Source organism: Oncorhynchus masou, chromosome 13 (genome assembly GCF_036934945.1).
Source record: "Oncorhynchus masou masou isolate Uvic2021 chromosome 13, UVic_Omas_1.1, whole genome shotgun sequence".
Lineage (NCBI taxonomy): Eukaryota > Metazoa > Chordata > Actinopteri > Salmoniformes > Salmonidae > Oncorhynchus > Oncorhynchus masou.
In genome coordinates this window covers 41611667-41755845 of record NC_088224.1, presented here as the reverse complement: position 1 = coordinate 41755845, position 144179 = coordinate 41611667, and the positions used below count along the sequence as shown (strand labels likewise).

Genomic DNA, 144179 nt, shown 5'->3' with positions numbered 1-144179 from the left:
CCAAAATCCTACTGGGAGAATGTTCTGTAGAAAGATGAGACCAAATTAGAGGTTTTTGGTAAAGCACACCATCTCTATGTTTACAGAAAACAAAATGAACCTTTCAAAGAAAAGAACACCTTCCCTACAGTCAAACATGGAAGTTGAGTGATGTTAGGGGTTGCTTTGCTGCCACCGTCACTGGGTGCCTTGAACGTGTGCATGGCATCATGAAGTCAGGTGAATACCAAGGTATTTTGGAGCGCAATATCGGACCCAGTGTCAGAAAGCTGGGTCTCCGTCGAAGGTGATGGGTCTTCCAGCAGGACATTGACCCCAAACACACTTCAGCAAGCACACAGGAATGATTCAAGACAAAACGCTGGACTGTTCTGAAGTGGCCAGCAATGAGTCCAGATCTAAATCCCATTGAAAACTTGTGGCACCAGTGGCCAGCACAGGGCACCAGTGGCGAATTTGCCAATCTTGGTGTTCTCTGGCAAATGCCAAACTTCCTGCACGGTATTGGGCTGTAAGCACAACCCCCACCTGTGGATATCGGGCCCTCATACCACCCTCATGGAGTCTGTTTCTGACCGTTTGAGCAGACACATGCACATTTGTGGTCTGCTGGAGGTAATTTTGCAGGGCTCTGACAGTGCTCCTCCTGCTCCTCCTTGCACAAAGGTGTAGGTAGCGGTCCTGCTGCTGGGTTGTTGCCCTCCTACGGCCTCCTCCACGTCTCCTGATGTACTGGCCTGTCACTAGAATGAAAGCACCGCCAGCATTCAAAATTGACCAAAACATCAGCCAGGAAGCATAGGAACTGAGAAGTGGTCTGTGGTCACCTCCTGCAGAACCACTCCTTTATTGGGGGTGTCTTGCTAATTGCCTATAATTTCCACCTGTTGTCTATTCCATTTGCACAACAGCATGTGAAATGTATTGTCAATCAGTGTTGCTTCCTAAGTGGACAGTTTGATTTCACAGAAGTGTGATTGACTTGGAGTTACATTATGTTGTTTAAGTGTTCCCTTTAATTTTTTGAGTAGTGCATATACACTTTACATAGGTTGGGGTCAACCACTCCACACATTTCTTGTTAACAAACTATAGTTTTGGCAAGTCGGTTAGGACATCTACTTTGTGCATGACACAAGTCATTTTAAAAAACAATTGTTTACAGACAGATTATTTCACTAATAATTCACTGTATCACAATTCCAGTGGGTCAGATGTTTACATACACTAGGTTGACTGTGCCTTTAAACAGCTTGGCTTTAGAAGCTTCTGATAGGCTAACTGACATAATTTGAGTCAGTTGGAGGTGTACCTGTGGATGTATTTCAAGGCCTACCTTCAAACTCAGTGACTCTTTACTTGACATCATGGGTAAATCAAATAGAAATAAGCCAAGACCTCCACAAGTCTGGGTCATACTTGGGAGCAATTTCCAAACTCCTGAAGGTACCATGTTCATCTGTACAAACAATAGTACGCAAGTATAAACACCATGGGACCACGCAGCCGTCATATCGCTCAGGAAGGAGACGCATTCTCTCTCCTCGAGATGAACGTACTTTGGTGCGAAAAGTGCAAATCAATCCCAGAACAACAGCAAAGGACCTTGTGAAGATGCTGGAGGAAACAGGTACAAAAGTATCTATATCCACAGTAGAACGAGTCCTATATCGACATAACCTGAAAGTCCGCTCAGCAAGGAAGAAGCCACTGCTCCAAAACTGCCATAAAAAAAAGACAGACTACGGTTTGCAACTGCACATGGGGACAAAGATCGTACTTTTTGGAGAAATGTCCTCTGGTCTGATGAAACAAAAATAGAACTGTTTGGCCGTAATGACGATTGTTATGTTTGGAGGAAAAAGGGGGAGGCTTGCAAGCAGAAGAACACCATCCCAACCGTGAAGCACGGGGGTGGCATCATCGTGTTGTGGGGGTGCTTTGCTGCAGGCGGGACTAGTGCATTTCACAAAATAGATGGAATCATGAAGCAGGAAAATTATGTGGATATATTGAAGCAACATCTCAAGACATCAGTCAGGAAGTTAAAGCTTGGTCGCAAATGGGTCTTCCAAATGGACAATGACCCCAAGCATACTTCCAAAGTTGTGGAAAAATGGCTTAAGGACAACAAAGTCAAGGCATTGGAGTGGCAATCACAAAGCCCTGACCTCAATCCTATAGAACATCTGTGGGCAGAACTGAAAAGCGTGTACGAGCAAGGAGGCCTACAAACCTGACTCAGTTACACCAGCTCTGTCAGGAGGAATGGGCCAAAATTCACCCAATTTATTGTGGGAAGCTTGTGGAAGGCTACGTGAAACATTTGACCCAAGTTAAACAATTTAAAGGCAATGCTACCAAATACCCACTGAGAATGTGACGAAAGAAATAAAAGGTGAAATAAATCACTGCTATTATTTCACATTTTTAAAATAAAGTGGGGATCCTAACTGACCTAAAACAGGGAATTTTTACTGGGATCAAATGTCAGGAATTGTGAAAAACTGAGTTTAAATGTATTTGGCTAAGGTGTATGTAAACTTCTGACTTCAACTGTATATATCAGTTCTCAGAACATCGTAATCACATTCTGTGTTGTATTTGTTGTATTTGACATTAAGAGAAGGTTCTCTTGGAAAAAACTTTAGTTAATGGCCTAATGAGACTCTTAAGGGAATGTTCTCTAAAGTTGTGGGAATATTTGTTGTTAACTGGGTTGCCTGTTTGAGAACGCTTGTGTCTTGTCCTTGTATCTGGTAGTACTGTGTACGGTGCCTTCAGAAAGTATTCTGAAAAATTTGCTTCATAAGTTGCATGGACTCATTCTCAAATTTGGACTCGTCAGAACAATGGAGAGATTTACACCGGTTGTGTTTCTTGGTATTTTCTTATTATTGGTGTCCCTAGTAATGGTTTCTTTGCAACAATTCGACTATAAAGGCCTGATTCACACAGTCTCTTCTGAACAGTTGATGTTGAGATGTGTCAAACTCTGTGAAGCCTTTATTTGAGCTGCAATTTCTGAGGCTGGTAACTCTAATGAACTTATCCTCTGGTAACTCTAATGAACTTATCCTCTGGCTGGTAACTCTAATGAACTTATCCTCTGCAGTAGAGGTAACTCTGGGTCTTCCTTTTCTGTGGCGGTCCTCATGAGAATCAGTTTCACTTGATGGTTTTTGTGACTGGACTTTAAGAAACTTTCAAAGTTATTGAAATGTTTCATATTGACTGACCTTCATTTTTTTTAACCTTTATTTAACTAGGCAAGTCAGTTAAGAACAAATTTTTATTTTCAATGACGGCCTAGGAACAGTGGGTTAACTGCCTGTTCAGGGGCAGAACGACAGATTTGTACCTTGTCAGCTCGGGGATTTGAACTTGCAACCTTCCGGTTACTAGCCCAACGCTCTAACCACAAGGCTACCCTGCCGCCCCATGTCATGTCTTAAAGTAATGATGGACTGTTCTTTATCTTTGCTTATTTGAGCTGTTCTTGTTATAATATGGACTTGGTCTTTTACCAAATAGAGCTATTTTCTGTATACCAGCCCTACCTTGTCACAACACAACTGATTGGCTCAAATGCATTAAGAAGGAAAGAAATTCCACACATTAACTTTTAACAAGGCACACCTGTTAATTGAAATGCATTTTAGGTGACTACCTCATGAAGCTGGTTGAGATTATGCCAAGGGTGACTACTTTGAAGAATCTCAAATATAAAATATATTTTGAGTTATTTAACACTTTTTTAGTTACTACATGATCCCATATGTGTTATTTCATAGTTTTGTAGAAAATAGTAAAAAATAAAGAAAAGCCCTTGAATGAGTAGGAATGTCCAAACCTTTGACTGGTACTGTATACAGTTAAATTTAATTTAATCAGAAGCCACTGCCAGATTTCTGGATTGGGCTGCGCTCAGAGTTTCTTGCCTTGGCAAATCGCACTGTTGAGACACTGATGCCCTTTGTAACCATGTACCTATGTGAGAGTGGATTCTTGGCCCTCACTAGCATGAAAACTAAATACAGGCACAGACTGTGTGTGGAAAATGATTTAAGACAGACTCTCTCCAATACAACCCAACAATGCAGAGTTATGTGCATCCTTTCAAGCACACCCTTCTCATTAACCTGTGGTGAGTTATTCACAATTTTCAATGAACAATGTTAGAATTGCGTAAATTCGAATCTGGTATCAGGACAAATATAACAATGAGTCACCGATTGTACACTATGTATTTTTTATTAGCTAAGTAATAAATGGCAAATGCAACTTTCGTATATACGGGCTCACTGTAATACCACGCAGGGCAGAACAGGGAACTGACAAGATGTATGTAAACAGTGTTCTTATACTGTGATAGACATTGTTCCAACCCGTCTGTTGGCCTATCACAGTAGAGGCTGGGCGTGGTTTAAACTTACTCAGCTTATTGCAGGCGCTCAGGCGGGTCCCCGCCTCTTGGCGCTTCTTGGAGTCCTCCCTCCGTCGATATATAGATTCTTACTGTTCTGGTATCACCCCCTAGTTATAACAATTGCACAGTTCCTGCTATTGTGTTCAGTATTTTTCCATCTCAGTTAAACCTCGTGATGACCACCCCTCCCTATCACAACTTTGTAAGATACAGCAAGTCACAGCATGTGCTCAATATTGTTACATACAAACACAAGGACAAAGCATCTGCTGGGCTGTTATCTACAGTTTTGCAACATGTAGGTCACACCAGTTCTTGTCACACACAAACAGGCAAGTAAGCAAGCACTTGTTTAATCTCATAATGATGCTCCAGTGCACAAATGCAGACACCTCACACAAACCAACATCAGATAATATTTAATCATATATATATATGGTAAGGACTATAATGTAAAACACAGGATCCCACAACAAATAATGTTGTATATGTAAGATGGCTAAATAAAGAGCAAAATTATTGATTATTATTATATTATTATTTGTGCCCTGGTCCAATAAGAGCTCTCTGTCACTTCCCACGAGCCGGGTTGTGACAAAAACTCACACTCATTCTTATGTTTAATAAATGTATTGTATAGTGTGTGCTGCAGGCTTACAATGATGGCAAAAAAACAACATTTGAGTGCGCTGACCCTGGTGCTAGAGGGGGTAGCAGCTGGAGGTTGAATGTTTGAAGGGGTACAGGACTATAAAAGTTTGGGAACCAATGGTCTAGGAGAACGAGGAGAGGGGCATAGCCTTGGTCGGATGACATTAAAAGGTAAATTACCACCTTCACGAGTGCAGTCTTAGTGTTATGATGGGGTCTAATACCAGACTGAAGCATTTTGTATACATTATTTGGCTTCAGGAAGGCAGTGAGTTTCTGCGTCACAGCTTTTTCTAACAGTTTTGAGAGGAATGGGAGATTCCATCAATGCCACGCCCCTTCTGAATCCCTCGATGTTCTTGGAGTTTGTGCTATTAGTACAAATAAACATAGCTAGCTATTTTACAGTGAAAGCGAGGTAAAGTTATTGGATAAGAAATGACCAATCTAATGTTTTCTGTATTTCAGCCCGCATAATTCTAGACTTTTATTTGATTCAGTTATGTGTATTGCGTTATCATCTTGTATAATGGAAGTGATCTTTATTCGCCCTGGCCAACATTGTTGGTGGTTCCCGGAAGCATGTTTTAGCTAGCTGTTTAAAAAAATCTACTCGCTGTTGTTACATTTATGTAAAAAGATAATCAAAAATATCAAACGTGTAAGCACATGGACATACTTTTTCGCTAATTGTTTATTTATTTAATTATTTAAGTGGTGGGCTATGAGTGACAGACTGTAACTCAAATCGGCCATGATTCCGTTGTACCGGAACTGACCGTGTTGTCATTTGTAATATAATGAATCAACTTAATTATGTTGAATTCTGCAACAAACTTAAGAAAAAACAATTTACAGTGAACTATTGTTCTGCATATAATGTATAATAATAGAAAAAAACAATTGTATTTAGCATTTTAATTAGACCTGTGATAGTGTAGTTAGTTAATTTATTGGCATGTCCAACAGAAAAATGACTGGTCTGCACAACCATTCGAATGATCAGAGAGAAAAATGTGAAAATATTTTGAGCCTTAGTAGTTGCCAGTGAAACATTGTCAACAGTATGTTGAGATGCTATACACACTGCTTTGGGGCACCATATGTGCTTCTAGGGGAACCCTCTAAAAAAAGTTCCAGATTGAACCATTTAAGACCTGATACAACGCTCTCTTTCTGAGAGTGGCTATATTCAACATAGTTCACTATCTTAATTGACGATCAGGTAAAACACAGAATGACTGTTGTAGCCTAAGTTTGTGCACTGGGACAGCATCAGTGGCCTAGACTGGGAAGCCTTACTGTCCAAGTCTACAGGGGCAATAGGGATGTGACCCGGCAATAGCGCAACCAATAACACTCTGACTTTGGCAAGAATGCCTTACAAAGGCAAAACGCAGTAACTACGAATTTTGTAAAACATCTTTGATCTGCTGTAATGGTTTCCTGACACAAGAACAAGCCAGTTGATTAGAATATATAATGGTTTATCAGAAATTGCTCTCTGCTAGACCAAAAAAATTATTTGATGTTTGATGATTTTGAACACACAAAAAATTGCGCAGTTCCTGTGTTTTGCCTTTGTAGGGCAGAAGTGGGAGCTTAATAATAATATATTACTATCAATATATCGAAACTATATAATAAAACATAGGCCTACAACCCCTCAAGTACGCGCATAAAAAAACTAATGCATTAGGTATGCCTTAGGAACTAATGCATTAGGTCCTGACCCCTCCTGTCGAAGCCTCCAGTAGTTTATGTGTCGGGGGGCTAGGGTTAGTCTGTTATATCTTGAGTATTTCTCCTGTCTTATCCTGTGTCCTGTGTGAATTTAAGTATGCCCTCTCTAATTCTTTCTTTCTCTCTCTCGGAGGACCTGAGCCCTAGGACCATGTCTCAGGACTACCTGGCATGATGACTCCTTGCTGTCTCCAGTCCACCTGTCCGTGCTGCTGCTCCAGTTTCAACTGTTCTGCCTGCGGCTATGGAACCCTGACCTGTTCACCTGATGTGCTACCAGTCCCAGACCTGCTGTTTTAAACTCTCTAGAGACAGCAGGAGCGGTAGAGATCCTCTCAATGATCGGCTATGAAAAGCCAACTGACATTTACTCCTGAGGTGCTGACCTGTTGCACCCTTGACAACCACTGTGATTATTATTATTTGACCATGCTGGTCATTTATGAACATTTGAACATCTTGGCCATGTTCTGTTATAATCTCCACCCGGCCACCCCTCATAGCCTGGTTCCTCTCTAGGTTTCCTCCTAGGTTTTGGCCTTTCTCTGGAGTTTTTCCTAGCCATCATTCTACACCTGCATTGTTTGGGGTTTTAGGCTGGGTTTCTGTACTGCACTGAGATATCAGCTGATGTAAGAAGGGCTATATACATTTGATTTGAGGTAAAACGAACATCCTAAATCTTTCTGTTGAGCACTTTGGCATTCCAAGACAGTTGCTAAAAGTACTTCTACAGTCATTAGATGTACTGTACAGATTTCCAGTTTCTGTCTGTTTCTCTGCTCTGTCATGACCTCCAGAGTCAGGCCAATAACTAACTCCAATAACTGAATCAGCATTCTTTATCAGTTTATTGATCTTGTTCCTGGGGTAGACAATTTAATATCCAAAATAACCCTCTGCTTCCTAACCTCATTCTGGAAGGATGATTCACATAATATGACATGATGGTATGTGTATGATATTAAACAATTAGCCTTTTGTGTTCATATTGGCGGATTATGAAGATGTACATTGTCCTCATTTCAGAAATGCTGGAATCAACAAAACAAACATGTCCAAGCTGCTACCCAAACCCTTGAGGTGAGGTCTAAAAAAATGAGACTTCTTTGGGGTCCCACAGCCCTACAAAGAAAGAAAATAATGAAGGCTTAGAAAAATAGGTGAAAAAAATCTAACAAGGGGTTCCAGGACTGACGCTGAATTCGTCCGACTGTGGATATTTGCATACCTCCATGTGAGTGAAAATATTGTCATCACAAGCATATCTGTTAATATTTTGTTTAAGGCAGAATGTAGAAACTTTTTACATTCATGAGCAAGGAGACTTTCCTTTGAAATTGTACATAAATAATGACTATTAATGACTTGTGGTTTCAGCTTCTTAGTCTAGTTTCTGGGGAAAAGCCCAGGTCCTCACCACCTCTAGGGGACGGAGACAGTGGCTCACACTGCCCTTAGATCTGCCTCCTGGGGGAACTCAGGCATGAAGGCTATCTGTGTCCTGCATACTTGATTGATATAAACTGAGTGTACAAATCATTATAAACACCTGCTTTTTCCAAGACATAGTTCTAGGTAGCAGCTTCCTGGGGTCCATAAAAAATGTAAACATTAAAATACATTTTACAATACATTAAGTGTGTGCCCTCAGGTAACTACTCTACTAGAACACAATCCAGGTGTACGTGTGTATAGCGTGCAGTGGCGATTTTAGCATGTAAATCTTGGTGGGGCAAAAAAAAGTGGGATACATGCCAGAAAAGCCACTACACAACACTAAACATTAAATTAATTGCACTATAACGGTGACAAACGGTGCCCACAAACTGTTAGGGCCTACATAAAGCTGTCCCCACAGCAGAATCCCAACAGCAGCCCCAACACCTTACCACTGCTACACCTGCCTATCAGCGGAGCCTTGTCTGGTAGAGAAATAGTTCATTCAGCCTCATTTACTGCCTTTAAAAAAAACAGCTGATATGGATGACTTGCTAAAACAAATGTGGTTTCTAATGACAATTGAGATGTACAAACTATTGCATAAGGGAACGGATAAGAGACAATCCGTCATTTTGATTTAGACATTAATGAGCGAGCTAGGATGGACGTAGTCAATATAACTTTTTGTTCAGCACTTTTGAAATGTGCAGCGACAGAATTCAGAACATTCTTATAGTGTTCTCCCTATACACCAAGTCAGAACCGTAGGTTAAATAAAGTGGGCGTATAAGCAGACAATAGAAGCTCTTACAATTTCAAAGATTACATTTCTCAAAAACAGGTTATAGGCTAATAATATGCATGTCAATCTCTCTTGGCTGAAAGTGGAAGAGAGATTGACTTCATCACTACTTTTATTAATGAGAGGTATTGACATGTTGAATGCACCGAGCTGTCTGTCTAAACTACTGGCACACAGCTCGGACACCCATGCATACCCCACAAGAGGTCTCTTCACAGTCCCCAAGTCCAGAACAGTCTATGGGAGGCACACAGTACTACATAGATCCATGACTACATGGAACTCTATTCCACATCAAGTAACTGATGAAAGCATTAAAATTAGATTTAAAAAACAGATAAAAAAAACACCTCATGGAACAGCTAGGACTGTGAAGCAACACAAACATTGGCACAGACACGTGCATACACACACACACGATAACATACACACTATACATACACATGGATTTAGAACTGTAGATATGTGGTAGTGGTGGAGTAGGGGCTTGAGGGCACGCAGTGTGTTGTGAAATCTGTGAATGTATGGTAATGTTTTTAAAATCGTATAAACTGCCTCAATGTTGCTGGACCGCAGGAAGAGTAGCTGCAGGTGTGGCAGCAGCTAATGGAGAACCATAATAAATACAACTACAAATACATTTTTGGACTCACCTTGTTGTGCTGTGCTCAATTGAACAGGAAGGTGTCACGGCAGTTCTTTGTGGACAAATTTTGACATCAAAGTCTGGCATTCTCTGGATTTATGGTGCTTTCAAGACAACTGGGGGGGGGGGGGGGTTGAATCATGATGTCAGTGATCTTCAGGTTGTAGCTCTAGAAAGAGGCCCGAGTTCCCGATTTACATTTCAGAGTTGGATGAACGTTCAAATGTATTTTCCCAGTCAAAGTCCGAATTTGCAGTTCCAAGTTAACAGTTGTTTTGAGTGCGGCACAAATCAGGTTTCATTGACAGCATAGCCAATGTTGAAAGTTTATCATTTTAAACTAGGAAAAGAGACCCCTAAATCTTAGACTTAGGACCACACAGCCACTCCACTGAATAACAGGCTAGTGATTGCTTTGCAATGCTTGCAGTTAGCCACTGACTCCTTCCAAACCACTCACTGTTTGCTATTTCCAATGGCCGATTTCCAATGGCCGTTTATGTCCAATGGCCGATGAGCACCGATATATTTTATCTATTATTTCTCTTCTACATTGGAGCCAGTTTATGGTAGAGAAATTACCATTCAATTATCTGGCAACAGCTCTGGTGGACATTCAGCGCTGAGGCCAATAAAAGGTCACTCTAAAATATTCAGTTTTGTCACACAACACAATGTGTAATTGATTGGTGTTTAATCAGTTTGTTGATATGCCACACCTGTCAGATGGATGATTTATGTTGGCAAAGGAGAAATGCTAACTAACAGGGATGTAAATCAAATGTGTGCACAAAATTTGAGAGAAACCAGATTTTTGTGAGTATGTCAGCTCATGAAACATGGGAACACTTTACATGTTGCGTTTATATTTTTGTTCAGTGTATTTCAGGATATATGGCATGGTCATCATAAGCATTCCATCCAATTGGCAACAGATTTTCATGACAATATTCTCAAATCTGCATTAAAAAAAACATGCACATTTTTCCACCAAAGACGTTTCCATCACAGAGATAGAGGACTTGGGCCCCAAAGCCCATTTTAGCATGGGCAGTGATATTGAGGACTTAACCATTTAGAAGTTGACAACTGGGTGGGACTTCCTACAGGGAAAGGAAGGATCACATAATTCCATCCAAGTAAATCGTCAAACCTTGGCTTTCTGCCTGCTCAAACAACATATTATAGGTGGCAGTATGCAACCTTTGTTTGTTTACCAATTCATAGCAGAAGAACTATATTTATGGTACTGATGGTTTTGTCACAAAAACAAATATATATATTGTAAGAGCCATTTTGGCCTGTTTATGAGTTGTGTTGTCTGTCAAGGGTTATTTTGGCTTATGTACACTAGAGGACATATTTTGGGGTCATGTGCATATAGGTAGCACGAAGGGTTAGCACAGGTGAGAGGAGAGCACATACAGTTGTTGCCGTATCACTTTTATAGCTTATAGAATGCATCTCTCTGCACCTTTTGTATAGGAATGTGTGTTTTGGAGCGATTTATATACGCAATGGGAACTTCACCCCAAAAGAGTAATGTTTGGAAAGCTGATTTTAGTGGATGTGTTATGGACAGCTCTCTCCTGTGCCAGTGGCATTGGAGCGATTGTTGATCTATGTTCATGGTTGCATATCGAAATATATATTATTGTGATAGCCTATTAAGGGAATATGGCTGAAAATAATTGTACCACTGAGGATAGCGTTGTGTATGGAGGCAACATGGCGCTAGTGGAGGAGCCGTTATCAAAAAAGTTTACTATAATAACTTTGGTAGGTAATATGATAAGATATACATAACAGCAACATTTCCTTTGATAATTGGCAGCCAAGCATCGATCGTCAGGTTACCACTATTTAAATAAACTGGTAATATATATTTGACATTTGCACCAAGCACATCACCGTCTGTCACTTAACCACCATGAAGTTCATAAATTATTTAATCTGCCTAAAAACAATGCTTTTCCACGTCGTAAGAGTAGTACAACATAGTTTATCATTGCATAATAAATTGTACTGACACAAAAAGATTCCACCATGTCAAACGACCAAACATCTTGTTTCCACCACACCTGTCGTGATTATTTTTTATATGGCATGACTTTCCTTGCATAAATGGAAACGTGCTTACTGTGGAGAAACGTGCTTACTGTGGAGAAACGTGCTTACTGTGGAGAAACGTGCTTACTGTGGAGAAACGTGCTTACTGTGGAGAAACTCGGCACAAAAGTCAGTCAAGATACTCCTGATGTAATGTCAACTTTTATTGTCAGACTACTGTAAATCAAAAGTAAAAAGCAAAACACATTTTGCATTGATAATGAGACAGTGACTAAAGAATGAAAACTTACCAGCACAGAATCAATAACTAATATTTTATCACATCTTTGTGTTACAATTACATTTCAAACATTTTCATACTCATGTTGTACGTGCACACAGTGCCTAAATATTCAATGAGTAATACTTACTGAATGTCCAATGAAATCTCTGACATTTAAAAATGACTGATTTTCTATAACGTGCCAAACAACCTTCCAAAAATCAAAGATGTTTAAGTAATCATCATTACCAGACTATTGACTGTTTGGAAAGCAGATCTAACAGTTTCCCCAAAGGATGCAATTAGTGTGCGTTATCAAATGTGCAATATATCCCATGTTAAACATAATAAAAAGAGAGACACTCATGGTGTCTGTGTACATAAAGCTCTTACAAAAATAGAACAAAGAAAACTTTGCCAACAGCAGCAGGACAGATTTGAACAGTGGTGTAAAGTACTTAAGTAGTACTTTAAAGTATTTTTATGGGGTCTGTACTTTACGATTTATATTTGACAACTTTTACTTACTACTACGTTCCTAAAGATGATCATTTACTTTTTACTCCATACATTTTCCCTGATACCCAAAAGTACTAATCACATTTTGAATGCTTAACAGGACAGGAAAATGGTCCAATTCACACACTTATCAAGAGAACACGTGGTCATCCCTCTGCCTCTGATCTGGCAAGCTAACTAACACAAATGCATCGTTTGTAAATAATGTCAGTGTTGGAGAGTACCCCTGGCTCTCCTACATTTTTAAAACAAGAAAATGGTACAGTCTGCTTTGCTTAATATAAGGAATTTGAAATGATGTACACTTTTACTTTTGATACTTAAGTGTATTTAGAACCAAATAATTTTACTCAAGTAGTATTTTCCTGGGTGACTTTCACTTGAGTAACTTTCTATTAAGGTATCTATCATTTTACTCAAGTATGACAATTGGGTACTTTTTCCACCACTGGATATGAATAATTGTTTAAAGTATGACAAGTTTGTAATCAATTCAAAAGGCACATTCTTGCAGTAGTGTACAAAGCATTAAGAACACCTGCTCTTTCCATGACAGACTGACCAGTTGAAAGCTATGATCCCTTATTGATGTCACTTGTTAAAACCATTTCAGTCAGTGTAAATGAAGGGAAAGAGACAGGTTAAAGAAGAAATGTTAAGCCTTGATACAATTGAGACATGGATTGTGTATGTGTTCCATTCAGACGGTGAATGGGCAAGACAAAAGATTGAAGTGCCTTTGAACAGGTTACTGAACAGGGTATGGTAGTAGGTGCTAGGAGCTGCTGGGTGTTTTTCACAGGTGGGGGGGGGGGGGGGCAATTCAATATTAGGAAGGTGTTCTTAATGTTTTGTACAATCAGTGTGAATATGAATATATAAAAAATAAAAATAAACAAAGGTTAACGTTAAATGGATAATCCACTCCAGGAGTGAAACTCCTGTCAATTTGGTGATGGTTTGTTAATCCCTATTTCCAAAAAGACTATCATATTTCATAACGCCTTTAAAAATATCCAATATGCAGAAATTGCTTTGCCATTTCCTGGTTGAAATTTGTTTTAGATTTTGCATAATTGAAGTTTGTGACAAAACAAGCAAGTGTAGAAAATTGTACCATCCAAACCGCTTTTTAGTAACAAAAAGGTATTGTATTTTCAGCTGTTTGAAGCTGGTGTAAAAAAAAAGAAGTAAAAGACCAAAAATAGAACGTGAAGTATAGAAATTCTGCACATAGAACATATCTTTATTTATTTTTTACTTTATTTAACTAGTCAAGTCAGTTAAGAACAAATTCTTATTTACAATGACGGCCTACCGGGGAACAGTGGGTTAACTGCCTTGATCTTGTCAGCTCAGTGATTTGATCCAGCAACCTTTCAGTTACTGGCCCAACGCTCTAACTATTAGGCTACCTGCCGCCACAGGTAAACACTAGGATATCTACCACTTCTTAGACTTGCGTTCAAGTACACAGTGCACCGTCAGATCAATATCCTTTCCTCCAACTACGTACCAATGGACCTTAGCAGCACAGGTCCATTGTGTTGCATTCACAACCTCACTCACTGTTTTGAGCAAGACAAAATCTCTACCAGGTTGAACATGGTGAGATTGTAACTCTAAAATTGATAGTGCAGTGTTTGAGATTTTACAGCTAACTAGCTACTTCACATGCTGATATTGACTTTAGTAATATTGTGTATGGTTATGTTTTCTAGCAAGCTAGCCAGCCCTCCTGTCTGGAGAGAAGTGTAGTTGACTTTAGCTCCAAAAAATGTCTGCAACAATTTTCAAGTTGCTTCCTACCTTAACATAACGACGAACATACATATTGGGGTTATTTAACAATGAAAATCATAGGAATTAGTGGTTTGGAGTGAATTATTAATTTAACCATTGCTATAGCTATGAAGACAACCATGGTTAACTCTGAAACTTATTTAGTACTCATCAAAAACAATGATATACAGTCCAGTCGGAAAGTATTCAGTCCTTGACTTTTTCCACATTTATTTTAAAATGGATTAAACAAAACATTTTCCTCATCAATGTACACACAATACCCCATAATGACAAAGCGAAACAGGTTTTTAGAAATGTTTGCAAATGTTATAAAAAAACAGCAATATTTTCACAAGCATTCAGACCCTTTGCTATGAGACTCAAAATTGAGCTCAGGTGCATTCTGTTTCAATTGCTCATCTTTGAGATCTTTCTACAACTTGGAGTCCACCTGTAGTAAATTCAATTGATTGGACATGATTTGGAAAGGCACACATCTGTCTATATTAGGTCCCACAGTTGACAATGCGTGTACGAGGGAAAACCAAGCCACGAGGTCAAAGAAATTGTCCGTAGAGCTCTGAGACAGGACTGTGTCGAGGCACAGATCTGGGAAAGGACACCAAAAAATTTATGCAGCATTGAAGGTCCCGAAGAACACAGTGGCCTCCATCATTCTTAAATGGAAGAAGTTTGGAACCACCAAGACTTTTCCTAGAGCTGGCCACCTGGCCAAACTGAGAAATCGGGGGAGAAGGGCCTTGGTCAGGGAGGTGACCAAGAACCCGATGGTCACTCTGACAGAGCTCAAGAGTTCCTCTGTGGGATGGGAGAACCTTCCAGAAGAACAAACATCTCTGCAGCACTCCACCAATCAGGCCTTTATGGTAGAGTGGCCAGACGGAAGTCACTCCTCACTAAAAGGCACATGACAGCCCATTTGGAGTTTGCCAAAAGGCACCTAAAGGACTCAGACCATGAGAATCAAGCTTCTCTTGTCTGATGAAACCATGATTGAACTCTTTGGCCTGAATGACAAGAATCACATCTGGAGGAAATCTGGCACCATCCATATGGTGAAGCATGGTGGTGGCAGCATCATGCTGTGGGGATGTTTTTCAGCAGAAGGGACTGGGAGACTAGTCAGGATCAAGGGAAAGATGATCGGATGAAAACTTGATCCAGAACGCTCAGGACCTTATATTGGAAGAACCTTCACCCCAACAGGATGGCCCAAAGCACACAGCAAAGACAACACAGGAGTGGCTTTGGGACAAGTCTCTGAATATCCTTGAGTGACCCAGCCAGAGCCCAGACTTGAACCCGATAGAACATCTCTGGAGAGACCTGAAAATAGCTGAGCAGCGACACTCCTCATCCAACCTGACAGAGTATGAGAGGATCTGCAAAGAAAAATGGGAGGAACTCCCCAAATACAGGTGTGCTAAGCTTGTAGCGTCATACCCAAGAAGACTCCAGGCTGTAATCACTGCCAAAGGTGCTTCAACAAAGTACTGAGTAAAAGATCTGAATACTTGTAAATGTGATATTTCATATATTTTTTTATACATTTGCAAAAATACATTTTAGAATAAGGCTGTAACATAACAACATTTGGAAAAAGTAAATCGGTCTGAATACTTTCCGATGCAAATGTCCATTAGTGGAAAAAAATACATTGATTTTCACTTCACCCCCCTGGCATGATGTAAGTAATGCTCATGTAGCTCTGAGACGTCACTAAATCTTACCCAACAATCAGCACACTCAAAGCCAATCTGCTGTTTTTTGCCCCTTGATATCACAAATGTTGTTGAGGCTCTAAAGAAAGCATCATCATTACCCATAGACTTTTTCCATCTTTGAGGTGGTACATTCTGATGACCTTTATCCAAGGGACATGGTGGTTCATGAGTCGGCATGTGTGGGGTGTCTGTTTTTGGCATACATTGAGTAGGTTCATAAATAAGGACACATGAGGGGCATGAGCACTGAGGTAGATCCGAGTTGTTTGCCTCACAACAATTATTGCTAGGGCTGGTTCGCCCTTCATGTTCAAGGGACACAGTGTTACAGGGCGAGTCGTGGACTGAGGATAAGCTAAAGTTTAGAATCTCTTGGGGCTCTTCTTCTGTGTCCGAAACAATGACCGGTGGCTGTGAGGATATTTTAGGGACGACATAGAGACGATCAGGGTGAGGATACCTATACATGTTCCTTTTCTTTGGCAGAAGAAGACTAGGTACTGTCGTAGGGGATAGAGGGGTGACTCTCGCTCTTGGTCTGTTTGAGAGCTTGGAGGTCAGGGAAGCAGAAACTACATTTGCTGAACTGCTATATGTTTTCTTCCCCCCTATAAGATGGCAAACCTGATGGGCTTGGAGCAAGTCTGTGGTTGTAAATCTGGCATTACATTTTCTACAGTGATAGGGAAACCGAAGTGGTTCCAATGGCCCTTCAGGGACAGGGATAACAGGGCGGGCTTTGTGAGCCTTCAAGTGATTCTTTAAGGCTAGGTAACTAGGAAATGGGAGCTTGCAAGGGAGACAATAGTGCGAGCTAGCAGCTCTGTGTAACAGACGATGTCTCTCCAAATTTCTGAAACTGATGAAACCCTTTTCACACGTGTCACATTTCAGGCTTTCACACGGCTGGTGATTTTCGCACAGATGGGTATTTAAGTCTTCTTCCGTGATATAGTTTTTGGGACATAACGGACAAACATAGGGTCTCTGCGCTGCATGTCCCTGCATGTGCTCCCTATAGGAGCCTAAGAAGCGAAACTCTAAATTGCACTGAGTGCATGAGAAGCTACAGCGTTTTTCTCTGTGTCGTCCCTGATGCAACCAGAGCTTATTCCACCGGTTAAAGGATTTTCCACATTGTCCACGGGGATATCTGTCACAAGGAGCATGGGTCTGAAAACGAGAGTGAAAACCTGAAGGCTGTTGAACCACACATACTGAATTACAGCTCATTACAGAGGGGGCCAATATGGCAGAACTTGCACACATGGAGTTTGAGGGAGAAGGTCGATTTATCGCTAACCCATTACCTGGGATCTGGCAAGCAGGTTTGGGGTTTTGTGGAAGCACATCTGAGGAATACTCCTCCATAGTTTCCAGAGGTGGCAGGGGCTCAGGCTCCTTGCATTTAGGATGTTGGTCATCAGTAGATAACATTTCCTGATTAGCATTGTACAGAAAATCTATTTCAGTCACATGCATCGGATGTTGCAGAGATTGGGGTTCATGCCAGACCTCTGACAAGGACGAATTGCATGCCCTCTCCTCTCCACTTGATTTGCAGCACACTCTACAATGAACACATAATTCAGGAACCTCGTACCGTTGTCCACAGATCTCACAAAGGTTTGGCTTGTTATTAGTGTGTGTTTGCAGATGAAGAACGTACTGACACCAGTGACGATTAAGTTGTTTGCAAATCTGACATTTAAAGTACATTGGGGTATTAATCTGCCCATCAGCCCTTTGCTCCACCAGGAACCCCTCAATGTCAACCTTGTTTCCATCCCCTTCGTCTCTCGCCTCAAAACACACTTTGGAGACTTGATGTGTGCGCAAGGATGAGAAGTCGCTAAAGGCCTGACCACAGTGGTTACAGAAGAAAGGCATCTCTCCTGAGTGCATATGGGAGTGGGTTTTGAGCTCCCTAAGCAGAACAAAGCCTTTTCCACACACAGAGCAAGCATACGGTTTAACAGGCCAGTGTGTTTTTTCATGTGCATTGAAACTTGAGAACGTGATAAACATCTTGCCACAGACTTTGCAGGTGAAACGCCTCACTCCACTGTGTGTTTGTAGGTGCAGCTTCAATGTGGCCTTACTGAAAAAATATTTAAAACAAGTGGAGCATCGAAGGAATTTCCTGCCATTAAGAGTGACTGGGGACTCTATGTAATCAGTGTAAGGGTGGATCTGGATTTCTTTGTCTCTTCTTGTTTTATTAATCAAACTGAACCTCTTGGTACCCTTCATGTGGATCTTGAAATGATCAATCAAGTCATCTTTATTTGGAGACTGAGTGATGCAACATGGGCATTGAATGGGCCCATGTTGTTTGTGGATGTTTGAGTGTGATTTGAGTTTGGAGAGATGAGCAAAGCTCTTGCCGCACTTTTGGCAACTGTAAGGCTTCTCACCTGTGTGAATGCGCTTGTGAATTGTGTATGCGGTTATGTGACGGAATGAGCGACTGCAGAAATGACATGACATAGGTTTCCTTGTCTTAAGATTGTGTAGGAGTACACTTGAATGCTGCAATTTAGCACAAGCTATTAGGGGTTGATCGCCACAGTTGATCTCCTTCTCCGCACAAACTCGATTGTAGTTCGTTCTACATTCTTTCTCTTGTTCAACACTTTCCAATGTGTCATTTTCTGTTAACGAATTACAGAGGCTAGAGTTGAATGAGAGTCCAGTGTTGTCAATGGAAGACTGAACAAACACCTCAAGCGTACCCCCGCAGTTCACTTTGGAGAGAGGTCGTTTGGATTTCACTTTTGTAGCCCATCCAGTTTTATTTCTCCTGCGTCTCTTCTTCACGGCAGTCACTTTATGAGGTAATTTTGTGAGAGGGGTTGTTAATGGGGTAGACTCAACTTGCTGGATTCCTTGTGTCGCCCCTGCATCAACAGAGAAAATAGTTCCCGAAGTTTCGATTTCTTGCACTGAAATACTGTGGGAATTAGTCACAATTGGGAAGAAAATGTTGCTGGACACATCAGTGATCTCCCATATGTCGTCTTGCTGTTGTTTAAGAACAAGGTCTTCATTCTTCATTGCCACAGATGCTCTAGTGTGCCTTCTTGAAGTTGTTGACATTGGGTTGAATTTGTGCATTTTCCCTCCCTTAGAAGTTCCCATTGATTTGCAGCTCTGCGTCTTGTTCACTGAAAGTTTTCTGCTAGTGTTTGACTTCTGCTGTTCACATGACCACTGTTTTGCCATTCTCATCAAGGTACTTTTCTTGAATGGCCGACCACGTTTCTTTTTCAGTGCTGCTATGTTGGTCTGTAAATCTAGCCACACCATCTCTTTTACCACTGATGTGGCCACTGTCTTTTCTTCTGTAATTGTCTTGGATTTGATCTTACCCTTGTTCTTCACCCTCGGAGTCCCTAGTAAGGATGAGTCCGGTATTTCAGATCTATCACTAAGATCATCTTTAAGATTTAGAACATTTATATCTGCATTAACAAAATCAGCACTGCTGCTGTCAACTTTTCGTTTTCTGTGTTTTTCTGATATATTGCTGAGACACAGAGACATTTCTTCTGGGGACATATTCATGCATTGCTGGTCACTGGGGATGTTGGGGGTGGATGCAATTTTTTGCACTCTTTTACCCTTGGCAATACGACCACCTTTTTTATGTTTGGGAATTACAGCACTGATTGGGTCTATTGCAATAGATATAGAGTCCCCTGCTTCATCTATAGGGACTTGTAAAACTAATTTGTCATCTGCTAATGCATTGCCATCTTTCACCTTCACATTGTCTGTTTGGAGAATTTTGCCTTTCTTCCCTTTGCCGTTCTTTTCTTTTCCCCTATTTTCTAGACTTTTCTCTTCCTCAATTAGTTCCTCTTTTACAAATGCTGATAAGAATTTAACACACACTTTGTCATCATCTGTGATATTCTTATCAATACCGGTTCTTTTTGGTCTCTGAGACTTTTTCTTCTTTGGAGGCCTCCCTATTTTATGCGGCCTTTTATCTGTACAAAGAGAACTCACTAATTCAGTAAGCTGTCCTTGTGCTGCAGTTGAGGACACGGTTGTTGATACAGGACTGGTAGGTTGATTAGTGAGATGTGATGTAACTGATAAAATGGCTTGATCTTGCATCAAGTCAGTTGTGATATGTGAATTCGATTTAGAGGGCCGTCTGGAATGTCTGACATTGGATATTGGATGGTTTGATCCAGTATTTCCATTACTCGCTTTGGAGCCTTTAGGAGTATCAAGAATATTCTGAACCTGGTCCACATGTGTGAAAGGGGTAGCCATTACAGAATATCTATATTCCACTCCAAGAGATGGTTTTGAACTTGGTGGGGTTGGAGTTTCAGTGATCTTTGAGCTTTGCTTGGACAGTATTTTCCTTTTTCTGCATGTTTTTGGCTTATTTGTCATTTCCATTTCTGGCATGATATGCTCTATTCCTGATTCTGTCTTTGCCGCCGATACTAGCAAAGAAACTTGTTGTGAATCATTGTGGCCATGCTGTTTTAGCTGGCTATCTGAAGTAGTAGATTCTACTTGTTCTGGTTTGGAAACACTGCTGTCCTCTTCTTTTAGCTTCTTTCTTGGCCCCTTACGTTGATGTGGTTTGTGGGCCGCTGTTTCCAAATGATCACCGGTCACTGATATCACTTCTTCCTTTTCATGCTTTCCTACATATTTATTGGTTTTTACATCTCCCTTTCCTCCTTTCTCTGCTTGGGTAAAGTGGGAAGGTATTTCAAGACATCCATTTTCTGCTCCAATAGAAGGATCTGAAGTTATTACAGCAGCTTTCTTAGCATTTTTAAATAGTTTCCCTTTACTGCATGCTTTTGACTTAATTTTTGTTGACATTTTGGGTTTGGCATGCTTCAAGCCTGATTTTGTCAGAAAATAATATTGAGGTAACATACAATGGTTATTCTGTTCCAACAGGTTATCCGAGGCGAGAAATGCTGTTTGTTCCAATGCAGAAATATTACTGGTCTCTCCTTTAAACTGTTTTTGTTGTCCATTAGGTTTGAGTGGTTTGTGGAGATCCTCAATCAGGGAGTCTATCACTGCTTCCACTTGTCTTATTCGATCAGGACATCTATGTTCCACTACAAGAGATGGATCCAGAGTTGATGTAGAAACATTGCTGGCCTCTTCTTGTAACTTTTTTTGTCGATCCTTATGTTTAAGCAGTTTGTGGAGATTCTCATTCACTGAGTCAATCAATGCTTCCTCTTCTCTCCATTGATCCATTTCAGGACTTTTATGTTCCACTTCAAGGGAAGGATCCAGAGATGACACCTGTGCTTTTTCAGCTTTTTGTGAAGATCTTTTTCTTTCTTTACAAATATTGGAATTCTTCTTAACTGTTGACGCATGCATTGTGTCAGATGTAGGAACTGAAGTTTGCATAGCTGCTTTCTTAGGATTTTTTGAATAGCTTTTGCAGGTAAGTTTGTCTTTCATTAATGTTTTTGACTTGTTTTTTGTTGACGTTTTGGGTATTGCATGTTTCAAGCCTGATTTTGTCTCTCCGGATGACATAAAAGAAGATTGAGGTAATGTACTATGGTTATGCTGTTCCAACAGGTTATCCGAGGCAGAAAAGGTGGTTGGTTTTAACGGAGCAACACTACTGGCGTCTTTTTTGTGGAGATCCTCCATCACGGACTCTATCACTGCTTCCATTTGTCTTATATGATCCACTTGTGGCACATCAGGAGTTCTATGTTCCACTCCAAGTGAAGGATTCAGAGTTAATGCAAGAACATTGCTAGCCTTTTCTTTGATCTTTTGTCTATGACTCACATGTTTCAGTGGTTTGTGGAGATCCTCAATTACTGACTCTATCACTGCTTCCACTTGTTTCATTTGATCCACATGTGGCACATCATGACATCTATGTTCCACTCCAAGGGAAGGATCCAGAGATGGCACCTGTGCTTTCTCAACTTTCGGTGAAGTTTTTTTTATTTCCTTACACGTTTTGGGATTTTTCTTCCTAATCGTTCTAGGTGTCAGGTATAATGTGTCAGATTGTGTCTTAATCTTTGATGGCAGCAAAGGCGTTTCCTGAGATGCACTGTGACTTTGCACCTGGCAATCTGAATCAGGAAGGACAGTTTCATCAGATAATGGGACAGCTGCCTTTTCTGTACCTTTTTTATTTTTAACCTCACGCTTCCGTGTGTTCTGGGATTGTGGCACAGTTGGGCCTGAAGTCTTGGAATACACCTCATCCCTATTAGTTTGGGTATGTATATCTCCCTGAGGAATTCCATTTGTACACAGCAATTCTGATACACCACGAGTTCCAGGCACCCGTTTGTATTTTCTTTTGGATCCAATGTCTTTCTTTGCTTCTTTACCATTCCCTGTAGAGACAATCTCAGCAAGGGCCTTGGAAACTACTGCAAATATTGGAGGATGTGGGACTGCAGTGGTCATGTGTTTGTTAACTTTTGTGTTTTTCTTCGGGGGTTTTCCACATTTGTGGCTTTCCTGTTGAGGTAAAATATCTGCACTACATAAAATAATTGGAGAGACCGTTGAGGAGATCAGAGTAGTGTCCTCTGATTTGAGTTCAATGAGATTGGATGGAACTGATAAAACTGATTGGGCGAGCGTGTGTGTGAGGACTTGCATCTTTTGAACAGTTTTTGGGGTAGTTTTACATGTTCTGTTGGATCTTCTTGAGGGGCTTGTAGGTGAATTTGATGCCAAGGTTTTTGTGTCAGTCTTTTCCTTCTTTACTTTTGACTTTAGGGGGTGATATGCAGGGAATGTTGGAACACACTCTTTCGTCATGCCACTATTCTCTGGATCATTAGTTCTGCCATCCTGTGCTATCGCTACCAGCTTATCCATTTTAAACAACCTATTTTTCTTGAATGGTCGACCAGCTTTCCGCTTCAATTTGAGCACATCCTCAATACTCTTTAGTCTTGAGCGCTCTTGAGTTCTTGGAGTCATTTCCCCCTGGTTTCCTACAGCTGATATGTTAGCAGTTACATTATCTTTGATTTCCCTCTTCATGTCACTTTGTGCCCCCTGATCTTTTTGAGTGATAAAATGCTTTGACTTGTCTGACATTATACCAGGACTTTTAATACTCCCTTCTGTAAAGTTTTTGGAGGGAGGTTCTCTTTTTTGGTGTTCCTTCACATTGTTCGTTACATCCAAGACAGAAGTGTCTGACAAGTATTTGGGCTCCATTTTTATATCTGATGACTGCAGTGGAGTCTCATCTTGAGAGAGTCCCAAACAATTTTTTTCTTGGGGTGTTGCATTGCAACTCTGTGACTGGGGGCTGCTCGGATTCATTCTGTTTCTTTTGAATGCCTGAGTTCTTCTATTTCCTCCTTTGGATAGCATCGTTTTATTTCTTCCAGTTCTCTTTTGTACTTTCAATGCATTCTCAGATGGCACCAAGGTGTTGTGTGTCAGAGCTCGTTCTATAGGAGAATATTGACCCTTTGTGACAGTGGTCAATTTCAGCGCAGACACTTCTGTTATTTTGAATTCTTCTTTTTGTGTGGTCTTTGAAGTTTTCTGTATCCTGGAGGGTTGGTTCAATTCCATAGAAATACTTGGCCCAGCTATTTGAGGTGCAGAAATGATGTCATCTGAATGTGCAATAGTAAGGTGGTTTGAAGAATCAGATGTTGAATTGCATCCAAACCATGTGTCACTTGAGGTAGTTGGGGGAAACATTTCATCCTTTTTCTTCTCTTTTGTTTGTTTGCGTGAGGGTGTTAGAGTGTCCTTATGGTGAGTCACCCCGTGTATTTCTGTGGCATCGGAATAGCGTTCTTGGCCAATTGCTAAAAGTTTAGCCATTTTCACTAGAGTTTTCTTCTTATATGGCCGACCAGCTTTTCGCTTTTGTTGCTTTTCAATCACAGGCAAACGGGTATTAAAGGACATTTTCTCTTTTCTTTTCTTGGTATCTGCAAGTGGTAACGTTTGATGGGAAACATCAGCATAGGTCTTCTCATCCACTACCTCTCTTGAATATCGTGCGTGGTCACTTAGAGAAGAGGCTGATAGCCCTTGAGTCACAGCAATCTTCTCTGTGGGTGAAAGTGTGACATTTCCTTTTATGTTTTTTGACAGACTGCTTGAAGAGGGGGGGAAAGAAACTATAGTGCCAACCTCCACTGCAGCAGAATCTCTCACTCTGATCTTTTTTACATCAAATTCAGAAGACAAAATACATATTTCCTGAACATTTGTTAGGCCCACGGGGCATGATCTTTCTGAGAAAGAAGGACACTTATCGTGGGTGACCTTTGTTGCCCTCCTCTCTGCCGCCTTTCGTTGAAGATCTTGAGCTATGATCTTTGAATGACTGTGGATGTCCGAAAAAGGAGCAGAGCCTTCATCATTCTTCACCTTAAATGCTGTCATGCTCTTATATGTCTTGTCAGTCAGGATCTCTTCTCCCACTCCTGTTCCCTTTTGACAAAACATTTGAATGAATACAAATAAGTGATTGTTATGGAGGTTGGAATAAGGTCTCGAAAACATCAATTGGAATACATTTATGTTTGTATGGCCCACCTTGTGTTCAGTGATTTGCTGACATGAACAGCTTGGTAAATGTCTAGCTGCATCTGTTTTGTAGTCTCCTGCTTCCTCTATGCTGTCCCAACTTTCCTCCATGTTGTCAAAGGCTTCCAGGAGAACTTGGTCAATAAGTTCATCTGCAACCTTCATATGACAAACATATATAAAATACATTGCCCACTATTTTCCAAACAGAGAAACACACAACCACTTACAGGGCATTCGGAAGGTATTCAGACTTTTTCCACATTGTTACATTACAGACTTAATCTAAAATTGATTTCAAATATTTAAGTCCAAATCAATCTACACAAATACCCCATAATGACAAAGTGGAAACTTATTTACATAAGTATTCAGACCCTTTGCTATGAAACTCAAAATTGAGCTCAGGTGCATCCTGTTTCAATTGCTCATCCTTGAGATCTTTCTACAACTTGATTGGAGTCCACCGGTGTTTAATTCAATTGATTGGACATGATTTGGAAGAGCAAACACCTGTCTGTATAAGGTCCCACAGTTGACAGTGCGTGTCCGAACAAAAACCATGCCACGGGGTCAATGAAATTGTCCGTAGATCTCAGAGACAGGATTGTGCCGAGGCACGGATCTAGGGAAGGGTACCAAATAATGTCTGCAGCATTGAAGGTCCCGAAGAACACAATGGCCTCCATCTTTCTTAAATGGAAGAAGTTTGGAACCACCAAGACTCTTCCTAGAGCTGGCCGCCTGTCCAAACTGAGCAATCGGGGGAGAAGGGCCTTGGTCAGGGAGGTGACCAAGAACCCGATGGTCACTCTGATATAGCTCTAGAGTTCCTCTGTGGAGATGGGAGAACCTTCCAGAAGAACAAACATCTCTGCAGCACTCCACCAATCAGGCCTTTATGATGGAGTGGCCAGAAGGAAGCCACTCCTCAGTAAAAGGCACATGACAGCCCGCTTACAGTTTAACAAAAGGCACCTAAAGGACTCAGACCATGAGAAACAAGATTCTCTGGTCTGATGAAACCATGATTGAACTCTCAGGCCTGAATGCCAAGCGTCACATCTGGAGGAAACCTGGCACCATCCCAATGGTGAAGCATGGTGGTGGCAGCGTCATGCTGTGGGGATGTTTTCAGTGGCAGGGACTGTGAGACTAGTCAGCATCGAGGGAAGATGAACAGAGCAAAGTACAGAGAGTTCCTTGATGAAAGCCTGCTCCAGAGCGCTCAGGACCTCAGCCTGGGGCAAAAGTTCAACTTCCAACATTCAGAGGTGGAAACTTTCCGTGGGAATTAACAGGAATATATGGGAATTAACAGAAATATATGCTAAATAATATTAATACAATGTAAATGTTTTTTTATTTTTATATATTGGATATATTTACCATATCATATGGAAACAGAAACCTTTTACCTTATCATAAGACATAATTGCAAATTATTAAATTCTTCCAATATATTAAAAAAAAAAGTTTTAAAATTGAACTTTAATTAAATGAATTGACTCTTCACATGGGATGATTTCACTGAACAACAAAAGGGAATATTGAATTATCCCCAAAGATCCATCGCATCTCCCAAAAATGTTTTCAACATACATCTGTAAAATGATAGTCTAGAAACTAAAGCTTTGGTTGTCATCCTCTCAGGCTTCCATGTCTCCTGGACATCCTCAATGTCCACCTCTTAAACATCAGAGTCTGAGGCCTCATCTTCACTGTCACTTTCCAACCTTGCTGAGGATGGCTCATTGTCAGGCTCAAACAGCCTCAAATTTTCCCAGATGGCCACCAATTTTTCACCCCTTGTATTGGTCAGCCTGTTGTGTGCTTTGGTGTGTGTGTTCCCAAACAAGGACCAGTTAGGCTCTGAGGCAGCTGATGTTGGTAGGATTTGGAGGATGGAGGCAACAGCAGAAAGAGCCTCAGATTGCCAAAGTCCCTTCCACCAGGTAGCTGATGAGATATGTTGGCACGACTGCCATATTGCTTCGCCACCCCAAAGCCCTTGCTTGGAAGTGAACTTCGCCAACCTTGCCCTCATCCAGAACAAGGTGGTGAGACACTGTAGTGATGACACCATAGGCCTTGTTGATCTCTGCACCAGACAGGATGCTCTTGCCAACATACTTGGCGTCCAACATGTACTCTGCTGCGTGTACTCTGCTGCGTGTATTGGCTTCAAGTCTTCACGCTTTTTGATGTATTTCAGAACTGCAGTTTCCTCTGCTTGGAGCAACAGTGAAGTGGGCAGGGCAGTACGGATTTCTTCTCTTACATCTGCAAGCAGAGTCTGAACATCAGACAGGATGGAATTGTCTCCCTCAATCTGTGGAATGGTTACTGCTATTGGTTTCAGGAGTTTCAGGCTGCTTACCACTCTCTCCCAAAATACATCATCCAGGAGGATCCTCTTGATGGGGCTGTCCATATCGGCAGACTGGGATATGGCCATTTCTTGGAGAGACTCTTTCTCCTCCAGGAGAATGTTAAACGTGATAACAACCCCCCCCAACGGGTGTTGCTGGGCAGCTTCGATGTGGTGCGCTCATTCTTCTCACTTTGCTTGGTGAGGTAGACTGCTGCTATAACTTGATGACCCTTCACACACCTAGCCATTTCATTGGCTCTCTTGTAGAGTGTATACATTTTTTTCAGTGCCATGATGTCCTTGAGGAGCAGATTCATTGCATGAGCAGCACAGCCAATGGGTGTTGTGAGGGTAGGACTCCTCCACTTTAGACCAAGCAGACTTCATGTTCGCAGCACTGTCTGTCACCAGTGCAAATACCTTCTGTGGTCCAAGGTCATTGATGACTGCCTTCAGCTCATATGCAATGTAGAGACCGGTGTCTGTTGTCCCTTGTATCTGTGCTATTGTAGAATACAGGTTGAGGGGTGGAGATGTAGTTAATTATTCCTTGCCCTCGAACATTCAACCACCCATCAGAGATGATTGCAATACAGTCTGCTTTCTCTATGATTTTCTTGAACTCTGATGAACTCTGCATCCAGCAAATTAGTAGAAAAGGCATGTCTGATTGGAGGGATGTATGCTGGGAGAATAACATTCAGAAATCTCTTCCAATACACATTGCCTATGAGCATCCGAGGTGAACCAGTTGCATACACAGCTCGAGCAAGACATTCATCAGCCTCTCTGACTACGTTCCTCCATTGAGTCAAAAAAAACTTCTGATTCCAGGAGGACCATGAGCTGTTGCCATCGATAAGGTGCCTGATTCATAAATTTCACCTCAAATAGAAGTAGAGGGACTTTTGTGAGAGGTTGCTTGTTGTGAGCGCTGACGGAACTTTATGCACTTGGCCAGATGATTCTGCATCTTTATTGCATTCTTCACATATCATTTGGCACAGTATTTGCAAATGTACACAGCTTTTCATTCTACATTAGCTGCAGTGAAATGCCTCCACACATCAGATTGTGCCCATAGCATTTTCCTGTAAAGATTAGAAAAGAATGAGTAAAAAAACAAACAAATACAATTCCATGTACAGATAAATGGTTAAGCAGTTAGATTAAACAATTCCTTTGTAAGATAAATGTTTTAAAATGAAACATGTTTAACACTCAGTTAGCAGGCTCAAGCAAGCTAAAAACCACATGGTAGCAAAAACTAGCTATAGTTAACAAGTTAGAAATGATTTAAACACAAGTTGCTGTAGGCTACTATTTACCAGTTAACAAAAAAGCATGTATGTCATATAAAATATATTCACCCCACCCAGTATTGTAATCAGAACTTACCAGAAAGCATGTAGTCCTTGGCTCAGACAGTGTAGTAGTGTGGGCTCAATAACATCTCCTTAGTGAGCAAGATCTTGAGAATCGGCTTTACATGTGATGGAAGAATGCACTGTGCATGCAGAGGGTTGCAATTCCATAGAATTGGGGATAGTTAAACCAAAATATGCCACAGGACCTAGAATTGCCTTATGTGTATCCCACTAAAAAGGTTCACTGTTATAAGCTAAATTGTTTGAGGAATTTAAGCTAAATTCCCTAAATTCCTGGGCTAAACTTTCCATGGAAAAGTTCCCTGAAAGTTTCACACTCTTTGCAACCCTGCCCAGCCAGAGCCCGGACTTGAACCTGATCGAACATCTCTGGAGAGACTTGAAAATAGCTGTGCAGCGACATTCCCCATCCAACCTGACAGAGCATGAGAGGATCTGCAGAAAATAATGGGAGAAAGTCCCCAAATACAGGTGTGTCCAGCTTGTAGCGTCATACCCAAGAAGACTTGAGGCTGTAATCGCTGCCAAAGGTGCTTCAACAAAGTACTGAGTAAATGTACAATCATTTTGAAAAACCTGTTTTTGCTTTGTCATAATGGGGTATTGTGTGTTGATTGATGAGGGAAAAAAATATTTAATCAAAAGTCTAGGGGTCTGAATACTTTCCGAATGCATTGTATAGAAGTAGCACTTATATCAGTGCTATTGTATGGGGGGAAAATGGAACATTGGCAATGGCATCATCATGATTAAAATAGCCTTCTAGGCTACATCATTTATAAATTATTAAATGTACTCACTGCAGATCATATCCAGACTCATTCAGTTATCCTGGTTGCTCCTTGATTGGCTATTGCTTAAATATAAGAATAAATACATTATTATATAACATTTGTAAATGTTGTAACTTTTGTTGTAGAATGTCTGATATAATATATCAAATGATGTGACGTTAGTACAGTAATAATGTAGCCCAAAAGCCGGCAGATGGCGTTATTGAGGAGTTTCATTTTACCGTGCACAGGGAATTTATGCAACTGGCTATACACCCATATCTCCATGAACCGGTTCGTACATAAAACATTCTCGATTCAGGCTGCAAAGGCGTCAATTTCCTCCTTAACTCAAATGAATGGCGAGAAGGCAGAAAAATGTATGACCCACCATGCTACAGTGGCTAATGCTAGTCCCAGATGTTGCGTATAGCGTTCAGCCAATCAGGTTGCAGTAGTCTGAATTTTCACTACTGGCAGTGATAGTTTTCAAACACTACTGTGGACAGGGACTAGCAATAGCCACACCACTGTAATATGGTGGTGCAAAATGGTGTTTCATATAGAAAGTATGCATATTTTCCCCATTATTTTACACCTCGCAATAAAGGAGGAAATTGACACCTTTGCAGCCGGAATGGAGAATGTTTCATGTACGAACCAGTCCACAGGGTCACGTGTGTATAACCCGTTGCATAGATTCCCTTCGGACAGTAAGATGAAACTAATAAATAGCACCATCTGCCGGCCTTTGGGCTAGGTTAAATATAATGCAGCAAAAAAAGTGGGATTTACTATGAACCAAATTTACCCTTGCACATTCCTAAATGGTGAAGCCCATGAAACACATGCATGCTCCTGACAACAACAAACAGTCCATATTATTCTACATATTGATTTTGTGAGTTCACACTTCTCTGATTAAAAACCTCTTAAATAAAAGTAACAAAATGTAATTGAAAATGTAATTTACATAATCCCCAAAAGTAATGATTTATCATGAGAGGGCTATAAACAATAACTAGTAATGCTGCATACACCAAGAAAGGTTAAAATCTCACATTTCTGGTAAAAAAAATAGTTATAAATTGCTGAGGTGTAGTCACTTTTCAGGACACAGAGCTCAAGTACACAGTACAAATATTAAATAGTAAGGCTTTAAATTACGTATTTTTTTCTAAATACAGTATAATCAATTTATAAAACCACTAACTTTAAGAATCCACCTTGCCTATAACTGTAAAATACATAGTTGCATATTTAGTGTCTGAAAATTAGCATATTTTCTGAAGGTCTCTTGATCAAAACGTCTGCCCCCATCGCTGTTAATGTCTCGCAGAGCTCCAGCCTGGCTACCTGAACTCGTCTTTTATCTCATCATTAACACTTCGGGATTTTGGCAATGATTCCCTTTATATAGTTCCCCCGAGTCAGATGAACTCGTGGATACCATTGTCATGTATCTGTGACCAGTATGAAGGAAGTTAGCAGTAGTTTAACGTGCTAATGCTAACTAGCGATGACTGAAAGTCTACGGGAATCTAGACTTCCCGTCAACGCGCTAACGCAGGGATACCGTTACCATACAGCCCTCCCCCCGTTTCGTATGCATGGATGCACGTACCATTAGATAGACCAGTGAACTCCTGAAGTCTCCGATTTGCAAAATCACGAAGTCGAGATAAATTGTGGCAACACTGTCAAATACGTCCATTTCGACGGGCTTCTTCTTCTTTGGTATTATGGCGGTCCGAAAAAAAGGTTAGGTGCATGCCGCCACCTACTGTATTGGCTGTGTTACCTTTATTTAACCAGGCAAGTCAGTTAAGAACAAATTCTTATTTTCAATGACGGCCTAGGAACAGTGGGTTAACTGCCTGTTCAGGGGCAGAACGACAGATTTGTACCTTGTCATATGGGATATGAACTTGCAACCTTCCGGTTACTAGTCCAACGCTCTAACCACTAGGCTACCCTGCTACCCTGTGTATCAGCCTACTATTCTGTGTAATGAATTCATTACACTTTGCCCTACCAACTTCCCCTACACCCATTAAAAACCTCACCACTATTCCACTACTTTGGCCCTATCTGATCATACACCAGCCTGGGAGGACGGGACACGTATCGTTCAAAACACCTTAAATCTTATGGAGTAAAATCTCATATACCCAAGTACTTCTCTGCAACTGCCACCACAACATGTATCCTAAGTGCATCCTCAGTAATTCCTGCACCCATTCCTGTAGTACAGATGACAACCATGGCCATGAATGCCAAAAAAAAAAAAAAACTTTACTGAAGCACTTGTTATTTCTGTCACTATCTATTGGCCTCAGCCTACTCACAGCAGGGATCTTCTTAGGATCCCCCATCTTTCTCTACTACTCTCTTCACTGTCTGAGCAAACAACACTTATCGATATCATATCAAATTATACAATTTGGTGTCCACCACTATATGAAATAAATAACATATTTATATTTTAATTATTAAGCGTAAAGCTTCATTTTATCAGTCTGCTCTATCATTTAAGTTCAAAATCTTAACTTCTTTCAAGTAATTTCCTCTCTGTTAACTCATGTAAAACATAGTCTTGCATGCCATTGTGAAAAAGTGTATTCACATTGTCCTCTTAGAGAACAAGCACACATAAACACCACAACTGCTACTGTTTTTTTTTTTAAAGCAGAGGCTGCAGATCCGAGTTTATACCTACCACTTCTCTCTGAATGGACCCTCTCCCATTCGTCACGGGTCAATGGGCGTTTTCTCAGTATGCATATGCATCTCCAAGGACGTTCTCTTGAGTGGAGAGAGTGGAGAGTGCACAAAACATTACAATTGAGAAGCACTCACACTCCCCCTACTGTATTACCTCGCGCTGCACCTCCAGATTCACGGAACCTTCATCCAGCCAGGCCAATGGCAACAGTACAGTGTACAGTCGGCAGCAAGCAGTTTAGCAGTTACACCGGCAGGCTCCAGTGGCAATAAATTAATAAAACCAAAAGCTTACTTTGACTTGTAAACTAACATAGCATCCCTCTCTGTTTTAGCCAGGTGTTTGAGTATGCTAAACTAGCTAGATGCATATGCTCGCTGGGTGAAAGGGAAAGTTTTTATTTAAATACAACCAAATATAGCTAGCTCTCTCTTGCTTATCTTTAATTTTGGAAGAAATTAATTTGTTCAAAACTGTTCAACTATTGTCTTTCTCTCTCCTTGAGTCAACTACTCACCACATTTTATACACTGCAGTGCTAGCTAGCTGTAGCTCATGCTTTCAGTTCTAGATTCATTCTCTGATCCTTTGATTGGGTAGACAACATGTCAGTTTAAGCTGCAAGAGTTCTGATAGGCTGGAGGACGTCCTCCGGAAGTTGTCATCATTACTGTGTAAGTCTATGGAAGGTGGTAGGAACCACAAGCCTCTTTGGTTTTGTAAGTCAATGTACCACTGTACTCAGAGGGGGACGGAAACCAGCTGTCCCCAGGTTGCACCCCGGTTGCACCATTATCTGGTGACATTTTAATATATTTAGTATAGTTTTATCTAAAAAGGTAAACTTTTTTAATGTTTCACAATTATTTATTTTTTTAAATTTACTGAGGAGGATGGTCCTCCCCTTCCTCCTCGGAGGAGCCTCCAGTGAGCTATATGTGAATCGTAATAATGTAGCTAACCAAATGGGCAAAAATGACCTAAAATTAAACTAATGTTATGCAAGGTAGATGTCAATCATTCGTGGTTGTCTGGCTTGTTAAAAGTAGTAGCTAGCCAACAGTAGTCGCTAGCCAGTTAGCCCTATTGACTTATTATGGGCTTGAGATCTATGCACAGTACAGTGGGTATTGTAGGCAGGTAAACATGCCAACATTATTAACACAGCATGTATTTATTAACTTATCAAAATTAAGTATTTTAGTCAGGCACTGTGAATCGGCAACATTTCATACTGAAGTCGGAGTGTATTCTTCTTCTATGATATATTGGCGGTACACAAACAAAAGTTTAAGGTGCATTCCGCCACCTACTGTGCTGGAGTGTGTGGTCAATCACGGTTTACAATATTAGCTCCACATTTCTAAATCCTCCTACCTAACTTAGTACGTCTGAGAAAAACAAAGAGCCCTACTAACTTCTAAATGACCCTCCCCCATCCCCAAAATCCTTTCTACCCTGCCTGCCCGCCCACCCACCCCATCCAACCTAAAGTGATTGGTAAGCTGCTCTGACAGCTGATGCTTAAAGTTAGAGAGGGAGATATTTATTTTACCTTTATTTAACGAGGCAAGTCAGTTAGCAATAAGGCTTCTGGCATTCCACTAAAGGATGACAAAAACCATAACTCTAATTATCGTCATACTGAGACATTCCATCATTACTATTATTAGTTGTCAACATATCAACAATCATGGCGACAGTAACATCTGTTACTCCTAAAAACTCTGCTGCTGCTTCCACAATGATCTTCAATTTAGCAGTTCTTCTTTCCACAAACGCAGTCAGGTTGTTAACCTTTCCAATGAAAGCTATGAAGTCAATCTGATGAACTATCAAGGTGTCCTTTGACACAACCCATTTGTGAGAGCAAGATTTCTCGTAACCACTGTGTTCCCCCCAGAATTATAATAGCTAGCCTTGACATTGTTCCCACATTCACCATAATCATGTTCCCCTCCACACTTGGCACATCTTTCCTTTCCTTTGCACAGAGCCACTACATGTCCCATTCTTTGGCATTAAAAACACCTTAATGGAGGTGGGCCAAACTCTAACAGTGAAAGCCAGGAAGCACTTCTATTTGAGAAGGTGTCTCAGGCAGAACCTTCTCAAACATTAAGAGTACTGACTTTCACTTCTTTGCCGCTCTTTCTTACTGAATAGACTTTGGGCTTCAACCATTATGCCCCCTCTACATTTTATTTTAAATAATTGATGGACATAGAAAGTGGAACCCTAGAAATGATCCCCCTCATCTTAGCCAAAGCTTTCTTCCCATTGAGAGTTTTCATTTTGAGAATCTTCCCTTGCTGAACATGGTCAGCACAAAATATTAACAAGTGTGCCATTACCAATCGACCAGGCTAATGTGACTTCACCTACCTCTTTCTTAATGGCATTGGTTAATCCAGTGGTTCCCAAACTTTTTATAGTCCCGTATCCCCCTCAAACATTCAACCTCCAGCTGCATACCCCTTCTAGCACCAGGGTCAGCGCATTCAATAACCAGGGCACAAATAATAATATTATAATAATCAATAATCAATTTTGCTCTTTATTTAACCGTCTTATATATAAAACCTAATTTGTTCATCAAAAATTGTGAATAACTCACCACAGGTTAATGAGAAGGATGTGCTTGAAAGGATGCACATAACTCTGCAATGTTGGGTTGTATTGGAGAGAGTCTCAGTCTTAAATCATTTTCCACACATAGTCTGTGCCTTTATTTAGTTTTCATGCTAGTGAGGGCCGAGAATCCACTCTCACATAGGTACGTGGTTGCAAAGGGCATCAGTGTCTTAACAGCGCGATTTGGCAAGGCAGGATACTCTGAGTGCAGCCCAATCCAGAAATCTGGCAGTGGCTTCTGATTAAATTCCATTTTCACAGAACCTTTTGCAATTTCGAAGAGGTTCTCTTGTTCAGATATCAGTAAGTGGACTGGAGGCAGAGCATGAAAGGGATAATGAATCCAGTTGTTTGTGTCGTCCGTTTCGGGAAAGTACCTGCGTAATTGTGCACCAAACTCACTCAGGTGCATTACTATATCACATTTGACATTGTCCGTAAGGTTGAGTTCATTTGCACACAAAAAAAAATCATTCGATGAGGGAAAGACCTGTGTGTTGTCCTTGTTAATGCAGATAGAGAAGAGCTCCAACTTCTTAATCATAGCCTCAATTTTGTCCCGCACATTGAATATAGTTGCGAAGAGTCCCTGTAATCCTAGATTCAGATCATTCAGGCGAGACAAAACATCACCCAGATATGCCAGTCGTGTGAGAAACTCATCATCATGGAAGCGGTCAGACAAGTGAAAATTATGGTCAGTAAAGAAAACTTTAAGCTCGTCTCTCAATTGAAAAAAAAAGTGTCAATACTTTGCCCCTTGATAACCAGCACACTTCTGTATGTTGTAAAAGCGTTACATGGTTGCTGCCCATATCTTTGCATAGTGTCGAAAATACACAAGAGTTAAGGGGCCTTGCTTTAGCAAAGTTAACCATTTTCACTGTAGTGTCCACATGTCTTTCAAGCTGTCAGGCGTTCCCTTGGCAGCAAGAGCCTCTCAGTGGATGCTGCAGTTTACCCAAGTGGCGTCGGGAGCAACTGCTTGCATATGCGTTACCACTCCACTACATCTCGCTGTCATGGCTTTTGTGCCATCAGTACAGATACCAACATGAGCAGCAGCTACGTTTGGCTGCATACGGACCGTTAGTGGAATTCCCACGAGAGAGTAACGGTTAATGTGATTGGATGTTAATTATTTGACTAGGCTCCCTGTATTTGACATTGTGTTGTTATTTCGCTGAACGCTAGATGGTTTAATTTTATTTTTGGCAGTGAAACAAGACTACTCAGGTGAGAAAAAAAAAATCACCCAAATGTATAATCCCGTTGGAAAATATGAACGGACTGTTTGAAAATCTGAATAATTTTTATTTGGCGTACCCTCAACGTTATTGCGCGTACCCCCAGTTTGGGAATACCTGGGTTAATCGAATAGGTTGTCAAACAACATCCTTACTTTTATTATTCACTACTGTACCTTCGCCCTCTCAACACTGGATGATAGTCCTGATGGTATGGGTGGGGATGACAAAAGTCAAGGACCTGGATGCAATGTTCCCTCTAATATTTTGGGGGCACCGAGCAAATTTGAGGTCTTGTGAGAGAAAACTTGAAACTTGTGAGAATTTTGTGCAACTTCACAGTGAACACTAAGGCTGTACTCTTAGTTTTAGAAAGTAGCCAATAGTCTATTGTGGCTATTTGAGTATAAAGTAAGCCACCAACAAAACCAATGGAGCAAATCCCATAACATTTTCACATTGAAATAGTTTTTGATGTCTATGATATAACCTACAGTAGCCTATATGTGGTAGTCATTGCATGCAACTTTTAATTACATTTTTACATTATGAAGGGCTTGACTTTAGTTCATGATTTTTTACTTGGTCTGTAAACACCATGGGCCAAATAGGCGATTGCATTGTGTTGTATTTCTGTATGGTAATAATAATAACTTTTATTTTGTAAAGTGCCTCTTGCATCATTAGACAATACAATTTAGTCACCTATTCGGCCCATGGTGTTACAGACCAAATAAAAAAAGTATTAATTAAAGTCCTTCACAATGTAAAAACGTTATTAAAAGTCGCATGCAATGTAGGCCTGCATTGAACACCACATATAGGCTATATCATATAAAACTATATAATCAAAAACAATTTCCATGTGAGAATGTTATGGGATTTGCTCCATTGGTTTTGTTGTTAGGACTACATTATGCTCAAATAGCCACAATAGCCTATTGGTTACTGTCCAAAACTGTAAGTGTACAGCCTCAGTGTCCACTGTAAACGCGCACAGGAAGTTGCAGAAGAATACTCACAAGGTTCAAGTTTCCACTCATAAGACCTAAAATATGCTCGGTGTCCCAAAACATTTGAGGGAACATTGCCAGCAACACTCCGTATTATTCAGAGCCCCATGAAATGACACCACAAATAGATTCTACAGACCCTACTGAGTATGCCCGACACCACATACAATCTTTTTTTCTCTCTAAGCCCATTTATAGGCCTACAGTGTTTTGTATTGGGACCAATGGAATGGGCGGAGAAAAATTGGCTGCTGGGTATTTAGACCACAGTCATTCAAGAAATAACACCATGTAAAGCGTTCAGACCCGTTGACTTTTTCAACATTTTGTTATGTTACAGCCTTATTCTAAAATGTATTAAATATATATATATCTAATCAACACATAACCTATAATGACAAAACAAAAATCATTTTTTAGAAAAGTTTAAAAAATAAATAATAATAAAGTAACTGAAATTTCAAAATTACATAAATATTCAGACCCTTTGGCAGAAAATACAGCCTTGAGTCTTCTTGGGCATGACACTACAAGCTTGGTACACCTGTATTTGGGGAGTTTCTCCCATTCTTCTCTGCAGATCCTCTCAAGCTCTTTCAGGTTGGATGTGGAGCGTCGCTGCACAGCCATTTTCAGGCCTCTCCAGAGATGTTCAATCAGGTTCTGGCTGGGCCACTCAAGGACATTGAGACTTGTCCTGGTCGTTGTCCTGTTGGAAGGTGAACCTTCGCCCCCGCTCTGGATCAGGTTTTCATCAAGGATCTCTCTGTACTTTGCTATTTTCATCTTTCCCTCGATCCTGACTCGTCTCCTAGTCCCTGCCGCTGAAAAACATCCCCACAGCATGATGCTGCCACCACCAAGCTTCACAGTAGGGATGGTGCCAGGTTTCCTCCAGATGTGACACTTGGCATTCAGTCCAAAGAGTCCAATCTTGTTTTCATCAGACCAGAGCATCTTGTTCCTCATGGTCTGAAAGTCCTTTAGGTGCCTTTCGGCAAACTCCAAGCGGACTGTCATGTGTCTTTTACTGAGGAGTGGCTTCCATCTGGCCACTCTACCATGAAAGCCTGATTGGTGGAGTGCTGCAGAGATATTTGTCCTTCTGGAAGGTTCTCCCATTCCCACAGAGGAACTCTGTCAGAGTGATCATCGGGTTCTTGGTAACCTCCCTGACCAAGTCCCTTCTCCCCCGATTTGCTCAGTTTGGCCAGGCAGCCAGCTCTAGGAAGTCTTGGTGGTTCCAAACTTCTTCCATTTAAGAATGATTTGAGGCTACTGTGTTCTTGGTAACCTTTAATGCTCCAAAAATATTTTGGTACCCTTCCTCAGATGTTTCTCGACACAATCCTGTCTCGGACCTCTATGGACAATTCCTTCAACCTCATGGCTTGGTTTTTGCTCTGACATGCACTGTCAACTGTGGGACCTTATATAGACAGATGTGTGCCTTTCCTAATCATGTCCAATCAATTGAATTTACCACAGGTGGACTCCAATCAAGTTGTAGAAACATCTCAAGGATGATCAGTGTAAACAGGATACACCTGAACCTCCATTTCTAGTCTCATAGCCAAGGGTCTGAATATTTATCTAAGGTAAGGTAAGTAAGGTATTTCTGTTTTTAATTTGTAATACATTTGCAAAAAAAAAAGTTTTTCAATCTGTCAGTATGGGGAATTGTGTGTAGATTGATGAGGAAAAAAAACATTTTTAATCCATTTTAGAATAAGGCTGTAACGTAACAAAATGTGTAAAAAGTGAAAGGGTCTGAATACTTTCTGATTGCACTGTATAGACTCCAGAGCTAAATCATTCTGCATTCTTTAGAATGTTATGTTCTTTACATTAAGTTACTTTAGCTCCAACCAATTATCTATGTTCTCCACCTTATAAGAATGACGGGAATAATCTTGTCAATAAACGTTGGGTAGAGTCGGGGAACTCGGCTGAGAGTCAGACTCTGCAGACATCAGTATTACTTATGGATTGAGCTCTGTCCAATAAACGGTGTGAACATTCCACCACTGACTTTTTGATCCTGACCAGCCAGGAAGAAATGTTTCTATCAAATCTTCCATTTATTCACCACATTCTGCTTTTCAAACAATTAAGCTTTACAATAATACCAAATAAAGACAAATTAAGTCACATTTTAAGTTTTATTGAGATTAAAAAACATCAACAAAAACAAAGTTTGACATTTCACTTTATTACATGAAACTTTCTAAATATTTGCTCTCTCTAAAAAACTGAAATTCACATTACCCTCAAATGAACGTTGGGGAGGTTTCACAGACCTGTTTCTGATCACAGAGATAAATACATAGGTAAAACGTACAGTATGTATCTCTATAGTTCTAACTGCATCTTGAAGAACATTGTATTAATCCAAGCAACATATAAGAACAGACCAAGTTGAAAACATGAAACTAACAAGCTTTGGTCACAGGAACATGAATTCATACAAATGATAGATTCTTTTGTGTACCTCAATTACTATTTTTATATTACATAATTTACGAAGTTGTGATGCAGTATGAACTGTTGATATCATGGTCCAGCACATAATTAATTAAATAAACAAATACCAGGCTAGATGAAGACATGTTTAACATACAATCTGAACATTTACACACAACATCACCCAGAGTCTGTGAAACCAAGCCATCCACTTCAGATGAAAGCCAAGTGATAAAAAACGAGTAAAAAGAGCTGACATAAAAAGTCTTAAAAAGAACTGTGAGGGGTGATGTTGAGTGAATTACAAGGATGATACTGGCAAACAAAACCATCACAATAGTCAATAACCATACATCTTCTAAGAGAAATCTTAAGGATGATGGATTGGAAGTTTACAGTTACCGTCTTGACTCCACAAGGTGAAGTATGCAATGAACCAAGTGAAAGAAAATAACTATGATTATGGTACCGTCCCAAATGGCACCATATTCCCCTTATAGTGCATTACTTTTGACCAGGGTCCATGGGGCTTTGGTCAAAAGTAGTGCACTTTATAGGTAAAAGGGTGCCATGATAGTGATACTAACAACATCTGTATCAAAACAAAGATAGCTGGGAAGGGGAAGTTGTTACATTCAAAGCTTTGGCAATTAAGGCAAATAGAATTAGAAGACATTAGCAATTTGAAAACTACAGAGCTTAAGGAGAGATAAAAAACAAAATACTTAACTAATTCAATTGATTTAAACCATTTGAGCTTATTTGGACAAATCTGCACAGACCAATACAAGATTAACAAACCTCAATTAGAATATCATCAACTATAGGATGTGTATAGAATTAGAAACTGAATCAATGACAGTGCCAGTGAAAAAATCTAAATGGGATAACTCTGAACAGACCAATACAAGATTCACAATCATTCAAGCTATGGATGACCAAGGAAGTACAAAAAGTACTTGTTTTTTCCCACATGGTCTCCACGAAGTCATCAAACCATAAAAAATAACAGCAAGAGCAAACAGACACATAGGTTAGTTGAGAAAACAAGAGTTGGGTAAGAGATAAAAAAACAACTTACAAGATGCTACTGATACTCGTTCAGTCTGCTCCGCCCAGGTTCCTTTTACTTTACAACCTTTTTGATTGAGCCAGGCTTTCTGCCCCCCCTCTTAGGAACAACCACTTCATTTTTCTTAATAGCTGCCGCTACCTTACCTGGGTCACTAGCCTTGCCATGACCACCGCGTGGTTTAATTTCCTCTTCTTCGTCATCTTCTACTAGAGAAAAGACTTCATCCTCATTTCTCTCTGTATCTTCATTTTCCTCCTCTGAATCATAAGCTGTATAATCAACGTTCACAGTCTTTCTCCTGCCTTTTTGCCTCTGGGCTTGGAAGGCAGCTTCATCAAACACATTTGCTTTACCGTTGGAGCAGCGGTAAAGCTTTACTATTGGAGAAACAGTGCAACCCTGTTTGGCTGAGGGTGAACTGTTGGACCTATCCGTCTCTGCTGCTCTCTTGGCTTTGAAGGAGCCTAAGGGGCGGCCACTCTTTCGCGGGGAATCATCTTTAGCGGGGGGCTTTGAAACTTTAGAAGTTGGAGGTGGGTTCTTCCGTAAGTGGGCACCTCTACCTGTTGATGCCTTGAGTGGACGGCCTCTTCTCCGTGGCTCGGCAGAGGTGGGTGTGGCGGGGGGATCCCCGCGGGGATGGATGCGCGGCCTTCCGAGCGGCTTCCACACTCTAGGTCCCTTAGGTTGGCTTTTCAGTATCTTTCTCTCCTCTTCCTCCTCGGGTGACAGCAGGTACTTCCTCGGCCTACCCATTTTTTTTTGTTGTTGAACTTTTTTGGGCCGGCCACGCTTTAAAGGTGCAGTTGTCTCTGCTGAAACAGTATTAGGGTCAACCACTTTACGTGGCCTGCCCCGTGGCTGCTTATCTAGTACCCTCAGTATCTTAGGTTTCTTGGAGCCTGATCCTTTGGGCCTACCCCTTCCCCTATTAGGTGGTATGCGGCTGCCATTAGACAAGGCTTCATCGGACTCCGCTTCACTACCAGTGGCATCCATTGCCCCTTCTTCCGACGCCATTGCCCCTTCTTCCGAAACAGTTGCCCCTTCCCCTTCTTCCGAAGCCGTTGCCCCTTCCCCTTCTTCCGACGCCGTTGCCCCTTCTTCCGACATTGTTGCCCCTTCTTCTTTCATCTGTTTTCTTGCAACCCGGCTCCTTCTTTCTTTCCTTCCAGCTCACTTCCTAGGAGGTCTTGTGAACTACTTAGGGCCTCCCACTGTAAAGGTCATATCGAGAAGGTTACAATACAAAACAAAATGTTCTTTGTGCACGCACCCCTTCATAAAACTGGCCTACGTGGGTACGAGAAAGTGTACCTAGCATGTCTAGGCTGGACAATAGAATGAGTCAAAATTCCCCCAAGGATGAAACAAGGCCAGAAGAACGTTAGCTAAGCTGGAACACTAGCATATGAATGGAATTGAACATTCGCAGGGTCTCTTCTGACTGGAGTGACGCTTATAATTCCATTTATGCATCCTTTTTATTTTACCACTACAATCTGTTCTTAGGACGAAACTGAAAAATAACTTGTGTAGAAAGTAAACATCCGCACCTCGATGGTGCCAAGTGTGAGTATGTCTGCATAACAAGGAAGTAGTTCCATGAGTAATGTGTTGTGGTGTACATTTTAACTACCAACGTGGGCATTGCCAACAACAGCGAAGCAGGCGGCGTGACTTAGAACAATGTGAGTAGAACGGTCGGAAGGCGAGTTGGTGCCACGGTGCTCAATAGAACTATTAGGAGCCGGGAAAATGCCCCAAAATAAGGCCTGTTTTTTCGTGATTACTTCAAAACTACGACAGACAGCTGGGACATATTTGTAATATTATGAAACTGGGCTCCATGGCGGATGCAATGAACTAGTTTTATCAGTAAAAGTGTTGTTAAAAATGTAATGTGTCAAGCCTAACGTGTCTTATAATATGCACATTGTAAACATAGATTGTTTACTAATTGCAGTTTCTTCATTTTGTGATAGGTCACGTTGCAATTATGTATATGGAAAGGTGCACAATAAACAAAATTTGATATGACAATCTTCTCCTCTATAAGTAAACTAAAGTTGATGCATTGACGCGACACTGAAATCTAGCTAGCTAGTATCCTGATTCAGTGACTGTTTTGGTTTACTAGTAGCTCCTTAGTCAACTTAACCAGATGTTCGAAGCAACATCACATTCATCTTCTACGACCGGGGTGAACTAGCTACCTATGTAAATTTACTTTAAAATAAGCTAGCAAACTACGTAGCATATCCAGCTAGATAGCTAGCATTAGCTCGATCGCTTACGACAGCCCCGGATCTCAAGCAGGCTAAACTAGTTTAATGAAAATAGCACACGCCTCACCTTGGTACAATCCTTGCGTAGCTGGTGTTGTCTACACTTCTATCAGATATCGTTTGTCATGAAAGTCGCCAGATGTTTAATCGGCCTTTGTTGTAATTTTAGCTAGCTAGCGATTTGAATTTCAACCGGATGTGGTGGCGGGTGAAAGCTGATTTCCTATCGACTAAAGGGGAAGTGGAACAACGTTTTTCATTTCCGCTCCCTGAAATAAATAAGATGTTGTCTATGACCCCTGTTCTTTCACAAGACACTGATGACACTTGTGGAGAGTTCTTTCCTTGAGCAATTATTATTAAAAAAAAGAAGCATAATAGCATCATATCTCAGATTAATTTCCTTTGAAAGCCTGGGAAAACGCTTGGGCTTCTTTTGGATGATCTGGACATGCTTCAACCCCAAAATATGTATTACCGCCACCAACTGGACGACGTTGAAAAAAACAAGGTAAAAATAAAACCCATACATGATAGGGAAAACAAACTTAAATCCACACAAAATAAAACAATAAAAACCACATTGACAAAACCAAAACCCCCAAACACCCACTTCTTCTATCCTTCAAATCCCCATATCTCACTTCTTCTGACTAGCTTAGTTAAATAAAGGTTAAATAATGTATTCATGTTTAATTCTCACCTCAGAGGCTTGCTACTCCTCTGCCAAGAAGTCTTTCAGTCCCAGGAGACATTCCGCCGCATCCAAAATTATGTCTATTTTCCAGGACTTCCTCTCCACCTTGGCAGTGCCATTAATCACCATAGCTATAAAGGCCACAAAGTCCACCTTCTGCACCTTTAGCATATCTGGGTTCTGCTGTTGAACGGCAACCCCTGCAGCCTTCAGTGAATGCCTATCCACCACCATGGACTATTCAGGAGCAGCATTTAAACCCTCAACCCTGGTTGGGCATTCCAAATAGGTGGCGTATTGGTTACCACCCCAACATGTCATATTTTCATCACTTTTTATTTTACCAGCAAATCAGTTAAGAACAAATTCTTATTTTCAATGACAGCCTAGGAACAGTGGGTTAACTGCCTGTTCAGGGGGGGGGGGGGTTTGAACTTGCAACCTTCCGGTTACTAGTCCAACACTCTAACCACTAGGCTACCCTGCCACAGCCACTTTTAAAACACATGATATGATCTTTTCCACAACTTGGGACATCTCTGCTTCTTCCTTCTGTAAACACTTGAAACTTGTCCAAAAGCTTTACAGTGATCACACTGCATTGGTCTTGAAACAAATGCTCTCTCTGTAGTTTATATATCCCAAATGCACTTGAGCAGGGAGAGATTCCAAAAATAACACTTTTTCTTCATACACCCCACAATTCATCCGACAGGTATCAATCACTCCAGGAATATTACTAATCTCTGCCACATTGACTTCCAGTGAAACGCCAGATATTACCCCCGTGAGGGGTGCCCTGTTCCGAAGAGACACACAGGACACATCAAACTCGGGTGAGACACATTCCTTCTAAAACTCAGAAGAACAAAGAATCCAAACAAGCTCACCTCTAGTGATCTTCACAGCCTTCACTTTACCTAGCACTCTCTCCACCAGTTTTGACATCTCAAATGGATTCTTCAAAATTGGCAATCCAATCAGCTGCTCCTAATTAAACAAAACATACAAGATAAGAAGGGACATTCTCATCACTGTCTGCTTCTTTGCTCCGTTTTATATTCTTTTGGACAACATTTCAATTCTCCTTGATTCCCCCAACTTTATATTCACGCTCCACATCAGCGTCCACTTCCGCCGAGTTCTCTGCTCTCTAACTGATGATCTGTCCATGATGGAGAGTGAATGTTTTGTACAGTGCCAACAGCAGCCAACCCTGCTAGATCTATTGGTCTTTGGATCATGAAAATGTATATCTCATCAATTAATTAGTTATTAATTGCTAGATGTACCTGTGATCTTGAGACTGTTAGCTTGAAACTGCAAACTTTTAGATAATAACATTAATTAAAAGATCAGTGAGAGTAGCAAACGGGAGGGACAGAGACATAAACCTGTGGCACTGGCGTGAAAAGAAAACACCCTATATGCACCAATAGGGTTAACCCACTTAGGAATTGTTAGCGAGGATCGCTACACTACCCCCTCGGAATGGGAAGGCTTGTCCCGTGCTTTGACCACCTCAGTGCCCTCACACGTCCGGCCGTGCGTTTTGATGGCCTCATGTCCACCATCCCATTTCTGACTCCAATGTAGCGAATGGAGGGAGTGGGTCGTGAACGGGTGTCACTGGCGTGAAAAGCAAGCCCCCTACGCGTCATGCCAATAGGGTTAACCCACTTGGTGGGAATTGCAAGGTGGCTCATTAGGGAGGAGGATCACTACAGTATAGCTGAGAACTTTTACAGCTTCTGTATAAAATAATATGGCATAGATCTATAACTGTAGAAATAATGAAAATATACAGTATATCAAGCACTAATTTTGTTATTTTCGCACAACTTGATTTGCTACCCCTTTCTTTTCCCTACTTCTATATTTTGTTCTCATGTCTCCATAGACAGGAAAAAGATTGATGTATGGAGATTAAGGGAGATAAGAGGTATGTGGTAACATATGAGTGATGGAAGCAGCTTGAATAAGAAAAATATATACAAATTGTATGTGTGTGTGTGTGAGTGCGCATGACCTTGTACGTGCCTCTGTGTGGGATTTGGAGAGAAGCAGGGAGAGAGCTTGAGAGACAATCCCAGAGAGACTGTGTGTTGAACCCGCTGCCCCCTAATACCCCTACCTGCTCCCTGCATGCTTTGCCATGGTTACGAGACAGGGCTCCCAATGCAGGCAGCTAATGTGTTTTTCAGCAGGGGTGAGCTGGGTACTAATGTGTCTCGGTCTGTCTCCTCAGCAAATGGCACAATCAATATCAACTGTCCCAGGATGCACCACCACTAGCAGAGGGCCAGGAAAACCACCAAACTGCCTGCAAGGCTGAATAATGTAAGGTGACTGAAATATTCTGCTTTTATAAAATGTTATGCTTTTTTGAAATGAAACAAAATACCTTGCTCTCCTTAAAGATTTTAGAATTAGTTTGCGAGTTAGAGAAAATAAGAGTAATTAGAGACTAATTTTAATTTATTCAATTAATTTTGTACAATATATTAGCACAATTTATGGCACAAGAGATTTCTTTTTATGTAATTTTATTTATTTGTTTTTGTCAGGTCGAAAATTATAAACCCTCAACCCTGGTTGGGCATTCCAAATAGGTGGCGTATTGGTTACCACCCCAACATGTCATATTTTCATCACTTTTTATTTTACCAGCAAATCAGTTAAGAACAAATTCTTATTTTCAATGACAGCCTAGGAACAGTGGGTTAACTGCCTGTTCAGGGGGGTTTGAACTTGCAACCTTCCGGTTACTAGTCCAACACTCTAACCACTAGGCTACCCTGCCACAGCCACTTTTAAAACACATGATATGATCTTTTCCACAACTTGGGACATCTCTGCTTCTTCCTTCTGTAAACACTTGAAACTTGTCCAAAAGCTTTACAGTGATCACACTGCATTGGTCTTGAAACAAATGCTCTCTCTGTAGTTTATATATCCCAAATGCACTTGAGCAGGGAGAGATTCCAAAAATAACACTTTTTCTTCATACACCCCACAATTCATCCGACAGGTATCAATCACTCCAGGAATATTACTAATCTCTGCCACATTGACTTCCAGTGAAACGCCAGATATTACCCCCGTGAGGGGTGCCCTGTTCCGAAGAGACACACAGGACACATCAAACTCGGGTGAGACACATTCCTTCTAAAACTCAGAAGAACAAAGAATCCAAACAAGCTCACCTCTAGTGATCTTCACAGCCTTCACTTTACCTAGCACTCTCTCCACCAGTTTTGACATCTCAAATGGATTCTTCAAAATTGGCAATCCAATCAGCTGCTCCTAATTAAACAAAACATACAAGATAAGAAGGGACATTCTCATCACTGTCTGCTTCTTTGCTCCGTTTTATATTCTTTTGGACAACATTTCAATTCTCCTTGATTCCCCCAACTTTATATTCACGCTCCACATCAGCGTCCACTTCCGCCGAGTTCTCTGCTCTCTAACTGATGATCTGTCCATGATGGAGAGTGAATGTTTTGTACAGTGCCAACAGCAGCCAACCCTGCTAGATCTATTGGTCTTTGGATCATGAAAATGTATATCTCATCAATTAATTAGTTATTAATTGCTAGATGTACCTGTGATCTTGAGACTGTTAGCTTGAAACTGCAAACTTTTAGATAATAACATTAATTAAAAGATCAGTGAGAGTAGCAAACGGGAGGGACAGAGACATAAACCTGTGGCACTGGCGTGAAAAGAAAACACCCTATATGCACCAATAGGGTTAACCCACTTAGGAATTGTTAGCGAGGATCGCTACACTACCCCCTCGGAATGGGAAGGCTTGTCCCGTGCTTTGACCACCTCAGTGCCCTCACACGTCCGGCCGTGCGTTTTGATGGCCTCATGTCCACCATCCCATTTCTGACTCCAATGTAGCGAATGGAGGGAGTGGGTCGTGAACGGGTGTCACTGGCGTGAAAAGCAAGCCCCCTACGCGTCATGCCAATAGGGTTAACCCACTTGGTGGGAATTGCAAGGTGGCTCATTAGGGAGGAGGATCACTACAGTATAGCTGAGAACTTTTACAGCTTCTGTATAAAATAATATGGCATAGATCTATAACTGTAGAAATAATGAAAATATACAGTATATCAAGCACTAATTTTGTTATTTTCGCACAACTTGATTTGCTACCCCTTTCTTTTCCCTACTTCTATATTTTGTTCTCATGTCTCCATAGACAGGAAAAAGATTGATGTATGGAGATTAAGGGAGATAAGAGGGTATGTGGTAACATATGAGTGATGGAAGCAGCTTGAATAAGAAAAATATATACAAATTGTATGTGTGTGTGTGTGAGTGCGCATGACCTTGTACGTGCCTCTGTGTGGGATTTGGAGAGAAGCAGGGAGAGAGCTTGAGAGACAATCCCAGAGAGACTGTGTGTTGAACCCGCTGCCCCCTAATACCCCTACCTGCTCCCTGCATGCTTTGCCATGGTTACGAGACAGGGCTCCCAATGCAGGCAGCTAATGTGTTTTTCAGCAGGGGTGAGCTGGGTACTAATGTGTCTCGGTCTGTCTCCTCAGCAAATGGCACAATCAATATCAACTGTCCCAGGATGCACCACCACTAGCAGAGGGCCAGGAAAACCACCAAACTGCCTGCAAGGCTGAATAATGTAAGGTGACTGAAATATTCTGCTTTTATAAAATGTTATGCTTTTTTGAAATGAAACAAAATACCTTGCTCTCCTTAAAGATTTTAGAATTAGTTTGCGAGTTAGAGAAAATAAGAGTAATTAGAGACTAATTTTAATTTATTCAATTAATTTTGTACAATATATTAGCACAATTTATGGCACAAGAGATTTCTTTTTATGTAATTTTATTTATTTGTTTTTGTCAGGTCGAAAATTATTGGCACACTTGATAAATAATAAAAATACTGAGCTATTGTATGCTCAAAACATTTGAAAATTATGTTGTTTTATTGTTCAGAGAAATACATTTTGTTTAACAAGTAATATATATATTTTTAAAGATAGGGGTCAAAATTGTCATCCGTTTTCAATACCTCACCTTGCGAGGATAATGACACTGAGCCTTTTTCTAAAATGTTTTATGAGATTGGAGAACACATCGGGAGGGATCTTCGACCATTCCTCCATTCAGAATCTTTCCAGATCCTTGATATCCGTTGTCTGTGTTTATGGACTGCCCTCTTCAATTCAAACCACAGGTTTTCAATGGGGTTCAAGTCAAGAGACTGAGATAGCCATTGCAAAATATTGGTGTTTGTGGTCAATTAATCATTTATTTGTAGATTATGTGTTCTTTGGGTTAGTGACTTTCTGGAAGAGCCACTTGCAGCCAAGTTTCAGCCTCCTGGCAGAGTTAACCAGAGCTGTGTGCGAATACCCATACTAACATATGTATACTGCACACTTAATGAGTATATACTACATAGTTAATTTTAGTATACTGTAAACGAACAGTATGCTTTCAGTTGAGCATACTCTCTTCACTTGTCTACCAGAAGTTGATGATGTTGCTATGCAACCTCTTGCTAGCTAGTTAGCATAACAAATGACTAGCTAAACATTTTACAACTTCGGGTGTGCTCTTAAATTCAATCTGTAGTACCAGAGTGTGCTTGTAAATTCAGAACGTAGTCAGATTGTCTGTTCGTAAATTCAGAGCTTTCGCTCTCGGAGCGCACACTTGACACTCCAGCCTTTGGCTTTCTGATCTTATGGCAGTCAAACACCCAAGCTAACGTTGGCTAGCTTGCTAGCTACTTCCAGACACAAATGAGACCACTCTGACCATTTTACTCGCCCTCGCAGAGCAGGTTAGGCAGTTTTCCAGAGCGTTGGTGACTGTAACTGTGACTGTAAATGACGCTCTTTTGCTGAAGTTTACTGACACCAGCCATATTCAAGGGGGGTTGAGCGCTCATAAATTCATTACACTCAGAGGAGAGTGCTCTGAAATCAGAGTACTGTAGATAGCCAGAGCGAATTTACGAAAAGACCCAATGTCCATTGAGAATGCACAACGACTATACCATTTAGCTAAGCTAAGAATGACGGGAATAATCTTGTCAATAAACGTTGGGTAGAGTCGGGGAACTCGGCTGAGAGTCAGACTCTGCAGACATCAGTATTACGAAAAGACCCAATGTGGATTGAGCTCTGTCCAATAAACGGTGTGAACATTCCACCACTGACTTTTTGATCCTGACCAGCCAGGAAGAAATGTTTCTATCAAATCTTCCATTTATTCACCACATTCTGCTTTTCAAACAATTAAGCTTTACAATAATACCAAATAAAGACAAATTAAGTCACATTTTAAGTTTTATTGAGATTAAAAAACATCAACAAAAACAGTTTGACATTTCACTTTATTACATGAAACTTTCTAAATATTTGCTCTCTAAAAAACTGAAATTCACATTACCCTCAAATGAACGTTGGGGAGGTTTCACAGATCTGTTTCTGATCACAGAGATAAATACATAGGTAAAACTTACAGTATGTATCTCTATAGTTCTAACTGCATCTTGAAGAACATTGTATTAATCCAAGCAACATATCATAAGAACAGACCAAGTTGAAAACATGAAACTAACAAGCTTTGGTCACAGGAACATGAATTCATACAAATGATAGATTCTGTTGTGTACCTCAATTACTATTTTTATATTACATAATTTATGAAGTTGTGATGCAGTATGAACTGTTGATATCATGGTCCAGCACATAATTAATTAAATAAACAAATACCAGGCTAGATGAAGACATGTTTAACATACAATCTGAACATTTACACACAACATCACCCCGAGTCTGTGAAACCAAGCCATCCACTTCAGATGAAAGCCAAGTGATAAAAAACAAGTAAAAAGAGCTGACATAAAAAGTCTTAAAAATAACTGTGAGAGGTGATGTTGAGTGAATTACAAGGATGATACTGGCAAACAAAACCATCACAATAGTCAATAACCATACATCTTCTAAGAGAAATCTTAAGGATGATGGATTGGAAGTTTACAGTTACCGTCTTGACTCCACAAGGTGAAGTATGCAATGAACCAAGTGAAAGAAAACAACTATGATTATGGTACCGTCCCAAACGACACCATATTCCCCTTATAGTGCATTACCTTTGACCAGGGTCCATGGGGCTTTGGTCAAAAGTAGTGCACTTTATAGGTAAAAGGGTGCCATGATAGTGATACTAACAACATCTGTATCGAAACAAAGATAGCTGGGAAGGGGAAGTTGTTACATTCAAAACTTTGGCAATTAAGGCAAATAAAATTAGAAGACATTAGCCATTTGAAAACTACAGAGCTTAAGAAGAGATAAAAACTAAAAACAAAATACTTAACTAATTCAATTGATTTAAACCATTTGAGCTTATTTGGACAAATCTGCACAGACCAATACAAGATTAACAAACCTCAATGAGAATATCATCAACTATAGGATGTGTATGGAATTAGAAACTGTATCAATGACAGTACCAGTGAAAAAATCTAAATGGGATAAGTCTGAACAGACCAATACAAGATTAACAACTGTCAATGAAATTGTCTTCACATCATTCAAGCTATGGATGACCAAGGAAGTACAAAAAGTACTTGTTTTTTCCACGAAGGCATCAAACCATAAAAAATATTAGCAAGAGCAAACAGACACATAGGTTAGTTGAGAAAACAAGAGTTGGGTAAGAGATAATAAAATGTTAAAAAAAACAACTTACAAGATGCTACTGATACTCGTTCAGTCTGCTCCGCCCAGGTTCCTTTTACTTTACAACCTTTTTGATTGAGCCAGGCTTTCTGCCCCCCCTCTTAGGAACAACCACTTCATTTTTCTTAATAGCTGCCGCTACCTTACCTGGGTCACTAGCCTTGCCATGACCACCGCGTGGTTTAATTTCCTCTTCTTCGTCATCTTCTACTAGAGAAAAGACTTCATCCTCATTTCTCTCTGTATCTTCATTTTCCTCCTCTGAATCATAAGCTGTATAATCAACGTTCACAGTCTTTCTCCTGCCTTTTTGCCTCTGGGCTTGGAAGGCAGCTTCATCAAACACATTTGCTTTACCGTTGGAGCAGCGGTAAAGCTTTACTATTGGAGAAACAGTGCAACCATGTTTGGCTGAGGGTGAACTGTTGGACCTATCCGTCTCTGCTGCTCTCTTGGCTTTGAAGGAGCCTAAGGGGCGGCCACTCTTTCGCGGGGAATCATCTTTAGCGGGGGGCTTTGAAACTTTAGAAGTTGGAGGTGGGTTCTTCCGTAAGTGGGCACCTCTACCTGTTGATGCCTTGAGTGGACGGCCTCTTCTCCGTGGCTCGGCAGAGGTGGGTGTGGCGGGGGGATCCCCGCGGGGATGGATGCGCGGCCTTCCGAGCGGCTTCCACACTCTAGGTCCCTTAGGTTGGCTTTTCAGTATCTTTCTCTCCTCTTCCTCCTCGGGTGACAGCAGGTACTTCCTCGGCCTACCCATTTTTTTTTGTTGTTGAACTTTTTTGGGCCGGCCACGCTTTAAAGGTGCAGTTGTCTCTGCTGAAACAGCATTAGGGTCAACCACTTTACGTGGCCTGCCCCGTGGCTGCTTATCTAGTACCCTCAGTATCTTAGGTTTCTTGGAGCCTGATCCTTTGGGCCTACCCCTTCCCCTATTAGGTGGTATGGGGCTGCCATTAGACAAGGCTTCGTCGGACTCCACTTCACTACCAGTGGCATCCATTGCCCCTTCTTCCGACGCCCCTTCCCCTTCTTCCGATGGTGTTGCCCCTTCCCCTTCTTCCGATGCCGTTGCCCCTTCCCCTTCTTCCGACGCCGTTTCATCCAACATTGTTGCCCCTTCTTCCGACATTGTCGCCCCTTCTTCCGACATTGTTGCTTCTTTTTTCATCTGTTTTCTTGCAACCCGGCTCCTCCTTTCTTTCCTTCCAGCTCACTTCCTAGGAGGTCTTGTGAACTACTTAGGGCTTCCCACTGTAAAGGCCATATCGAGAAGGTTACAATACAAAATGTTCTTTGTGCACGCACCCCTTCATAAAACTGGCCTACGTGGGTACGAGAAAGTGTACCTAGCATGTCTAGGCTGGACAATAGAATGAGTCAAAATTCCCCCAAGGATGAAACATGGCAGAAGAACGTTAGCTAAGCTGGAACACTAGCATATGAATGGAATTGAACATTCGCAGGGTCTCTTCTGACTGGAGTGACGCTTATGATTCCATTTATGTATCCCTTTTTATTTTACCACTACAATCTGTTCTTAGGACGAAACTGAAAAATAACTTGTGTAGAAAATAAACATCCGCACATCGATGGTGCCAAGTGTGAGTATGTCTGCATAACAAGGAAGTAGTTCCATGAGTAATGTGTTGTGGTGTACATTTTAACTACCAACGTGGGCATTGCCAACAACAGCGAAGCAGGCGGCGTGACTTAGAACAATGTGAGTAGAACGGTCGGAAGGCGAGTTGGTGCCATGGTGCTCAATAGAACTATTAGGAGCCGGGAAAATGCCCCAAAATAAGGCCTGTTTTTTCGTGATTACTTCAAAACTACGGCAGACAGCTGGGACATATTTGTAATATTATGAAACTGGGCTCCATGGCGGATGCAATGAACTAGTTTCATCAGAAAAAGTATTGTTAAAAATGTAATGTGTCAAGCCTAACGTGTCTTGTAATATGCACATTGTAAACATAGATTGTTTACTAATTGCAGTTTCTTCATTTTGTGATAGGTCACGTTGCAATTATGTATATGTAAAGGTGCACGTTGCAATTATGTATATGTAAAGGTGCACAATAAACAAAATCTGATATGACAGTCTTCTCCTCCATAAGTAAACTAAAGTTGATGCATTGACGCGACACTGAAATCTAGCTAGCTAGTATCCTGATTCAGTGACTGTTTTGGTTTACTAGTAGCTAGTTAGCCAACTTTACCAGATGTTCAAAGCAACATCACATTCATCTTCTACGACCGGGGTGAACTAGCTACCTAAGTAAATTTACTTTAAAATAAGCTAGCAAACTACGTAGCATATCCAGCTAGGTAGCTAGCTAATTATCTTTACAAAGCTAGCATTAGCTCGATCGCTTACGACAGCCCCGGATCTCAATCAGGCTCAACTAGTTTAATGAAAATAGCACACGCCTCACCTTGGTACAATCCTTGCGTAGCTGGTGCTGTATACACTTCTATCAGATATCGTTTGTCATGAAAGTCGCCAGATGTTTAATCGGCCTTCGTTGTAATTGTTTAGCTAGCTAGCGATTTGTATTTCAACCGGACGTTGTGGCGGATGAAAGCTGATTTCCTAAGGACTAAAGGGGAAGTGGAACAACGTTTTTCATTTCCGCTCCCTGAAATAAATAAGATGTTGTCTATGACCCCTGTTCTTTCACAAGACACTGATGACACTTGTGGAGAGTTCTTTCCTTGAGCAATTATTATAAAATAAAAAAATAAGCAAAATAGCATCATATCTCAGATTGATTTCCTTTGAAAGCCTGGGAAAACGCTTGGGCTTCTTCTGGATGATCTGGACATGCTACAACCCCAAAATATGTATTACCGCCACCAACTGGACGACGTTGAAAAAAACAAGGTAAAAATAAAACCCATACATGATAGGGAAAACAAACTTAAATCCACACAAAATAAAACAATAAAAACCACATTGACAAAAACAAAACCCCCAAACACCCACTTCTTCTATCCTTCCCCATATCAAATTCCCCCTATCAAATGCCCATATCTCCCTTCTTCTGACCAGCCTAGTTAAATAAAGGTTAAATAATGTATTCATGTTTAATTCTCACCTGAGAGGCTTGTGACAATACTCCATGCAACTCCTCTGCCAAGAAGTCTTTCAGTCCCAGGAAACATTCCGCCGCATCCAAAATGATGTCTATTTTCCAGGACTTCCTCTCCACCTTGGCAGTGCCATTAATCACCATAGCTATGATGGCGACAAAGTCCACCTTCTGTACCTTTAACATATCTGGGTTCTGCCGTTGAACGGCAACCCCTGCAGCCTTCAGCGAATGCCTATCCACCACCATTGACTATTCAGGAACAGCATTTGAAACCTCAACCCTTTTAAATGCCCTAACATCGGTCACCTCATTCTCTTTCACCCTTGTTGGGCATTCCAAATAGGTGGCGTATTCGTTACCACCACAATTGCAACATGTCATTCATCACTTTTAATTTTTTTATTTTACCTTTATTTAACTAGGCAAGTCAGTTAAGAACAAATTCTTATTTTCAAACAAAACATACTCCTACAAGATAAGAAGGGACATTCCCATCACTGTCTGCTTCTTTGCTCCGTTTTATATTCTTTTGGACAACATTCCAATTCTCCTTGATTCCCCCAACTTTATATTCACGCTCCACATCAGCGTCCACTTCCGCCGAGTTCTCTGCTCTCTTACTGATGATCTGTCCATGATGGAGAGTGAATGTTTTGTACAGTGCCAACAGCAGCCAACCCTGCTAGATCTATTGGTCTTTGGATCATGAAAATGTATATCTCATCAATTAATTAGTTATTAATTGCTAGATGTACCTGTGTTCTTGAGACTGTTAGCTTGAAACTGCAAACTTTTAGATAATAACATAATTAAAAGATCAGTGAGAGTAGCAAACGGGAGGGACAGAGACATAAACCTGTTAGCGAGGATTGCTACACTACCCCCTCGGAATGGGAAGGCTTGTCCCGTGCTTTGCCCACCTCAGTCCCCTCACACGTCCGGCCGTGCGTTTTGATGGCCTCATGTCCACCATCCCACTTCTGACACCAATGTAGCGAATGGAGGGAGTGGGTCGTGAACAGGTGTCACTGGCGTGAAAAGCAAGCCCCCTACGCATCACGCCAATAGGGTTAACCCACTTGGTGGGAATTGCAAGGTGGCTCATTAGGGAGGATCACTACAGTATAGCTGAGAACTTTTACAGCTTCTGTATAAAGTAATATGGCATAGATCTATAACTGTAGAAATAATGAAAATATACAGTATATCAAGCACTACTTTTGTTATTTTCGCACAACTTGATTTGCTACCCCTTTATTTTCCCTACCTCTATATTTTGTTCTCATGTCTCCATAGACAGGAAACAGACTGATGTATGGAGATTAAGGGAGATAAGAGGTATGTGGTAACATATGAGTGATGGAAGCAGCCTGAATAAGAAAAATACATACAAATTGTATGTGTGTGTGTGCGCATGCGCATGACCCTGTAGGTGCCTCTGTGTGGGATTTGGAGAGAAACAGGGAGAGAGCTTGAGAGACAATCCCAAAGAGACTGTGTGTTGAACCCGCTGCCCCTAATACCCCTACCTGCTCCCTGCATGCTTTGCCATGGTTACGAGACAGGGCTCCCAATGCAGGCAATTAATGTGTTTTTCAGCAGGGGTGAGCTGGGTACTAATGTGTCTCGGTCTGTCTCCTCAGCAAATGGCACAATCAATATCAACTGTCCCAGGATGCACCACCACCAGCAGAGGGCCAGGAAAACCACCAAGCTGCCTGCAAGGCTGAATAATGTAAGGTGACTGAAATATTCTGCTTTTATAAAATGTTATGCTTTTTTGAAATGAAACAAAATACCTTGCTCTCCTTAAAGATTTTAGAATTAGTTTGTGAGTTAGAGAAAATAAGAGTAATTAGAGACTAATTTTAATTTATTCAATTAATTTTGTACAATATATTAGCACAATTTATGGCACAAGAGATTTCTTTTTATGTAATTTGATTTATTTGTTTTTGTCAGGTCGAAAATTATTGGCACACTTGATAAATAATAAAAATACTGAGCTATTGTATGCTCAAAACATTTGAAAATTATGTTGTTTTATTGTTCAGAGAAATACATTTTGTTTAACAAGTAATATACATATTTTTAAAGATAGGGGTCAAAATTGTCATCCGTTTTCAATACCTCACCTTGCGAGGATAATGACACTGAGCCTTTTTCTAAAATGTTTTATGAGATTGGAGAACACATCGGGAGGGATCTTCGACCATTCCTCCATTCAGAATTTTTCCAGATCCTTGATATCCTTTGTCTGTGTTTATGGACTGCCCTCTTCAATTCAAACCACAGGTTTTCAATGGGGTTCAAGTCAAGAGACTGAGATGGCCATTGCAAAATATTGGTTTTGTGGTCAATTAATCATTTATTTGTAGATTATGTGTTCTTTGGGTTAGTGTCTTGCTGGAAGAGCCACTTTGCAGCCAAGTTTCAGCCTCCTGGCAGAGTTAACCAGAGCTGCGCGCGAATACCCATACTAACATATGTATACTGCACACTTAATGAGTATATACTACATAGTTAATTTTAGTATACTGTAAACGAACAGTATGCTTTCAGTTGAGCGTACTGTCTCTTCACTTGTCTACCGGAAGTTGATGCTGTTGTTATGCAACCTCTTGCTAGCTAGTTAGCATAACAAATGACTAGCTAAACATTTTACAACTTTGGGTGTGTTCTTAAATTCAATCTGGAGTGCCAGAGTGCACTTGTAAATTCAGAGCGTAGTCAGATTGTCTGTTTGTAAATTCAGAGCTTTAGCTCTCAGAGCGCACACTGGACACTCCAGCTTTTGGCTTTCTGATCTTATGGCAGTCAAGCACCCAAGCTAACGTTGGCTAGCTTGCTAGCTACTTCCAGACACAAATGAGACCACTCTGACCATTTTACTCGCCCTCGCAGAGCTGGTGAGGCAGTTTTCCAGAGCGTTGGTGACTGTAACTGTGACTGTAAATGACGCTCTTTTGCTGAAGTTTACTGACACCAGCCATATTCAATGGGGGTTGAGCGCTCATAAATTCATTACACTCAGAGGAGAGTGCTCTGAAATCAGAGTACTGTAGATAGCCAGAGCGAATTTACGAAAGGACCAGAATGTCCATTGAGAATGCACAAGGACTATACCATTTAGCTAAACTAAGAATGACGGGAATAATCTTGTCAATAAACGTTGGGTAGAGTCGGGGAACTCGGCTGAGAGTCAGATTCGGCAGATGTCAGTATTACTTATGGCTAGGATGCGGGGATTGAGCTCGGTCCGATTCCGGTGTGAGTTATTTGGCCCAAATGTATTATTTGGGGCTCGGGCTGATTCCGGTGAGAGTTTACTGCCCAAATATAGTTTTTGGGGCTCGGCGGATTGGGATCACTCTCTGGCAGATGAGGGCTGCTTTAAATAATTAACATTTCATTATTTATTTTTCCATGTTTTCTAATTGTTTCTGTGATCCAAAAATACAATTAACATTTAAATGAAATTCTTTAAAAGTCCTGTGTAGTATTTTAGAATTTTTATACTTTGTGCAAGGCAATTGATAAGCATTAAAAACTTTGTGGATGGAGTCTCCCTGTAACATCTGCTGTAACACTCTCAAACACGTAGATCCCCTGGACACAGCTCATTGTTTGTTTTGTGACACACTTCTATTCGGAGCTCTGTTCCCGTGATTTACTCCTCCTGTGTATGATAGTTTCTGCCTGCCTCACTAACGATGCCTTTTGCCTATTCCCTGCCTGTACTTTAGCCTATCGGATTTCCTGTTATCAACCTATTGCCTGATCTCCCGGATGACGTTACAAGCCTTTTCCCTGCCTGTACTATTGCCTTTTTGGACCCCCTGTGTATGACCTTCTGCCTTCCCCTGGACCCAGCTACCTGCCTCCTCATGTGGTCCTTTACCAATAACGTCCGAGTTAGGGGAGGTCCTGCGGGCCAGGCGCATGCCCGCTGACACGGTCACCAGGTGTATTGTGTTTCCTCAGTTTTTTTGTGGATGTGTATACTTTGTATGTATAATAGTAGTATTTAAAATGACTAAATTGGGTAATTTTGTATACATTTATTTAAATTTGCATTGGACCGCTTCTGGGGAGATTCGGGTAAGATGTCGGCTGAATTTGGGTAGAGGAAACGGCCCGATGTACTTGGGCGGATTCTGGGAAGTCATTCATTTTGATTCCGGGCCGAGTCCGACACCCGATTCTGAGCCAATTCAATCAGTTCCGGCCTCCCAGAAGAGGGCCGCTTCTGGGCCGATTCCTCATTGCTCGCTGGGATTCTGCTGTAACGATATGCTATGTGGTTCGTAATGACAGCGTAGCTAACAAATTGTCAGCCAACATAACTCGAAATTGACTCAACATAACTCGAAATTGAGCCCAGGTGCATACTGTTTCCATTGATCATGCTTGAGATGTTTCTACAGGGTGACACGCTCATAGGGATGGGCGATCGTACACCTTCCACCTCCGTGCAGAAAAGACAGAGAGGGCTGTCTTGCTTCTAGTCCTTTGGAAACTTTGCAGTATTTAGTTTTTTCGTACATTGTTAGCCCAGAAAATCTTAAGTGTTATTACATACAGCTGGGAAGAACTATGATGTAGGTAAAACAAAGTGTGAATTAAAAGTACGTATCTCAGAGCATCGTAGCACCATTAGGTGTAAAAACTTTACTTACCCAGTTGCTGCCCACTTCTTGGAGGCAGGCCACTCTATTTCGTCTCTGCGTTATATTGGCATCGAATATGTCACCCTCCCTAGGAGAGGGCGTGACCTTGATAATTTATTGTTAAAACGAGAGGCTGCCTGGATCTTTAACTTAAAGACCCTTGTTCCCTTCGATCTCAACGTAGACTTTGATCTGAAGCCATTCTTGTGATTATTGTGACTTTGCCATTGTAATTGTTTGTAAGCTTGTGTAGTCAAATTAATCTATGATCGTATGCTATCCATTTGTTGTTTGTATGCTGTTCTTTGTATGATATTTTAATATTTGATTATTAACCAATGATATAAGGCCACTCTTGGCCATGATTGCAGACACCTGTGTCTTTTGACACTACATAAACGAGTCATCCCGCAGTGTTTGTGATTATACCCTGATGAAGACAGCTTGGCTGTCGAAACGTTGGTAATTACATTTTTGTTTCTGAGCTCCGAGAGTGTGCGGCTCTCTTTTATTTTCAAGTTTTCTACTCCGCTAGCCAGCACCTAGTTGTGCATTTCTTTTTCTTCAAGAACTATAGGATATCAGAGTGACGTCAACTTACCAGCACAACGACCAGGAATACAACTTTCCCGAAGCGGATCCTTTGTCCGCACCACCCAAGGCATTTGATCTAATTCCAGAGGCCAACCAAAAACAATGCCGCCAGACAAGAGGAAGACGGAGCGGTCTTCTGGTCAGACTTCAGAGGCGTGCACACAACCCACTGCTCCCGAATATATTACTCGCTAATGTCCATTCCCTAGATAACAAGGTCGACGAAATCAGGGCAAGGTTTGCTTTCCAGAGAGACATCAGATATTGTAACATACTCCGTATCACGGAAATATGGCTCTCTTGGGATATGCTGTCGGAGTTGATACAGCCACCTGGCTTCTCAGTGCGTCACTCCTACAGGAATAAATATCTCTCCGGGAAGAAGAAGGGGCGGGGGTGTATGTTTCATGATTAACAACTCATGGTGTAATTCTAACAACATACAGGAACTCAAGTACTTTTGTTCACCTGACCTTGAATACCTCACAATCAATTTTGATCATGTGGACCGGGATTTGTTCCGGGTAGGCTCTGAGAATAATACCGCCATATACGCTGATTTGGTGAGTGAGTTTATAAGGAAGTGTATAGGAGATGTTTTACCTACTGTTACTATTAAAACTTACCCTAACCGGAAACCGTGGATAGATGGCAGCATTCCTTCTAAACTGAAAGCGCGAACCACCGCATTTAACAATGGAAAGGTGACTGGGAATATGGCCGAATATAAACAGTGTAGTTTTTCCCTCCGCAAGGCAATCAAACAAGAAGAATGTCGGTATAGAGACAAAGTGGAGTCGCAATTCAACGGCTCAGACACGAGATGTATGTGGCAGATAATCACGGACTACAAAAGAAAAACCAGCCACGTCACGGACACGGACGTCTTGCCTCCAGACAAAATGAATACCTTCTTTGCCCGCTTTGAGGATAATACAGTGCCACCGACGTGGCCCGCTGCCAAGGACTGTGGGCACTCATTCTCCATGGTCGACGTGAGTAAGACATTTGAACGTGCTAACCCTGGCAAAGCTGCTGGCCCAGACGGCATGCCTAGACGCATCCTCAGAGCATGGACAGACCAGCTGGCTGGTGTGGTTACTGACATATTCCAGTCTGCTGTCCCCACATGCTTCAAGATGGCCACCATTGTTCCTGTTCCCAAGAAAGCAAAGGTAACTGAACTAAATGACTATCTCCCCGTAGCACTCACTTCTGTCATCATGAAGTGCTTTGAGAGACTAGTCAAGGATCATATCACCTCCACCTTACCAGTCACACTAGACCCACTTCAATTTGCTTACCGCTCCAATAGGTCCACAGACGATGCAATCGCCATCACACTGCACACTGCCCTATCCCATCTAGACAAGAGGAACACCTATGTAAGTATGCTGTTCATTCAACACCATAGTACCCTCCAAGCTCATCATTAAGTTTGAGGCCCTGGGTCTCAACCCCACCCTGTGCAATTGGATCCTGGACTTCCTGACCGGCTGCCCCCAGGTGGTGACGGTAGGAAACAACATCTCCCCTTTGCTGATGCTCAACACTGGGGCCCCACAAGGGTGCATGCTCATCCCCCTCATGTACTCCCTGTTCAACCATGACTGCGTGGCCATACGCGCCTCCAACTCAATCATCAAGTTTGCAGGCGACACATCAGTAGTAGGCTTGATTACCAAGAATGACGAGACAGCCTACAGGGAGGAGGTGAGGGCTCTCGGAGTGTGGTGTCAGGAAAATATCAAATCAAATCAAAGTTTATTTGTCACGTGCGCCGAATACAACAGGTTACAGTGAAACCTGCTTACAGGCTCTAACCAATGGTGCAGGAAAAAAAGTGTGTGTGTGTGTTTGAAAAAAGAGTAGCAAGGCTATATACAGACACCTGTTAGTCAGGATTATTGAGGTAGTATGTACATGTTGGTATCGTTAAAGTGACTATGCATATATGATGAACAGAGAGTAGCAGAAGCGTAAAAAGAGGGGTTGGCGTGTGGTGGGACACTATGCAGATAGCCCGGTTAACCATTTGGTTAGATGTTCAGGAGTCTTATGGCTTGGGGGTAAAAACTGTTGAGAAGCCTTTTTGTCCTAGACTTGGGTCGTGGGTGAACAGAGAGTACAGGAGGGGACCGAGCACATACCCCTGGGGAGCTCCAGTGTTGAGGATCTGCGTGGCAGATGTGTTGCTACCTACCCTCACCACCTGGGGGCGGCCTGTCAGGAAGTCCAGGATCCAGTTGCAGAGGGAGGTGTTTAGTCCCAGGATCCTTAGCTTGGTGATGAGCTTTGAGGGTACTATGGTGCTAAACGCTGAGCTGTAGTCAATGAACAGCATTCTCACATAGGTGTTCATTTTGCCCAGGTGGGAAAGGGCAGTGTGGAGTGCAATAGAGATTGCATCATCTGTGGATCTGTTTGGGCGGTATGCAAATTGGGGTGGGTCTAGGGTTTCTGGGATAATGGTGTTGATGTGAGCTATTACCAGCCTTTCAAAGCACTTCATGGCTACGGACGTGAGTGCTACGGGTCTGTAGTCATTTAGGCAGGTTCCCTTCGTGTTCTTCGGCACAGGGACTATGGTGGTCTGCTTGAAGCATGTTGGTATTACAGACTCAATCAGGGACATGTTGAAAATGTCAGTGAAGACACCTGCCGGTTGGTCAGCACATGCCCCGAGCACACATCCTGGTAATCCGTCTTGGCCCGCAGCCTTGTGTATGTTGACCTGTTTAAAGGTCTGCTACGGAGAACGTGATCACACAGTCATCCGGGGAACAGCTGATGCTCTCATGCATGCCTCAGTGTTGCTTGCCTCGAAGTGAGCATAGAAGTGATTTAGCTCGTCTGGTAGGCTCGTGTCACTGGGCAGCTCTCGGCTGTGCTTCCCTTTGTAGTCTGTAATAGTTTGCAAGCCCTGCCACATCCGACGAGCATCGGAGCCGGTGTAGTATGATTCAATCTTAGCCCTGTATTGACACTTTGCCTGTTTGATGGTTCGTCGCAGGGCATAGCGGGATTTCTTGTAAGCTTCCGGATTAGAGTCCCGCACTTTGAAAGCGTCAGCTCTACCCTTTAGCTCAGTGCGAATGTTGCCTGTAATCGATGGCTTCTGGTTGGGGTATGTATCTACCGTCACTGTGGGGACGACGTCCTCAATGCATTTATTGATAAATCCAGTGACTGATGTGGTGTATTCCTCAATGTCATTGGAAAAAATCCCGGAAGATGTTCCAGTCTGTGATAGCAAAGCAGTCCTGTAGTTTTGCATCTGCTTCATCTGATGATTTTTTTATAGACCGAGATACTGGTGCTTCCTGCTTTAATTTTTGCTTGTAAGCAGGAATAAGGAGGATAGAGTTGTGGTCGGATTTACCAAATGGAGGGCGAGGGAGAGCTTTGTACACGTTTCTGTGTGTGGAGTACAGGTGCTCTAGATTTTTTTCCCCTCTGGTTGCACATTTAACATGTTGATAGAGATTTGGTAGAACTGATTTTAGTTTCCCTGTATTAAAGTCCCCAGCCACTAGGAGCGCCGCCTCTGGGTGAGTGGTTTCCTGTTTGCTTATTTCCTTATACAGCTGACTGAGTGGGGTCTTAGTGCCAGCATCTGTCTGTGGTGGTAAATAAACAGCCACGTAAAGTATAGCTGAGAACTCTCTCGGCAAGTAGTGTGGCCTGCAGTTTATCACAATATATAGAGACTTCCTTAGATTTTGTGCACCAGCTGTTGTTTACAAATGTCCTGATATCCAGAAGCTCTTTTCTTCCGTAATATACGGTTGCAGAAACACTATGTACAAGGAAACAGGAAACAGGAAACAGCAGAGGGAGCACCCCCTATCCACATCTATAGGACAGTAGTGGAGAAGGTGTAAAGTTAAGTACCTCGGCATACACATTACTGACAAACTGAAATTGTCTACCCACACAGACAGTGTGGTGAAGAAGGCGCAACAGTGTCTCTTTAACCTCAGGAGGCTGATGAAATTTGTCTTGTCACCTAAAAACATACTCTTTTACAGATGTACAATTGAGAGCATCCTGTTGGGCTGTATCACCGCTTGGTACTGCAACTGCACCGCCCACAACGGGTTCTCCAGATGTCTCTGAATGTCCTTGAGTGGCCCAGCCTGGGCCCGGACTTGCTCCCCATTGAACATCTCTGGAGAGACCTGAATATAGCTGTGCAGCAATGCTTCCCATTGAACCTGACAGAGCTTGACAAGATCTGCAGAGAAGAATGGAAGAAACTCCCCAAATACAGGTGTGCCAAGCTTGTAGAATCATACCCAAGAAGACTCAAGGCTGTAATCGCTGCTAAAGGTGCTTCAACAAAGTACTGAATAAAGGGTCTGAATACTTATGTGAATGTGATATTTCAGTTTTGTATTTTTTATACATTTGCAAAAAATCAAACAACCTGTTTTTGCTTTGTCATTATAGGGTATTGTGTGTAGATCGATGAGGTAAAACAAACAATTAAATCCATTTTAGAAAAATGCTGTAACGTAACAAAATGTGGAAAAAGTGAAGGTGTCTGAGTACTTTCTGAATGCACTGTATGTCACCATATAGCTCAGCATTTGTATAATTTATTTTATTGTATTCTTTTCTTTATCAAGGGTTGCAATAATTTTGGACCTGACTGTATATCTTTTCAGTTATTGCAGTTATTGTAAAATATATGCATAATGTGCATTGATGATTTACATAATTAAGTGACACTGAATATTACAGTTTCCTTTACCAGTAAAATAATTGGAACAACCAAATGAATAACATTTTATAGATGTAACTTAATTGAAATGAAACATGTTCATAACAATCCATCCCACAGTTTTGTTTTTATTGATTTGCAACACACAATGAACACTAACTAACACAAGATGACTATCAAAGCTCTCTCTGTCTCTAAAATGACTTCTATTATCATGCAAGTCTTCATCAGCTGGGCAGTTATCTTGAAAGTCCCAGGTGAAACATATGAAACATACATAACTTCTTCTCATTGGACCATATTAGTGGTCATGGCACAAAGCTGGCCAATAGGGACTGTCCCTCCAGGGGTCTCAATGGTCATGGGTTGCTCATGGCAATGATGCAAAGATACAAGTCTGACACTATGGTTCATGTATAATTTATCCAAGACAATTATTTAAAAAAATATCAGCTATGAAATTAGCAGATAGAATCGATGTCTCTCAAATAACATTACTTACATAATTTCTAATCTCCCTTTATACAGTGAATTCGGAAAGTATTCAGACCTTTTCCACATTTTATTACGTTACGGCCTTATTCTAAAATTGAATAAATCGTCCCCCTCCCCCCTCATAAATCTACACACAATACCCCATAATGACAAAGCATTAACAGGTTTTTGCAATTTAAAAAAATTATTTATATATTTAAAAAATGTATGTATGTATTCAGACCCTTTACTAAGTACTTTCTGGAAGCACCTTTGGTAGTGATTAAAGCATCGAGTCTTGGGTATGACGTTACAAGCTTGTATTTGGGGAAGTCCTCCCATTCTTCTCTGCAGATCCTCTCAAGCGCTGTCAGGATGGATGGGGAGCTTTGCTACACAGCTATTTTCAGGTCTCTCCAGATATGTTCAATCGGGTTCAAGTCTGGGCTCTGGCTGGGCCACTCAAGGAAATTCAGAAACTTGTCCCAAAGCCACTCCTGAGTTGTCTTGGCTATGTGTTTAGGGTCGTTGTCCTGTTGGAAGGTGAACCTTCACCCCAGTATGAGGTCCAGAGCACTCTGGAGCAGGTTTTCATCAATAATCTCTCAGTACTTTGCTCCGTTCATCTTTTCCTCGATCCTGATTGGTCTTCCAGTCCCTGCCGCTGAAAAACATCCCCACAGCATGATGCTGCCACCAACATGCTTCACCGTAGGGATGGTGTCAGGTTTCTTCCAGACGTGACGCTTGGCATTCAGGCACAAGAGTTCAATCTTGGTTTCATCAGACCAGAGAATCTTGTTTCTCATTGTCTGAGAGTCTTTTGGCAAACTCCAAGCGGGCTGTCATGTGCCTTTTACGGAGGAGTGGCTTCCGTCTGGCCACTCTACCATAAAGGCCTAAATGGGGGAGTGCTGCAGAGATGGTTGTCCTTCTAGAATGTTCTCCCATCTCCACAGAGGAACTTTAGAGCTCGGTCAGGGTGACCATCGGATTCTTGGTCACCTCCCTGACCAAGGGCCTTCTCTCCTGATTGCTCAGTTTGGACGAGCGGCCACTTCTAGGAAAAGTTTTGGTGGTTTCAAATGTATTCCATTTCAGAATGATGGAAGCCACTGTTTTCTTGGGGACCTGCAATTCTGCCAAAATGTTTTGGTACCCTTCACCAGATCATGGCTTGGTTTTTGCTCTGACATGCACTTTCAACTGTGGGACCTTATATAGACAGTTGTGTGCCTTTCCAAATCATGTCCAATCAATTGAATTTACCACAGTTGGACTCCAATCAAGTTGTAGAAACATCCCAAGGATAATCAATGGAAACAGGATGCACCTGAGCTCAGTTCCAAGTCAAATAGCAAAGGGTCTGAATACTTACGTAAATAAGGTGTTTGAGTTTTTGTTTTCAATACATTTGAAGAAAATGACTAAAAATCTGTTTTTGCTTTGTCATTATGAGGTATTTATTGTGTGTAGATTGCTGAGTTGTCATTTTTTTAAATCCATTTTAGAATAAGACTGTAACACAACAAAATGTGGAAAAATAAAAGGGGTCTGATTACTTTCCGTAGGCACTGTACATGTATATACAATACCAGTCAAACGTTTGGACACACCTACTCATTCAAGAGATTTTCTTTATTTGACTATTTTCTATATTGTAAAATAATATTGAAGACATAAAAACTATGAACTTACACATATGGAATCATGTAGTAAACAAAACAAGCTTTGCACACTCATTGCGTTCTCACAGCCAGCTTCCCCTGGAATGCATTTCCAACAGTCTTGAAGGTGTTCCCACATATGTTGTGCACTTGTTGGCTGCTTTTCCTTCACTCTGCGGTCCAACTCATCCCAAACCATCTAAATTGGGTTGAGGTCGGGTGATTGTGGATGCCAGGTCATCTAATGCAGCACTCCATCACTCTCCTTCTTGGTCAAATAGCCCTTACACAGCCTGGAGGTGTGTTTTGCGTCATTGTCCTGTTGAAAAACAAATGATAGTCCCACTAAGTGCAAAAAAGATGGGACGGTGTATCGCTGCACAATGCTGTGGTAGCCATGTTGGTTCAGTGTGCCTTGAATTCAAAATAAATCACAGACAGTGTCAACAGCAAAGCACCATCAAATCTCCTCCTCCATGCTTCACAGTGTGAACCACACATGCAGAGATCATCCGTTCACCTACTCTGCATCTCACAGAGATACGGGGGTTGGAACCAAAAATGGCAAATTTGGACTCATCAGACCAAAGGACAGATTTCCATTGGCTAATGTCCATTGCTCGTATATCTTGGCCTAAGCAAGTCTCTTCTTATTATTGGTGTCCTTTAGTAGTGGTTTCTTTGCAGCAATTTAACCATGAAGGCCTGATTAACAGAATCTCCTCTGAACAGTTGATGTTGAGACGTGTCTGTTACTTGAACTCTGTGAAGCATTTATTTGGGCTGCAATTTTAGATGTTGGTAACTCTAGCTCTGGGTTTTCCTTTCTGGGTTTTCCTTTCCTATTGCGGTCCTCATGAGAGCCAGTTTCATCACATCGCGTGATGGTTTTTGCGACTGCACTTGAAGAAACTTTCAAAGTTCTTTAAAAATTTCAGATTGACTGACCTTTATGTCTTTAAGTAATGATAGACTGTCATTTCTCTGTGCTTATTTGATCTGTTTTTGCCATGATATGGACTTGGTCTTTTACTAAATAGGGAGAGCTATCTTCTGTATACGACCCCTAACTTGTCACACAACTGATTGGCTCACAACGCATTAAGAAGGAAAGAAATTCCACAAATGAACTTTTAAGAAGGCACACATGTTAAATTAAATGCATTCCAAGTGACTACCCCATGAAGCTGGTTGAGAGAATGCCAAGAGTGTGCAAGCTGTCATCAAGGTGAAGTGTGACTAAAATATATTTGATTTGTTAAATATTTGTTTAACACTTTTTACTATGTGTTAGTTCATAGTTTTGATGTCTTTACTATTATTCTACAATGTAAATAATAGTAAAAATAAAGAAAAACCCTTGAATGAGTCGGTGTGTCCAAACGTTTGACTGGTACTATATGGTCTCTGTCCATTTTATACCAATAAGGGTCTTACAACCTCTTATGAATTGACAGAGTGATTAATTTTAATTGGTTATTAAAACAGAGGAATTTAATTCCTGTAACAATAACATATAACGTATGCTTGGTCCCATGGTGCTTATTCTTGCATACTACTGTTTGTACAGATGAACGTGGTACCTTCAGGCATTTGGAAATTGCTCCCAAGGATGAACCAGAATTGTGGAGGTCTACAATTTTCTTTCTGAGGTCTTGGCTGATATCTTTTGATTTCCCCTTCACGATTGGACTACTGACGTAATCTGCTCGAGGGGGTACTCAACTGGCCCCTACTTTGCGACGTCCCCTGAATGTCCATCTGCTAGCCTGCCTGCCGTGGCCCGCTAGCTGTTAGCCGCGGCCAGCTAGCTGTCTAGAGCATATTGGACTGTTAGCTCAATCGATTATTCGTCCAATTCCTTAGGCCACTGTACCTATTTTGCCAATTAGACTTGGACCCCTCTGCTGCTAGGAACACTACTAATCCATCACGACTGGTCTATCGACGTCACCGCATGCTCAGGCTAAAACAGACTTTCCTCCGTTGCGATGTCCCTCCATAAGGCTCTTCTGCTAGCTTGCTATCTCCAGCCTGCTAGCTGTCTCAATCACTGTGTCTCCAGCCAGCCCAACCACTCACTGGACCCCTATGATCACTCGGCTACGCATGCCTCTACCCTAATATCAATATGTCTTGTCCATTAATGTCCTGGTTAGTGATTATTGTCTTATTTCACTAGTGAGCCTCTGGACCTGCTCAATATGCCTTAACCAACCATTTAGTTCCACCTCCCACATATGTGGTGACATCACCTGGTTTAAATCTCTAGAGACAATATCTCTCTCATCATTGCTCAATGCCTAGGTTTACCTCCAATGTACTCACATCCTCCCATACTTTTATCTGTACATTATGCCTTGAATCTATTCTATCGCGCCCAGAAACCTGCTCCTTTAACTCTCTGTTCCGAACGCACTAGACGAGCAGTTCTGATAGCCTTTAGCCATACCCTTATCCTCCTCCTCCTCTGTTCTTCTGGTTATGTAGAGGTTAATCCAGGCCCTGCAGTGTCTAGCCCCACTCCTACTCCCCAGGTGCTCTCATCTGTTGACTTCTGTAACCTTAAAAGCCTTGGTTTCATGCATATTAGAAGCCTCCTCCCTAAGTTTGTTTTAGTCACTGCTTTAGCACACTCTGCCAACCTGGATGTTCTAGCCGTGTCTGAATCCTGGCTTCGGAAGACCACCAAAAACCCTGAAATTCCATCCCTAACTATAACATTTTCCAACAGGATAGAACTGCCAAAGGGGGCGGTGTTGTAATCTACTACAGAGATAGCCTGCAGAGTTCTGTCTCACTATCCAGGTCTGTACCCAAACAATTAGAGCTTCTACTTTTAAAAATCCACCTTTCCAGAAACAAGTCTCTCCGCTGCTTGTAATAGACCATCCTCTGCTCCCAGCTGTGCCCTGGACACCATATGTGAATTGATTGCCCCCCATGTATCTTCAGAGCTTGTGCTGCTAGGTGACCTAAACTGGGACATGCTTAACACCCCGGCCATCCTACAGACCTATATCTATCCTACCCTGCCTTTTTAAGGTCTTCGAAAGTGAAGTTAACAAACAGATTACCGACCATTTCGAATCCCACCGTACCTTCTCCTCTATGCAATCTGGTTTCAGAGCTGGTGCACCTCACCCATGCTCAAAGTACTAAAAGTACTAAAATTACTAAATGATATCATAACCTCCATCGACAAGAGACAAGGCTTTCGACTCTGTCAATCACCACATTCTTATCGGCTTCTGGTTTCTCAAATGATTGCCTCGCCTGGTTCACCAACTACTTCTCTGATAGAGTTCAGTGTGTCAAATCGGAGGGCCTGTTGTCCGGACCTCTGGCAGTCGCTTATGGGGGTGCCACAGGGTTCAATTCTCTGGCCGACTCTCTTCTCTGTATACATCAATGATGTCGCTCTTGCTGCTGGTGATTCTCTGATCCACCTCTACACAGACGACACCGTTCTGTATAACTCTGGCCCTTCTTTGGACACTGTGTTAAAACTTCTTGGTGAAAGGGGGTAGTATTTTCAAGTCCAGATGATATGCATGCCCAAATTCAACTGCCTGCTACTCATCCCCAGAAAATAAGATATGCATATTATTATTAGTTTTGAATAGAAAACACTCTGAAGTTTCTAAAACGGTTTGAATCATGTCTGTGAGTAAAACAGAACTTATGTAGCAGGCGAAACCCTTAGGAAAAACCATTCAGATTTTTATTTTTTGAGGTCGCTCTCTTTTTTCAATGCATTTTCATTGGGAAAGGGACCTTCTTGCAGTTCCTCCCGCTTCCACTGGATGTCACCAGTCTTTAGAAATTGGTTGAGGTTTTTCCTTTGTGTAATGAAGAAGTAGCCCTGTTAAAAACGAGGGTCACTTCAAGTGTACTGTTAGATAGAGGTGTGTGACCAGAAAGGTAGCGTCACTTTGTTTTCTTCCTGTATTGAACACAGATCATCCCGTCTTAAATTTGATTGATTATTTACTTTAAAAAAATACCTAAAGTTGTATTACAGAAGTAGTTTGAAATGTTTTGGCAAAGTTTACAGGTCACTTTTGACATATTTTGTAGTGACATTGCGCAAGTTGGAACAGGTGTTTTTCTGGATCAAACGCGCTAAATAAATTGACATTTTGGGTATATATCGATGGAACTAATCGAACAAAAGGACCCTTTGTGATGTTTATGGGACATATTGGAGTGCCAACAAAAGAAGCTCGTCAAAGGCATGATTTATATTTTTATTTCTGCGTTTTGTGTCGCGCCTGCAGGGTTGAAATATGTTTTCTTTCTTTGTTTACGGAGGTGCTACCCTCAGATAATAGCATTGTTTGCTTTTGCCGAAAAGCATTTTTGAAATGTGACATGTTGGCTGGATTCACAACACGTGTAGCTTTAATTTGGTATCTTACATATGTGATTTCATGAAAGTTAGATTTTTATAGTAATTTATTTGAATTTGGCGCTCTGCACTTTCACTGGCTTTTGGCCAGGTGGGCTAGCGTCCCACATATCCCAGAGAGGTAACCTCCAGACGAGCTTCAATGCCGTACAACTCTCCTCCAACTGCTGTTAAATGCAAGTAAAACTAAATGCATGCTCTTCAACAGATCGCTGCCCTCACACACCCTCCCGTCCAGCATCACTACTCTGGACGGTTCTGACTTAGAATATGTGTGTAAGGGTTTTCCTCTGGTGAAGGAGAAGCGGACCAAAATGCAGCGTGGTGGTTATTCATGTTCTTTAATAAAAGGAACTCGACATGAAATAACTAACAAAACAATAAATGTGTGAAAACCTAAACAGTCCTATCTGGTGAAAACACAGAGACAGGAACAATCACCCACAAACACATAGTGAAACCCAGGCTACCTAAATATGGTTCCCAATCAGAGACAATGACTAACACCTGCCTCTGATTGAGAACCATATCAGGCCAGACATAGAAATAGACAAACAAGACATCCAACATAGAATGCCCACTCAGATCACACCCTGACCAACCAAAACATAGAAACATACAAAGCAAACTATGGTCAGGGTGTGACAATGTGGACAACTATAAATACCTAGGTGTCTGGTTAGACTGTAAACTCTCCTTCCAGACTCATATCAAACATCTCCAATCCTAAATTAACTTGTTATGGCTGCAATCCCGATATCGGGATAAGTGTCATCAACAACCGCTGAATAGCATAGCGCTACATACAATAAATATTACTATAAATATTTATATTCATGAAATCACAAGTGCAATATAGGAAAACACTGTTTAGCCTTTTGTTAATCCACCTTTTGTGTCAGATTTTGAAATTATGCTTTACAGCGAAAGCAATCCAAGCATTTGTGTAAGTTTATCGATCGCATGATAAAACATTAAGTACACTTAGCATCTGGTAGCTCGGTCACGGAAATCAGAAAAGCAATCAAATTAATTGTTTACCTTTGATGATCTTCAGGCGGCAGGGTTGCCTAGTGGTTAGAGCGTTGGACTAGTCACCGGAAGGTTGTGAGTTCAAACCCCCGAGCTGACAAGGTACAAATCTGTTGTTCTGCCCTTGAACAGGCAGTTAACCCACTGTTCCCAGGCCGTCATCGAAAATAAGAATTTGTTCTTAACTGACTTGCCTGGTTAAATAAAGGTAAAATTAAATTCAGATGTTTTCACTCACGAGACTCCCAGTTACACAACACATGTTCATTTTGTTCCATAAAGAAATACCAAAATACCTCCATTTGTTTGTCGCGTTATGTTCAGAAATCCACAGGAAAGAGCAGTCACGACAACGCAGACGAAAATTCCAAATAGTTTCCATAATGTCCACAGAAACATGTCAAACGTTTTTATAATCAATCCTCAGGTTGTTTTTAAAATATATAATCGATAATATATTAACCGCAAATGTCTTTCACAGTAGGAGAGAGGAAAACAATGGCTGTCCAAATTCTGTTGCGCGAGCAAAACTCATGTGACCACTTGACGCAATGTTATCGTTCTGGCTCATTTTTCAAGATAAAAGCCTGAAACTATGTCTGAAGACTGTTGACACCTTGAGGAAGCGATAGGAAAAGGAATCTGTTTCATATCCCTTTAAATCCAGCAAAAGGAGGCGATGGAACATGGAGTTTTCAAAATAGAAGCCACTTCCGGTTTTAATTTTCCTCAGGGTTTTGCCTGCAATATAAGTTCTGTTGTACTCACAGATAATATTTTGACAGGTTTGGAAACTTTAGAGTGTTTTCTATCAAATTCAAATAATAATATGCATATATTAGCAACTGAGACTGAGGAGCTGGCCGTTTACAATGGGCACCTTTTCATCCAAGCTACTCAATACTGCCCCTGCAGCCATAAAAAGTTAAATCTAGAATTGGCTTCCTATTTCGCAACAAAGCATCCTTCACTCATGCTGCCAAACATACCCTAGTAAAACTGACAATCCTACCGATCCTCGTCTTTGGCGATGTCATTTACAAAATAGCCTCCAACACTCTACTCAACAAATTGGATGCAGTCTATCACAGTGCCATCTGTTCTGTCACTAAAGCCCCATATACTACCCACCACTGCGACCTGTACCCTCTCGTTGCCTGGCCCTCGCTTCATACTCGTCGCCAAACCCACTGGCTCCAGGTCATCTACAAGTATCTGCTAGGTAAAGCCCCACCTTATCTCAGCTCACTGGTCACCACAGCAGCACCCACCCGTAGCACGCACTACAGATATATCTCACTGGTCACCCCCATAGCCAATTCTTCCTTTGGTCGCCTTTCCTTCCAGTTCTCTGCTACCAATGACAGGAACAAACTACAAAAATCACTGAAGCTGGAGACTCATATCTCCCTCACTAGCTTTAAGCACCAGCTGTCAGAGCAGCTCACAGATCACTGTACCCGTACATAGCCCATCTGTAAATAGCCCATCCAACTACCTCATTCCCATACTGTATTTCTTTTTTTCTTGCTCCTTTGCACTCCAATATCTCTACTTGCACATTCATCTTCTGCACAACTACCATTCCAGTGTTTAATTGCTATATTGTAATTACTTCGCCACCATGGCCTTTTTATTGCCTGTATATAGACTTTTTCTACTATATTATTGACTGTATGTTTGTTTATTCCATGTGTAACTCTGTGTTGTTATATGTGTCGAATTGCTTTGCTTTATCTTGGCCAGGTCGCAGTTGCAAATGAGAAATTGTTCTCAACTAGTCTACCTGGTTAAATAAAGGTTAAATAAAAAAATACATGTCAAACAAAGAGGCATTGAGTTTGAATGCCTTGAAATAAATCCACAGGTACACCTCCAATTGCCTCTTATAATGTCAATTCGTCTATCAGAAGCTTCTAATGCCATGACATTTTTTCTGGAATTTTCCAAGCTGTTTAAAGGCACAGGCAACTTAGTGTATGTAAACTTCTGACCCACTGGAAATGTGATACAGTGAATTATAAGTGAAATAATCTCTGTAAACAATTGTTGGAAAATGACTTGTGTATTGCACAAAGGAGATGTCCTAGCCAACTTGCCAAAACTATAGTTTGTTAACAAGACATTTTGGAGTGGTTGAAAAACTAATTTTAAATGACTCCAACCTAAGTGAATGTAAACATCCGACTTAAACTTTGTAAATATATATATGACACTGAACAAAACATTAGGAACATCTTCCTAATAATGAGTTGCACTCCATTTTGTCCTCATAATAGCCTCAATTCATCGGGGATTGGACTCGACAAGGTGTCAAGCGTTTCACAAGGACAAAAAGGGGGTGCAACTTAACATTAGGAAGGTGTTACTAATGTTTTGTACCGTCAGTGTATGATGTTTCTTTCCTAATTACACTGGACTCCAAGGTCAAATGTAAAAATGTTTAAAAAAATCTGAATTCCTACTCTCAGATAACCACAGACTAAGCCACCTTTCCCAATACACTAACATTTGACTATTTCCTTTTGCATACATCCTCCTATTTTACTGTGATGTTTTATGAGGGTCTTGAACGTCTCTATTTGTTCCATTTCTACCGAGATTCTCCTAAAAATAAATACTTTACCTTAGGGTATTATCATATTTCCCATTAATTGATCGGGGTTTTTCAAATCTCCTAACAGTACTGTTTGTAGGTCAATCTGAGCACAGACTTATTAAAAACCACTTGTGGACTTAACAACCACTTGTGGACCTGACTCCAAAAGCGAGCCACCGAAGGGTAGTACCAAAAGAGATGATCTATTAATTCTGTTTCTTCGTGGCAGAGTCTGCACAGGACTGACTGTTCAATGCCCCATATATTGAGCATTCTTTTTGTGTTGAGAATTTTACATAATAACATTCAATTAAAAATAATGGATTTATGCTTCAATTGTTGTTTTGTAAATCAGTTCATAAACCCGATGCCATGGTATTGGGACATAAACAATTTGTTCCCAAATATCTAGAATTATATGCGGTGTAGTTATCAAACCTCTCGACCTTAAGTGAAACTGATACTTTTTACTATTTATACTAGTCATTTTAAGCCATGCATGGTTTTTCATTGGTGGCAGACAAACCAATTCATTGCTTTATATTTTGAGAAATTGCCTCTTCCATTTTCGTGGCCGAGCTGCGATGAGTTCGTTATACTCCATACACCTTTGTTAATTGCTTGTGTGACATACTTTTAGTGTCCTTATTTACAATGTCAATGTCATCCCTTATACATTTTTTCCAAGAAAATGTGTATTTCCTTTATCAATACATTGGAGTTTAGCCTTATCATTTGTGAATAAAATTAATATTATTATTCTATTAAAGACACTTTTGTGAAGGTCCCCTACCAGAAATGTACATGCTAAAAACGTATGAATATACATTAATTTCACAATAACAAAATTTATTATAACACAAATCGAATTGTAACATAAAAAATGATTTCATAAACATCTTAAAGGTTGTTTGGAGTGCCTTTGTAGTTCCAAAACACATTACAAATGCATAGGAAACAGGTAATCAAGTAATTTCACATGAGGTGGAACATGTTAGAATTGCAAATAGAATGTGTTTATTTTGTGTAAGATTCCAGTGGGTAACTGGTGCTTGAGGCGGTGATATTTCCAGTACGGTAACTGATGCTTTAGGCAGTGATATTTCCAGTAGGTAACTGATGCTTTAGGTGGTGATATTTCCAGTAGGGTAACTGGTGCTTTGGTTGGTGATATTTCCAGTAGGGTAACTGGTGCTTTAGGTGGTGATATATCCAGTAGGTAACTGATGCTTTAGGTGGTGATATTTCCAGTAGGGTAACTGATGCTTTAGGTGGTGATATTTCCAGTAGGTAACTGATGCTTTAGGTGGTGATATTTCCAGTAGGGTAACTGGTGCTTTAGGTGGTGATATTTCTGTGTTTCCTTGGCTGTTCATCCAATGACATCTTGATCCCGATTACATCATTCTACCTAATAGTTTTTTTTATTCGCCCAAATTCTGATGAACTTGCATGCAGCCTTGTTCCCAAGGACCTCACCTGTGACCTTAAAGTAATCACAGGTTAAGGGTCTCAGGGACAACAAAACATGCTTAGATATAAGTCAAGTCTCTAAATATACTTATGTGAATCTATTTGAGGATAAAAGTACAACACAACAATGATAGTGAGAGGTGTATAAAGGCTTTTGTAGCAAAACGGTGAACAGCAGTTAGTGGGAAACTTACTTACGACAATCCCTGAAAGAAAGAGTCAATTTGCCACTAGTTTGGATACCATATAATTGTGTTGTGTGTTGGGTTGGTGAACGGCTCCACCTCATAATGGCTCATCTCTAAACCTCCAAACTTGCCAGAGATGTTACCTGAAAGATGAAAAGAAGACAGGGGTAAGAAATCATTGGATGATATTGATGCCCTGTACTATTATTGTGTTTTCATTTTTATCTCTCAAGACATGAAGATATTGTATATGCATTTCATTCCTATAGTTACCCCCTAGTGGTAGACAGACAGAGAAAAAGTTACTGTTGAAACAGACTGACATACTATTGTCGAAACCAGGGATGGGCAACGTTGATGGGGAGGGGGCCACAAAAAAATGTAACTCATGGGGGGCGGCAGTGGTTCGTGGGTCTGCGCACCCACACACATATTCGAGTTTAAATATACATTTTGTAGAAATATTATTGATTTACAGACACATTTCTACACTAGTCTATATTAGACAACAGTGAAACACAACTAAACATATGCTTTCTTAAAAGTAAAAAAAGGCTTAAAACTACTGAGATACTACCAAAGTGCTAAGTTTGCTGCTCATGCAACGAAATACATACATGTAATGCAAATAAATCCAACACAACGAAGGTGCATGGAGCATGTACTATCTGAAATTAGACCCCTTCAATTTCCTCTTGTCCCTCTGGTTTTCCCTGTCCCAGATTTATGAGCTCCTCCTTTCTCTCCAAAGCATGAGAGCACAAGAGGAAGGTGGATGAAGAAAACCAGAGAGAGAGGGAGCAGAAACACCACGCAAAAAGAAACAAGATGAATGTGAAAGAAGAAATGTTAAGAGAATAACGGCGGCTAGCCGAAGAGGTCAGATGGATAGCTTCTCTCGTTTCGTTTGCCTGTTCGCTCGAGTGTATCCACTCACCATTTTGGCTTTAGCTGGTGTAGAATTTGTGTTCCTTGTGTAAACACACACATGACTGTGTGCACATACATGCACACAAATGGATGCACATACTGTACATACATACACAAGAGCGTGCACACACACACATGCAAACATGCACAGTAGCACAGTAGCACACACAGACACACACTCTCTCGATTAGTTATTGATCTATTACCCCACTGAGAAAAAGGACAATTATTCCATCGGTAAAGGAAATAAAGCACAATAAACCCTATCCTGCTCCATCTTCACTGTCTTCCTTTTTTTCAGGGCTGTAGCCTAGACAGTAACATGAAAAAGGTGCCCGGCTCTGTTAATGGCTGTCTCCATTTGCCAAGTCGGATCTCTAATTCTCCAGGCGATTAGAGTCCAAGCAGCCATTGTGTGAGACAGGTACACACAGACAATCGTATTGATGCCATTGCTGCTGTACTTACAGCCATACTTCCACAACCTTCTACCACAAACACAAGCCAGCGCCGCCATCTCTGACCTCCTCCCCTCATAAATCTGTGTCACCTATATACATCGCACACACACAAACACACACAAAACACATATGCAAGCTTACAGTCCATCTTTCTCTCTTGCCTGCTGACATTCTCACCGCTCTGTCCCCGCCTCCCCTGCTCTGTCTCTCACCCTCTTTCCCCTCATCTCCATCTATTCCCTTTTCCTCCTTCTCCCTCTCACTTTCTCTCTCTCTTTCTCGCTCATACTCTCACCCTTGTGTTGTTTTCAGGCGTGACGACTTGTCTCGCCCATCTTGCAGTCTGTGTGCGCGCATGTGTGTCTTTACGTCTGTGTGTCTATCTGTACATATGTGCGTGCGCACACTTGCATGTGTGGTGTGTGTGCTCGTACACTGCTGTGTTCGTGCATCTGGGAAAGAGAGTAAATGTGTGTGAGAGCTGGAGGGAGGGAGGGAGTGGGGGAAGGTGGCAGTGGCAGGAGCAGACTGAGGCTGTGGTTTTCACACAGCATGAGGATCAAAGCCACATCAACCCAAAGGTGATTAACCTCACATTCTGTTCGACCGCCACCCTCCTCACTATTATACACTGGACATCTAAACAACATACATCTATCATCACATCTAAACAACACTCAGTACCTCTGAAGCAAATATGTCCCTAAGAATCTTCCTCTTATAAATATCTCTTAATATAAATATTTTACAGTTAGAATCCCAATTATAATATGCATATAACTGCCATGTCTTCTTTGATCATTTCTACTTGTGATGGACACGTTTATCTTAAATGCACACATGAACAGATTCACTGTTATTTTCATGTTACTTGATTCAATTCCACGCCACAGTTGTGTAGCACTTTTAAACCAACACAGGTTGTATATGAATAAAACACAATCAAGATAAAGTCAAATGAGACAATTGGTTATATCAAGAATGAAACATCAATGGTTGACGGCAGAAAGGAATGTCAGAAAGTCAAAAATAATAAAGTGCCCCCACAAAGCTATGAATGGCACAAAATTCCAAAATAGCAGACAATATTTGTCACTAGTGCCATGCTGGGTATATTTATCCTGTTGGAGGAGAGGTCAAGCAAGTATTTATTTGAGTGCTTAAAGAAAAAACAGTGGCAGGCACAGATTAATGATATATGTTCTTTTCCCCTCCTTACTCGAGCACTGTAACGCAATGCGGATAGTGACTGTCTGAGCCACTAGCCAGACACACTGGGGGGACTTAGGGGGAGTGGAGGGGGGTTGTACGGCAAGGAGGAGGAGAGGGGGAAGGCAGTATGGTAGGGGAGCTCAAACACAAGCTCCCATGCTTTCGGACATTGGTACTAATAGCTGTACGTCCTGAAACCACACAGAACAGCAGACTCTTGGGAAGATGGCGAAATTATGAGATCACAGTAGAAACCTGTCACCTGTCCATTTTATTCAAAGGCTATATAATCCAGGGTGTTTACCCATTTTTTTTATTTAACTTTTATTTAGTCAGGGGAAACTCACTGAGCAATACAACAGTACAAAAATTATCTTTCTAACAAAACAAAAAGAAAACTACATTACAACCAAAACAATCTCTTAATTCAATCAAAACAACTGTAACTTTCATTCACCACATCTAATACTATAATGTTAAACTGCCCTGGCAGCACCAGGGAGTCAAGATGCAAGGAGTTCTGCAGGCTAGTCCAAGAAAGGGGGCATTAAAACTGAAAGCAGATCTACCTAGATTGGTTCAGACTGGTGGAACCCCAAAAGTTAACCATCCCTGGGAATGGGTTCAGTGTTTTAATAGATTAGATCTTTATCAATCCAAACGCACAGATATTTAATACCTCTTAGGGCTAGGGGGCAGTGTTCGTTAGTTCGGATGAATGACGTGTCCAAAGTAAACTGCCTGTTACTCAGACCCAGAAGCTAGGATATGCATATAATTAGTAGCATTGGATAGAAAACAAGTTTCTAAAACTGTTAAAGTAATGTATGTGAGTATAACAGAACTGATATGGCAGGCGAAAACCCGAGGAAAATCCATCCGTAAAATATTTTTGGGAGGTCACAGGCCATTTCAATGCTTGTCTATGGGATATACAAATGAATAGCTCCCAGATTGCAGTTCCTATGGCTTCCACTAGATGTCAACAGTCTTTAGAAAGGGTTTCAGGCTTGTTTTTTGAAAAATGAATGAGTAGTTGTAGTTTTTCCAAGGTGTCTCTCATTGGAAAAGTAGAAAAGTAGTTGTCTGCCTTTTTTTCTTCCCATCTACTAATAGCTGGCCTATAGATGGTACTCATTCAAAAATCAGGTTAAACACTATTATTGCACACAGAGTGAGTCCATGCAACATATTATGTGACTTGTTAAGCACATTTTTACTCAATTAACATATTTAGGCTTGCAATAAGAAAGGGATTGAACACTCAAGACTTTGTAATTTGTTTTGAAAAAAAAATCATTCCACTTTGATATTATGGGATATTGTGTGTAGGCCACTGACAAAAACATCCATTTTAAATTCAGGCTGTAACACAACAAAATGTGGAAAAAGTCAAGGGGTGTGAATACTTTCTGAAGGCACTGTGTTTAGTCCATCTGAGAATTTTCTTTGCGTGAATTAGAGAACATATATTTAGTTTTGCTCGCATACAAGTTTGAAATCAACAAGGGCTGGGAGTTGGTCACGGATTCTAATACCTTGGCTTGGCAAGATAACTGTCGCCCAATTTCCAAGTTATCTAAGTCGGAAGGATCTCCACCCTTCTGTATGGGGAGGACACGTGCCATTTTCCAGAATTTAGGGATAACACCAGTAGCAATTGTCAAGTAAAGAATACAGGTTAATGATTCAACAATGAGTCAGGCAGAGAATTGTAGTAAGCCCATGGGGATTTTTTTTCCATCGATCTTTAGCAAGGTACTAAATATATCAGACATAAAATACTTGAAATGAAAAAAATAAGATTGTCTGTACAGTCTGTTTCAAGTTAAATTAACTCCCTATAGAGAAATTAGAGGAATTCTCATAAACTATTCTTTCAAAAAGGTGGCCAGGTGGCCAAAAAGGAGACAAAATGGTTAAAAGCACCACAAATTTCCATTTGCTCTATATTACGGGACCAGAGGCTGTCATAACCTGTAATGGAAATGGGGGAGTGCAACAATAAAAAGGGCAATGCACTGTGTAATCTGTGACCATGAACAAACCATGATAATGGTGTTTAGGTTATGGTATTGTATGTGTACCTCTAGTTAAAAGAGCGCAGTTGAGCAATGAAAATAATTGATAAAAGCTCTATACGTCCACATGCTGCACCAAATACTTATTAATGATGAAATTCAAATGACATTTTCAAAGTCTAATGTGCCTTAATTGGCCTCTTATTCAATCACACACATACAGTGCCTTGCGAAAGTATTCGGCCCCCTTGAACTTTGCGACCTTTTGCCACATTTCAGGCTTCAAACATAAAGATATAAAACTGTATTTTTTTGTGAAGAATCAACAACAAGTGGGACACAATCATGAAGTGGAACGACATTTATTGGATATTTCAAACTTTTTTAACAAATCAAAAACTGAAAAATTGGCCGTGCAAAATTATTCAGCCCCTTTACTTTCAGTGCAGCAAACTCTCTCCAGAAGTTCAGTGAGGATCTCTGAATGATCCAATGTTGATCTAAATGACTAATGATGATAAATACAATCCACCTGTGTGTAATCAAGTCTCCGTATAAATGCACCTGCACTGTGATAGTCTCAGAGGTCCGTTAAAAGCGCAGAGAGCATCATGAAGAGCAAGGAACACACCAGGCAGGTCCGAGATACTGTTGTGAAGAAGTTTAAAGCCGGATTTGGATACAAAAAGATTTTCCAAGCTTTAAACATCCCAAGGAGCACTGTGCAAGCGATAATATTGAAATGGAAGGAGTATCAGACCACTGCAAATCTACCAAGACCTGGCCGTCCCTCTAAACTTTCAGCTCATACAAGGAGAAGACTGATCAGAGATGCAGCCAAGAGGCCCATGATCACTCTGGATGAACTGCAGAGATCTACAGCTGAGGTGGGAGACTCTGTCCATAGGACAACAATCAGTCGTATATTGCACAAATCTGGCCTTTATGGAAGAGTGGCAAGAAGAAAGCCATTTCTTAAAGATATCCATAAAAAGTGTTGTTTAAAGGTCACCACAAGCCACCTGGGAGACACACCAAACATGTGGAAGAAGGTGCTCTGGTCAGATGAAACCAAAATTGAACTTTTTGGCAACAATGCAAAACGTTATGTTTGGCGTAAAAGCAACACAGCTCATCACCCTGAACACACCATACCCACTGTCAAACATGGTGGTGGCAGCATCATGGTTTGGGCCTGCTTTTCGTCAGCGGGGACAGGGAAGATGGTTAAAATTGATGGGAAGATGGATGGAGCCAAATACAGGACCTTTCTGGAAGAAAACCTGATGGACTCTGCAAAAGACCTGACACTGGGACGGAGATTTGTCTTCCAACAAGACAATGATCCAAAACATAAAGCAAAATCTACAATGGAATGGTTCAAAAATAAACATATCCAGGTGTTAGAATGGCCAAGTCAAAGTCCAGACCTGAATCCAATCGAGAATCTGTGGAAAGAACTGAAAACTGCTGTTCACAAATGCTCTCCATCCAACCTCACTGAGCTCGAGCTGTTTTGCAAGGAGGAATGGGAAAAAATGTCAGTCTCTCGATGTGCAAAACTGATAGAGACATACCCCAAGCGACTTACAGCTGTAATCGCAGCAAAAGGTGGCGCTACAAAGTATTAACTTAAGGGGGCTGAATAATTTTGCACGCCCAATTTTTCAGTTTTTGATTTGTTAAAAAAGTTTGAAATATCCAATAAATGTCGTTCCACTTCATGATTGTGTCCTACTTGTTGTTGATTCTTCACAAAAAAATACAGTTTTATATCTTTATGTTTGAAGCCTGAAATGTGTCAAAAGGTCGCAAAGTTCAAGGGGGCCGAATACTTTCGCAAGGCACTGTAGATTGCATCCCTATGGGCACTGTTCAAACGTACAGCACTATTTAGGGAATACATAAAATCTAAATCAAATCAGATTTTATTGGTCACACGTGTTTGGCAGATGTTATTGTGGGTGTAACGCAATGCTTGTGTTTCTAGCTCCAACAGTGCAGTAAAATATAACAAGTAATATCTAACAATTTCACAACAGTATACACAATACACACAAATCTAAGTAAAGGAACGGAATTAAGAATATATACATATAAGATGATCAATGTCACAGTGGCATAGACTAAGATACAAGTAGAATATAATACAATACAGTATATACAGTGGGGAGAACAAGTATTTGATACACTGCCAATTTCGCAGGTTTTCCCTACTTACAAAGCATGTAGAGGTCTGTAATTGTTATCATAGGTACACTTCAACTGTGAGAGACGGAATCTAAAACAAAAATCCAGAAAATCACATTTTATGATTTTTAAGCATTTTATTGCATGATATAAGTATTTGATCACCTACCAACCAGTAAGAATTCCGGCTCTCACAGACCTGTTAGTTTTTCTTTAAGAAGCCCTACTGTTCTCCACTCATTACCTGTATTAACTGCACCTGTTTGAACTCGTTACCTGTATAAAAGACACCTGTCCACACACTCAAACAGACTCCAACCTCTCCACAATGGCCAAGACCAGTGAGCTGTGTAAGGACATCAGGGATACAATTGTAGACCTGCACAAGGCTGGGATGGGCTACAGGACAATAGGCAAGCAGCGTGGTGAGAAAGCAACAACTGTTGGCGCAATTATTAGAAAATGGAAGAAGTTCAAGATGACAGTCAATCACCCTCGGTCTGGGGCTCCATGCAAGATCTCACCTTGTGGGGCATCAATGATCATGAGGAAGGTGAGGGATCAGTCCAGAACTACACGGCAGGACCTGGTCAATGACCTGAAGAGAGCTGGGACCACAGTCTCAAAGAAAACCATTAGTAACACACTATGCCGTCATGGATTAAAATCCTGCAGCGCACGCAAGGTCCCCCTGCTCAAGCCAGCGCATGTCCAGGCCCATCTGAAGTTTGCCAGAGGATGATCCAGAGGAGGAATGGGAGAAGGTCATGTGGTCTGATGAGAAGAAAATAGAGCATTTTGGTCTCAACTCCACTCGCAGTGTTTGGAGGAAGAAGAAGGATGAGTACAACCCCAAGAACACCATCCCAACTGTGAAGCATGGAGGTGGAAACATCATTCTTTGGGGATGCTTTTCTGCAAAGGGGACAGGATGACTACCGTATTGAGGGGAGGATGGATGGGGCCATGTATCGCGAGATCTTGGCCAATAGCCTCCTTCCCTCAATAAGAGCATTGAAGATGGGTCGTGGCTGGGTCTTCCAGCATGACAACGACCCGAAACACACAGCCAGGGCAACTAAGGAGTGGCTCCGTAAGAAGCATCTCAAGATCCTGGAGTGGCCTCGCCAGTCTCCAGACCTGAACCCAATAGAACATCTTTGGAGGGAGCTGAAAGTCCGTATTGCCCAGCGACAGCCCTGAAACCTGAAGGATCTGGAGAAGGTCTGTATGGAGGAGTGGGACAAAATCCCTCCTGCAGTGTGTAAACCTGGTCAAGAACTACAGGAAACATATGATCTCTGTAATTGCAAACAAAGGTTTCTGTACCAAATATTAAGTTCTGCTTTTCTGATGTATCAAATACTTATGTTATGCAATAAAATTCTAATTAATTACTTAAAAATCATACAATGTGATTTTCTGGATTTTTGTTTTTGATTCCGTCTCTCACAGTTGAAGTGTACCTATGATAAAAATTACAGACCTCTGCATGCTTTATAAGTAGGAAAACCTGCAAAATCGGCAGTGTATCAAATACTTGTTCTCCCCACTGTACATGTGAGATGAGTAATGCAAAATATGTAAACATTATTAAAGTGACTACTGTTCCATTATTGAAGTGGCCAGTGATTTCAAGTCTATGTATACAGGCATCAGCCTCTAATGTGCAGGGTTGAGTAACCGGGTGGAAGCTGGCTAGTGATGGCTATTTAGCATCCTGATGGCTTGAGATAGAAGCTGTTTTTCAGTCTCTCGGTCCCAGCTTTGATGCAACTGTACTGACCTCGCCTTCTGGCAGGTTGAACAGGCAGTGGCCCGGATGGTTGTTGTCCTTGATGATCTTTTTGACCTTCCTGTGACATCGGGTGCTGTAGGTGTCCAGGAAGGCAGGCAGTTTGCACCCGGTGATGCATTGTGCAGACCTCACTGCCCTCTGTAGAGCCCTGCAGTTGGGGGCGGTCTAGTTGCTGTACCAGGCAGTGATACAGCCCGATAGGATGCTCTCAATTGTGCATCTGTAAAAGTTTGTTAGGGTTTTAGGTGCCAAGACAAATTTCTTCAGCCTTCTGAGGTTGAAGAGGCGCTGCTGCGCCTTCTTCATCACACTGTCTGTGTGGTTGGACCATTTCAGTTTGTCCATGATGTGTACGACGAGGAACTTGAAGCTTTCCACCTTCTCCACTGCGGTCCTGTCGATGTGGATATGGGGGTGCTCCCTCTGCTGTTTCCTGAAGTCCACAATCAGCTACTTTGTTTTGTTGACGTTGGGTGAGAGGTTATTTTCCTGGCACCACTTTCCCAGAGCCCTCACCTTCTCCCTGTAGGCTGTCTCGTCATTGTTGGTAATCAAGCCTACTACTGTTTGCAAACTTGATGATTGAGTTGGATGTGTGCATGGCCACACAGTCATGGGTGAACATGGAGTACAGGAGGGGGCTGAGCACGCACCCTTGTGGGGCCCCTTTGTTGAGGATCAGCGAAGTGGAGGTGTTGTTTCCTACCTTCACCACATGGGGGCTGCCATTTGGACACAGCCCTATTTCACATTTCTTACTCAATTGGTATTACTCTATATTTGTATACATTATTCATTATAAATTGACAGAACAATACATAGTAAAGGTATTTTACGGGGCGGTTTCCTGGACACAGTTTCAACCTAGTCCTGGACTAAAAAGCAAGATTAATGGAGCATCGTAGTGTAGAGCTGACACTTTCTAAATGGCCCACTCTGTCTAAATGTCCAGAACTGTTGTGGGGTCTTTAGTCGACTCTTCATACTTACCACAGGGGAGTCGAGAGAAGGGGTCCATTTGATGATGTATTGGTGACACCGCAGGGAAAGCTAGAAGGTTGTACAGTTATCTCCAGGCTGTTTATTATGCGAAACAATACAACCAACTACCTCACACTGCAGAGCCCTCTTAGAGCAGGGTCACTGCTGGAGTTTCCTTTCAGTATTTTAACTCTAAATACAGTATGTTTTTCACCCGATTGATCATACAATTCAATATTGGTTCGAAAGTCATCCTGAATTTAAAAAATAAAATAAAAATTCTAGAAAGGTTTGTTAATATATCCTAATATATCCTAAATATATCCTAACATTGTACAGGGTATCATGATGAAATGTACAGATTCCAAAGTGATAAAAAAATGTGTGAGGGTTAGAAATGCTTCCACCCAATGCATTTCTGTAGTATTGTCTCCCTCTTGTGGTATGTGATTGAACCTTCAAGACATCCCCTCCCCCTTCAACTCACTTAAGGCAAGACCTTGTTACGTCCCAAATGGCACTTTATTCCCTTTATAGTGCACTACTTTTGACCAGATCTGGCACTATAAGGGAATAGGGTGCCATTTGGTACGCATCCCTTCACTGTCTCACATCACAAAGCCAGGCACTCTACCTGCAGTCTGTCTGATGTACTTAAACAATAATGTGGTTCTAAATCTTCACCCCCTTGAATACTGAGAATACTTCATTATTCTAAATCAGTCTAGAAATGCTGGGTTCAGTCTCATCTTTTTTCTCTCACTTTCTCTTTATTCTCCCACAAAAAGAACATCAGAATGTAAGTATTGTCTCTGTGGATTGAAAATCATCACTTTACTCAGGTCATAAGGTCTGTAGGATCTCTCTTCACTAGAATATCAGCTGATGGCAATAAGATTGTGACACAAGAATGATCAAGACATAGAGTGTAGTGATTTGGAAATTATGATGCTAGATATATTCTTTTAGCACACTCTTTCAATCACCACAACATGAGTTATTGTATCAGTAGACATGCTGTCTTAATAATCATATGGGAGTGCCTAAAAAAGGCGATAGGCGACTAGAAACTGCAGAGAGGTAAAGATCTACAGCTCAACATTAGGTCAGTCTATCTCACTGCAAAGGGAGCTGATTTTGATAGGCGAGTACAGACTGCAGAGTGAGGTACATATCTACAGCTCAACATTAGGTCAGTCTATCTCACAGTACAGGGAGCTGATTTTGATAGGCGCGTACAGACTGCAGAGTGAGGTACAGATCTACAGCTCAACATTAGGTCAGTCTATCTCAGTGCACAGCACAGGGAGCTGATTTTTATAGGCGAGTACATACTGCAGAGTGAGGTATAGATCTAAAGCTCAACATTAGGTCAGTCTTTCTCACTGCACAGCACAGGGAGCTGATTTTGATAGGTGAGTACAGACTGCAGAGTGAGGTACAGATCTACAGCTCAACATTAGGTCAGTCTATCTCACAGCACAGGGAGCTGATTTTGATTGGCGAGTACAGACTGCAGAGTGAGGTACAGATCCACAGCTCAACATTAGGTCAGTCTATCTCACAACACAGGGAGCTGATTTTGATAGGCGAGTACAGACTGCAGAGTGAGGTACAGATCTACAGGTTCAACATTAAGTCAGTCTATCTCACAGCACAGGGAGCTGATTTTGATAGGCGCATACAGACTGCAGAATAAGGTACAGATCTACAGCTCAACGTTAGGTCAGTCTATCTCAGTGCACAGCACAGGGAGCTGATTTTGATAGGTGAGTGCATACTGCAGAGTGAGGTACAGATCTACAGCTCAACATTAGGTCAGTCTATCTCACAGCACAGGGAGCTGATTTTGATAGGCGGGTACAGACTGCAGAGTGAGGTACAGATCTACAGCTCAACATTAGGTCAGTCTTTCTCACTGCACAGCACAGGGAGCTGATTTTGATAGGTGAGTACAGACTGCAGTGTGAGGTACAGATCTACAGCTCAACATTAGGTCAGTCTATCTCAAATCACAGGAAGCTGATTTTGATAGGTGAGTACAGACTGCAGTGTGAGGTACAGATCTACAGGTCAACATTAGGTCAGTCTTTCTCACTGCACAACACAGGGAGCTGATTTTGATAGGCGCGTACAGACTGCAGAGTGAGGTACATATCTACAGCTCAACATTAGGTCAGTCTATCTCACAGCACAGGGAGCTGATTTTGATAGGCGCGTACAGACTGCAGAGTGAGGTACAGGTCTACAGCTCAGCATTGGGTCAGTCTATCTCACTGCACAGCACAGGGAGCTGATTTCGATAGGCGAGTACAGACTGCAGAGTGAGGTACAGATCTACAGCTCAACATTAGGTCAGTCTATCTCACTGAACAGCACAGGGAGCTGATTTTGATAGGCGAGTACAAACTGCAGAGTGAGGTACAGATCTACAGCTCAACATTAGGTCAGTCTATCTCACTGCACAGCACAGGGAGCGGATTTTGATAGGAGCGTACAGACTGCAGAGTGAGGTACAGATCTACAGCTCAACATTAGGTCAGTCTATCTCACAGCACAGCACAGGGAGCTGATTTTGATAGGCGAGTACAAACTGCAGAGTGAGGTACAGATCTACAGCTCAACATTAGGTCAGTCTATCTCACAGTACAGGGAGCTGATTTTGATAGGCGCGTACAGACTGCAGAGTGAGGTACAGATCTACAGCTCAACATTAGGTCAGTCTATCTCACTGCGGAGCACAGGGAGCTGATTTTGATAGGCGAGTACAGACTGCAGAGTGAGGTACAGATCTACAGCTCAACATTAGGTCAGTCTATCTCACTGCACAGCACAGGGAGCTGATTTTAATAGGCGAGTACAGACTGCAGAGTGAGGTACAGATCTACAGCTCAAGATTAGGTCAGTCTTTCTCACTGCACAACACAGGGAGCTGATTTTGAAAGGCGCGTACAGACTGCAGAGTGAGGTACAGATCTGCAGCTCAACATTAGGTCAGATTATCTCACATCATAGGGAGCTGATTTTGATAGGCTCGTACAGACTGCAGAGTGAGGTACAGATCTACAGCTCAACATTAGGTCAGTCTTTCTCACTGCACAACACAGGGAGCTGATTTTGATAGGCGCGTACATACTACATAGTGAGGTACAGATCTACAGCTCAACATTAGGTCAGTCTATCTCACTGCACAGCACAGGGAGCTGATTTTGATAGGTGAGTACAGACTGCAGAGTGAGGTACAGATCTACAGCTCAACATTAGGACAGTCTATCTCAAATCACAGGAAGCTGGTTTTGATAGGCTCGTACAGACTGCAGAGTGAGGTACAGATCTACAGGTCAACATTAGGTCAGTCTTTCTCACTGCACAACACAGGGAGCTGATTTTGATAGGCGCGTACAGACTGCAGAGTGAGGTACATATCTACAGCTCAACATTAGGTCAGTCTATCTCACAGTACAGGGAGCTGATTTTGATAGGCTCGTACAGACTGCAGAGTGAGGTACAGATCTACAGGTTCAACATTAAGTCAGTCTATCTCACAGCACAGGGAGCTGATTTTGATAGGCGCGTACAGACTGCAGAGTGAGGTACAGGTCTACAGCTCAGCATTGGGTCAGTCTATCTCACTGCACAGGACAGGGAGCTGATTTTGATAAGTGAGTACAGACTGCAGAGTGAGGTACAGATCTACAGCTCAAGATTAGGTCAGTCTTTCTCACTGCACAACACAGGGAGCTGATTTTGAAAGGCGCGTACAGACTGCAGAGTGAGGTACAGATCTACAGCTCAACATTAGGTCAGTCTATCTCACTGCACAGCACGGAGCTGATTTTGATAGGCGAGTAGAGACTGAAGACTGAGGTACAGATCTGCAGCTCAACATTAGGTCAGATTATCTCACATCATAGGGAGCTGATTTTGATAGGCGCGTACAGACTGCAGAGTGAGGTACAGATCTACAGCTCAACATTAGGTCAGTCTATCTCACTGCACAGCACAGGGAGCTGATTTTGATAGGCGAGTACAGACTGCAGAGTGAGGTACAGATCTACAGCTCAACATTAGGTCAGTCTTTCTCACTGCACAACACAGGGAGCTGATTTTGATAGGCGCGTACATACTACATAGTGAGGTACAGATCTACAGCTCAACATTAGGTCAGTCTTTCTCACTGCACAACACAGGGAGCTGATTTTGATACGCGCGTACAGAATGCAGAGTGAGGTACAGATCTACAGCTCAACATTAGGTCAGTCTATCTCACTGCACAGCACAGGGAGCTGATTTTGATAGGCGAGTACAGACTGCAGAGTGAGGTACAGATCTACAGCTCAACATTAGGTCAGTCTATCTCACAGCACAGGGAGCTGATTTTGATAGGCGCGTACAGACTGCAGAGTGAGGTACAGATCTGCAGCTCAACATTAGGTCAGTCTATCTCACAGCACAGGGAGCTGATTTTGATAGGCGCGTACAGACTGCAGAGTGAGGTACAGATCTGCAGCCTAACATTAGGTCAGTCTATCTCACAGCACAGGGAGCTGATTTTGATAGGCTCGTACAGACTGCAGAGTGAGGTACAGATCTACAGCTCAATATTTGGTCGGTCTATCTCACTGCACAGAACAGGGAGCTGATTTTTACATACGCGTACAGACTGCAGAGTGAGGTACAGATCTACAGCTCAACATTAGGTCAGTCTATCTCACTGCATAGGGAGCTGATTTTGATAGGCGAGTACAGACTGCAGAATGAGGTACATATCTACAGCTCAACATTAGGTCAGTCTATCTCACAGTACAGGGAGCTGATTTTGATAGGCGCGTACAGACTGCAGAGTGAGGTACAGATCTACAGCTCAACATTCGGTCAGTCTATCTCACTGCACAGCACATGGAGCTGATTTTGATAGGTGAGTACAGACTGCAGAGTGAGGCACAGATCTACAGCTCAACATTAGGTCAGTCTATCTCACAGCACAGGGAGCTGATTTTGATAGGCGAGTACAGACTGCAGAGTGAGGTACAGATCTACAGCTCAATATTTGGTCAGTCTATCTCACTGCACAGAACAGGGAGCTGATTTTTACATACGCGTACAGACTGCAGAGTGATGTACAGATCTACAGCTCAAGATTAGGTCAGTCTTTCTCACTCTACAACACAGGGAGCTGATTTTGAAAGGCGCATACAGACTGCAGAGTGAGGTACAGATCTACAGCTCAACATTAGGTCAGTCTATCTCAGTGCACAGCACATTGAGCTGATTTTGATAGGCGAGTACAGACTGCAGAGTGAGGTACAGATCTACAGCTCAACATTAGGTCAGTCTACTGCACAGCACAGGGAGCTGGTTTTGATAGGCGCCTACAGACTGCAGAGTGAGGTACAGATCTACAGCTCAACATTAGGTCAGTCTATCTCACAGCACAGGGAGCTGGTTTTGATAGGCGCCTACAGACTGCAGAGTGAGGTACAGATCTACAGCTCAACATTAGGTCAGTCTTTCTCACTGCACAACACAGGGAGCTGATTTTGATAGGCGCGTACAGACTGCAGAGTGAGGTACAGATCTACAGCTCAACATTAGGTCAGTCTATCTCACAGCACAGGGAGCTGACCTTGATAGGTGAGTACAGACTGCAGAGTGAGGTACAGATCTTCAGCTCAACATTAGGTCAGTCTATCTCACTGCACAGAACAGGGTGTCAGGACCCGGTTTCGAACCTGGGTCTCCGGAGTGAGAAACAGTCACTTAACCAACTGAGCCACGAATAGACAGCAGAACCCAGAAGATGAGGCAGACACAGCAGTACTTAAGACGGTGTATTTAATGAAGAAAAAATCCTAAAAATAAAAAATGGCAAATCCAAAAGGTGGAAGGAAAAACACAAAAAGATCTAAAAAGAAACTCACCAAAACTAAACTAAAACAAAAAACAGAATACCACAAGAACGTTACCCGGAATCGACAAGAGCACACAGAACACTAGGGCAGGGTGCTAACATACAAACACAGAGCACAGAACTGAGGGAAACAAAGGGTTTAAATACAATCAGGGGAAACGAGACACAGGTGCAAACAATAATGGGGGTCAAGGGAAAAACACAGGGACAAAAAGCACAATGGGGACATCTACTGACAAACAACTGGAACAACCCTGGCCAAATCCTGACAGAATCCCCCTAGGAACGGCTCCTGACGTTCCTACCAGCTCTCTCAGGGTGGAGGACCCTGAACTGACGAATGAGGTCAGGGTCCAGGATGTCTTTGGCAGGAACCCAAGAGCGCTCCTCAGGACCGTAGCCTTCCCAGTCCACCAGATACTGCCAGGACCGCTGCACCCGGCGGGAATCCAGTATCCGGTGGACGGTATAAGCCGGCTGGCCTCCAATGACACGAGGCGGAGGGGGAGGTCTGTCTGCCGGGACAAGGGGAGAAAAAACAACAGGTTTTAACAAAGACACATGAAATGTGGGATTAATCTTAAGGGATCTGGGTAAGTGTAGGCGATAAGAAACTGGGTTAACTCTCCTGGCAACCTTGAAGGGACCGATGTATTTTTGGGACAGCTTGCGAGACTCCACCCGTAGAGGTAAGTCTCTTGTGGAGAGCCAGACTCTCTGGCCGGGGCGCAGGGTAGGCCCGGGACGGCGACGTCTGTTGGCTTGTTGTTGATACCTCTGTGAGGAACGCATCAGATTAAGACGGGTCTTCCTCCACATAAGCCGACAGCGTCTGACGAATCTCAAGGCTGAAGGCACACTGACTTCTGCCTCCTGGTCCGGGAACAATGGAGGAGCATAGCCAAACTGACACTCGTGCGGGGACATACCAGTGGAGGAGGAGCGCAAGGTGTTGTGCGCGTATTCGGCCCAAACAATAAAGGATGACCATGTGGACGGGTTGTCACGAGTCATACATCGGAGGGTGGTTTCCAGCTCTTGATTCATCCTCTCTGTTTGGCCGTTGGACTCCGGATGGTACCCTGAAGATAGACTGGCAGAAGCCCCCATGAGTTGGCAGAAGGCCTTCCAAAACCTTGAGGCGAACTGGGGACCTCTGTCAGAAACCACATCTTGAGGAATGCCGAAGACTCGGAACACATGATTAATTACCAACTCAGCCGTTTCCTTGGCAGAAGGTAACTTAGTCAGAGGGACGAACCTGGCCGCCTTTGAAAACCTGTCGATTATGACTAGGATAGTAGTATTGCCATGGGATGGAGGAAGTCCAGTAATAAAGTCCAATGAGATATGGGACCAGGGTCTGTGGGGAACAGGTAAAGGGTGAAGGAGTCCTTGAGGGCGGAGGTGAGAAGATTTGCCCTGGCAGCACACGGGGCAGGCATTGACGAAAGTGGCAACGTCTTCTCTTATGGTAGGCCACCAGAACTTACGCTGGATGAACTCCAAGGTGCGACCTACGCCCGGATGACAGGTGAGGCGAGAGGAGTGCCCCCACAGAAGGACCTGAGTCCTCACTGCCTTGGGGACAAACAACCGATTGGCAGGGCCTCCTTTAGGGTCCGGTTCGCTAGCTTGAGCACGTCTCACGGTATCCTCAACTTGCCACGAGATCGGAGCCACAATCTTAGCAGCAGGAAGGACAGGCATGTCCGTGTCATCTCGAATGGCAGGAGCGTAGACTCGGGACAGGGCATCCGGTTTGAGATTCTTCGACCCGGGCCGATAGGTGAGGATAAACTGGAATCGATTGAAGAAAAGAGACCATCTAGCTTGTCTAGAGTTCAATCGCTTCGCCTGCTGGATATACTCCAGATTTTTGTGGTCCGTAAGCACTTGAAACGGGTGAGAAGCCCCTCGAGCCAGTGTCTCCATTCCTTCAATGCCATCTTAACCGCTAGGAGTTCACGATCCCCCACATCGTAGTTCCTCTCAGTCGGGGTAAGCCGGTGTGAGAAGAAAGCGCACGGATGAAGCTTCTTGTCTTCACCCCTCTGAGACAGGACAGCTCCGACACCAACCTCTGATGCGTCTACCTCCACCACAAATGGTTCATCCGTAGTCGGTAGTATCAGGATGGGAGCAGAGAGGATGCGCTGCTTGAGTCCTAGGAAGGCCGTCTCAGCTTCTCTTCCCCAAAAAACCTTGCATTGCCACCTTTGGTTAAAGCTGAGAGAGGAGCTGCCACCAAACTGAAGTTCTTGATGAACTTGCGGTAAAAGTTTGTGAAGCCCAGGAAACGCTGAACATCCTTAACGGATTTGGGGGTGGGCCAATCCGCTACCGCCCCTACTTTCCTAGGGTCCATTTGGATTCGACCGGGTTCCACTACAAATCCCAGGAATTGTACTCGGGATGAATGGAATTCACATTTTTCCGGCTTAACGTACAGATGGCTGTCCAGGAGGCGTTTGAGTACTTGTCTGACATGCTTAGTGTGTTCTTGAAGGGAGCTCGAAAAGATGAGGATGTCATCCAAGTAAACGAACACAAATATGTTAAGCATATCCCTAAGCACATCGTTTATGAGCGCTTGGAACACCGCTGGGGCGTTGGTCAGGCCGAAGGGCATCACCAAGTATTCATAGTGACCAGTAGGCGTGTTGAAAGCGGTCTTCCACTCGTCACCAGGTCTGATCCGCACAAGATGGTATGCGTTCCGCAGGTCAAGCTTAGTGAAAACAACTGCTTCCTGGAGCAGCTCGAAGGCTGTGGCCATAAGGGGTAGCGGGTAACGGTTACGGACGGTTATGTCATTGAGTCCCCGGTAGTCGATGCAAGGACGTAACCCACCGTCTTTCTTGGCCACAAAGAAAAACCCTGCTCCCGCCGGGGAGGTGGATGGACGCATGAGGCCTGCTTCCAGAGAGTCCTTGATGTAGGTATCCATAGCAGCTCGTTCGGGTGGAGATAGGGAAAAGATCCGACCCCTGGGGGCAAGTGCCCGGAAACAGGTCGATGGGGCAATCGTAAGATCTATGGGGTGGTAGCATGGTGGCCCTCTGTTTGCTAAACACCAGTTTGAGGTCATGGTAACACTCGGGAACTCGGGTCAGGTCGATGGATTCTAAAGACTCGGGAGTAGAACTCGGGAATTCTGGAAAATACAAGTAGCTTGGCACGTAGGACCCCACTGCTTGATAGTGCCCACAGACCAGTCGATGTGAGGGTTATGGCTGTGAAGCCAGGGGTATCCAAGGACGAGAGGGAACTCGGAACAGGAGATCAAATGAAAGTTCATCAATTCCTGGTGTTGTGAAACTGAAAGTCTCAAGGAGGTAGTGACATGAGTGACAAGTCCAGATCCCAAAGGGCTTCCATCCAATGTAGTAACCCTCATGGGGTCACTTAGAGGTTCAGAGGGAACGCCATTCTCCTTCGCCCAGACACCATCCATGAAGTTACCTGCGGCTCCAGAGTCTACCAAGGCTTGAAGGTGAAGCTTGTGGTTGTCCCAGGAGAGGGTGACTGGAATGAGCAGACGGGAGTTGGACGGATGGGAGGAGGTTATGTTTCCCGTTACAGTTCCCCCGGTCTGTACGGGACAGAGCGTTTCCCTGGAGCCCGGGACACGTGGAACGGAAATGGCCCGGTTTGCCGCAATATAGACAGCGTCGCTCCCTCATCCGGCGGTCTCTCTCAGCCTGGGAGATGCGTCCAATCTGCATGGGTTCCGGTGGAGCCAGTGATGATAAAGGTGGGGACTCGGAGCTGGGACTGATAGGGGCTAGAGGTCTACGGTTGAGTTCTCTCTCTCTCAGACGCTGGTCAATGCGTGAGGCCAACTTGATCAGGGACTCGAGATTGTCCGGTGGTTCCCGAGTGGCCAGTTCATCTTGGATAGTGTCGGAAAGGCCTTTCAGAAAGCACACCGTGAGCGCCTCGTTGTTCCAGCCACTCGCTGCTGCCACCGTGCGGAACTGGATGGCATAGTCCGTCACGCTGCGCCAACCTTGATGGAGAGTCAGGAGTTGTTTGGCTGAGTCAGAACCACTGCTTGGGCCTTGAAACACTCGTTTGAATTCCTCAGCAAAGGCAGAGTAGCTGGCACAGCAGGAACTATGGGCATCCCACACAGCAGTAGCCCAGGCCAGGGCTTTTTCCGACAGCAGGGTGATGATATATGCGATCTTAGACCGGTCGGTGGGAAACGACGAGGGTTGCAGCTCAAAGGAGAGAGAACATTGAGTGAGAAACCCTTTACAAGCACTTGGATCACCTGAGAACCGTTGGGGAGGTGGAAGACGAGGTTCAGCCAGGGGGTTAACTGCCATGGGTACGTGAACTTGAGGTACTGGGACGGGAACTGTTGCCGGGGTAAGTCGATCAGACATTTGCTTAATGGAAGTCAGCATCTCTGACAGAAGATGAGAATGTCTTGCCATTAAGGCCTCTTGCTGAACCAGGGCGGCTTCGTGGCGTTGGACAGTCTCCTGGTGGTGGGACAGCGTGGCAAAAGGTCCTGGGAACTGGCTGCCTCTGGGTTCATTTTTGGCTCTGTGTTTCTGTCAGGACCCGGTTTCGAACCTGGGTCTCCGGAGTGAGAAACAGTCACTTAACCAACTGAGCCACGAATAGACAGCAGAACCCAGAAGATGAGGCAGACACAGCAGTACTTAAGACGGTGTATTTAATGAAGAAAAAATCCTAAAAAATAAAAAATGGCAAATCCAAAAGGTGGAAGGAAAAACACAAAAAGATCTAAAAAGAAACTCACCAAAACTAAACTAAAACAAAAAACAGAATACCACAAGAACGTTACCCGGAATCGACAAGAGCACACAGAACACTAGGGCAGGGTGCTAACATACAAACACAGAGCACAGAACTGAGGGAAACAAAGGGTTTAAATACAATCAGGGGAAACGAGACACAGGTGCAAACAATAATGGGGGTCAAGGGAAAAACACAGGGACAAAAAGCACAATGGGGACATCTACTGACAAACAACTGGAACAACCCTGGCCAAATCCTGACACAGGGAGCTGATTTTGATAGGCGAGTAGAGACTGCAGAGTGAGGTACAGATCTACAGCTCAACATTAGGTCAGTCTATCTCACATCACAGGGAGCTGATTTTGATAGGCTCGTACAGACTGCAGCGTGAGGTACAGATCTAGAGCTCAACATTTGGTCAGTCTATCTCACTGCACAGCACAGGGAGCTGATTTTGATAGGCGCGTACAGACTGCAGAGTGAGGTACAGATCTACAGCTCAACATTAGGTCAGTCTTTCTCACTGCCCAACACAGGGAGCTGATTTTGATAGGCGCGTACACACTGCAGAGTGAGGTACAGATCTACAGCTCAACATTAGGTCAGTCTATCTCACTGCACAGAACAGGGAGCTGATTTTGATAGGCGCGTACAGACTGCAGAGTGAGGTACAGATCTACAGCTCAACATTAGGTCAGATTATCTCACATCATAGGGAGCTGATTTTGATAGGCTCGTACAGACTGCAGAGTGAGGTACAGATCTACAGCTCAACATTAGGTCAGTCTTTCTCACTGCACAACACAGGGAGCTGATTTTGATAGGCGCGTACATACTACATAGTGAGGTACAGATCTACAGCTCAACATTAGGTCAGTCTATCTCACTGCACAGCACAGGGAGCTGATTTTGATAGGTGAGTACAGACTGCAGAGTGAGGTACAGATCTACAGCTCAACATTAGGACAGTCTATCTCAAATCACAGGAAGCTGGTTTTGATAGGCTCGTACAGACTGCAGAGTGAGGTACAGATCTACAGGTCAACATTAGGTCAGTCTTTCTCACTGCACAACACAGGGAGCTGATTTTGATAGGCGCGTACAGACTGCAGAGTGAGGTACATATCTACAGCTCAACATTAGGTCAGTCTATCTCACAGTACAGGGAGCTGATTTTGATAGGCTCGTACAGACTGCAGAGTGAGGTACAGATCTACAGGTTCAACATTAAGTCAGTCTATCTCACAGCACAGGGAGCTGATTTTGATAGGCGCGTACAGACTGCAGAGTGAGGTACAGGTCTACAGCTCAGCATTGGGTCAGTCTATCTCACTGCACAGCATAGGGAGCTGATTTCGATAGGCGAGTACAGACTGCAGAGTGAGGTACAGATCTACAGCTCAACATTAGGTCAGTCTATCTCACTGCACAGGACAGGGAGCTGATTTTGATAGGTGAGTACAGACTGCAGAGTGAGGTACAGATCTACAGCTCAACATTAGGTCAGTCTTTCTCACTGCCCAACACAGGGAGCTGATTTTGATAGGCGCGTACACACTGCAGAGTGAGGTACAGATCTACAGCTCAACATTAGGTCAGTCTATCTCACTGCACAGAACAGGGAGCTGATTTTGATAGGCGTACAGACTGCAGAGTGAGGTACAGATCTACAGCTCAACATTAGGTCAGATTATCTCACATCATAGGGAGCTGATTTTGATAGGCTCGTACAGACTGCAGAGTGAGGTACAGATCTACAGCTCAACATTAGGTCAGTCTTTCTCACTGCACAACACAGGGAGCTGATTTTGATAGGCGCGTACATACTACATAGTGAGGTACAGATCTACAGCTCAACATTAGGTCAGTCTATCTCACTGCACAGCACAGGGAGCTGATTTTGATAGGTGAGTACAGACTGCAGAGTGAGGTACAGATCTACAGCTCAACATTAGGACAGTCTATCTCAAATCACAGGAAGCTGGTTTTGATAGGCTCGTACAGACTGCAGAGTGAGGTACAGATCTACAGGTCAACATTAGGTCAGTCTTTCTCACTGCACAACACAGGGAGCTGATTTTGATAGGCGCGTACAGACTGCAGAGTGAGGTACATATCTACAGCTCAACATTAGGTCAGTCTATCTCACAGTACAGGGAGCTGATTTTGATAGGCTCGTACAGACTGCAGAGTGAGGTACAGATCTACAGGTTCAACATTAAGTCAGTCTATCTCACAGCACAGGGAGCTGATTTTGATAGGCGCGTACAGACTGCAGAGTGAGGTACAGGTCTACAGCTCAGCATTGGGTCAGTCTATCTCACTGCACAGCATAGGGAGCTGATTTCGATAGGCGAGTACAGACTGCAGAGTGAGGTACAGATCTACAGCTCAACATTAGGTCAGTCTATCTCACTGCACAGGACAGGGAGCTGATTTTGATAGGTGAGTACAGACTGCAGAGTGAGGTACAGATCTACAGCTCAACATTAGGTCAGTCTATCTCACATCACAGGGAGCTGATTTAGATAGGCTTGTACAGATTGCAGAGTGAGATACAGATCTACAGCTCAACATTAGGTCAGTCTATCTCACTGCACAGCACAGGGAGCTGATTTTAATAGGCGAGTACAGACTGCAGAGTGAGGTACAGATCTACAGCTCAAGATTAGGTCAGTCTTTCTCACTGCACAACACAGGGAGCTGATTTTGAAAGGCGCGTACAGACTGCAGAGTGAGGTACAGATCTACAGCTCAACATTAGGTCAGTCTATCTCACTGCACAGCACGGAGCTGATTTTGATAGGCGAGTAGAGACTGAAGACTGAGGTACAGATCTGCAGCTCAACATTAGGTCAGATTATCTCACATCATAGGGAGCTGATTTTGATAGGCTCGTACAGACTGCAGAGTGAGGTACAGATCTACAGCTCAACATTAGGTCAGTCTTTCTCACTGCACAGCACAGGGAGCTGATTTTGATAGGCGAGTACAGACTGCAGAGTGAGGTACAGATCTACAGCTCAACATTAGGTCAGTCTTTCTCACTGCACAACACAGGGAGCTGATTTTGATAGGCGCGTACATACTACATAGTGAGGTACAGATCTACAGCTCAACATTAGGTCAGTCTATCTCACAGCACAGGGAGCTGATTTTGAAAGGCGCGTACAGACTGCAGAGTGAGGTACAGATCTACAGGTCAACATTAGGTCAGTCTTTCTCACTGCACAACACAGGGAGCTGATTTTGATACGCGCGTACAGAATGCAGAGTGAGGTACAGATCTACAGCTCAGCATTAGGTCAGTCTATCTCACTGCACAGCACAGGGAGCTGATTTTGATAGGTGAGTACAGACTGCAGAGTGAGGTACAGATCTACAGCTCAACATTAGGACAGTCTATCTCAAATCACAGGAAGCTGGTTTTGATAGGCTCGTACAGACTGCAGAGTGAGGTACAGATCTACAGCTCAACATTAGGTCAGTCTATCTCAATGCACAGCACAGGGAGCTGATTTTGATAGGCGAGTACAGACTGCAGAGTGAGGTACAGATCTACAGCTCAACATTAGGTCAGTCTATCTCACAGCACAGGGAGCTGATTTTGATAGGCGCGTACAGACTGCAGAGTGAGGTACAGATCTGCAGCTCAACATTAGGTCAGTCTATCTCACAGCACAGGGAGCTGATTTTGATCGGCGCGTACAGACTGCAGAGTGAGGTACAGATCTACAGCTCAACATTAGGTCAGTCTATCTCACTGCACAGCACGCTGATTTTGATAGGCTCGTACAGACTGCAGAGTGAGGTACAGATCTACAGCTCAATATTTGGTCGGTCTATCTCACTGCACAGAACAGGGAGCTGATTTTTACATACGCGTACAGACTGCAGAGTGAGGTACAGATCTACAGCTCAACATTAGGTCAGTCTATCTCACTGCATAGGGAGCTGATTTTGATAGGCGAGTACAGACTGCAGAATGAGGTACATATCTACAGCTCAACATTAGGTCAGTCTATCTCACAGTACAGGGAGCTGATTTTGATAGGCGCGTACAGACTGCAGAGTGAGGTACAGATCTACAGCTCAACATTCGGTCAGTCTATCTCACTGCACAGCACATGGAGCTGATTTTGATAGGTGAGTACAGACTGCAGAGTGAGGCACAGATCTACAGCTCAACATTAGGTCAGTCTATCTCACAGCACAGGGAGCTGATTTTGATAGGTGAGTACAGACTGCAGAGTGAAGCACAGATCTACAGCTCAACATTAGGTCAGTCTATCTCACAGCACAGGGAGCTGATTTTGATAGGCGAGTACAGACTGCAGAGTGAGGTACAGATCTACAGCTCAATATTTGGTCAGTCTATCTCACTGCACAGAACAGGGAGCTGATTTTTACATACGCGTACAGACTGCAGAGTGATGTACAGATCTACAGCTCAAGATTAGGTCAGTCTTTCTCACTCTACAACACAGGGAGCTGATTTTGAAAGGCGCATACAGACTGCAGAGTGAGGTACAGATCTACAGCTCAACATTAGGTCAGTCTATCTCAGTGCACAGCACATTGAGCTGATTTTGATAGGCGAGTACAGACTGCAGAGTGAGGTACAGATCTACAGCTCAACATTAGGTCAGTCTACTGCACAGCACAGGGAGCTGGTTTTGATAGGCGCCTACAGACTGCAGAGTGAGGTACAGATCTACAGCTCAGCATTGGGTCAGTCTATCTCACTGCACAGCATAGGGAGCTGATTTCGATAGGCGAGTACAGACTGCAGAGTGAGGTACAGATCTACAGCTCAACATTAGGTCAGTCTATCTCACAGTACAGGGAGCTGATTTTGATAGGCTCGTACAGACTGCAGAGTGAGGTACAGATCTACAGGTTCAACATTAAGTCAGTCTATCTCACAGCACAGGGAGCTGATTTTGATAGGCGCGTACAGACTGCAGAGTGAGGTACAGGTCTACAGCTCAGCATTGGGTCAGTCTATCTCACTGCACAGCATAGGGAGCTGATTTCGATAGGCGAGTACAGACTGCAGAGTGAGGTACAGATCTACAGCTCAACATTAGGTCAGTCTATCTCACTGCACAGGACAGGGAGCTGATTTTGATAGGTGAGTACAGACTGCAGAGTGAGGTACAGATCTACAGCTCAACATTAGGTCAGTCTATCTCACATCACAGGGAGCTGATTTAGATAGGCTTGTACAGATTGCAGAGTGAGATACAGATCTACAGCTCAACATTAGGTCAGTCTATCTCACTGCACAGCACAGGGAGCTGATTTTAATAGGCGAGTACAGACTGCAGAGTGAGGTACAGATCTACAGCTCAAGATTAGGTCAGTCTTTCTCACTGCACAACACAGGGAGCTGATTTTGAAAGGCGCGTACAGACTGCAGAGTGAGGTACAGATCTACAGCTCAACATTAGGTCAGTCTATCTCACTGCACAGCACGGAGCTGATTTTGATAGGCGAGTAGAGACTGAAGACTGAGGTACAGATCTGCAGCTCAACATTAGGTCAGATTATCTCACATCATAGGGAGCTGATTTTGATAGGCTCGTACAGACTGCAGAGTGAGGTACAGATCTACAGCTCAACATTAGGTCAGTCTTTCTCACTGCACAGCACAGGGAGCTGATTTTGATAGGCGAGTACAGACTGCAGAGTGAGGTACAGATCTACAGCTCAACATTAGGTCAGTCTTTCTCACTGCACAACACAGGGAGCTGATTTTGATAGGCGCGTACATACTACATAGTGAGGTACAGATCTACAGCTCAACATTAGGTCAGTCTATCTCACAGCACAGGGAGCTGATTTTGAAAGGCGCGTACAGACTGCAGAGTGAGGTACAGATCTACAGGTCAACATTAGGTCAGTCTTTCTCACTGCACAACACAGGGAGCTGATTTTGATACGCGCGTACAGAATGCAGAGTGAGGTACAGATCTACAGCTCAGCATTAGGTCAGTCTATCTCACTGCACAGCACAGGGAGCTGATTTTGATAGGTGAGTACAGACTGCAGAGTGAGGTACAGATCTACAGCTCAACATTAGGACAGTCTATCTCAAATCACAGGAAGCTGGTTTTGATAGGCTCGTACAGACTGCAGAGTGAGGTACAGATCTACAGCTCAACATTAGGTCAGTCTATCTCAATGCACAGCACAGGGAGCTGATTTTGATAGGCGAGTACAGACTGCAGAGTGAGGTACAGATCTACAGCTCAACATTAGGTCAGTCTATCTCACAGCACAGGGAGCTGATTTTGATAGGCGCGTACAGACTGCAGAGTGAGGTACAGATCTGCAGCTCAACATTAGGTCAGTCTATCTCACAGCACAGGGAGCTGATTTTGATCGGCGCGTACAGACTGCAGAGTGAGGTACAGATCTACAGCTCAACATTAGGTCAGTCTATCTCACTGCACAGCACGCTGATTTTGATAGGCTCGTACAGACTGCAGAGTGAGGTACAGATCTACAGCTCAATATTTGGTCGGTCTATCTCACTGCACAGAACAGGGAGCTGATTTTTACATACGCGTACAGACTGCAGAGTGAGGTACAGATCTACAGCTCAACATTAGGTCAGTCTATCTCACTGCATAGGGAGCTGATTTTGATAGGCGAGTACAGACTGCAGAATGAGGTACATATCTACAGCTCAACATTAGGTCAGTCTATCTCACAGTACAGGGAGCTGATTTTGATAGGCGCGTACAGACTGCAGAGTGAGGTACAGATCTACAGCTCAACATTCGGTCAGTCTATCTCACTGCACAGCACATGGAGCTGATTTTGATAGGTGAGTACAGACTGCAGAGTGAGGCACAGATCTACAGCTCAACATTAGGTCAGTCTATCTCACAGCACAGGGAGCTGATTTTGATAGGTGAGTACAGACTGCAGAGTGAAGCACAGATCTACAGCTCAACATTAGGTCAGTCTATCTCACAGCACAGGGAGCTGATTTTGATAGGCGAGTACAGACTGCAGAGTGAGGTACAGATCTACAGCTCAATATTTGGTCAGTCTATCTCACTGCACAGAACAGGGAGCTGATTTTTACATACGCGTACAGACTGCAGAGTGATGTACAGATCTACAGCTCAAGATTAGGTCAGTCTTTCTCACTCTACAACACAGGGAGCTGATTTTGAAAGGCGCATAAAGACTGCAGAGTGAGGTACAGATCTACAGCTCAACATTAGGTCAGTCTATCTCAGTGCACAGCACATTGAGCTGATTTTGATAGGCGAGTACAGACTGCAGAGTGAGGTACAGATCTACAGCTCAACATTAGGTCAGTCTACTGCACAGCACAGGGAGCTGGTTTTGATAGGCGCCTACAGACTGCAGAGTGAGGTACAGATCTACAGCTCAACATTAGGTCAGTCTATCTCACAGCACAGGGAGCTGATTTTGATAGGTGAGTACAAACTGCAGAGTGAGGTACAGATCTACAGCTCAACATTAGGTCAGTCTTTCTCACTGCACAACACAGGGAGCTGATTTCGATAGGCGAGTACAGACTGCAGAGTGAGGTACAGATCTACAGCTCAACATTAGGTCAGTCTATCTCACTGCACAGGACAGGGAGCTGATTTTGATAGGTGAGTACAGACTGCAGAGTGAGGTACAGATCTACAGCTCAACATTAGGTCAGTCTTTCTCACTGCCCAACACAGGGAGCTGATTTTGATAGGCGCGTACACACTGCAGAGTGAGGTACAGATCTACAGCTCAACATTAGGTCAGTCTATCTCACTGCACAGAACAGGGAGCTGATTTTGATAGGCGCGTACAGACTGCAGAGTGAGGTACAGATCTACAGCTCAACATTAGGTCAGATTATCTCACATCATAGGGAGCTGATTTTGATAGGCTCGTACAGACTGCAGAGTGAGGTACAGATCTACAGCTCAACATTAGGTCAGTCTTTCTCACTGCACAACACAGGGAGCTGATTTTGATAGGCGCGTACATACTACATAGTGAGGTACAGATCTACAGCTCAACATTAGGTCAGTCTATCTCACTGCACAGCACAGGGAGCTGATTTTGATAGGTGAGTACAGACTGCAGAGTGAGGTACAGATCTACAGCTCAACATTAGGACAGTCTATCTCAAATCACAGGAAGCTGGTTTTGATAGGCTCGTACAGACTGCAGAGTGAGGTACAGATCTACAGGTCAACATTAGGTCAGTCTTTCTCACTGCACAACACAGGGAGCTGATTTTGATAGGCGCGTACAGACTGCAGAGTGAGGTACATATCTACAGCTCAACATTAGGTCAGTCTATCTCACAGTACAGGGAGCTGATTTTGATAGGCTCGTACAGACTGCAGAGTGAGGTACAGATCTACAGGTTCAACATTAAGTCAGTCTATCTCACAGCACAGGGAGCTGATTTTGATAGGCGCGTACAGACTGCAGAGTGAGGTACAGGTCTACAGCTCAGCATTGGGTCAGTCTATCTCACTGCACAGCATAGGGAGCTGATTTCGATAGGCGAGTACAGACTGCAGAGTGAGGTACAGATCTACAGCTCAACATTAGGTCAGTCTATCTCACTGCACAGGACAGGGAGCTGATTTTGATAGGTGAGTACAGACTGCAGAGTGAGGTACAGATCTACAGCTCAACATTAGGTCAGTCTATCTCACATCACAGGGAGCTGATTTAGATAGGCTTGTACAGATTGCAGAGTGAGATACAGATCTACAGCTCAACATTAGGTCAGTCTATCTCACTGCACAGCACAGGGAGCTGATTTTAATAGGCGAGTACAGACTGCAGAGTGAGGTACAGATCTACAGCTCAAGATTAGGTCAGTCTTTCTCACTGCACAACACAGGGAGCTGATTTTGAAAGGCGCGTACAGACTGCAGAGTGAGGTACAGATCTACAGCTCAACATTAGGTCAGTCTATCTCACTGCACAGCACGGAGCTGATTTTGATAGGCGAGTAGAGACTGAAGACTGAGGTACAGATCTGCAGCTCAACATTAGGTCAGATTATCTCACATCATAGGGAGCTGATTTTGATAGGCTCGTACAGACTGCAGAGTGAGGTACAGATCTACAGCTCAACATTAGGTCAGTCTATCTCACTGCACAGCACAGGGAGCTGATTTTGATAGGCGAGTACAGACTGCAGAGTGAGGTACAGATCTACAGCTCAACATTAGGTCAGTCTTTCTCACTGCACAACACAGGGAGCTGATTTTGATAGGCGCGTACATACTACATAGTGAGGTACAGATCTACAGCTCAACATTAGGTCAGTCTATCTCACAGCACAGGGAGCTGATTTTGAAAGGCGCGTACAGACTGCAGAGTGAGGTACAGATCTACAGGTCAACATTAGGTCAGTCTTTCTCACTGCACAACACAGGGAGCTGATTTTGATACGCGCGTACAGAATGCAGAGTGAGGTACAGATCTACAGCTCAGCATTAGGTCAGTCTATCTCACTGCACAGCACAGGGAGCTGATTTTGATAGGTGAGTACAGACTGCAGAGTGAGGTACAGATCTACAGCTCAACATTAGGACAGTCTATCTCAAATCACAGGAAGCTGGTTTTGATAGGCTCGTACAGACTGCAGAGTGAGGTACAGATCTACAGCTCAACATTAGGTCAGTCTATCTCAATGCACAGCACAGGGAGCTGATTTTGATAGGCGAGTACAGACTGCAGAGTGAGGTACAGATCTACAGCTCAACATTAGGTCAGTCTATCTCACAGCACAGGGAGCTGATTTTGATAGGCGCGTACAGACTGCAGAGTGAGGTACAGATCTGCAGCTCAACATTAGGTCAGTCTATCTCACAGCACAGGGAGCTGATTTTGATCGGCGCGTACAGACTGCAGAGTGAGGTACAGATCTACAGCTCAACATTAGGTCAGTCTATCTCACTGCACAGCACGCTGATTTTGATAGGCTCGTACAGACTGCAGAGTGAGGTACAGATCTACAGCTCAATATTTGGTCGGTCTATCTCACTGCACAGAACAGGGAGCTGATTTTTACATACGCGTACAGACTGCAGAGTGAGGTACAGATCTACAGCTCAACATTAGGTCAGTCTATCTCACTGCATAGGGAGCTGATTTTGATAGGCGAGTACAGACTGCAGAATGAGGTACATATCTACAGCTCAACATTAGGTCAGTCTATCTCACAGTACAGGGAGCTGATTTTGATAGGCGCGTACAGACTGCAGAGTGAGGTACAGATCTACAGCTCAACATTCGGTCAGTCTATCTCACTGCACAGCACATGGAGCTGATTTTGATAGGTGAGTACAGACTGCAGAGTGAGGCACAGATCTACAGCTCAACATTAGGTCAGTCTATCTCACAGCACAGGGAGCTGATTTTGATAGGTGAGTACAGACTGCAGAGTGAAGCACAGATCTACAGCTCAACATTAGGTCAGTCTATCTCACAGCACAGGGAGCTGATTTTGATAGGCGAGTACAGACTGCAGAGTGAGGTACAGATCTACAGCTCAATATTTGGTCAGTCTATCTCACTGCACAGAACAGGGAGCTGATTTTTACATACGCGTACAGACTGCAGAGTGATGTACAGATCTACAGCTCAAGATTAGGTCAGTCTTTCTCACTCTACAACACAGGGAGCTGATTTTGAAAGGCGCATACAGACTGCAGAGTGAGGTACAGATCTACAGCTCAACATTAGGTCAGTCTATCTCAGTGCACAGCACATTGAGCTGATTTTGATAGGCGAGTACAGACTGCAGAGTGAGGTACAGATCTACAGCTCAACATTAGGTCAGTCTACTGCACAGCACAGGGAGCTGGTTTTGATAGGCGCCTACAGACTGCAGAGTGAGGTACAGATCTACAGCTCAACATTAGGTCAGTCTATCTCACAGCACAGGGAGCTGATTTTGATAGGTGAGTACAAACTGCAGAGTGAGGTACAGATCTACAGCTCAACATTAGGTCAGTCTTTCTCACTGCACAACACAGGGAGCTGATTTTGATAGGCGCGTACAGACTGCAGAGTGAGGTACAGATCTACAGCTCAACATTAGGTCAGTCTATCTCACAGCACAGGGAGCTGACCTTGATAGGCGCGTACAGACTGCAGAGTGAGGTACAGATCTACAGCTCAACATTAGGTCAGTCTATCTCACAGCACAGGGAGCTGATTTTGATAGGTGAGTACAGACTGCAGAGTGAGGTACAGATCTTCAGCTCAACATTAGGTCAGTCTATCTCACTGCACTGCACAAGGAGCTGATTTTGATAGACGCTTACAGACTGCAGAGTGAGGTACAGATCTACAGCTCAACATTAGGTCAGTCTATCTCACTGCACAACACATGGAGCTGATTTTGATAGGCACGTACAGACTGCAGAGTGTGGTACAGATCTACAGCTCAACATTAGGTCAGTCTATCTCACTGCACAGAACAGGGAGCTGATTTTGATAGGCGAGTAGAGACTGCAGAGTGAGGTACAGATCTGCAGCTCAACATTAGGTCAGTCTATCTCACTGCACAGCACAGGGAGCTGATTTTGATAGGCTCGTACAGACTGCAGAGTGAGGTACAGATCTACAGCTCAAGATTAGGTCAGTCTATCTCACTGCACAGAACAGGGAGCTGATTTTGATAGGCGAGTAGAGACTGCAGAGTGCGGTACAGATCTGCAGCTCAACATTAGGTCAGTCTATCTCACATCACAGAACAGGGAGCTGATTTTGATAGGCGAGTAGAGACTGCAGAGTGAGGTACAGATCTACAGCTCAACATTAGGTCAGTCTATCTCACATCACAGGGAGCTGATTTTGATAGGCTCGTACAGACTGCAGCGTGAGGTACAGATCTAGAGCTCAACATTTGGTCAGTCTATCTCACTGCACAGCACAGGGAGCTGATTTTGATAGGCACGTACAGACTGCAGAGTGAGGTACAGATCTACAGCTCAACATTAGGTCAGTCTTTCTCACTGCCCAACACAGGGAGCTGATTTTGATAGGCGCGTACACACTGCAGAGTGAAGCACAGATCTACAGCTCAACATTAGGTCAGTCTATCTCACAGCACAGGGAGCTGATTTTGATAGGCGAGTACAGACTGCAGAGTGAGGTACAGATCTACAGCTCAATATTTGGTCAGTCTATCTCACTGCACAGAACAGGGAGCTGATTTTTACATACGCGTACAGACTGCAGAGTGATGTACAGATCTACAGCTCAAGATTAGGTCAGTCTTTCTCACTCTACAACACAGGGAGCTGATTTTGAAAGGCGCATACAGACTGCAGAGTGAGGTACAGATCTACAGCTCAACATTAGGTCAGTCTATCTCAGTGCACAGCACATTGAGCTGATTTTGATAGGCGAGTACAGACTGCAGAGTGAGGTACAGATCTACAGCTCAACATTAGGTCAGTCTACTGCACAGCACAGGGAGCTGGTTTTGATAGGCGCCTACAGACTGCAGAGTGAGGTACAGATCTACAGCTCAACATTAGGTCAGTCTATCTCACAGCACAGGGAGCTGATTTTGATAGGTGAGTACAAACTGCAGAGTGAGGTACAGATCTACAGCTCAACATTAGGTCAGTCTTTCTCACTGCACAACACAGGGAGCTGATTTTGATAGGCGCGTACAGACTGCAGAGTGAGGTACAGATCTACAGCTCAACATTAGGTCAGTCTATCTCACAGCACAGGGAGCTGACCTTGATAGGCGCGTACAGACTGCAGAGTGAGGTACAGATCTACAGCTCAACATTAGGTCAGTCTATCTCACAGCACAGGGAGCTGATTTTGATAGGTGAGTACAGACTGCAGAGTGAGGTACAGATCTTCAGCTCAACATTAGGTCAGTCTATCTCACTGCACTGCACAAGGAGCTGATTTTGATAGACGCTTACAGACTGCAGAGTGAGGTACAGATCTACAGCTCAACATTAGGTCAGTCTATCTCACTGCACAACACATGGAGCTGATTTTGATAGGCACGTACAGACTGCAGAGTGTGGTACAGATCTACAGCTCAACATTAGGTCAGTCTATCTCACTGCACAGAACAGGGAGCTGATTTTGATAGGCGAGTAGAGACTGCAGAGTGAGGTACAGATCTGCAGCTCAACATTAGGTCAGTCTATCTCACTGCACAGCACAGGGAGCTGATTTTGATAGGCTCGTACAGACTGCAGAGTGAGGTACAGATCTACAGCTCAAGATTAGGTCAGTCTATCTCACTGCACAGAACAGGGAGCTGATTTTGATAGGCGAGTAGAGACTGCAGAGTGCGGTACAGATCTGCAGCTCAACATTAGGTCAGTCTATCTCACATCACAGAACAGGGAGCTGATTTTGATAGGCGAGTAGAGACTGCAGAGTGAGGTACAGATCTACAGCTCAACATTAGGTCAGTCTATCTCACATCACAGGGAGCTGATTTTGATAGGCTCGTACAGACTGCAGCGTGAGGTACAGATCTAGAGCTCAACATTTGGTCAGTCTATCTCACTGCACAGCACAGGGAGCTGATTTTGATAGGCGCGTACAGACTGCAGAGTGAGGTACAGATCTACAGCTCAACATTAGGTCAGTCTTTCTCACTGCCCAACACAGGGAGCTGATTTTGATAGGCGCGTACACACTGCAGAGTGAAGCACAGATCTACAGCTCAACATTAGGTCAGTCTATCTCACAGCACAGGGAGCTGATTTTGATAGGCGAGTACAGACTGCAGAGTGAGGTACAGATCTACAGCTCAATATTTGGTCAGTCTATCTCACTGCACAGAACAGGGAGCTGATTTTTACATACGCGTACAGACTGCAGAGTGATGTACAGATCTACAGCTCAAGATTAGGTCAGTCTTTCTCACTCTACAACACAGGGAGCTGATTTTGAAAGGCGCATACAGACTGCAGAGTGAGGTACAGATCTACAGCTCAACATTAGGTCAGTCTATCTCAGTGCACAGCACATTGAGCTGATTTTGATAGGCGAGTACAGACTGCAGAGTGAGGTACAGATCTACAGCTCAACATTAGGTCAGTCTACTGCACAGCACAGGGAGCTGGTTTTGATAGGCGCCTACAGACTGCAGAGTGAGGTACAGATCTACAGCTCAACATTAGGTCAGTCTATCTCACAGCACAGGGAGCTGATTTTGATAGGTGAGTACAAACTGCAGAGTGAGGTACAGATCTACAGCTCAACATTAGGTCAGTCTTTCTCACTGCACAACACAGGGAGCTGATTTTGATAGGCGCGTACAGACTGCAGAGTGAGGTACAGATCTACAGCTCAACATTAGGTCAGTCTATCTCACAGCACAGGGAGCTGACCTTGATAGGCGCGTACAGACTGCAGAGTGAGGTACAGATCTACAGCTCAACATTAGGTCAGTCTATCTCACAGCACAGGGAGCTGATTTTGATAGGTGAGTACAGACTGCAGAGTGAGGTACAGATCTTCAGCTCAACATTAGGTCAGTCTATCTCACTGCACTGCACAAGGAGCTGATTTTGATAGACGCTTACAGACTGCAGAGTGAGGTACAGATCTACAGCTCAACATTAGGTCAGTCTATCTCACTGCACAACACATGGAGCTGATTTTGATAGGCACGTACAGACTGCAGAGTGTGGTACAGATCTACAGCTCAACATTAGGTCAGTCTATCTCACTGCACAGAACAGGGAGCTGATTTTGATAGGCGAGTAGAGACTGCAGAGTGAGGTACAGATCTGCAGCTCAACATTAGGTCAGTCTATCTCACTGCACAGCACAGGGAGCTGATTTTGATAGGCGAGTACAGACTGCAGAGTGAGGTACAGATCTACAGCTCAAGATTAGGTCAGTCTATCTCACTGCACAGAACAGGGAGCTGATTTTGATAGGCGAGTAGAGACTGCAGAGTGCGGTACAGATCTGCAGCTCAACATTAGGTCAGTCTATCTCACATCACAGAACAGGGAGCTGATTTTGATAGGCGAGTAGAGACTGCAGAGTGAGGTACAGATCTACAGCTCAACATTAGGTCAGTCTATCTCACATCACAGGGAGCTGATTTTGATAGGCTCGTACAGACTGCAGCGTGAGGTACAGATCTAGAGCTCAACATTTGGTCAGTCTATCTCACTGCACAGCACAGGGAGCTGATTTTGATAGGCGCGTACAGACTGCAGAGTGAGGTACAGATCTACAGCTCAACATTAGGTCAGTCTTTCTCACTGCCCAACACAGGGAGCTGATTTTGATAGGCGCGTACAGACTGCAGAGTGAGGTACAGATCTGCAGCTCAACATTAGGTCAGTCTATCTCACAGTACAGGGAGCTGATTTTGATAGGCGCGTACAGACTGCAGAGTGAGGTACAGATCTACAGCTCAACATTAGGTCAGTCTATCTCACTGCACAGCACATGGAGCTGATTTTGATAGGTGAGTACAGACTGCAGAGTGAGGTACAGATCTACAGCTCAATATTAGGTCAGTCTATCTCACAGCACAGGGAGCTGATTTTGATAGGCGAGTACAGACTGCAGAGTGAGGTACAGATCTTCAGCTCAACATTAGGTCAGTCTATCTCACTGCAGAGCACATGGAGCGGATTCTGATAGGTGAGTACAGACTGCAGAGTGAGGTACAGATCTACAGCTCAACATTAGGTCAGTCTATCTCACATCACAGGGAGCTGATTTTGATAGGCTCGTACAGACTGCAGCGTGAGGTACAGATCTAGAGCTCAACATTTGGTCAGTCTATCTCACTGCACAGCACAGTGAGCTGATTTTGATAGGCGCGTACAGACTGCAGAGTGAGGTACAGATCTACAGCTCAACATTAGGTCAGTCTTTCTCACTGCACAACACAGGGAGCTGATTTTGATAGGCGCGTACACACTGCAGAGTGAGGTACAGATCTACAGCTCAACATTAGGTCAGTCTATCTCACTGCACAGAACAGGGAGCTGATTTTGATAGGCGCGTACAGACTGCAGAGTGAGGTACAGATCTACAGCTCAACATTAGGTCAGTCTATCTCACAGTACAGGGAGCTGATTTTGATAGGCGCGTACAGACTGCAGAGTGAGGTACAGATCTACAGCTCAACATTAGGTCAGTCTATCTCACTGCACAGCACATGGAGCTGATTTTGATAGGTGAGTACAGACTGCAGAGTGAGGTACAGATCTACAGCTCAATATTAGGTCAGTCTATCTCACAGCACAGGGAGCTGATTTTGATAGGCGAGTACAGACTGCAGAGTGAGGTACAGATCTTCAGCTCAACATTAGGTCAGTCTATCTCACTGCAGAGCACATGGAGCGGATTCTGATAGGTGAGTACAGACTGCAGAGTGAGGTACAGATCTACAGCTCAACATTAGATCAGTCTATCTCACTGCACATCACAGGGAGCTGATTTTGATAGGTGCGTACAGACTGCAGAGTGAGGTACAGATCTACAGCTCAACATTAGGTTTGTCTTTCTCACAGCACAGGGAGCTGATTTTGATAGGCGAGTACAGACTGCAGAGTGAGGTACATATCTACAGCTCAACATTAGGTCAGTCTATCTCACAGCACAGGGAGCTGATTTTGATTGGCGCGTACAGACTGCAGAGTGAGGTACAGATCTTTTCTTCTCTGATAATAACAGCAGTAAATTGGCTTTTGTTGGAAGTCAATGGTGCTGTTTTGACACTCTTCCTTTGTGCCTGAAGGACTCACTGATTACTTGATAGCTACACAGCTTTGCTAGGCTCCCCATTCAGTTTGGTTAATGCACCCCAAAAAATTGTTCACTTCTGAGTTGGCTTGCTAAAGCCTTACTGAATTTATGTTGACCAAAAGGTTGAGGAGCGGGATCAAGGTTTCATGTCAACTGATGCATATTGACTGGGAAATTCATATTGCGACAATTACGTCAGTGGCTTTTTGTCTAGGACTATGTATGAGCATAAATGCCATCACCATAGCCGGTGCGCCAGCTATCTTGCTAAGTGATTCTACCCTTCGTTTGATATATTATATAGATATATCAGGTAGGAAAGACCAACTTTTATGCCCTTCAATAGATTTAGTGCCTATTTCAAATGCTATGCTATGATGAAAAGTAGGATTAGTGGAGACATTACAGATCGTAATCTTTTTCTTTTTTTTACTCATGTTGGATGGCATCCAACTGCAAACCCCATTCGCCACTCCTCTCTTTCTTGCTTTCTTTCTTCTTCAGTTTACCCCACAAAGCCGACCGTCTGTCTACCCTTCATTCGCTTTCATTGGCCAGCTTCCCCGGCCTCTAAGTGCCTCTCAGTTGTCCTTCATTGCCAAACATTTGTCTGAGAAATCTTTTCCAGCTCTTTTTGTTGTTGTTGGACAATCTCTCTTTTCATACAGGTCTCCTTTCTTCATCCCCTTGATTCCGCTCCTCCCCTTTCAAATCTCTCTCACTGTCTCATTCGTAGTCGAATCACGCGTGTATGCGGCATGGCTGTGCCAATGCCATTTCTCTGCCAGTCTGTTTGTGTGTGTGTGTTTGTGTGCCAATGTAAGCCTGATGGAAAGCCCTTGCGTTGGATGCCAGTCCATGGTTTATGAACCCCAGTTGGTTTGGGGTTATGTGAAGCTATTGTAGATTACTATTCAAACAACTTGATTGACACCAAATTAATTGGGAGGGTCGTAGGATCGAAGCATAGAGCTCCACCTTCAAGAAAAATATTGATGAAGAATATTTAGATATAATAAAGAATTAGAAATTCCTCTCTGTATATTCAGAAAGTGACAGTACATGCACTTATTAGGCTCTGTCTGGGAATCTGTGACTTTGCACCAGACACCAGAGTTGGGCTTGTTAAGGTGAGAGAGGGAAGCACATCCGAAGACAGAATCCAAACTTGGCACTGCCCAGTTGACTGATGGATGGTCAAACTTTCCAGCTGTTTCACAGTGGGTGGCTCCCTCCCAGCCCATCTCTGTAACTAACAGTGTCTACCTCACAAATTACACCGTTTCCCCAATATGGTGCACAGCCATTGACCAGGGCTGAGAGTAGTGCACTATGTAGGGAATATGGTGCCTTTTGGGAGGCAAATAGTGTCCCACTGGATATCCACTGAAGATAGGACATTGGCACCCTTCTGAGTAACTAGCAGTTACATTTTCTTTGATCCATTAAGGATATAAGGAGGAGAAGGAAAAAAAGTAACCAAAGCTTGTTTGTTTGTTAAAAGAATAAACTTAATATCTGTTCTTGAAGTCAAAAGTTGAGAGATTGACAAAGTCTTAAATGAGATTTGAGGAAGATATACATTTAAAACACAGTTTGACTTAACAGGGAGGGAACGCAAAACAAAAGCTTTTGAAATGATATGCTTCTGACTTGACTGGATAGAGACACTCGAGCATCGTGACAGATGCATTGGTATCAAACGTGCCTGTCTGATCTTTGTCAATCACTGAGATAATTCTCTGGATACAAAGCTAAAAATAATGAGCACAGGTGACAGATACACCTTTGACACACTTAAAAAAGGACACATCTTAAGACTTAACATGTCTCCACTGTGATTTGAGTGACAGACAACAAAGCCAATGTGTGTGGCGAAACCCAGACAGCCATAGAGCAGAGTCCATGAAGTCTGCATAGCAACAAATAAATTGTTGAGTGGAGAGTCTTGACTCAAACCAACATTGTCTCCTCTTCTAACTGGAAAAGCAGATTGAGTTGGACGGCAAGTCGACGTGACACTCATTACCTCACCAGAGCTGAAGCAGGTGGGAGTATAAACTGTGTGGATATGTGGTAATTATTTTCCCCTTTATTTTCAGAACTTTTATGAGTGTGTTTATGTGACAGTTAGACGTTGGGGAGGATGCTGAAATGTGTTATACTCCTCTCTGGAGTCATATTCAGTCCCTTGTCCTCTTTAGAGTTTGGGTCTGGTTCTCTGCATGGGAGAGCAAGGCTCAGACCACCCCGCAGACAAACATTCCCTCTTCAGCCAGATGACAACTTGATTCAAGTCCAGGGTAAGTATCTGCTACTCCCAGACCATAAATTATTAGCTTTCTTAAGATGATACAAGATGCTGTAGTAGTCCCAACCCCTCTTTTCTCTTCCCCCATTTCTCTCTCCCATATTTACAAAGGCAGCATAAGATGTTACCATGGGAACACTGACACTGCCTGGCAACCTCAATGGCTTGGCAAGATGCCCAATAGTTACTATGGTGCAGTTTTCAGTTGCTATGGGTATTGTACCAATCCTGTGAGTGTGTGTGCACGTGTGGAACATGTGTTTTTGTAGCCTATGTATAAGTCAATGTACTTGTACCCAATTCTAATAAAGCCCATTGAAAAAGTTGATATAGCTCATTATTTGATGTTTTATGTAAATGAGATATTCTACCATCTGTTTGAAATAGCTACTAGTGGGAGTGTTTGTGAGTGGAATGAGATTTGAAGGTGCCAGAACATTCACATATGTGTGTATATGTGCATGTTTCTGTGTCTCTCTTTGTGTGTGTGTGTGTGTGTGTGTGTGTGTGTGTGTGTGTGTGTGTGTGTGTGTGTGTGTGTGTGTGTGTGTGTGTGTGTGTGTGTGTGTGTGTGTGTGTGTGTCTGAGAGAGAGAGAGAGAGAGAGAGAGGAGACAAAGAGAGAGAGCGAGAGAGGGAAAGAGAAAAAGAGGGTGTGAAAAAAAGGGTGAGTGAGAGAAAGATTGGAGGCAGCTTTACCTTACTTAGGCTGGACTGAAATTCTTTCCATTGTTACTCCTTAGTGGGAAGTTTCCACGGACTCAAGACAAGAGTAGACCACAGCATTCCTGAAAGCAACAGAGAATAGGATGTTTATTATTATCTATTAATAAATCAATTCATATGTCCACAGTTCAGACCTGACCTTGTCCAGTGCTATTTCCGATGGAAACATAGAGCATTGGATAATGTAAGCTAAACATTTGTGACGTAAATCTTTGAACAATAAATAACAATAGTAGAGTAAACCCATTGAACCAAAAACATAATAGCTAATAGTCTTAAAGATACACTATGCAGAAATCACTAAAATTCTAATAGTTTGCCAAATTTCAGTTTTTGACAAAACAAGCAGTCATTGTGTAGAGAATCATTGTACCATCTAAACCGCTGTGAAATATATTTTCCATATGAAAAAATATTGTATATTTAGCTGTTTGAAGCTGGTCTACAAAACCACAGCAAAAGAGCAAAAATGAAACTTCAGAAAGGGAAGAATAGAAACAGCACACATAGAACAGATCTACAGCTTATTAAGACTTGCCTTCAATGGGAATGAAAGATCTATAACAAAAAGTTACGTAATGTAGCTTTAAGTCAGGAAACAGAGTATATCCTCAATATTATCTGTGTAGATAATGAAAGGGAAAATGGAAGAGTGAAAATATCACAATGTTGTTGTGCTATTGACAAAGATTGAATAGAACATGACAAAGCCGCGAAGAGATGCTTTAAGACAATAGTGATGAATAATACATTAACAATGATGAACAACACAATCCGACATTATAAATTAAATAGTAGTGAGCCAAACAAATGCAATAATTATTACATCTCAACACAGTGTTTGCATGCACTTAAGGCCTCTGCATGCTTCGGTTCAGCTGGCTGAACTCGGTGTGGGCGAACCGAACGAGTGTGCTTGCATACCTTCGACCTTCGCTTGAAAACAACTTGGCTTAAAAAAAAAAAAATCCTAGTACTGTTTGTCAATCTGGAGACGCGTAGCCAGTATACACTTCCTCAAAATAGTCAAGATATGTCATTCACTTTTACATTTTTGCCAAGGAGATCTTAGTTGCACAATTTTATATTTAACTAGGATGTTTGGTGCAGTATTCCTGAAATGAAAAAAATGTATATGAAAACGAGTCGTCTATCTTTGAATGACAACAAACTCTTCATTGAATAATCCTTACTGTTGACCAATTACCGATAAAGGGGGGGTAGACTTCGCCTTCCGAACAGCCCTTTAAAAACTTGTCGAAGGCCAAAACCAACAAAAACGTCACACAATGTAACTTCCGAACTTCAGTTTGCCTCAAACATTTGTGTGTGTACGAACAGCTGAAAAAACCCTTGCTGAAGGACAAAACGAACGACAACGTCACAAAATGTCACCATAATATATGCACAAACTGTTCCAAACTGTTTCAGATGGGAAGCATGCAGACACCTTTAGTAAGAGATCAGTGATGCCTACAGTATATTCTGATCTAAAGTCACCAGAGGAAGCATTGCCCCTTCCCCTGCCTCTCCCACCCCTTTGAATTGAAACCATGGCTGGAGATGTCTGATTGAGCACAGCATGCCCTTAAAGGAGGTCAAAGACCAGGCTAAACAGTCAGGTGTTACGGCAACTTGATGCCACCAAACAGAGATTGTGAGGGGGGATGGTTTGAGAGGTCAAACAACCAGGGGGTCATTATCAGAGACACATCATTCTGGTTCTGAATCGGCAAGAAGGAAGTTGAGCCTAAAATATTGATGCTTCTTAAAGTGAATTCTCAAGTGAATCTCGGTCTGGATACTCATTGACTTTTCACTTGTGTCTTTCATACTTCCCGATGCATACTACACTCTCTGTCCCCAGAGAACCCTTTTGGGTTCCATGTAGAACCCTCTGTGGAAAGGACTCTACATGGTTGTACATGTTATACTGTGTAGAACCATTTTGGTTCCAGGTGGAACTCTCTTGGGTTCCATGTAGAGTCCTTTCCAGCATCAATATTTTAGGCTCAACTTCCTTCTTGCCGATTCAGAACCAGAATGATGTGTCTCTGATAATAACCCCCTGGTTGTCTGACCTCTCAAACCATCCCCCCTCACAATCTCTGTTTGGTGGCATCAAGTTGCCGTAACACCTGACTGTTTAGCCTGGTCTTTGACCTCCTTTAAGGGCATGCTGTGCTCAATCAGACATCTCCAGCCATGGTTTCAATTCAAAGGGGTGGGAGAGGCAGGGGAAGGGGAAATGCTTCCTCTGGTGACTTTAAATCAGAATGTACTGTAGGCAACACTGATCTCTTACTAAAGGCGTCTGCATGCTTCCCATCTGAAACAGTTTGGAACAGTTTGTGCATATATTATGGTGACATTTTGTGACGTTGTCGTTCGTTTTGTCCTTCAGCAAGGGTTTTTTCAGCTGTTCGTACACACACAAATGTTTGAGGCAAACTGAAGTTCGGAAGTTACATTTTGTGACGTTTTTGTTGGTTTTGGCCTTCGACAAGTTTTTAAAGGGCTGTTCGGAAGGCGAAGTCTACCCCCCCTTCATCGGTAATTGTGCTGTTTCACTTTTCTAAGAGTGTAGACATCCTTCTATGAATGAATTGTATGTGTGGTGCCAGTGTTGACAAAAAAGTCTACCCCCCCTTCATCGGTAATTGTGCTGTTTCACTTTTCTAAGAGTGTAGACATCCTTCTATGAATGAATTGTATGTGTGGTGCCAGTGTTGGCAAAAAACAACAATGACAATGCAACACTAAACAAAAATGCAAAGCCCCTTCAAAAACGTCAACACTGGAAAATGAACAGCAGTTTTAGCCTAATTGTGTTACCTGCAAGGTCTGACTCTCTGTTTTCAATTCAGCTCTGGAGTGTTGGGTCAATATGGAATCTGGTCTCCATTCTGTGTCATTAGCTTGTCTGGTCATTTAGTAGAGACCTTTTTAAGTGTGTCCGCAGGTGTGTGTGGGACAGAGAGAGATAGAGACATACACACATTGACGGGAATAGCCCTGAGTGAGTGCATATTTATGCATGCATAGTGGTATTTCCATTCAATACAATTCAGATACAGACCTTCACAACGTGCATGCATTGACGCAGTTCACATATGTCCTATGTGAGTGTGTGTGTGTCTTTATGTTTGTTTAATGCGGCAGAGGGTGGAGTGGCGGATCAATAAGAAACAAAGGAATTCAGATCAATATGAAGCCAAGTGAGAGAGTGAAGGAGAGAGAAGGGGTTAGAGAGAAAAAGGGAGGAGGGGGATGAAGAAGTGGGAGGTGGTGAGTTGGACGGGGGGCTGACTGTTTGTGCTAGAGCACTGGCTAACTGTACACTGGGGAGAAACCAGCCATCTCTACAGCACAACCTAAGTACTTAAACTCTAGAAGTCAGTGACAGTGAAGAAAGAGGGTCAAGGAGGGGAGAGAGAGGAGAGCAGAGAGATACTGGAGACTAATTCAACCTTCCTGCATTGTTATTGACATTCTGTTAAAGCAGTGGCTCAGACTTTGAGAGAGGGAATTGGATATTATTACAGGCTTTGGTTTTTCCATTTATGTTTTGAGGTTAGACTTTAGTACGTTAGCACTTAGGACGTACCGATTGGTGTCACATCGTTAGTCAGTATGTGTTACACCTGTGGTGTCTTGTTCATCTCATCAGTGGGAAGGTGTTTCATCTGTGCTGGCCCAGGTGCTATTTAAGAGTGGCTGGCCCAGTACTCCAATTGTCTTGTTAGATGCAGAGCGTTAACACCTTTCGTTGGCTATTCCTATTTTGATGTCTAGAAAAACAATAATTTGTCTGAATATGTTTTGCTCCAAGTTTGATGGGCGCTCATGGTCGGGTCGGTGTCTTTTAGGTTCCAGTTGTTGTTGCTAGTCAACTTTCAGTGGGCACCCCCACGAGTATCTTTCAGAACCCCTTCTAAAAATCCCACCTGTTTCATTTTGGTTGTTGTCAGTGACTCTTTGTTAGTTCCCCATTCTGTTTGAGAGACATTATTTGTTTTTGACCAGTGCACTATATGGAGAATATGGTGCAATTTGGGACAAAGCCACAGTTTGGAGGGTGTCCAGGGTATGGCTGTGTGTCTCCTATCCTTGACCTCTGAACCCCAGTCAGTGAAATCTGGCTCTGTATGATAGAGGCAGACAAGCTACAGCTGCGGGCCAAGTGGACTCTTACCATCAATCTGTCACCCCACCGTCTAAAGCAAATCTCCATCTTTTGTTTTTAGAAATGCATATATGCAAGTATCATGCACTATACATACCATACATTCTATATTTTCCTACTATCGATTCCCTTTTCAGACTGGTATTATTTTGTCTATTGTGACAAACATTTCAAATTCTTTCAGCCAATGTCTTCACACATCTCAAAAGTGAAAACAGGATAACTTGGGTTTCTACAACGCCTCGTTGCTTGGTGGCGAGATCAAAGCGCAGAAGGCCATTTCGGTGTCTATACTGGGCGTTTTGATGTGAAGTGGTGAAAACAAACACCTGACTGCTATTGAACCTGCTCTCCATCTCGCTCAAGGTTCCTCAGCACATTTAATTAGAAAGGCCGCCGCATACAAGTCAAACGGACCACTTCTTCTGAATGATCTGTGTAGAAATACAGCCTAGTGGTGTTTCTTCTGAATGATCTGTGTAGAAATACAGCCTAGTGGTGTTTCTTCTGAATGATCTGTGTAGAAATACAGCCTAGTGGTGTTTCTTCTGAATGATCTGTGTAGAAATACAGCCTAGTGGTGTTTCTTCTGAATGATCTGTGTAGAAATACAGCCTAGTGGTGTTTCTTCTGAATGATCTGTGTAGAAATACAGCCTAGTGGTGTTTCTTCTGAATGATCTGTGTAGAAATACAGCCTAGTGGTGTTTCTTCTGAATGATCTGTGTAGAAATACAGCCTAGTGGTGTTTCTTCTGAATGATCTGTGTAGAAATACAGCCTAGTGGTGTTTCTTCTGAATGATCTGTGTAGAAATACAGCCTAGTGGTGTTTCTTCTGAATGATCTGTGTAGAAATACAGCCTAGTGGTGTTTCTTCTGAATGATCTGTGTAGAAATACAGCCTAGTGGTGTTTCTTCTGAATGATCTGTGTAGAAATACAGCCTAGTGGTGTTTCTTCTGAATGATCTGTGTAGAAATACAGCCTAGTGGTGTTTCTTCTGAATGATCTGTGTAGAAATACATCCCAGTGGTGTTTCTTCTGAATGATCTGTGTAGAAATATAGCCTAGTGGTGTTTCTTCTGAATGATCTGTGTAGAAATACAGGCTAGTGGTGTTTCTTCTGAATGATCTGTGTAGAAATACAGCCTAGTGGTGTTTCTTCTGAATGATCTGTGTAGAAATACAGCCTAGTGGTGTTTCTTCTGAATGATCTGTGTAGAAATACAGCCTAGTGGTGTTTCTTCTGAATGATCTGTGTAGAAATACAGCCTAGTGGTGTTTCTTCTGAATGATCTGTGTAGAAATACAGCCTAGTGGTGAAAAATAATATTATTTACAATGACGTCCTACTCTGGCCAAACCCCAATGACGCTGGGCCAATTGTGTGCCGCCCTATGGGACTCCCAATCACAACCGGATGTGATACAGCCTGGATTCAAAACAGGTACTATAGTGACGCCTCTTGCACTGTGATGCAGTGCCTTGCTGCACCACTCGGGATTGCTGCACCACTCGGGAGCTGATGGGAACCACATTTGCTATTTAACGTAACACTTTTTGTGATAAAACTATGGGTAAAGTTGAAAATGCAATGGAAACAAATAGAACTTTAGATTTTTATTCAATACATGAAAACTTAAGTGAAAAATTACATTTTGTGTGGACTACATCATCACACACTGATTTCCATCCGCAACAAGTCCGTTTGGTGGAAACACACCACTGGCGGGAAAATTTTTCTTTATGCATATTTTTTGTTACATTTGCATGAAAGTCTGTCGCCGATTGAATGGAAACCTAACTAGTGTTCAAACAGGTGCATCCTAGGTAATATCGATGCATGCGCATACCAGCCGTCATACCGCTCAGGAAGGAGATGCGTTCTGTCTCCTCGAGATGAATGTACTTTAAATGTCAGGAATTGTGAAACTGAGTTTAAAAGTATTGGGCTAAGGTGTATGTAAACTTCCGACTTCAACTATATTTAGGGCTCTATTTTAACAAACCTAACTTAATGGTATATCTTAGCGCTGGCGTTAGCGCTATTAGGTTCTGGGGTGTCAGAAATATTTTTGCTATTTTCATAACCAGAATTATGGGCGAATTCTGATGAATAAATACAGTTGAAGTCAGAAGTTTACATACACCTTAGGCAAATACATTTAAACTCAGTTTTTCACAATTCCTAAAATTTAATCCTAGTAAAAAATGTCCTGTCTTAGCTCAGTTAGGATCACCACTTTATTTTAAGAATGTGAAATGTCAGAATAATGGTAGAGGGAATGATTAATTTCAGCTTTTATTTCTTTCATCACATTCCCAGTGTGTCAGAAGTTTACATACACTCAATTAGTATTTGGTAGTGTTGCTTTTAAATTGTTTAACTTGGGTCAAACATTTAATGTAGCCTTCCACAACCTTCCCACAATAAATTGGATGAATTTTGTCTCATTCCTCCTGACAGAGCTGATGTAACTGAGTCAGGTTTGTAGGCATCCTTGCTCGCACATGCTTTTTCAGTTCTGCGCACAAATTTTCAATTGGGATTGAGGTCAGGGCTTTGTGATGGCCACTCCAATACCTTGAGTTTGCTGTCCTTAAATAAAGGAGAAATAAAATAAATAAAAAACGACTGGTCAGAAGGATGATATGATAAGAGATTATTGTTTTTCGATGAAATTGATATACCTTATAGAATTTAATTCGGGAGATGGTAACTCTTTAAACCAACATCTTCCATAGTGCCCCAAATCCTAATGATTTCATTGTTACATGATTCATTTAATTGGGTTACAGTTTAACACAGTTAGTGGATTAAATAAATAACAGTCATCATATTAATGAAAGTAAAGTTATGACATATTGGTGCCCAGTGTGAGGCATCTAAAACAGAATTAGGTCTTGCTGTTGAATTCAGTCTATATGAATTGAGAGTGAGTATGTGTGAGATTCCTTTTGAGGTCCTAGAATGATTGCCTCCGGTGTTGCATACTGATTATGGATCAGTGTAGATGGTGGAGTATTAATTCCTAAAGCTAGGACATACAGTGCCTTGCGAAAGTATTCTGCCCCCTTGAACTTTGCGACCTTTTGCCACATTTCAGGCTTCAAACATAAAGATATAAAACTGTATTTTTTTGTGAAGAATCAACAACAAGTGGGACACAATCATGAAGTGGAACGACATTTATTGGATATTTCAAACTTTTTTAACAAATCAAAAACTGAAAAATTGGCCGTGCAAAATTATTCAGCCCCTTTACTTTCAGTGCAGCAAACTCTCTCCAGAAGTTCAGTGAGGATCTCTGAATGATCCAATGTTGACCTAAATGACTAATGATGATAAATACAATCCACCTGTGTGTAATCAAGTCTCTGTATAAATGCACCTGCACTGTGTTGTTTAAAGTTTGCCACAAGCCACCTGGGAGACACACCAAACATGTGGAAGAAGGTGCTCTGGTCAGATGAAACCAAAATTGAACAATGCAAAACGTTATGTTTGGCGTAAAAGCAACACAGCCCATCACCCTGAACACACCATACCCATTGTCAAACATGGTGGTGGCAGCATCATGGTTTGGGCCTGCTTTTCTTCAACAGGGACAGGGAAGATGGTTAAAATTGATGGGAAGATGGATGGAGCCAAATACAGGACCTTTCTGGAAGAAAACCTGATGGAGTCTGCAAAAGACCTGAGACTGGGACGGAGATTTGTCTTCCAACAAGACAATGATCCAAAACATAAAGCAAAATCTACAATGGAATGGTTCAAAAATAAACATATCCAGGTGTTAGAATGGCCAAGTCAAAGTCCAGACCTGAATCCAATCGAGAATCTGTGGAAAGAACTGAAAACTGCTGTTCACAAATGCTCTCCATCCAACCTCACTGAGCTCGAGCTGTTTTGCAAGGAGGAATGGGAAAAAATTTCAGTCTCTCGATGTGCAAAACTGATAGAGACATACCCCAAGCGACTTACAGCTGTAATCGCAGCAAAAGGTGGCGCTACAAAGTATTAACTTAAGGGGGCTGAATAATTTTGCACGCCCAATTTTTCAGTTTTTGATTTGAAAAAAGTTTGAAATATCCAATAAATGTCGTTCCACTTCATGATTGTGTCCCACTTGTTGTTGATTCTTCACAAAATAATACAGTTTTATATCTTTATGTTTGAAGCCTGAAATGTGGCAAAAGGTCTTGAAGGGGACCCTGGGTCTGATAAGAAGTTAATAGGGGGTGAGTGTCACGGTCGTCGTATGGAGGAGACCAAGGCGCAGCGTGTTATGCGTACATTCTCTTTTATTAGACGAATGAACACAGACTACAAACTAACAAAAATAGCAAAACGAACAGTGAAGCTATATAAACGAGTGCTGACAGGCAACTACACATAGACAAGAACCCACAAAATACCCAAGGGAATATGGCTACCTAAATATGGTCCCCAATCAGAGACAACGATAAACAGATGCCTCTGATTGGAACCAATTCAGGCCACCATAGACATACAAATACCTAGACTTGCAAAAACCCTAGATATACAAAAACCTCAAGACAATACAAAAACTAACATACCCACCATAGTCACAACCTGACCTAACCAAAATAATAAAGAAAACAAAGATAACTAAGGTAGGGCGTGACAGTGCAGCTGCAGGATGGTGGCTGCTGTTCCCACACCGCCATTTCCCATGCCAGGGCCTTGCCCAAGAGTAGAGAGATTATATAGGCGATAATGGCCCTATCGGTGTGGAACGAGGAGGACAGTAGCTCGAACACCAGAGAGCACTGGGTGAGGAACCCCTTGCATCCTCCAGGGTGGCCGTCATACCACTCAGGGGCTGGGATCTTCGGTTCCCGGTGCAGGTTCCCTGGAGGAAATATGGCGACGCCTGTAGCACTGGGCGATGAGACCTGGACATTGGCTCCTCCTGGGTTGGGGTTGGACTGTGGATGGAGTGAGTCGGTAAGTGCCCAGAGGTTTCTGATATCTGGAAGAGTTGTTCTTGCTGCCGACCCAGCAGTGCTCCTTGATGGGTTACAATATTCTTGACCTGACTGACCTCTGCTGGGTCCATGTTGTAGACTGAACCTTGCTGTGACATGGTGAGGTTGGACCAGGTGCAGAGATGAGACCAGACGAGGAATCAGTGGTTAAGGATAAGCATAATACTTTACTGAGAAACGGTAACGGAAGGATCACAGTAACACTGGGAAAACAACAAACACTAAGTCTCAAACTCACTTAGGAGACAAACGCACACAACTTCAGAAAAGAACAACAGAAAACACACCTATTTTAACAGGGAAATCATAATGAGTAAATAAGACACACCTGAGTGTCGTTAATGTCTCTAGGATGGTCTCTGCCGCCCTCTGGTGACAGGTGAAACCATGACAGAAATGGATTAGAAGTCTTGAACCATGATCACATCGCGTACGACTGGTTCATTGTGAGAATAGTTATAGAATGTGTCCAAGATAAGTAAGTATCTCTCTCTCTTGGGCATTACAAAAACAGCCTTCATTGAGAGTGGAGGATATGCTTAGTTTTTAATTAAATTAAAATAAATGGGGGGAAAAAGCACATCTCTCATGCTCCATGTGCATACGGGCACTGTGCATCACGGCTGGATAGGCTGTGCTTCCAACGTCACAATCCATGCCATAAGCGCTATGACCAGCTTTTGGTTGGCCTTAAATATCCCCACCAGCGCTGCCTGAAATTGGCACGTTGGCACATGTTTTAAAAGACGCACCTCAGATATTGCCACCCCTTCCACCTCAGCGCACAATGTCCTCACAGCAATGGAAGTCCTCACATCAATGGTAAACCAAGGACAATTCTGAGAAGTGAGGACATTTGGCCGGTCCTCACTTCTAAAAAGGTTATTTTAGGCTTCGGGTTAGGTTTAGGGTTAGAATTAGGGTTATTATAAGGGTTTGGTTTAGGGTTAGGGTAAAAAGTCCTCACAAGTATAGTAATACAGAGCTGTGTGTGTATGTTTGTATGTGTGTCTGAGTGAGACAGACCAGGAGACTCTCTCTCTGATCTCTTTTTCCCCCTTCCCCCTCTTTCTCCGCCCTCCCTCCCTCTGTCTGTCCCCCTGAGCTAAATTCTATTCCCTGCCAATCTGGCATTAAAAGCTTCCTTTGCGTCAGATATGAGATGCCCTACATCTGTGTATGTGAAATGTACTTTCATTCAAGGAGCGTGTGTATGAGGTTTAAAGTATGTCAAATCCCCCATCTGACAGAATCAAGAACATCAGTGTACCTGAGGGGGCTATCTTTTGAGTCCGTCACTCACAATATGAACCAGTCAGGATTGGGGATAGTGGGGGGTTACAGAAAGAGAGAATCACAGCTTTGGTTTACTACAGTCAGATATCCAGATAGCTCATACATGACTCATTTCAGGAAACTACGTGTATGTCGTGCGTCACTACTTCACAGCAGAGCCATTTGAACATAAACTTCATTTTTTAATCAAAATTCATTTTTGGGCAGAAATGCTTTCTGGAACATGTTAACTTTCATGTGCCTTAATAATGCCATTTGTAAATACATTTGCCATCTGTAAACAAAATTGTTAAATTACAAACTGAGTCGAAAAGAAAGCACACGAAGGCTGTTATATAAAACACCTGTCTCCGGATTACATCTTCAAGCTAAGGCAACTATGGCATCTGTGACAGAGAGGGAGAAGTGTCCATGTATACGGGTAAGATAGTCTAGCTACATTTTCAGATGTTACACGTTTCTAATTTTGTCAGAAAGTCGTTTTCATAACAAGTGTACTGTTAGCTAGGTAGCTAATGTGTATGATCTGTGTGGTAATATTATTAGTATCTCAGAGCCATTTGCATTGCTACTCAATGTTAGCTAGCTAACATTGAACCTGGTGGTTTAGCTACCTGCAGATTCATGCAGGGTAGTAACATAATGAGTTGGGATTATGGCTTGATGTTTAGCTAGATAGCTAGCTACATATCTAAACAAAAGACTCCACTATGCAAATAACCATTTCAATAGACTGTTCATGATGTCTTTTGATAACTTTTGATAGACGTAGCTGTGCCAGAACACAGAATAACTAACAAATTTATGAACGCTCAACACCCGTTGAATATGGCCGGTGTCAGTAAATGTTTGCAAAAACGCGTAATTAAATTGTTAAAAGCAGCACAGTTGCAGTCACCAATGCTCTGGCTTACATAAAAACAGCCTAACCAGCTCTGCTAGTGTGAGTACAATGGTCAGAGTGAGGTGTTCCCTAATTTATGTCTAGAAGTAGCTAGCAAGCTAGCCAACGTTAGCCAGTTAGCTTGGGTGCTTGACTGCAGAATGCCCAGATCAACCCAACTTCTCGGCCAGAGAGTCCAGTGTGCACTCTGAATGCTCAGAGAGTGAAACAAACGCCCAGAGTGCATACTCTGGCACTCCAGATTGAATTTACAAACACACACGTGGTATAAACCAGTGAAAATAGAGGGCGCCAAATTCAAACCACAGAAGTCTCACAATTACAATTCCTAAAACATACATGTTTCTTTTATCATTTTAAAGTTAATCTTGTTGTTAATCCCACCAAAAGTGTCTGATTTCAAATAGGCTTTTCAGCGAAAGCACTACAAACGATTATGTTAGGTCTTCACCAAACCACAATAAGCACAGCCATTTTCCAGCGAAATATAGCATTCACAAAAGCAGAAATAGAGACACTCATAGGACTTCATGTTACACAATACATGCATGTTTTGTTTGATAAAGTTCATATTTATATCAATATCTGAGTTTACATTGGCGTATTAGATTCACTAGTTCATAAAACATCAAATGATTTTGCATAGCCACATCGTTTCAACAGAAATACTCATCATAAATGTAGATGATAATAGAAGTTATACACATGGAATTATAGATATGCCTCTCCTTAATGCTACCGCTGTGTCAGATTTCAAAAAAAGTTTACGGCACCTTTTCATCCAAGGTACTCAATACTGCCCCTGCAGCCATAAAAAGTTAAAGAACTGGGTGGGACTAAAGCTTAAGAGGGTGTGAATGATGCTGAATGGGTGCAGACAAAGAAGAGCTCTCCAGTAGGTGTACCAGAACATCCAAGGGCCATTCTTCTCAAAAGTGAGGTTTCAAGTATTTGATACCATTCCACTCATTCCATTCCAGCCATTACCACAAGCCTGTGCTCCGCAATTAAGGTGCCACCAACCTCCTCTGTTTGGGAACAGATGTTATAAATCATACATGACCAGCAGCACCAGGCACACTATACAGACACTGTACCGTGCTGCATTAATAACAAGTACGCACAGACACACAGTCTGTATCTTTCCCTTTCTCAACCAACCCCCAGCACAGCAGGTACTGAACTCCATGTGCTGAAGTGAGAGAGAGAGCTATAATCTACTTCACTTGCATTGGCAATGTTAACATATGTTTCCCATGCCAATAAAGCCCTTAAATTTGAATTGAAATTGAATTGAGAGGAGAAAGAGATCAATGAAGGGTAGGTATAGTGCATAAAGATAATAGGATACCTGATGTAAGTGGAGGATATGTGAATGTGAATAGAGAGACATGGAGATAAAGAACAAATGAGACAATGAACAGGAGTGAAAAGAGAGCAGAAAGTAAGACAGAGAAGGAGGAAGAATGAGGGGCTGAAAAGGCCTGGGGGAGAGAGAGAGAGAGCGATGAGAGAGAGAGAGCGCAATGAGAGAGAGAGAGAGAGAGAGAGAGAGAGCGATGAGAGACAGCGATGAGATTGCACGAGCGCGATGAAAGAGAGAGAGAAAGTGCGATGAGAGAGAGAGCGCTATGAGAGGATGCGAGCGAAGAGAGAGAGAGAGCGAGATGAGAGAGAGAGAGAGAGAGCACAATGAAAGAGAGAGAGTGCACGATGAAAGAGAGAGAGAGCAAGGCAGAAAGGGCCTAGGTTAGGGGAGAGAGAGATAGAGAGAGAGAGAAACCTGAGACGTAGCTGCATTTCCTGACAAAATGTAAAAAATATAAAACAATTAGAGAGTGTTATTTTCCCAAATTTTGAAACCCTTATTCAAGGTTTCAAAGACCTCTGATGAGGATAGGCTACCCGTCCTGTTGGGGGAGGATGCAGAGAGCTGTGGGTTGACAGCGCACTACATTGCTGCCTGCCATAAGTTGAGGGACAGTGTCTGACAGACCAATCAACCTGCACATGTTCTCTACTGTATGCTTATTATTATTGAATGTATGGTTATTTTGACACTTGGTTATTGTTGTTACTGTTGTCCCGTTGACAATTTTGATTCTCATTTTTATTTATTTCTCTATTGTAAATATCCAAAATAAGCTTTGGTAATATGTACATTGTTACGTCATGCCAATAAAGCGAATTGAATTGAATAGAATATTCTGTTCTACTCTATTCTATTCTATTCTATTCTATTCTATGAGAGAGAGAGAGAGAGAGAGAGAGAGAGAGAGAGAGAGAGAGAGAGAGAGAAAAAGGCGGGAGGGTGTGTGCTAAAATAAGAGGCAGGCTCTTGTCAGCACTGTGACCTACTCATGCAGGACTGAGGAATTCTCCCTGTCTAACAGGACACATTCCTCCGGTCCTCAGACATTAACCCAAGCGCTGCCGCCCTGTTGGGGTGGAGCGGGCTACACTGGCAGCCCTCACTGGCACTGGGTTGCACCATTGTACAATGCTCTACACTAGCAACTCATTGTTTTAAATTTGTATTTATTTATTTATTTTTTCTTGGATAGAGACAATGAAGGGAGACAGTGCTCCAAAGGCAGCCACAGTAAACGGCTATACCACCACAGGCCACCACGAGCCACTTCATCAGTACTGTCCTGTGCACACATTCACCAAGCCTAGTTCTGCACACACAATAAATCATCACATATACTGTATCTGAAAAGCCAATAATCTACATATATTGAAGCATGATTAATTGTGATGCCTAAACTGCCACGGCACACACACACAAACACAAACACTGAAGGGAGCCTATACACATTTCTAAACGAACACAGTAAACAAGAATGCGTTGATCAGGTAAGGTACGTAGCATAACCAAGTGAACCATTGAACTGGGTGGAGGTGTGCATATGGTGCTGCAAAAACACATTGTGACAATATCTGGATATGAAGGGCTCTATTGTGTCACCAGGGCAGAATGTCTTATTCTGCTGGTGGGAACTGGGGACGGGGAGTTACAAAGGCAAAAATGTAATGTGAAGCTTCTCAAACCACATGCTCTTCTTTATACTCCTCTGCTTCTCCATGATTCCCTAGCAATTCATTACATACAAGACTGCAGGATCAGGACATGACCAACTGGCAACCTCACCACTTGTAACTCAGTAGGAAATACAGTATGTCAAAGTGACATGAAATACCCATCACTGTAGAACATTATCATTAGTTTGCTCTTTAGCCTCCTTGGTAGAACAACCTTAAACGGAATCATTATAGGATGACTCAGGGAGTTGTAATTCAATTGTTCTGGTGGTAAATCAATGGGTCGATCGGTTCCGAGCTCGAAATGGCTGACCAAGTGATCTTCCTCGCTGCTAGATGTTTGAGAAAAAAGATGACCGATAGAGCACTTGATTCTATTCACATTCAGATGACTTCCCTGAAAGGTAAGTGAAGTATGATGGATGATTTGTGTTGGTTAAGTTTAGACTGAAAATAAAAATATCTCCTTACTTTCGGGGGGGCTAAAAGCACCCAAAAATCATACTTGAGTAAAAGTAAAGATACCTTAATAAAAAAATGACTCGAGTAAAAGTGAAAGTCACCCAGTAAAATACTACTTAAGTAAAAGTCTAAAAGTATTTGCTTTTAAATAAGTACATGTAACAGACAGCCTAATTTCATGTTGTTTTTTAAAATTTACGGATAGCCAGGGACACGCTCCAACACTAAGATATAATTTACAAACAAAGCATGCTTAGTGAATCCGCCAGATTAGAGGAAGTAGGGATGACCAGGGATGTTCTCTTGATAAGTATTTGAATTGGACCATTTTCCTGTCCTGCTAAGCATTCAAAATGTAATAAGTACTGTTGGGTGTCAGGGAAAATGTATGGAGTAAAAAAGTACATCATTTTATTTAGGAATGTAGTGAAGTAAAAGTAGTCAAAAATATAAATAGTAAAGTAAAGTACAGATACCCAAAAAACCTACTTAAGTAATATTTTACACCGCTGCTTACTTTTCAGGTCTCGGGCTACATGGAATGGGATTGGCAATGTTGGGTGCATAGGTCAGGTCTGAAAAAGAGAAGAAAAAAAACGGTTACATTTTTTGCAGTCATCTTTACTTTTGAAAACTTCCTGTTCTAGTTCTGTATGCTTGACTGCTGCTCCCCTAATACCCCTGAAGAGAGGTAGCCTCTGTTTTCTATATATTTGTCTTGGCTTGTTTGTTAGGCTGTCCATTGTTTTTACTGTACATCCACCTGTCTGTTTCCCAGTATGTCTATTAGCATGTCCGCTTACTGTATACAGTTGAAGTCTGAACTTTACATACACCTTAGCCAAATACATTTAAACTCTTTTCACTATTCCTGACATTAAATCTTAGTAAAAAGTCCCTGTGTTAGGTCAGTTAGTATCACCACTTTATTTTAAGAATGTGAAATGTCAGAATAATAGTAGAGATAATTTATTTCAGCTTTTATTTCTTTCATCACATTCCCAGTCAAATCAAATCAAATGTATTTATATAGCCCTTCTTACATCAGCTGATATCTCAAAGTGCTGTACAGAAACCCAGCCTAAAACCCCAAACAACAAGCAATGCAGGTGTAGTAGCAAGGTGGCTAGGACAAACTCCCTAGAAAGGCCAAAACCTAGGAAGAAACCTAGAGAGGAACCAGGCTATGAGGGGTGGCCAGTCCTCTTCTGGCTGTGCCGGGTGGAGATTATAACAGAACATGGCCAAGATGTTCAAATGTTCATAAATGACCTGCATGGTCCAATAATAATAATAATCACAGTAGTTGTCGAAGGGTGCAGCAAGTCAACACCTCAAGAGTAAATGTCAGTTGGCTTTTCATAGCCGATCATTAAGAGTATCTCTACCACTCCTGCTGTCTCTAGAGAGTTGAAAACAGCAGGTCTGGGACAGGTAGCACGTCCGGTGAACAGGTCAGGGTTCCATAGCCGCAGACAGAACAGTTGAAACTGGAGCAGCAGCACGGCCAGGTGGACTGCGGACAGCAAGGAGTCATCATGCGAGGTAGTCCTGAGGCATGGTCCTAGGGCTCAGGTCCTCATCCTGAGACAAGGCCGAGTATAGCCCACAAAGATCTCCGCCACAGCACAACCCAAGGGGGAGCGCCAACCCAGACAGGAAGATCACGTCAGTGACCCAACCCACTCAAGGGACAGCATGAAAGAGCACCAGTAAGCCTGTTACTCAGCCCCTGTAAAAGGGTTAGAGACAGAGAATCCCCGTGGAGAGAGGGGAACCGGCCAGGCAGAGACAACTAGTGCGTCAGAAATTTACATACACTTAATTAGTATTTGGTACCATTGCCTTTAAATTGTTTAACTTGGGTAAAACGTTTTAGGTAGCCTTCCACAAGCTTCCCACAAAAAGTTGGGTGAATTTTGGCCCATTCCTCCAGACAGAGCTGCTGTAACTGAGTCAGGTTTGTAGGCCTCCTTGCTCACACATGCTTTTTCAGTTCTGCCCACAAATGTTCTAGAGAATTGCGGTCATGGCTTTGTGATAGCCACTCCAATACCTTGACTTTGTTGTCCTTAAGCCATTTTGCCACAACTTTGGAAGTATGCTTGGTGTCATTGTTCATTTGGAAGACCCATTTGCGACCAAGCTTTAACTTCCTGACTAATGTCTTGAGATGTTGCTTCAATATATCCACATCATTTTTCTACCTCATGATGCCATCTATTCTGTGAAGTGCACCAGTCCCTCCTGCAGCAAAGCACCCCCACAACATGATGCTGCCACCCCCATGCTTCACGGTTGGAATGGTGTTTTTTGGCTTGCAAGCCTCCCCCTTTTTCCTCCAAACATAACGATGCTCATTATGGCCAAACAGTTATATTTTTGTTTCATCAGACCAGAGGACATTTCTCCAAAAAGTACAATCTTTGTCCCCATGTGCAAACCGTAGTCTGGCTTTTTATGGCGGTTTTGGAGCAGTGGCTTCTTCCTTGCTGAGCGGCCTTTCAGGTTATGTCGATATAGGACTCGTTTTACCGTGGATATATATACTTTTGTACCTGTTTCCTCCAGCATCTTCACAAGGTCCTTTGTTGTTGTTCTGGGATTGATTTGCACTTTTCGCACCAAAGCATGTTCATGTCTAGGAGACAGAACGGTCTCCTTCCTGAGCGGTGTGGCGGCTACGAGGTCCCATGGTGTTTATACCTGCGTACTATTGTTTTTACAGATAAACCTGGTTTCTTTCAGACCATCAGGAAATTGCTCCCAAGGATGAACCAGACTTGTTGAGATCTACCATTTTTTTCTGAGGTCTTGGCTGATTTCTTTTAATTTTCCCATGATGTCAAACATAGATGTCACTGAGTTTGAAGGTAGGCCTTGAAATACATCCACAGGTACACCTCCAATTCACTCAAATTATGTCAATTAGCCTATCAGAAGCTTCTAAAGCCATGACATCATTTTCTGGAATTTTCCAAACTGTTTAAAGGCACAGTCAACTTCTGACCCACTGGAATTGTGATACAGTGAATTATAAGTGAAATAATCTGTCTGTAAACAATTGTTGGAAAAAAATACTTGTGTCATGCACAAGGTAGATGTACTTACCGCCTTGCCAAAACTTAACAAGAAATTTAACAAGAAAAACTTCCGACTTCAACTGTATGTATACCAATCTGGCTATTGCTCTGCGGATATATTGCTCCTACTCTTTGCAACTGTCACACTGGGAGTTCTTCCACACCAGAAATTGACATTCAACCCCTGCCTTCAGAAAGATTCATACCCCTTGACTTTTTCCACATTGTGTTGTGTTACAGCCTGAATTCAAAATGGATTAACTATATTTTTTTGCTCTCACACAAAATACCCCATAATATCAAAGTGAAAACATGTTTTTAGAAATGTTTGTAAATGTATTGAAAATGAAATACAGATATCGCAAATGAATAAGTATTCACATTCCTGATTCAATACATGTGTTAGAATTATGTTTGGCAGTGATTATAGCTGTGTCTTTCTGGGTAAGTCTCTAAGAGTGTTGCACACCTGAATTGTATAACATTTGGCCATTATTCTTTTCAAAATTCTTCAAACTCTGTCAAGTTGGTTGTTGATCATTGCTAAACAGCCATTTTCAAGTGTTGCCATAGATTTTCAAGCCCATTTAAGTCTAAACTGTAACTGGGCCACTCAGGACCATTCAATGTTGTCTTGGTAAGCAACTCCAGTGTATATTTCTCCTTGTGCTTTTGGTAATTGTCCTGCTGAATGGGGATTTTTTCTTCCAGTGTCTGTTGAAAAGCAGACTGAACCAAGTTTTCCTCCATGATTTTTCCTGTGCTTAACTCTATCCCATTTATTTTACCCTAAAAAACTCCCTAGACCTTGCTGATGACAAGCATACCCATAACATGATGCCACCACCACAATGCTTGAAAATATGAAGAGCGGTACTCGGTGATGTGTTGTTTTGGATTTGCCCCAAACATAACAATTTGTATTCATGACATAAAGTACATTTCTGCAGTTTTACTTTAGTGACTTATTGCAAACAGGACGCATGTTTTGGAATATTTTTTATTTTGTACAGGCTTCCTTTTTTTAACGTTGTCATTTAGGTTAGTATTGCAGAGTAACTACAGAGCTCTCTGAAATTAGGTGTCACCCTTGGTCAGTTCAGAGTAATGATCTCTATGTTGATAAAGTTTTTGTAATTTTGTACATTGTATATGTTCAATGTATTTATGCAGGGCTCATCTGTAAAAGAGACCCTATTTATGACTTCCCTCTCAAAATAAAGGTTAAAAAAATAAATTAAAACTGCTGATCTATTCTCAGTTTTCTATCACAGCCATAAACTCTGTAACTGTTTTAAAGTCACTATTGGCCTCATGGTGAAATCCCTGAGTTGTATCCTTCCTCTCCGGCAACTGAGTTAGGAAGGACGCCTGCATATTTGTAGTGACTGGGTGTATTGGTACACCATCCAAAGTGTAATTCTTAGTTTCACCATCCTTAAAGGGATATTCAATATCTGAATTGTCTTGAGTCAATAAGTATTCAAACCCCTTTGTTATGACAAGACAAAATAAGTTTGGGAGTAAAAATGTGCTTAAGTTTCATGGACACACTGTGTGCAATAGTGTTTAACATGATTTTTTAGTGACTACCTCATCTCTGTACCTCACATACATTTATCCCTCAGTCAAGCTGTCAATTTCAAACACAGATTCAACCACAAGTGTAATTAATAACTTCGCCATCCTCAAAGTGATATTCAGTGTCTGCTTTAGGTACCCTTCTTTGAGAGGCATTTGAAAACCTTGCGGGTTTTTGTGGTTGAATCTGTGTTTGAAATTGACAGCTTGACTACGGGATAAATATACGTGTGAGGTACAGAGATGAGGTAGTCACTAAAAAATCATGTTAATTTCTCCATTCTCGGATATTCAATGTATGCTCTTTCTTTTTTTTACCCATCTCTTATTTGCGAGGCTTTGGAAAAGCTCCCTGGTCTTTGTGGTTGAATCTGTGTTTGAAATTCACTGCTTGACTGAGGAGCCTACAGATAATTTTATGTGTAGGGTACGGAGATGAGGTACCGTTACAAAATCACGTTCAATACTATTATTGTTAAACAACTTATTTAGGCTTGCCATAACAAAGGGGTTGAATACTTATAGACTCAAGACATTTCAGCTTTTCATTTTTAATTCATTTGTAAACATTTCTGAAAACACAATTCCACTTTGACATTATGGGACATTGTGGAGGCCAGAGACACAAAATCTCAATTTAAACCATTTTAAAGTCAGCATGTAACACAACAAAATGTGGAAGAAGTCAAAGGGTGTGAATACTTTCTGAAGGCCCTGTATCTAAATGAGTCAACCCCATCTAGACACACACACAGAGCCAGCCTGCAGAGGAAATCCTTAGGTCTGCACTGATCCAGTTAATGTAGGATGCTGCGGTTGAATATTATCTCTTAAGTATGAGCAACAGATTCACTTACAGAAGAATGGAACTGATGGTGAGAGGAACATTCGGATGCTAAAACAATGGTACACGTCGATGGTACACTTATTCCCTACGTAGCGCACAACTTTTGACCAGAGCCCCCATACAGCTCTGGTCAAAAGTAGTGCACTACAAAGGGTATATGGTGCTATTTGAGACCTAACCTAAGAGAGCAAGATTCAGACAGATTAGAGTGATGGGCTTGTACAATATGTATTTCTATTACATGTTTGGAATATCACATGAGCTGCTGGCGGGTGACATTGTTCGTATATTCGTTAAAATTCTCCATATGAGCCTAATGTGATGATGAATGATTTCCACATTTCTGAAATGGATGGATCTAGTAGATTTGAAATCGGGTACAACTAAATATTATGATAATAATGTACTCTTGTGGTATTTAGATGTGATGTCAACCTCCCTCTGAGACATACAGCATTCTTGTAATTTACAACCTGTCTCTTCCACTGCAAGCACAGGTATGTACTGTGCTATAGGTGCTAGGATGGGGCAATCGAGTCCATGCCAGGGGTAGATCCAAGTAGTTCACTACCACTGATCATGAGCCTGCACCCCCATCCAGCCACTGTCACGTAAAGATTACAAAACACCCGGGTCCCAATACAGTACACTGGCATTACCATCAACTACCTACAGGACCGAAATCAAAGGCGGTTTGTTGAGGTTGAGGAACATTCAGAGACATCTGATGGTGGATTTGAATCAAACAAGTGTACTGCCGGATCATGGGATCCTCCCCTGACTGATGCTGCTGCAAACCCAGACGTTTGCCTCATGTGAACTTTGACATCAAAGGCCCCCCCTTTCTTTAAAAGCCATAGGGAGGTTGTGGTGGTGCCAGGGCTGGAACGCCACTAAACAAAGGGACGTCCCACGCAAACTATTGAGATGACGTCTTCTTTAATCAAATCAATACATGTGAATTCATCCTGTAACTATGCATGAAACATGCAATGAAATTAGGCCGCGTATTGTAGTCATACTCGTTCGACTTAAACACAGGGGAGGGAAGAGAGAAAGGGAAAGATTGGTCACTACATGACCTAAAGTATGTGGACACCTGCTCGTCAAACATCTCATTCCAAAATTATGGGCATTAATACGGAGTTGGTCCCCCCTTTGCTGCTATAACAGCCTCCACTCTTCTGGGAAGGCTTTCCACCAGATGTTGGAACATTGCTGCGGGGACTTGCTTCCATTCAGCCACAAGAGCATTAGTTTGGTCGGGAACTCCTACTTAGCGATTAGGCTTGGCTCGCAGTCGGTGTTCCATTTCATACCAAAGGTGTTCGAGGTCAGGGCTCTGTGCAGGCCAGTCAAGTTCTTCGACACCAATCTCGTCAAACCATTTCTGTATGAACCTCACTTTGTGCACGGGGGCATTGTCATTCTGAAACTGGAAAGGGCCTTCCCCAAACTGTTTCCACAAAGTTGAAACCACAGAATTGACTGAAATGTCATTGTATGCTGTAGCATTAAGATTTCCCTTCACTGGAACTAAGGGGCCTAACCAGAACCATGAAAACAGCCCAGACCATTACTCCTCCTCCACCAAACTTTATAGTTGGGACTATAGTTGAGCTATACACTACTAGTGTATAGCTCGCCGCCATTGGACTCTGGAGCAGTGGAAACACATTCTCTGGACGGATGAATCACGCTTCACCATCTGGCAGTCTGACGGACAAATCAGGGTTTGGCGGATGCCAGGAGAACGCTTCCTGCCGATGCACGGTATTGCACATGGTGATCTTAGGCTTGTGTGCGACTGCTCGGCCAGGGAAACACATTTCATGAAGCTCCCGACGAACAGTTATTGTGCTGACGTTGCTTCCAGAGGCAGTTTGGAACTAGGTAGTGAGAGTTACAATCGAGGACAGAGGATTTTTATGTGCTACGTGCTTCAGCAGTCTGCGGTCCCGTTCTGTAAGCTTGTGTGGCCTACCACTTCGCTCTAAGCAGTTGTCGCTCCTCAACGTTTCCATTTCACAATAACAGTACTTACAGTTGACCGGAGCAGCTCTAGCAGGGCAGAAATTTGACGAACTGACTTGTTGGAAAGGTGCCACAAAGTCACTGAGCTCTTCAGTAAGGACATTCTACTGCCAAAGTCTGTCTATGGAGATTGCATGGCTGTGTGCTCGATTTTAAACACTTGTCAGAAACAGGTGTGAAATAGCCGAATCTACTAATTTGAATGGGTGTCCATATACTTGTGTATATGTAGTGTATATCAGGCTGATGATGGAGAGGAGAAGGTGGGTTTACATACTGGTACTGGACATACAATACATATGGTTGGATTAGCAGCTGGGTAGAGAATATTTGGGTCTTTTTCTAACCAACAATCACATATCAATGACATATGTAGTGTGAATCGCCATTGCCTCACATGTCATTACATTAATATGACATGTGAGGCAAAGTAATGAATGACCACAATATCTTACAATTAACACAAGATACTACTATTGCTATTGCTCGGTGTCTAAATTGTATGTACATACCAAGTCTCTCTCTTTACCAGTAAATATCACCACATCAAACAAGTTATCCCCAAAAATGCAGGAAAGACAATCAAACAAACTTTTTGAGTGTTTCGGAACCAGTAGTTAAATTTTCCCCCAATCTATTGATGACACCAGACCATGTCCTGATTTGTGAATATTGTCTTTCAATACAGAAGGACAGACAGATTGAGGGGTACCCGGATGGAAGACGGGACAGAAAAGGGGAAAAAGATAGTAGGAGCATATAACATGTCCTTCATGTCCGACATGTCCTTCATGCCTCCTTTAACGCTTCATTATAACACACAACATCCTTTCGATACACACATCGATATATAACATGAAACGTGATTGGTACAACCCCACGAATGCGTAGGGAGACACAGAAGAGTGATCCGCCAGGCACCGCTCACTCCAACCCCCCAGACCCAGTCTCCCTCTCTCTCTTTCTCCTCTGTCTGGACTCCCAAAACTGGATGCTCTGAATGCAGCCCCCTCCAAAATACCCATCTAAATGCGACCAAGGGTAATCCTACAGGGAGGCACTTAAGATAGCATATGTTAGAGAACAGCAGAGGGGGGAGAGTAAGAGAGAGAGGGAGATAGGGAAGAGAGAGAAGGAGAGAGAGAGAGGGGGGGGATAGGATGGGGGATTAGGATCCTAGGGGAAACATTTTAAAATAGTTGAAAAATGGAGCAAGGCATGAGGAGGGCGGGAGAAAGGAGAATCTGAGAGAAAGAAAGCGATAAATGTATGAAGAGGAAAAAAGGATATGAACAGACACACACAGGCGTGAGGGACATTGACGGAATTATAAAAGATGAGGAAAAGTGAGGGGGCAAAAAACACAAAAGCGATATAGAAAGTAGAGCACACGTTTAGGAGATAAGTCTTGTTCCTTCTCTTTTTTTCCTTATTTTCCCTTGATTTTGACCCTCTACTGGCCCCCCTTCTCTTCTCTCCCTCTAATGTTTCTTGGTAGTGCCGGTACTCTCTCTCCTACCTCTCTTGCTCTCCCACAGATCATGCTCTCCATTTTCTCACTCTTTTTTTCTGCTGTCCCCTTTCATCTGTCCATTCCGTGAGCGTTCTCGTCTTTTCTTCGTCCTCTCTTCCAGAATGGGTATGTGAAGAAATTACTCAAAATGAACCGAATTTTACATTAAAGCTAGAGAGCAATTTTTAATATAAAGAGCTAAAATAATAGGGAGGAGTAGATGCACAAATCAATTGGTAGCATGCAGTCTGATGCAGGGACAATCCAGGGCCTATGTTTTCAGGGGCAGAGGAGGGGTGAAATGGGACTCGTCTCGCTGTACAAGAGGGAAAGACCCAAAGCAAGCAAGGCAAATAAAAAATCAAATAAAAAACTGAGCCCTGCTCTGGCTGCGGTCTCAGGCGAAAGTGGATAGTAGGCGTGTGAGGGAAGGAGTCAGTCCGGGTGTGTGTGCCTGTGTGTAAAGAGGTGGGAGGGGAGAAAAGGGAAAGCTAGCTAGAGCGAGACTGGGATTTCATGGTGAAATATCCAGGAGGGAGGGATAGAAGAGGAGGAGTGTGTTGTTGGGGAGAGAGGGAAGAGGAGGGGGTTGCTGGATTTTTTTTCTCTCTCCCAGTATTCATTTTTGTACTTCCATTTCTTCCCTCATTCCTGGGTTAATACATTTTCTCTCAGAAAGAGAGCATAAGAGCACTGCTCTCTCCACTTTGTGCCTCTTTTTGCCTCCCTTCATCCTTGCTTATTTCCCGCTTAGTCTCCCTTTTATTCAGGCAATTTTCTACATGTGCACTTGAACACTAAATCCTGTCTGACATACCCTCCCCTTTCCCTCTTTCTCTCGCGCGCACTAGCTCTCTCTCTCTCTCTCTCTCTCTCACAGAGGATTGAAATAGTGCTTGCAGGCTAAACACGAGAGATATGGAGAGGGCGAGGGGGACAAAAAGGGGAGAGAGATGTAAATAGAGGGAGGGTGTCAGAAGGTGAGTGTAGCTGGTGCATGAAGTCAGGCGCAGGAGAGCAGAATGAGTGAGCAACGTACTTTACTCAACAAGGCACAAGGTAACAATACACTTGACCAAAACAAGACGGTAAAGATAACGCACGGGTGAACACAGCCATCAAAATAAGCCTAACTGAACATGTAATAATCCCGCACAACACCATGGGGGAAACAGCGGGTTTAAATACAGGAACAAATAAATGTGAAATGGAAAACAGGTGTGTGAAAACAAAGGCAAAACCAAAGGAAAAAGAAAAGTGGATCGCAAATGGGGCGACGCCGACCGCCGAGCGCCGCCCGAACAAGGAGAGGCACCGACTTCGGCGAAAGTCGTGACAGAGGGGAAGAGGCGTAGAAGGGCTGATTCAGAGCTGAGGGTGTCTGTGTGTGTGTGTGTGTGTGACTTATCATTTTTGTTACTTAATACTTCAAATCAAATTTATTTATATAGCCCTTCGTACATCAGCTGATATCTCAAAGTGCTGTACAGAAACCCAGCCTAAAACCCCAAACAGCAAGCAATGCAGATATAGAAGCACGTGGCTAGGAAAAACTCCCTAGAAAGGCCAAAACCTAGGAAGAAACCTAGAGAGGAACCAGGCTATGTGGGGTGGCCAGTCCTCTTCTGGCTGGTGGAGATAATTACAGAACATGGCCAAGATGTTCAAATGTTCATAAATGACCAGCATGGTCCAATAATAATAAGGCAGAACAGTTGAAACTGGAGCAGCAGCACGGCCAGGTGGACTGGGGACAGCAAGGAGTCATCATGTCAGGTAGTCCTGAGGCATGGTCCTAGGGCTCAGGTCCTCCGAGAGAGAGAAAGAAAGAGAGAAAGAGAGAATTAGAGAGAGCACACTTAAATTCACACAGGTCACCGAATAGGACAGGAGAAGTACTCCAGATAAAACAACTAGCCCCCCGACACATAAACTACTGCAGCATAAATACTGGAGGCTGGAGACACTGTGGCCCCATCCGTGGACACCCCCGGACAGGGCCAAAACAGGAAGGATATAACCCCACCCACTTTGCCAAAGCACAGCCCCCACACCAATAGAGGGATATCTTCAACCACCAACTTACCATCCGGAGACAAGGCTGAGTATAGCCCACAAAGATCTCCGCCACGGCACAACACAAGGGGGGGGGGGGCGCCAACCCAGACAGGATGATCACATCAGTGACTCAACCCACTCAGGTGACGTACACCTCCCAGGGACGGTATGAGAGAGCCCCAGTAAGCCAGTGACTCAGCCCCTGTAATAGGGTTAGAGGCAGAGAATCCCAGTGGAAAGAGGGGAACCGTTCAGGCAGAGACAGCAAGGGCGGTTCGTTGCTCCAGAGCCTTTCCGTTCACCTTCCCACTCCTGGGCCAGACAACACTCAATCATATGACCCACTGAAGAGATGAGTCTTCAGTAAAGACTTAAAGGTTGAGACCGATTTTGCGTCTCTGACATGGGTAGGCAGACCGTTCCATAAAAATTGAGCTCTATAGGAGAAAGCCCTGCCTCCAGCTGTTAGTTTAGAAATTCTAGGGACAATTAGGAGGCCTGCGTCTTGTGACCGTAGCGTACGTTTAGGTATGTACGGCAGGACCAAATCAGAGAGATAGGTAGGAGCAAGCCCATGTAATGCTTTGTAGGTTAGCAGTAAAACCTTGAAATCAGCCCTTGCTTTGACAGGAAGCCAGTGTAGGGAGGCTAGCACTGGAGTAATATGATCAAATGTTTTGGTTCCAGTCAGGATTCTAGCAGCCGTATTTAGCACTAACTGAAGTTTATTTAGTGCTTTATCCGGGTAGCCGGAAAGTAGAGCATTGCAGTAGTCTAACCTAGAAATGACAAAAGCATGGATTAATTTTTCTGCATCATTTTTGGACAGAAAGTTTTGGATTTTTGCAATGTTACGTAGATGGAAAAAAGCTGTCCTTGAAATGGTCTTGATATGTTCTTCAAAAGAGAGATCAGGGTCCAGAGTAACGCCGAGGTCCTTCACAGTTTTATTTGAGACCACTGTACAACCATTAAGATGAATTGTCAGATTCAACAGAAGATCTCTTTGTTTCTTGGGACCTAGAACAAGCATCTCTGTTTTGTCCGAGTTTAAAAGTAGAAAGTTTGCAGCCATCCACTTCCTTATGTCTGAAACACATGCTTCTAGCGAGGGCAATTTTGGGGCTTCACCATGTTTCATTGAAATGTACAGCTGTGTGTCATCCGCATAGCAGTGAAAGTTAACATTATGTTTTCGAATGACATCCCCAAGAGGTAAAATATATAGTGAAAACAATAATGGTCCTAAAACGGAACCTTGAGGAACACCGAAATGTACAGTTGATTTGTCAGAGGACAAACCATTTACAGAGACAAACTGATATCTTTCCGACAGATAAGATCTAAACCAGGCCAGAACTTGTCCTTGTAGACCAATTTGGGTTTCCAATCTCTCCAAAAGAATGTGGTGATCGATGGTATCAAAAGCAGCACTAAGGTCTAGGAGCACGAGGACAGATGCAGAGCCTCGGTCTGATGCCAGTAAAAGGTCATTTACCACCTTCACAAGTGCAGTCTCAGTGCTATGATGGGGTCTAAAACCAGACTGAAGCATTTCGTATACATTGTTTTTCTTCAGGAAGGCAGTGTTGCTGCGCAACAGCCTTTTCTAAAATTTTTGAGAGGAATGGAAGATTCGATATAGGCCAATAGTTTTTTATATTTTCTGGGTCAAGGTTTGGCTTTTTCAAGAGAGGCTTTATTACTGCCACTTTTAGTGAGTTTGGTACACATCCTGTGGATAGAGAGACGTTTATTATGTTCAACATAGGAGGGCCAAGCACAGGAAGCAGCTCTTTCAGTAGTTTAGTTGGAAGTCCCGTATGCAGCTTGAAGGTTTAGAGGCCATGATTATTTTCATCATTGTGTCAAGAGATATAGTACTAAAACACTTGAGCGTCTCTCTTGATCCTAGGTCCTGGCAGAGTTGTGCAGACTCAGGACAACTGAGCTTTGAAGGAATACGCAGATTTAAAGAGGAGTCCGTAATTTGCTTCGTAATAATCATGATCTTTTCCTCAAAGAAGTTCATGAATTTATCACTGCTAAAGTGAAAGCCATCCTCTCTTGGGGAATG

The 144179-nt window shown here is 42.6% G+C and overlaps 2 protein-coding genes and 2 long non-coding RNA genes across 5 annotated transcripts; all 4 read right to left on the bottom strand.

The window, feature by feature from the left end:
- Window positions 1-11972: 11972 nt before the first annotated feature.
- Window positions 11973-30918, bottom strand: LOC135552348 (uncharacterized). The gene is made up of 4 exons (XR_010457422.1): window positions 30805-30918; window positions 29208-29263; window positions 24655-24804; window positions 11973-24549 (listed from the first exon to the last, which is right to left on the bottom strand). It is a non-coding gene; the product is annotated as an uncharacterized LOC135552348 (long non-coding RNA).
- An 8029-nt stretch (window positions 30919-38947) lies between these two features.
- On the bottom strand, window positions 38948-42865 carry LOC135552347 (chromosomal protein D1-like). The gene is made up of 2 exons (XM_064983915.1): window positions 42693-42865; window positions 38948-41554 (listed from the first exon to the last, which is right to left on the bottom strand). The coding sequence occupies exon 2, from the start codon at window positions 41469-41471 to the stop codon at window positions 40389-40391; it is 1083 nt and encodes a 360-aa protein (XP_064839987.1). The 5' UTR covers window positions 41472-41554; window positions 42693-42865; the 3' UTR covers window positions 38948-40388.
- Window positions 42866-49646: 6781 nt separating this feature from the next.
- Window positions 49647-53680, bottom strand: LOC135552346 (chromosomal protein D1-like). The gene is made up of 2 exons (XM_064983913.1): window positions 53499-53680; window positions 49647-52314 (listed from the first exon to the last, which is right to left on the bottom strand). The coding sequence occupies exon 2, from the start codon at window positions 52229-52231 to the stop codon at window positions 51116-51118; it is 1116 nt and encodes a 371-aa protein (XP_064839985.1). The 5' UTR covers window positions 52232-52314; window positions 53499-53680; the 3' UTR covers window positions 49647-51115.
- A 17337-nt stretch (window positions 53681-71017) lies between these two features.
- LOC135552345 (uncharacterized) lies at window positions 71018-141614 on the bottom strand. 2 transcript variants are annotated; one of them, XR_010457421.1, is made up of 5 exons: window positions 140051-141614; window positions 131504-131561; window positions 116055-116143; window positions 75999-76135; window positions 71018-75817 (listed from the first exon to the last, which is right to left on the bottom strand). It is a non-coding gene; the product is annotated as an uncharacterized LOC135552345 (long non-coding RNA). The 2 variants fall into 2 exon arrangements; XR_010457420.1 differs by having other exon boundaries at window positions 71018-76135.
- Between the last annotated feature and the right edge of the window lie 2565 nt (window positions 141615-144179).

Coding starts and splice junctions, on each gene's coding strand:
- LOC135552346 (XM_064983913.1), bottom strand. CDS start 52,231: ATGAAAAAAGAAGCAACAATGTCGGAAGAAGGGGCGACAATGTCGGAA.
- LOC135552347 (XM_064983915.1), bottom strand. CDS start 41,471: ATGAAAGAAGAAGGGGCAACAATGTCGGAAGAAGGGGCAACGGCGTCG.